Source organism: Astatotilapia calliptera, chromosome 13 (genome assembly GCF_900246225.1).
Source record: "Astatotilapia calliptera chromosome 13, fAstCal1.2, whole genome shotgun sequence".
Lineage (NCBI taxonomy): Eukaryota > Metazoa > Chordata > Actinopteri > Cichliformes > Cichlidae > Astatotilapia > Astatotilapia calliptera.
Window position 1 is genome coordinate 29,625,266 of NC_039314.1, and position 137,418 is coordinate 29,762,683.

Below are 137,418 nucleotides of genomic sequence, written 5' to 3' on the forward strand. Positions count from 1 at the left end.
TAAGCTGATTTAAAATCTGTGATGTCTGATAAACAGATTATTGGAAAGATTACTCCCATGTCCGCGCATTTTAAAAATAGGAAATGGCCTTAGTTTAAATTTAAAGTATTTTAAACAAGTACTTTAAGATTTTTTTAAGGAGGTACAAGAAAATAAAAGTGACTCTTTCATGCTGCCTTATAAAACCTCTCAGATTGCAAAGACATAAAAGCCGCGATAGTTAATCGATTAGTCGATCAGTGAACTGTATTGATTATGAGCTGCAGACACGTGAACGATTAAAAGCGAGAAACATGGCGGAATAAACAAGAGACAGAACTAAGATCAAAACCACCTTAAAACACGCCGAAGCAGCCTGGAAACCTGGAGCTCACAGGTGGCTTTACCTGACTGCTCAGGTGGGTCAAAAATCAGAGTTTAAAGCAGGTAAACATACAGAAACACGGCTGCCCAGCCCACGATGCTAACCAGGTTAACAACACTGAAGGTCAGCAACGAAAAGCGCCGTAAAAAAACTTTGACAACAAACTTTAACCAGTTTTTCTTCTTCGTTTCAGCACCTTAAACCCGCTCAGAGCTAACTCGGAGCTAGCAGCGCTAACAGGAATGCGGCTAACCGAGCTGGAAACAAATTCTCCCGAAACAAACTTCACCAAACGCCCCCGAAAACACCCCTACACCCCAAAATAGTCCGAATCTAGGGTTTAAATAAAGCCCCTGTGAGTTTAAAGCGATAATCTGTCACTTTTTAAATAAAAAACGAGCCAAATTTCTGCTGCAGCAAAACTACAGCCAACTTTTTTTTTCCACGACAGCAGTTAGAGAAGGAGGGGATGCGTCTATCTGCTGGCACAGAAATAAAATCTGTACACGGATAAAATTTAATTCTCATTTTTTAACTTACATCCACAGTTAAACACACTAAAATTATTTTACACCCACCCACACACACACACACACACACACACGGGTCTACTTAAAGCTGCTTCACTGAAAAATAAAAATCCTAAGGGAGTGCGTGTGCTCCAGTAAATAGACGACGCTCAGATCCGCCGTCTGGACTGAAGTTTGGGATCGTTTGACTCACCTTTCTTCCTGTGTCTTTACTGTCTCCTGGATGTTCGAACCTTTTTTCCCCGCGTTACTTCATCCTGTAAGTCCGGTTCGAGCTCGCGCCAGCCTCCGTTATCCCGCACAGAAATCTATATTTCCAGACGTTTTTCGTTGGCGTCCCCCGCTCCGTGCGCTCCGCTCGCCTCTGCGGGTTTGCGCTGCTGTTGGACAGAAAAGCAAATACCAGGCAGAGATCGTCTCCTGGTCTCGCGATGACTCACTGTGCAGCACAAAACACCCAGCCGAACTTCCGGTCGGAACGAGGGGTGTGTGGAAAATTTGCACGCGCTCACTGTTTCACCTCTCAGGTAACTTCAGGGGACCTGAGGTTTTGAGTGGCCCAGGTGTGAGGCTCTCGCGTTCTCCTATTTTCACTCCTTAAAAAAACCCAAACAATTATTTTTCTATTTTCTTCCTTTTTCTCTTTGTCCAGCATTATTTGCATCCTGTGTACCTGAATGACCTGCAAGTTAGAACATGTGTGTAGTATGAAGGATTCATTAATAAGTGCAATGTTATGCGTGCAATTGAACTGAATTTGCTGGAGGAACCCACCCGATGGATTAATAAAGTTTTATCCAATCCAATCTAATCCAGTACTAGGAAGTGTATTACCACCCTCACTATGATTGCTACATTCCTTCCTTTATTTCTATTTTCCTTTTTTTATTTGCTTTGTCTATATCTTGTAAAAAGTGTAACTTGACCTGGAGGGCTCTGCACAATAATTCCAGTGTGCATGGACTGTTGGTCCTGTGCGCAAATTGCAAATAAAAACCTTCAATCTAGAAATAGAATTACCTGGTCCTGATCATCAGAATCAGAAGACTTTATTTATCCCCAAGGGGCCAATTAACCAACAACAGAGCAGCACAACACTGAAGACAAGGACAATAAGAAGAGGCAAAAGGAGTGAGATAATAAATAAATAAAAGTATATGGACAAATAAATGAGTGCCTCAGTGGTTGTGATTTGGCTTATGTTAATGAACTATGACATAAATCATCACGTTCGTTATGACTATAAAGAACTGTCTTCTTTTGGTATTTTCGGGGGCAAAGGAAACACATGTTGTAAAATCTCATTCTAATTATTTCAGTCTCAATGATTCAGCAAAATAAAAAATAAAGAAAGTATAAATGCTGAGCTTCACCATTGCAAATAATAATAATAATACTATTATATGAGGTATATGTAATACTGATTCAAATGCTAATTTAAAACAATAAATAAAATGTTATTAATTCAAAACATGGTATTTGATGATACAAATGTATGTTTGGGCTTCCTGTCGGTTCTAAAAGCTGAGCGACATATTTTCTTTTTCTATCTTTACAAAAACACATAAATACACAATCCTCCGAGTCAGCATCGTATCTGAGGTTTTTTTATACATCTGGAAAGTTGATTTAAAAATAATTTATAAACTTACTTTATATTTTTAGCCACTGTCAATCTGGGGCTTTAACAAAAATAACTGCCTAGAAAGTCAGTGATGTAGTCTAAGAGCTGTTTTTGGTGGCAGAGTGAGATCTCTTCCCTTCTTCACTCCTCTCTGAGTCCAATCTCTGCTGCTCAAAAACCCGCAGGCTTTTATTTTGAAATGCAATCAGGAGAGGGTACTAGCTCCATCTGGTGGCTCCAAAACGAACAGCATTATCATCGCTCAACAAGAACGACGATCGTTATCATGATGACGATGGTCAGACGATGAGGATGATGATGAGTATGATGTGTGGGTGTGACAGTCATGTGTTTCGTTTGGAGTTACAGAAAACTGATGACAGATAAAAATGAAAGAGATTTGTTTCTCTGAATATTTGCTGCCTCCAAACCATCAACCTGTCTTTTAGACCCCATTCCTACAAAACTGCTCAAAGAAGTCCTGCCATTAATTAATGCTTCAATCTTAAATATGATCAACCTATCTCTAATAATCAGCTATGTACCACAGGCCTTCAAGCTGGCTGTAGTTAAACCTTTACTCAAAAAGCATCTCTAGACCCAGCAGTCTTAGCTAATTATAGGCCAATCTCCAACCTTCCTTTATATCAAACATCCTTGAAAGAGTAGTTGTCAAACAGCTAACAGATCATCTGCAGAGGAATGGTTTATTTGAAGAGTTTCAGTCAGGTTTCAGAGCTCATCACAGCACAGAAACAGCTTTAGTGAAGGTTACAAATGATCTTCTTATGGCCTCTGACAGTGGACTCATCTCTGTGCTTGTCCTGCTAGACCTCAGTGCAGCGTTCGATACTGTCGACCATAATATCCTATTAGAGCGATTAGAACATGCTGTAGGTATTACAAGTACTGTGCTGCAGTGGTTTGTATCATATCTATCTAATAGACTCCAGTTTGTGCATGTAAATGGAGAGTCCTCTTCACACACTGAGGTTAATTATGGAGTTCCACAGGGTTCAGTGCTAGGACCAATTCTGTTTACATTATACATGCTTCCCTTAGGCAGCATCATTAGAAGACATAGCATACATTTACACTGCTATGCTGATGACACCCAGCTCTATCTGTCCATGAAGCCAGATAACACACACCAATGAGTTAAACTGCAGGAATGTCTTAAAGACATAAAGACCTGGATGGCCGCTAACTTTCTGCTTCTTAATTCAGATCAAACTGAGGTTATTGTACTCGGCCCTGAAAAGCTTAGAAATATGGTATCTAACCAGATTCTTACTCTGGATGGCATTACCTTGGCCTCCAGTAACGCTGTGAGGAACCTTGGAGTCATTTTTGACCAGGACATGTCCTTCAACGCACATATTAAACAAATATGTAAGACTGCGTTCTTCCATTTGTGCAACATCTCTAAAGTTAGAAATATCCTGTCTCAGAGTGACGCTGAAAAACTAGTTCATACATTTATTACTTCCAGGCTGGACGACTGCAATTCATTATTATCAGGAAGTCCAAAAAACTCCCTGAAAAGCCTTCAGCTGATCCAAAATGCTGCAGCAAGAGTCCTGACAGGGACTAGAAAGAGAGAGCAGATTTCTCCTGTTTTGGCTTCCTGTTAAATCCAGAATTCAAAATCCTGCTGCTCACATACAAGGTCTTAAATAATCAGGCCCCATCTTGTCTTAATGACCAGTGTTGGTGAAGTTACTTGAAAAAAGTAATCAGTAACTAATTACTGATTACTTCCCCAAAAAAGTAATCCCGTTACTTTACTGATTACTTATTTTCAAAAGTAATTAATTACTTAGTTACTTAGTTACTCTTTAAAAACACGATTTACAACCTGAAGAGGTGATAGAGCGATAGATCTTTCAGCCTAATTCTACTTTTTCTACATAATCCATCATACAAAATGTAATCAAATGGAAAAGTATCTTTTTTTTAAACTTGTTTTATTAGTTTTAATCTTTTAACTTTATGCATCAAGCAAAAATTTAATTATCTGCAACATTCTCTGACTGAAAGAAATTAGTTTAACATTTAAACCTATTTTCTACACATTCCAGCACATAAAATAAAATATTTTGTGTGTTTACACTCAGTCTTTCAAATAGATGCAAGTAAAACACAGCAGAAAATAAATAAAGTCAAAGACTCAGCGGTCCTGTTGCTCTATTTTCACCTGTAAAGCAGGAGTGGGGTAGGCGGAGGTTTACCCTGGTGCAGGTGTGCCGCGGTCAGTGGAAGAATCCGCGGGTTTCTCTGTGAGTTTCCCATTACGTCGTAGCTACTCGGTGCTTGCTCGGAAGTTTAGGGGTTTTTTCGCTGTAAAAAGAAGTTTTCTTCCCACGCACAGCGGACACTAATGTTTTTGTCACTTTTTATGGAATCAAACTCAAAGTAAGGTCAGTACTTCCACACTTTAAACGCTGCACGCTCATACTCTCTCTGCACTCATATATGATCCACTGTTGATCTGCACACAGCTGTTGTCACGAACGGCGCACTCGCTTACGTCACTGTCATGAGATACTCTTGCAGAAAAATAACGGTTTTAGTAACGCAGTAACGCAGCGTTCCTACGGGAAAGTAACGGGGATCTAATTACCGTTTTTGCAATAGTAATCCCTTACTTTACTCGTTACTTGAAAAAAGTAATCAGATTACAGTAACGCGTGCCCATCACTGTTAATGACCTTGTAGTACCATATCACCCTATTAGAGCGCTCCGCTCTCGCTCTGCAGGCCTACTTGTTGTTCCTAGAGTATTTAAAAGTAGAATGGGAGGCAGAGCCTTCAGTTTTCAGGCCCCTCTTCTGTGGAACCAGCTTCCAGTTTGGATTCAGGAGACAGACACTATCTCTACTTTCAAGATTAGGCTTCAAACTTTCCTTTTTGCTAAAGCATATAGTTAGGGCTGGACCAGGTGACCCTGAACCCTCCCTTAGTTATGCTGCAATAGACGTAGGCTGCCGGGGATTCCCATGATGCACTGAGTTTTCCTTCTTCACTCACTATGTGTTAACAGACCTCTCTGCATTGAATCATATCTGTTATTAACCTCTGTCTCTCTTCCACAGCATGTCTTTATCCTGTCTTCCTTCTCTCTCCCCAACCAATCACAGCAGATGGCCCCGCCCCTCCCTGAGCCTGGTTCTGCTGGAGGTTTCTTCCTGTTAAAAGGGAGTTTTTCCTTCCCACTGTCGCCAAAGTGCTTGCTCATAGGAGGTCACATGATTGTTGGGTTTTTCTCTGTATGCATTATTGTGCGATCTACTTGTTGTGATTTGGCGCTGTATAAATAAAACTGAATTGAATTTAATGTAGAAACATTTTGTAACACCTGCCAGATTTCATATGTTTTAGTTTATTATTTCAGTTTTAGCTTAAAATTGTTGATTTGTGATTGCACATTCAGGAGCTGAATATATTTTTATTTTCTTGCTTCTTAAACAAATCTTCATATCAGAAAAATGAATCAATTAGATGTTTCCAGAAGATGCTTCCAGGTGTTTGAAGTGCTCAGTTTATTCAACCTGCAACACAAAAACTCTTCAAATGTTCAAAACCTGTTAAACAAAAAGTAAAGCAGAGTTCTTCACTCACAGTATGACATCATTACTTACAAACACTCAAAAATAACAGTGAACAGACGCGTTAGCTTGTCTTTTTTTCACAAACTGATCCTGACATGCCGCATGCACACATTCATCCTCAGAAAAACACACAAACTGTATAAAAGTACAATTCAGAGTAAAAACTGTACACCGGCACACAAACTGGTCAGTGTGCCAGTCAGACCGAGCAGAGGTGGATTTCAGCAAAGGCACGGTTCTCTGCAGGGAGACAAACGCTTTCATTTAAATCACAGAATAAAACTAAAGTTTAAATCAAAGAATCAGAGGCTCCGTTCACACTACTCAACAACCAAAGTTTATAAGCTGTGCTCAACCCAAAAGCTTACTTATTTGCAGTTCCTCTACTGGTCACTAGGTGTAACTAAAACACCTCGCCTGTACTAGCAAATTAAAGATGAAAAAATCAAATTTTTCTCCAGAAAACAGTGTAGTACTTTAAAAAAATAAAATAAAAATTAGTTCCAAGCTCCTCTTGTTCTTTTACCAAACGTTTCACAATTCCGAAAGTTTCTGTTTGCTTAGTTGCAGTTCCTCTAGTGGCCACCTGAGGCTGCTATAACATACGAAGTGTGTTCAGATGCTTTTCATTCTTTTATGTGAGTTTTATTTTATTTTTCAAAAAAGAATCATATTATATTGTTATGGGGGTTAGTTGGGGTTCCTCTCATGGCCTCTAGATGTTCCCAAAACGATTTGTAGTGAAATGCAAAAATAAAATTACATTTGAAAAAATTACAACAAAACCCCCCATTATAGTCATTTTTTAAATTCATCTCTTAGAAACTTATCACAAAGTCTTTTCTGTTTATAGAATGATTTAATATAATGAAAGTTCCATTTGCGCAATTGCACTTCCTCTAATCACCACCAGAGGCCACTAAAACACCACAGCAGTGTTAAATCAGTTTGGGAAGTAAACAAAGTCAGATGATTTTAATTATTTTATATACTCTATTATTCAGTTTGTAACAGTCACAGTGGTGTGGTGTCTCTTTAATGTAACATAAGTCAAGGGGTTATGAGGTCATTAGTGTGCACCACTGCCCTCTCTGATTTATGGGAACAAAGTGCTTGCTCTCCAGAAACCTTTGCAACGTTACGGGCTGTATGAACACTGTGTGTCATGTTTGATAAGTAGCAGCCGTTCAACCGGGCCTTGTATGGTTGATGAAGAGGAGGTGCATTAACGGATATGCTGTGGAATTCCCAGTACCAGTGTGATCGTGTATTCTTCCTGCTATCCTGCTAAAGTTTCGACCGCCTCCTCTCAACCACTGAACACAACCCAACATTACAACGGAGTTTAACTCAACAAAGGACTGGAATTGAATTACATTGTGGTTTGCTCTGTTGTTGGCCACTAGGTGGTGCTAAAACATGCTGCCTTTAATGACAAAAGCGGAACAAAGTAAAAAAACAAAAACGTAGATTTTTTTAAAGGAAAATCCAGCTTTCAGAAACACAATGCTTCTTCTGTTTACAGAATTTTTTAATACACCAAGAGTTTCTGTTTGCTTAGCTGCACTTCTTCTAGTGGCCACAGGAGGACGCTAAAATAGGGTGACTGGTTATTAGAACATGAACCATGGCGTAGTTTTTAAAATGTAAAAAAGTCTTTATGTGCTTAATGATTAAGTCTTAGCAGAGAACAAGTCAAATGAAAGATCTGAATTAAGTTGTGGTTTGCTGATGTTCCTTTAATGGCCAAGAGAGGCTCCTAAAAACTGTCTTTGTATTAAAAACGTATGAAAATTAACAGAGAAACGCTTTTAAAAACCTTCACTGAAGTCCGTTTCCCCAACTGTAATGATCTAAGTACATATAAGATTATTCTGTGTTTTACAACCATGAGAGCAGCCACATGTTTGATGCCACAAAAAAAATAAAGAAAATGCAAAGTCTAATCTTTTTCAGATTTGGGAGGATTCACGGTCTGCAGTGTGGGCGGAGCCATTGTGTTGTTAACAGTCAGACTAAGGTTATCACATTTACAGTGTAGTTAAAACACACACACACATAAATCATCATGAAATCAGTACTTAAACTTAACCACGTGATGCCAAACGCTCTGAAACAAACATGAATCAAATAACTAATCATTTGCACGCAGCAGTGACGATATACTAGCGTCTCAATAAAGATCACACTGTCAAATAAATATGAAATTCAAGGTTATTTCTCCCCCCGAAGCACGTGAAGTCGAAGAGCTGTCTCACCTGAGCAGGTTCACCTGAACAAACAAGTCCAAATGCACCTTAGTGCGGCGTGAGAGCAGAAGCACACCTGCACTTGGAGCCCAACAGCTTCTGTGGTCAGTTTAACGTTTCCAGTTTATCTAGACTCCGTCACTCACACAGTATCTCTGTGCGTTTAGATGCGGTTTTCACATTTAAAACATCTGGAGGTTCACCTGCTCAGGCGGGGCCACAGAAACGTGTCACCTGTCGTGTGTTCATGCCCCCAGAGTCGGAGTAGTGACGACAGGTTGCAACGTCAGAAACACTTTTCAGTCTTTTTTATCTCCAATTTGCTGCTGTTTATAGATTTTTCAGCTTCTCTGCAGTCTGTTGTTTCACTTCGTATTGCCTCATAAAAACTTTCATATAATTTTATTTTAGTCTAAAAGGGAAATAAAAATATTAAAGTCGCATTCAAACAGTCAACAGAGGCACATTACCAAAAATAGTCCAAAAATGGTGAGAACAATATCCGCTATACGGAGTCCAGAGAGTGCCACTCTACAAAGTTTAATTATAATAAATTTGTAATTTCATTCATATGAAATAATTCACAAGTTAACTTGAAATTTTAAACACTACAAACCAAGCCAAAAAACGTACTAATAAAACTTTATAATTTTTATTTCTGACATTTTTTTTCATGAAAATAATAACTTTATCAAAATAATTAAAAAAAACTCTCTTAACCCTCTTAACCCTAAATATCCCACTACTTTAACCCCGTGTTTAAGAGAAAAATAAACATACTTCATACACTCTGTTATTGATATTTATTAGAAAGAATTTCTTCCTCATATTATAATATTATTATTTAGACTTACTTAAATATCTATTTAATCCTTATTGCATAGCTTAGCCAGTTTAATATTTTTGTTGTTATAAGTTTGATTATTATTATTAAACACTAAAAAATATAATATTTAATTTGACACCTTGCAGACTCCCTACAGTCACCTGTATTTCTGCAGCTCAGCAGTCTCTCACACACACACACACTTTTTCGGGTAGAAAAATAAACCACAGTCCGTGATGCGACGGGTCGGATGGATCTGAAGCAGAATCATCAGGCAGCAGAAATTTGAAATTTGCACAAAAAAAAGAAAAAAACCCAGCGTTTCCACACATGTTGGTGGCGTGATGAGGCGTGATCCGGCGGGTTTACACGTTGATGGCGTGAGCGTGCTTCTTGCACAGAGGTTTATCTTTCTTTGAGTAGAAGGGCTGACCCTCGAGGTTCACGTGGCAGACCTGCAGACGAGAAAACCGGGGTGAAAAACTTCAAACTGACCTCTGCTCCCCTGCATCGAAGATTTAAACAACCGGACCCCCTCAGACCCAGCTGCTCGTGGTCCTTACCGCACAAACAAAGCAGGTATCGTGCCAGGTGTGACCCAGAGCCTCGATGAACTTATCGCCAGCTTCCACTGGGAAGTCGCACCCATGACACTTAGTGCTGAACAGCGCGATGTAATCTGAGCGACACAGAGATAGGAAGTGTTGAAGATGGCAGCCGTGAGTCCAAAAACAGTGAATCATGAAGTACGTAATCCCTGTTAATCTGTTTCACACACTTTGTTCTACTCTTGGATCTTTTTGATGTCACACAGGGCACACAGAAGCTCCACACACTTCTTGTTTGTGGGGGCAGGGCCAATCAAAAGAAAGAGGAGTTAAAATTGAGGGGCTGCACTGAGACTCTGATTAGCAGTTCCTTCTCTGAGCGTGATGCATGTGACAGTTTTTTGTGTCTGCCTGATGTCTGTGCAGCTTTTCTCGCAGCTGTGATGAAGGCGTGGTGTCGGCATACCTTTCTCGCAGTACGGCTCTCCGTCCTCCATGTGGAAGAGGCTGTTTCCAAAGGCTTTCCCACAGGCAGCGCACACAAAGCAGGTGGTGTGCCATGTCTGCCGTAGGGCGTGCATCACTTCCTGCGACATACAGCGTGACAAGATTTAATAAGGTCTAATCAGCCTCTAGTGTCACATATGGGTGGCATTTCAGTGCAAAACTTATGGTTTTATAACATTAAATAAAGGAAAATAAAATCAGAAATGGTGTCTGAAAATTTCTCACCCCCATGATCTTGGTGTTGCAGCGAGCGCAGGTCGGGGCGAAAAACTCTTCGTAGCAGTTCTCACAGTACACGTTGTTCTGTTCCTCCACGAAGCTGACGTCAGCCAGAGACATGTGGCAGTAGTGACAGTTAAACTCCTCGGGGTGCCAGGACCGGCCGAGGGCCACCAGGAATGGACCCCTGCAACAACAGCAGCAGCATTTTAAGTAATTTGATTTTAATTTGCCCTTAAAGTGACATCGTTTCATTAACGTCACTCGTTTTAACCCAAAGGAGGAACCTCAGGAGCAAAATAATAAAGCACCAACAGCTGCAGTTCCTCTGATCTCCACTTGAGGCTCCAGAAGTGTGTCAGTGCGTTACCTGATGACGCTGTTGCAGGCCCCGCATAGAGGCGTGCGACTGCTGGCTGCAAACCTCTCCGCTCTTTGGGCCACGCCTCTGGCCACAGGTGGAAAGGGGGCGGGGCTAGAGGTCATGGGTCCAGGGCTGGGGGTGATGGGGGCGGGGCTGGGAGCTGCATGCCCAGCAGGGGAGGGGTTAGGGATGTACGCTGGTGGGGGAGGGGCGGCCTGGGGCAGTGGCTGCACCTTGATGGTGCTGGAGGTGGTCTTGCCGGGGTCGAACTTATCAGCGAAGTTTGAGTCGGTCACCCACGGGGGTCTGTTGGAGGATGCTGGAGCAGCCAGAAGCGGGGCCGGGGCGGCGGCTGGAGGGCGGTGCTGCGGTGGCACTGCAGCTGGAGCCATAGGTGGTGCTGTGGGTGGAAGAAGTATAAATATGTGTATATAAATATTATATGTGCAAGTTAATATAAACAAAACAGAAACTCACCTGGCTGTGAAGGGTAGATGCAGGCAGTACTGACTACCTTAGGGGGGGCGGAGCCAACAGGGATCTGAATTGAGCTCTGTTGAGTGGGTGGAGCCTGCTGTGTGGGTGGTTGTTGGTACTGCTGTGGCATTGGTTGATACTGCTGTGGGGGCCGAGCTTGTGGAGCTTGCTGCATAGGTGCATGTTGGTATTGCTGTGGTATTGGCTGGTACTGCTGTGGGTGTGGAACTTGTGGCGCCGGCTGCATGGTAGGATGTGCACCGTACTGGCTGGAGAGGGAAAGAAATGTCATTATTACCTATTTAGAATGATTTCCAAATGGTTCTGTCATCAGGTTCAGTTTTGTACTTGGGGGCTCGTCCGGGATTTTTAGTCATAGTGAGCCTCAAGTAGTTAGCCTCAGTGGTAGTTATGGTATTAACTACTTCAGGTTGTACTCAAAAAAAACTTTAACTAAGCTAAGCATGTTTCGAACCACAAGCTAAGTTAGTCATCAACACTGACTCAAATTGTAATCTCATCAATGGGTGTAAAGATCCTGAAAGATGCGTTTTTCATTGTTGTGTCTGACTTTTAGGCTGTAACACTGTGTTATTAAGAATTTAATGCTTTCTTCTAGCAGTTTCCATCTAATATATGTGGAATTCACTAGATTTACTTTGATAAATATTCCAACATTGAATGAAGTTTTAGCTGATATTATTGATGTCTTTGACATGCTTACATGTTCGTGCATTTCATTAGCTATATCAGATATTTAAGATAAAGATAAAGTTTTGCTGTTGTTACACACACAGTAGAGCTGGGTACATAGGAAATCTTCTGCAGAGCTTAGAGTCAAACAAATACTATATACATGTAGTATTTATATTATGTAGTCATTTATCCATGTGATTAGAGTGGATCAGAAACGCTTTTAAAAACTTTTTAAAAATTAATAGCTCCATCAGTGGAGCTATTAATTTGAACTACATTTCAACAATCAATTTAATTTCTAGCTAGCTTTTCTAGAGCACATTTAACTATTTTCACTTTTTCTATATATTTATGAATTTTCAGCTAAAAAATGACCCATAACGTTGAACTCTTTCAGCAGTTTTGCTGATTTTAGTGTTAACCATGTGCTTTTCGGGTTTAGGTAACTGTTTCTGCTGGTTTTAAATTTCTCTCTAAACTGTTTAACTAACCTTTCTTCTAATTTTTGTGAATATGGCGGTTAGGGTTAGTCTAGGCTTCCAAGCATCCCCTGAGGTGCAGATACTCACTGTTTTTAAACAGAAACCTCTACAGACCACATTCAGGTTTGGTTTGCATCCTGGACTGAGTCAAAAATGCTCTTAAACTGGTTCTAACTGTGAATCGTCATCTGAATATAGATAAGTTGCAGTAAACAGTGATTACAGCCAGGCTGCTGCACTGTTTTATGAATCAAAAATGTAATTTGTGAGCCAAAAGTTGGGCTTTGGAGTGATTCGAATGTTTATGATGTTTTTACACTCTCTGGATGTGTCAATATAATATTGTCACAGACAACAAGCATTTAGAAACTAGCATCAACAGCTTGTTTGAAAGAAAGAATAAAATGTTGAGCAGGACAGAAGCACAAAGGGTCCTCTTTCAAGAAGTGTTGACAGGTTTTGGGGTGTAAACCTGCAGTTTTTCTTTCTGGGGGTATCAGTCTCAGGTCTGGGTGTTTAGCAGCAGCTTAGCTGTATCAGACTTACCTGATGTAAACAAGGTTAGTGTTAGGGTAGAGGGCTTCAAACCAAAACTGAATTCAGCTTCATTAACAAACAGCAACAAAAGCTTTAAGGTCCTTCCTTCAGAGGGCGTTAGCAGAGACTCAGCCTGTTATTCAGCTGATGAAATGATGGTGAGGTTACTGACTGTTACTCAGGTGTTACATGATCCTGACAGAACTGCCAGAGTTATGGGTTCAAACACCACCTGTGCACAAAACCCTAACAATCCACTTGTGTGCCGCCAGGAGTTTTAGCTGAAGAAGCCTCCGTTTAAAAGCAGCTGCTGTGTTACTGAGTGCTGTGAAGCCCACGGCCGTGAGCGCACCTGCCCGCAGGGGTTTGTACCTGGAGACTGCAGCTCTGTACTGGAGGCCGAAACCAGCGGCAGGCTGTCTCTTCAGGCTGCGGGCATAGAGACAACAGCAGCAGAGGTCATCCAAACTGAGACGCTACGTCCCCATCCTGACCCCCGCTCTCTCCCCCATGATGTTACTCAGGTGCGACTCGGATTGACCATCAACCTTTTTCTTTCTGTCTAACAAATAATCAATAATCAAATCAGGACCCAAAGACCCAAAAATAAGAAACTTCATCGCCTTCACCAGACCAACAACGCCACAGACAGAAGATCCTTCAGGAAACTGCCAGACAGCTTAAAGACAGCCGACAGGATGACGTCACCTCGCTGCTTTGGTCTCAGAAACATTGGATCAAATGTCAAAAAGGTTTTTTTCTATTCTGCAAAAACATTTGTACAAAGCACAGAGATCAAACCAGAGGAAACTCTGACACGATCACTCAGATGTGGTTCCTGAAAGACAGTAATGGCTCTGAAGCGTGACAACTATGTGGATTTAGTTCAGTGTAACTCCAGCAAATGAAGAAACAACAAAAAGCCGAAAAACAAGCAGATGAAACCCACATGTCAGACTCTCCCTTCAGCACGTGAATGCAACACTGAAAGTCTGGGAGCATATATCCTTAAAAAAATCACATCAACACACCAAAGCTTTGGAGAGCCAAGAGGTGATTATTATTTCCTGCTGAGCAAATAGACCATTTGTCCAGGTTTTTATTTTATTTTACTGAACTCTGTTTTATTCCCCGTGTCCCGTCGTGTGCTGATGTCATGGCTGATCTCAGCTCTTAACCCCTTGATTTTCTTCTTCCTTGCACTCTTTGCAACCTTGTCACTGTGTCTCTTATAATCATCGATGAAGCTGTTTAAGCTGCACAGACCTGCATGAAAAGAAGTCAGCGTAAGCCCAGGTGGATTTAAACACTCTGATTATCTCAGTTTTTTCCTCTTGGATCTGGATGGTGTCATAGAGGGTGGATATTCCTAATATAGTCATCGCAGACGCCAAAGCCACACCCACCAAACTTGGCCTAAATGCAGGAGGAGGAGCTAAAACAGCTTGTTTCAGATGCAGGATGAACTGTGACTCATGCAAAGCTGCAGAGCTTCTATTTAACAGATTAGCTCTGCTTTAAAGGAACAGAGAGACATCGTAGGACATAAACTTTTATTCTGAGAGTGTTTTCCTGCACACGATAGATTATTTTGATTTGTGAAACATGCAAAGCTACTTCAGAAAGGCTTTTAAAAACCTAATTTATTTGCTTCTACTCAGTTTTTCTTTCCATGGACAGAGGAATAAGACAAAGGATTTTATATTTAGCCAACCAACATGTGTTTGTTAGTCAGAGATAAGCCAGTCAGCACTAGTCATTCTACATTAGAGGTGTACGGACACCAGCTCCTTGTTTCAGGCTGAGGACTTTGCTGCACAAAGCCATTCAGATAAATAAGAAATAATTAAAACTTGTGCCAGAATAAGAACACAGATCCTGAGATAAGCAGAATAAACCACCTTTAACTGATAGATTTTTCCATTTCCCAGCATGATCGGGATCATGAAGCTGGATTTTGCAGTGAAAATTTTCTTTCTGTGTCTTTGCTTCTCTGCTTTGAGGCTTCCAGCTCAGCCCTGTGAGTCTAATCCAGCTGCTTCCTCCTTGATGACTTACAGCTAAAGAGAAAAAAAGCACACAGTCTCTTTATTGGCGGATAAAAGCTTGACCTCTGCTCCTATTGATTCACGGTGAGTCATTGGACGGCGTATGGACTCTGACGAAGGACAGAGGGGAGCCGGAGCTTTGAGGGGGAGGAGGTTGTATTTCAGTCCAAATTAGGGGGGGGGGGCAGAGATCGATGGTGCATAATGGAGGGTTGATTAAATAAGTGCACGGAGAATAGAAAGCTCCATCCATCAGAGCTGGGACGGGCTGTACGGGTGGGGCGGGGTTGAAAGGTTTGCTCGTCCTCTCGGAGACTCGGCTGTGATGAGATTTCAGACGAGCCGCTGGGGAAACAGGAAGTCATGGAAAACAGACTGAGGGCAGTGACACCTTCAGAGGTCGTCAGCGGACGTTCGGCCCAGCCCTCACCTGCAGCTCACCACACCTGGCTTGTCTGACAGCGCGGACTCTTAGACTGTCCTCGGCCACATAAAGCCCTGTTTAGGACTTCTGAGCCACGCAAGGTTTAAGGTGGTGTAACTGAGATATAAGTAGCCATGTGTCTGCCGTCTGAGGCACCTGATCCCTGAAACCAGCATTAGACCCAAAACTCTTAAACACAGACACTTATTTGCACATGCTAACTCACAGCAGCCTGTTTAAACTGGGCATGCTCCAAACCTGACAGTCTCAGCTGTTCATGTTTCTGCAGGTGAAATGTGGAGATTTTAACTGCGAGCTGTGAGCTTCACCGCCTGTTGATAACCTGATGTCTGCAGAGTCCTGCAGAGTGTCGAGTACCTGCAGGCTGCATACTTTAGTTTGACTGTATGACGTCACACAGGCTGAGAGTAAAAAGTCTGCTTTGTCACGTTTGCGGGTTTTGCTTGACTTTCAATTTTTCCTGCCTCGGCTAAACGTGACAATAAAGAGCTGGAGGATGACTCTCCTCTGCACACTGGTTTTCTCTCTTTAACCAATCAACACCAGTTACCAGTAATCAATAAAGAAAGGACCAAAGAGGCGGGGAGTCCCTCGTGGTGCCCCACCAATTTTTTAAATGATGTTTCCTCTGAGCAAATACACACACACACATTCTCGTTTTGATATCTCAGTGAGGACATCTATTTGACAGAATCCCTAGCTACTCACCTCAACCAAAAATGAACCCCAGCCATAACCTAACTGTAACCCTGAGACTAAACCCACACTATGAGCCTCAAAAATGCCTTCAAACCCGTGAGGACGAACACTGTCCCCACAAGGACGTCGAAACAGGTACACACACACACACACAGTCCGGTGTCCCCTCCTGCTGGTCACATGAGCTCATTACACGTGAGCAGATTCAAAAGGCTTCAGACACCAACCAATCACATCGCGTTTACGTATATATCAGAGCCTCAAACAGAGACCACCTGTGCAGGTGTTCTCATGTCCGGGGCAGATGAGGTCGAGACTACAGGTGAGGGGGTCAGCAGCTGACTACTGGAGCTCTGCTGCCTACCTGCTCCTCTTCACAGCCGCCGCCTCCTCTTCAGTGAGCGCTGTAACAGAAACAGAGGAGAGGGGGCGACACTGAGCACCTGATGATCAGATTTAACTTTAAAATCATTCCCACAGGTAATCGTTTACTCTAATTACACACCTTTGTTTGTATGGAAACATACATGAGTCTGTTCTTGCTTTTATTTGCTCTTTTAAATAATTGAGGACAATACGGGGAAGAGGAAGAGGAGGAAGAGGACACTTACAGGACTCGGTGCCGGTCATGTGGGCCAGGACCTGGAAGGACTTGGACTGCACGTTGGTGCTGCGGCGGCTCCATTCGCTCAGCTCCGGGTCCTTCTCTGTGCTCTGGACGGCCTGATAGACCAGCGAGGCGCTGTCCACGAGGCGGTCCATGACTGGGACAGAACTGGGACCACAGACAGGGGGCGCCACGTCGCCCACGACCAAAGCGAGTGAAAAATAAAGAGACAGTGAAGCACGAGCTGTGGGCCCAGCAGTGAACGGAAACAAGTTTTCCCTGCCCAAAGTTTTGACGTCCTTCTAACCCTGGAATTAAATATCTGATATTTCAAAGGTCACACGAACAAAACGTTACTGAAGGTGATGGAGCAAAGAGGAAGCCGGACTCGCATGTCTGAGGACGGTTTGTTAGAAAAAGGAACAAATGGAGATAAAACACAGAAAGAGGCTCAGAACATTCAGCTTTGAGTCTCTTTGTGTATCTCACGTGTTTAATTTGTGCATCTTTGTGACTTTATTCCATCTGTTTTTCTGTCTCTTTTTTTTGTCCAGCCCAGGCAGACCTGAACCTTTCTGCTCATTTCTACTTCCTTATTTATGTTCTTTGTCTTGTCCTGCACCTCGCAGCAGCTCACCCTGTTTGAAACCAGCTGTTCTGCCTGCTTGCTTCTGATTGGCTCTCTCTTATAAACGGAAACCTCGGCAGGGTTTTTGCAGCTTTGGTCATTTTTCTGAACATCCACCAGTTTGTGCTGTGAAGTCAGTTTCTTCTCTTTCAGGCTGTTTTCAGTCTTTTAATCTTTGTGTGGATGTTCGGGTCTCTTTGTGGTTACAGATGCTAACATTAAAAACTATTAATGACACCACTGTGTTGTTTTCCATCTTTCTGAGGTTTTTTTTAGTAGTTTGAAATCTTTTGTTGTTCTTTAAGGCCCCTCTACCTGCAGTGCACCTGTATTTGGCTCCGCCCTGCAGGACTGCAGCCTGTCGGCTGATTCTGGTGACACGTGTCATGTTTCTGTCTTGTGTTTGATGTTTGATCTTTCAAAGCTTTAACACAACTCAGGGGAACCAAAGCTTTTACTGGCTCTCAGTGAAGGACGCACGGTGAGGGAGGAGGAGGATATCATACTGGACTGTAATTGGTTTTCCAGAGATGCCCCCTCCTGTACAGATGAGTAGTTTTATTCAGGCTTATATTTCAATAAGAGCGGCTTTATCGGGGTCTAAAATTAGAGAGGCTGAAATAAAGAATGGGCATGGAGACCTTTGGAGGGGGACAGTACACAGCGACAGCGCTACATCTCAGAGGAAGAGCAGGCGAGGAAGACACCACCAAAAACACAGCAGTAACATGACTTTATCAGCAGTTTCTGACAAATCAGTGCGACTGGAAATGCATTCGGCAACAAGACGATAGGTAACAGGGTCAAACGTGATCACGAGCGAAGAAATTGGGATGACCTGCTCAGACAGAGGGAACGTCTCTCTGGGGGACATTTGACTCGGACTGGTCCACCTCATACGGACCGACTCCCACAGCACACCCGAGGCTTCAGCCACACAACACACGACGCACAACAAAACAGGATCCCAGAGCAGCCCGAACCAAAAATTCTGCTTTCTGATATCACGGAAACCTTAGCAGTTCCTCGAAGCCACCACAGAAGAAGTCCCCCTCTCCCCACATGTGCACAAACAGGCAGCACAATATTGCAGCACCAAAATCATCACCACCAGTGTCAGCGATGAGCCGGACGTGAAGCGGGCTGAGACCAAAGAGGACGGACAGAAAGGAGAGGACAGGTGGAGGACACTTAAATAGAGTAAAGAGAAGAAAAGGGAGGAAGAGGCAACGAAGGGAAAAAGACAAAAACAACAAATGAAAAGTAATTTCTCATCAAGAAATATCTGTGGGTTGAGTACTCGAAGCATCAGCCTGTAAACTGAACGCTGCTGCCTGTAACACATCCACGTGTTAGAAAACTACAAATATGGATGATCAGCCCTCAGCAGGACTGATAGTAACTGTGTTAGTCATTACCCAGGTGGTGTTGTGGCTTTTGATGTTTTTGATACTGAGTGTAAAAAACTGGTGGCAGGGTTGAGGGGTACACGTGGGTACAGAAGAGGAAGATGAGGATGTCAGGAGGAAGAATTAGAGATAAGTCAACGTAGAAAGAGGGAAGGAGGACGTGGAGAGGGAGGAGGAGGTGGTGTTCATACCCAGCGTCGTGGCCCTTGGTCTGTGTTTGTCCCGCGATGGCGTCCATGATGGAGTCCTGTGAATACATACTGATGGGCGTGTTGTACTGGGCGTGGATGATGGTGGCCTTACCGCCGGGGCCTTTTACTTCAATGGGCTTGCTGGTGGAGAGGGCGGAGTCCATCAGCACGCTGGGATTGAAGCCGGCACTGTCGGGTGGGGAAGAGGAGGGGAAAAGGTGGAGATAAAGGAGGCGATGGAGGGACGGAGGTGAGGCGTGTGGGTGAAGGTGATGGGTTTGTCATGCTCACAGCAGACGGACTAGTGAGGCTAAAGTTTTCAGGCTAAAGCTGAATGTTTCCAACAGAATCTCCATTTAAGGTGGAAACCCCACCCACAGCATCACGACAGACTACAGAAAACTCTGAGTGGCGTCCCACAGCGATCCGTTCTCCGCCCACTCAGACTCAAAAATTATGCTGACTTTGATTCATTTGATTACATGTAAAAAATGTATGTTGTAAAACAGATTCCATTAAATATAAATTAGATTTGTGTGATTGAGGTTCACAGGATTAACTGTTAATACCAAGCAGGTCTTCCTTAATTAATTTGAACAAAAGAACCTTTGATTTAATAGATTTCATCTGCTTCAGTCTGCTTCACATTCATGAGGGTGAAGAATCTTTTGTTTTTAGTGCATTATGCTCTAGATAATAACAACAAATATCAGGAATATATCTGTTTTTTATGTATATGTTTTTTAAGGCTAATAATAATAATAATAATAATAATAATAAATTCTCCACATGACTGTAAAGTACAACTATAACGTGTTTATTAAATCACCTCTCATGAATCAAGAAAACACAAATATTGTCTATAAATCTGTCAATAACAAAAATATCAGATCAATAGTTTTTGGGGAAAACAAAAAAGTGAATATTTTATAGCCAAATTTGTGAAGGTACAACTTTCAATAATAATCAAACCAAAATTCAAACCAAGTTTTTACAATCTGCATGTTCAGACATGCAGATTATTATTATTATTATCATTATTATTATTATGATGATTATTAATAATCATCATCATCATAATAATAATCATAATCTGCATGTTCAGACATGCAGATTATGATTATGATTATGATTATTATTATTATTATTATTATTATTATTAATAATAATAATAATAATAATAATCATAATCATAATAATGATAATAATAATAATAATAATAATCTGCATGTTCAGACATGCAGATTATTATTATTATTAATATTATTATTATTATTATTATTATTATTATTATTAATAATAATAATAATCATAATCATAATAATGATAATAATAATAATAATGATAATCTGCATGTTCAGACATGCAGATTATCATTATTATTATGATGATGATGATTATTAATAATCATCATAATAATAATAATGATAATAATAATAATAGTAATGAGTAAATGACTAATTTTGTATCTTAAGCAGAAAACTATAATTTTTTTCTGTTTTTTGAGTACATTTAAAATCCACAGATAACAAACATAATTATATAGTTAATCTAACTGATAACAGAGCTCGTGCATACAGGTGGATTAAGCAGCTGTCACATGAACTCTGGTGACCGTCTAATAAATTCGTGCCACACTGCAGATGCTGAACCATTAGATGAATCTACCTCAAAGCTTGTTGCTGCAAAACGCTGATAAAAATACTAAATTTAACCCTTTTTTCTGCAAATATTGGACTTCCAAAGGACTCACTGGACACAAGCTGAAACCACTCCTATAAAATTAGGTCATTTTTTTGTGGGTAATAAATACAACATGAGCGATGGTCTTTACAGCTGCAGAAAAAAAGGAAAAGTCTTATTTCCACTTCAACAAAACCCAAACTGGTTTCTGCACATTGGTTAGAAACGACTGACGATGCTTTAAATTTCATGCTTGAAACATTCGCATGCGTCCACCGCAAAACGTCACAGCAGCTCATTTAAGCAGTGCGTCAAACCATGACCTTTAATCCCAGAACACAAACGTATCAGAGCAGGAACACAGCTGACATTTAGTCCACTTCACTGCTGCACAAAAACAACCTGAAGGCTGAAGCTTCTCACGCTCTAGCAGGCTTTTATTCTGAAAACTTTCCTGTAGAGTTGCCTCAGAAAAACACCAAATAATGAAAAAACCACAGAAAGCAAAATGCATCATGCAGCCAGCTGTTCCGCAATTTCAGTTTGCATGGATAATTTTGAAATAGAGTCTGTAAAGCTGCAGGACCGCACTCGCCATCACCCCACGCCATGCCTTAAACAAACACACATCCAAGATGCATTCAGCTGCAGAGGATACTAACGGTGGAGCGGCGGGGGGGAAAACCTTGCTTGACCAACAGCAGGGACAGAAGAGAGGACGAACACGTGGAAGGACAAAGGAGGGAAGACAGAGGAGAATATGATGTTAGAAAACATATTCAGCATCATTCACTGTCCATCAGAGGTCAGAGGTCACATCCTCTGTTGGCTGCTGTGACGTCCGCTCTGCGAGTGAAGAGGAAGATTTAATCACAGCCTGTTCACAGATCCCACAGATCCCAGCTTCAGGGGATGGAGCCTGAGGCAGACTTTGCTGGGGTCACGTGTCTTCTGGACATTTTTTAAAGTTTCTTTGTTTTGGTCTTCTCTTATTCTGTCTTGTCATCACAGATACATAATTATGCATAATGTTATTTATCTGTTTACCTTTTCTTAATTTACGATTCTAATTCTTTGGATTAGGATGTATTTTTCTTCTTATTGCTCTTCTCATTAACAGCAGTGGTGATATTATTATTATTGTTATCAGTAATATTAGTAGAAATAATAACCAGGGGTGTGCATACTTAAGTGTAAACCTATTTATGGAAGTGCAGGAACGTATCAACGTTAACTTTGAGACGAGCTACTGTACATGATTAATATAACATGTGCGGAAAAAACACATAAATGGTGATAATCTTTGTGAGTTTCATCTAAGAAGAGTCAGCGACATATGTGCATATGGTAGGATAATTACAGCAGGATCATTATTATTATGTGTGTGTGTGTGTGTGTGTGTGTGTGTGTGTGTGTGTGTGTGTGTGTGTGTGTCCAGAGGGTCCCCTGACCTTTAAAAGCAGCCAAACAAACTAACAGGTGTTTGGGCTCTTCGGTGACGGAGTAACTGAATCACATTATTAATGGCGCGTGTGTGTGTGTGTGTGTGTGTGTGTGTGTGTCACTGTATACGTGTTCGTGACTGTAAACACACACCTCCACTGCAGCTGCAGCTGATGCAGAAGTGTTTGGATCGGTCGGCTCATTGCACCTTTTTCTGTAAAGTAACGTGTGACGTGACGCTCTTCTGCTCCCAGCTTGGAAACAGTCACTGACATCGCAGCACAACACAAACTCCACATAAGGTCAAAGGCTAACGCTGAGGTGGCCTAACTCATGATTTACATAGAGACAACATTACACAGCAATCTAAGGTTAGCCAGCTAGCTGTAACTTAGCTGCACAGCACGTATCTGAGCTCCATCGCGTCCAGGTCAGCTGTTCATATTTGCAAATGCACATTGTTGCAGTGGCCTGCAGTTTGCATGGGAGACGCCAGCTTGTCTGCAAACACTTGCCAAGTACAATCTGAGAGGTGGAGCTCCTTCAGGGTATGAAAACATCAAGTCCGCATTGAGAACATTAGTAAGTTTTAGAGTAAGTGTGGTGTGTGTATGGGTGGAGCTGCAGTTTAACGTGTTTTTTTTAGGACACGTGACAGCATCACTGATTTGGTTTCACTTTTATGACACTGAAGGTTCAGATGCACTCATGTTTCTCCTCTTTGGAGTCAAAGGTCAAAGGTTACTGAGATTACTGCAAGGTTAACATGAACCTATAGTATAAAAAGTCCTCTTGAAGGGGGCGGAGCTAAAACAGCTTGACCTATAGGCTGAGCAGAAGCCCAGTATCAGATAAAGAAGGATTATTTCAAACTGTGAATCATGCAGAGCTGCTGAACGAGAATCCAGGACTATAAATGTAGAAATGAGCAGAATGGGTCCACGTGAATTATTTTGTATGAACCGAGACACCGGAGACAGCAGTTACTGGTACCGCACCAAACAGGAAACGTATTTTTCTTCCTCTTTGAACCATCTTTGAATCTGTTTCTGCTTCTTGACCTCTCATCAAACATGTCGCCGGGCTTCTAACGCCTCCACCTACCCCGCAGGCCGACCCGCCTGCATCGCGGCCATCTCCCTAAGAGTTTCCTCTGAGTACAGGCCGATGGGGGAGTTATACTGCCTCCTCTGAGCGGGGCTGACCGCCGCCGCACGCCCCCCGGGAGAGTCTGCCTCTGCAGGCCCGGAGGAGGTACTGCGGCCGTTTACCTGCACCGATGGAGGCGTCAGGAAGGGGAGGAGACAGGAAGGAGAGGGAGCAGAGCACACGCTTAAAAGACGATATATTTTTTTTAATCAAGGTGCTGTTATTCTAACCATGGGATCCTTTCAGTATAAAAGCCTGAAAGCATAAAGTGACTGAGAAAATCATCAAAAAGAAAAAATAAATAATTATTGTGAAAATAAATAAACTGACCAAATACATTCCTTTCATTTTAAGTTAATCTGTTGGATCAATTATCATCACTGCTGGAAATCTCTTAACTTAAACAGGAAATGAAATTCATCATGACTGCTCCTGTTTCTGTTTTCCTGCATTTTTGTTTTTGCACAAAACATTTTTGAGGTGCTAAGTTTGGCCTTTCTTGCATTTTTTTCCTGCAGCCACCAGGGGGCAGCAGCCATATACATTTCTCCAAAATACCTTTAACTGGTGTGTGTGTGTGTGTGTGTGTGTGTGTGTGTGTGTGTGTGTGTGTGTGTGTGTGTGTGTGTGTGTGTGTGTGTGTGTGTGTGTGTGGGGGGGGGGGGTTGTTTCACTGTAGACAAAAATAACCAGTGCTGCACAAATACAGGACAATGATTAAAAACATAAATGTGACTACAGAATAAAATGATCCAATGCATATGAATAAGTTACTTCACTATGAGGAAACCTGTATGCGTGCATTACAGTGTTGTTACTTCTCTGTAATCATTGTACGCTGCCAGATATGCCAACAAAACAAAGGTGAAGTAAATTCATCCTGTTGAAGAATAAAATAATGATTTTGATGCATTATGGGTTCATTTACCTGCTGGTGAGGGACGACGGGAATCGTGGCGTCCATTCTCGGTGCCGCCATCGGAATCGGACGCTTCGACCTGCACGGAGAAAAGAAAGAGAGGCATTGACGCTCGCATCGTGAAATGAAAGGAGGGCAGCTTATCTAAGAGAGAGAAGATGAAAATGAAACGTGAAGGTTTTAATTCTCGTGCGCTCCTCTGAATATTTGTGCCTCGTAGAAACGACCATAAAGTCTGGTTTTCATCAATCATCTGCATTCTGACAGATTAACAGTGTAGTCTGTCAGAGCGGCAGCATGACAGCGTCCATCCAGCAGGTTTAATAATCAAAAACAAACTGAAACCACCGTGTGATGAAACGTCTAAGCAGGACTTTTACAAATCACTTTACTTGTGGCTATTATAGAAAAAACATCAGCAGCAGGAAAAGCTTCAATTTCTCCAGAGAAAATAATAAAAGGAGGTCAGATGTTAAAGCAGACTGACGACAGAAAACAGCAAAATTTAAGTCGGATAAAATTGCAGCAAATGGAAGAAAAGGTGAAAGTAAGGGCACAAAACCAAAAAAAGTCAGCTCCAAATGCTCGCCTCAAGAAATGAAAGACAAGGTCTGAGAGCTGCGATGAGAATGAACACAAAGAGAACGTCTGCTCTGAAGAGTAATGAAGCTTCCTGCTGCAGGCCACAGGGCCAACCACAGCCTCACTGTTTCCAGCCTGACCCAGGGGAAATTTCTTTTACTCCACTCAGCACTGTCGCCTGTTCAGCAGCTCTCAGTTCATATTCAAGATTCAGAGACTTCACCTGACAGTGGATCACTATAGGAACACCAGGAGGTGAAAAAAAGTCATCAGGGGTGGGGAACTCCAGGCCTCGAAGGCTGGTGTGAGACCCCCTCAACCTGTCTTGAAGTTCTCCAGAGGCCTGGTAATGAACTAGTCATGTGATTCAGGTGTGCTGACCCAGGGTGAGATCTAAAACCTGCAGGACACCGGCCCTCGAGGCCTGGAGTTCCCCACCCCTGTCCTACATGTTGGCAGCTTTAGCTGCTAGCTGCCTGCTAGGCTTTGCCTTAGCTAACAGGAGTCCTTGAACTGGACCTCTGCACCATGTCTGTGCTGTTGGAGTTACCCAGCTAGTAACGCATCTGTCTTCTAAACAGAAGATACCATAACCAGGCTCAGGGAGGGGCGGGGCCATCTGAAAGCAGCAGGGGGCGACTCCTGTGGTCGAGAAAAGAAGCAAAATGATGTTTTCGGTCCCATTAGAATAAAAGAGAATCAAACAGGATGTTATGATGACGATAAGGTTGTGGTTATCTTCAGTGTACGGTCTTCTGAGGTTTTTATCTCACCCTCTGTCTCTTCACAGGTTTGTTACGGTCGTTTTGTTCTGGTGGGAAAAGGAAAATGACCCCGATATGAAAACTTGAGTGAAGTCAGTTTATTGTGAGCGGTCCGCCTCATTGGTCAATACAGCTCGAGGGTGAGCGGGGGTTAACAATGACTTCCTGGCCTGTTTCCACGGCTTCATCACAAGCTTGAATTCACACCAGCAAAACATTTAAAACAACAATAGGAAAGAAAAACGGCGTCTCTTCATCCTGAGCTGAGCGTCTTATCTTCATCACCCGAGGCTCCGTGGTTATGAGAGACCGCAGGAAGCGCTTTGTGGACCAACATTCATTTCCCCTCTCAGCTGTCAGACGTCTTCATGGCACAAAGAGACGTAAACGTAATGGCTGAAAGGAGGAATTGATCCGAGTGCAAAGGATGCAGCAGACTGAGGGAAATCCCAAAATCCACGACCTTCATTCCAGGCAGTGGCCGTGCGCTTCAATCCAACATCGCACACAGGACAACAGGATCAAAACATCTAACCCGGAAAACCGAAGAACTAAAAGAAAGAAAAGAAACTTCACAAACTACATTTCAGACAGAGGATGAGCTGAGGCGGTGCACGGAGGCTTAATATCACACAAAGAAGGATTATTTTGAACTGTGAATCATGCAAAGCTGTTGCAGGAGATTGTGAGGATAAAATATGGAGGTGCAGATGAGCAGAACCTGTCCACTTTAAACCCAACAGGACTTTTTAGTTATGATATCTGACCAGTTTTTCTGCAGAGCGAATAACAAATGCAAAAAACACAGAATCATAAAAACCGTCAGACACCTTCAGATCTTCTGACGCCCCAGACGAGTTATTACCAATCAATGTGACCTCAGAGACTGGCAGGTGTAACTGTCACCTGTGTGGGGCCTAAAAGGTTTACGTTTTCACATCAACATCTGAGCTCCAGACAGCAGGAGGACAAACAGGAAGCTGTTACAGACAGGAAGTGTGAGCAGGGAGGAGTCGGTTCTTACTTGGACATGGTGAGTGCCAGGTTGTAGTTTGCCATCTTGATTTTGTTCTGGGCCTCCAGGTGAGTCATCCCCTCGGTGCTGACGCCATCGATGGCGACGATGACATCACCCTGCATCAGGTTGCCCTGCGCCGCCTTGCTGCCTGGAGAGATCTGTCCAAACACAGAGACGACCACGTGTGAGTCACCTTTCACAGGTCAGCGCGCACTCGTTCATCCTGAAATGGTTTTCCACGAAACAATCCATGAAATGGGAAAAGATTTAATCAGCTTTAAAACGTCTGCACAACCTAATCTGGACACGTTACAGAAACAGCGCGTCAGCACGGTGAGGCCTCAACTTTCACGCTTCAGTTTCTCAGAGGAAAACACGAGAGGAGCTTTTCACAGAGCTGGAAGACGTTTCGATGTTAGACAGAAAAACAGACGTTCCTGCTCTCATGAGTTAGCTGTGAGGTTTTAAAGACAGAAGCAAATCACTCCTCATCACCAGGATTTGGCATTTTGAACCATCCACATGAAGCCCCGCAGTGACGTCATCAGTTCTTTATGTAAGAGCACTTTGGCATCTGCTTGGAACCACACTGTGGGACAGCCACCATTGAGGACACCAAGTCGCATTTTTGTATTTTTGTGTTGAAATTTCATCCCAGAGAAGTTTCAGGTTGCTCTACACACCAACAGAAAGTGCCCTCCTGTTGTTAACACTGCATCAGCATGGCTTTATTTGGTGGGGGCGGTTTAGGCTTGACTTTAAATTCAGTCTGGGAACAGAAGAAGATGCTAACAGTGACACTGTTCCTGGACACTTTGGGGTTCTGGATCTTTAATACATTTCAATTCAATTTTATTTTTATCTCCAAATCACAGCAGCAGTTACCTCGAGGTGCTTTAGATTGTAAGTTAGCAATAATACAGAGAAACCCCAAACCTCAGTCCCAAGGCTCTGTGGCTTAGCTGGTCAAAGCGCCTGTTTCGTAAACAGGACATCCTGGGTTCAAATCCCAGCAGTGCCTTTTAGTCCACCTTTATTACTTCCCCCTTTAATCAGGCCTAAGATCCATTGGACTTCATGTGACCCTAACAATTGACATCATGCGGGAGGCTGTATGTGGTCCTCCTGGTGACTGCAGGGATGCACGCATTCAGAGGAAGGTTGCTACAAAACAACAGCCTTTTACCATTTTTTGATAGATGTGTACGATAAGCTAGCATTCTGAGCGTGTTTATAAAATGCTGACCTGCAAGTCGAGACCAAGTGTAAAATCATAATTTATTTGAAAGTGAGACTTTGGATTCCTGCTGAAAGGAAACGCTACAAAAACACAGCTGCTGTGTGAGACGCCAAACAGGCACTGCTGGGATTTGAACCCATGATCTCCTGCTTACTAGACAGGTGCTTTAACCAGCTGAGCCACAGCGTCTCCTGCATGTGATCATTTCCTGTATCTCACACTGTGATATGTGGAAGCTGTTGTTACGAGTTCAAAATTGGGGATGGAAACAAGAGAAAAAACCACAATAACAACACTGGTCCGGTCGGGTTGAGTCAAACGATGATTTTAATGATCACATGCGTGGGAGATGGACACTGTATGCAGACAGCCTCTGATCTCAAAATGGTGGAGCATTTTATAGCGTCTGGTGCCTCCACCTTATCATAAAAAGCCTAAACATTTACATGCTTTCTCTCACACGGCGTCTAAGCTACGACCTTGGCTCCCTGCTTATCTGCTCCTGCTGAGATGGGGCAGAAAACTCCAGCATATTCTGTTCTAATCAGACAAATAAGACAATAACTCTCTGTGAACAGTATTTCTTATAACTCAGCAGTATAATGCATCATAAAGCAATGTCATTCATTCACAACAAGTCAGCAGTTTAATGTCATGCAAATCAGTTTAACTAATGCAATAGTTATCAGCTTCTTCTAATTCAGGAGAATAATGCAAACTAAACTACATAATAATTCACAATCTTTAATTAGGGGTATAACATGGCATAAAATAACACTACAATCCAACACTGTCCAATCGGGCCTCTTGTCTGTGCTCCATGCCTGGTTGAAGAGGAGCTCACGATGGTGCCCTGATCATGTGATGTCTCACATCATCAACAGTGGCTCAACGATCTTCAGGAGCGCCTCCAAGGGGGACGGCCCCCTCTGGGGACGGCCCCCTCTGGGGGGTTTTCACCTGTTTTAGAAGTGAAGAGTTTCTAAATGTGAACATCTCACGGACAGAAGAAGTCCAGCTGCTGTCGGTTCAGGCTCTCCAGACCAGCATGGATGACCTCTGGCTGCTGTTGCTGTCCATGGTGCTGAAATGATGCTACTGATATTATTAATTATTTCTATATGATATTATTTGAGTAAGAGAGAGAATATGAGATGGTCCCAAAATGGTCCGTCACCCAGGGCGTCTCACCGAGACGCTACGCCTGTTTGTCAAACATCAGGGTGGAGCGGATCAGGGGCATTTTGCAACCTTGCAGCTATACCCACATGGCAGGATTTATGTTCCAGCTCCCCTTTAAACCTCTTACTGGTGATGAGGTGAGAGCCTCCAGTAGTTACTGAGCACAGGGACTGAGCTCGCTGTGGTATCACCGGAGTTTATTAATCAAATACAGAGCAGGAGGATGGAAAAATCAATGGAGGAATATGAAGTGTGAGAGTTGGCTGGAGGATCCTCCATCAGCTTGTTGGATGTGACCCAGCACCCTGCTTCATCCTGCAGCTCTGATCCAATCTTTGTCCAAAAGGATGGCGTGGTTGGTGCACAAATACATGGTTACCATCATTATCTTCTCTCCATGCAGTGTACCATTACTGAGAGCACATCTACCCTCAGACGAGCTTCGCTGCTTTGTCTCTGAGCAGTGCAGGGCTGGGACGGCAGAGTCCTGGGAAGATGACAAGCTCGACATCGTTACGGCTCGCTCTGTCCACCCGAACCTCAGAAGCCTGCAGAAGCTCAGACTAGTCTAATCTCAGTGTTTTCACACACACACCATCTTAACTGATTCAAGGGAGGAACCTTGTTTAAAAAGACCAGCGGCCCAATCAGGGGATAATCGGGGGTCTGGCTGAGGTGCTGTAGCTTAGCCGGTCAAAGCATCTGCCTTGTAAATAGGAGATCCTGGGTTCAAATCCCAGCAGTGTTTTCATATAAATTAAATTAAAGTTTAACTTATCTGACTTCACTGAACCTGCTGATTTAATCGGTTCAGACAATCAAGGTGGGACAGAGAAATGGAAGATGGGTCAATAAACACAAGCAGCAGGACGAGTGTCAGCTGTTTAGTCCTCGGTGATTCAGGAATACGATGCCAAACTTGGCTGGTTTGCTGCTCTGAGTCAAAGGAAAACCACAGATGGAGTTAAATGGCATGAACCACATGGATCCAGGATCTCCTGTTTACAAGGCAAGCACATTAACCTGTTAAGCTACAGCACCTGCTATGAGAAGCTAAAGCTAACATATTTGCTGCTTCTTTAACCAGGTTAAACAATGTTATTATAACTAGGTGATCATATGGTTCAACATCCATCACAGGTCATCAATGGCTGTTCAGTTTTCTCACCAAAGCTGGAATCATTCATTTATACTTAGATGCTCTTCATTATCAGACTTTAATAAAAGAGGCTGATGGAAGGGCTGCTCTCAACATGAGGTGAGATTTAATCTGGGGGAGAGAACCAGTGTTTCTTACATGTGGGGGTGGAAAGTTCCACAGCCTGGGAGCAGAGCTTTCGGGTGGTCTGTGCTGGTAGGAGGGGTTCTGGTAATAATGGGGCCAGCAGAGTTTTGAACCAGTTGAAGCTGATGGAGGGATTTTTGGGGGAGACCATGCAAGAGAGAATTACAACAGTCAAGGCGGGAGGTAACGAGACCGTGGACAAGAATGGACGCAGACTGGGTGGAAAGACAAGGATGTGTTAATGTTGCGTAGATGGAAACAGGCAGAACAGCTGAGATTACTGATGGGAGAGTGAACTGTGATGACATCAAGGCTCTGAGGTGAGGGGAAAACTGTGGAGTTAGTGAGAAATGGTTTGCCTTCACTAGGTTGGATTTAGTGCCAATAAAAAGGATTTCAGTTTTATCCTCATTGAGCTTAAGAAAATTAGAGATGAACATCCATGAACCTGGAGGAGGTTAATGGATGTAGTGATGGAGGAGGATGCTGGGTTAGGAGATGATGTGCTCTACAGAGACCTGAGGGAAGCAGCTGTAAGAAGGAACGGAAGGAAATCTTCAGCAAAAGCAGGAAGGAGGAGGTGCTGTAGGTCCGCAGGTCAGAGCACCTGCATGTAAACAGGTGCTCTGACCTGCTGGGTTCAAGTCCCAGCAGTGCCTGAAGGAGCTTTTTCTACATATTTCACTGCGACATCACCCTGATGATCTGGCTGTAGGAGCTGTCGGCCTCTCTCATCCAAACGTTTGTTTGCTGCTTTCAGCTTTTCTCGTCACGGCCGAGCTGCAACAATGTGAGGCCTGTCCAGGCGGCAGAGTGGCCTAGTTTCACTGGGAGCTGACCTACATACACACACACACGCACGGACACACACACAGATACACGTTAGGGGTGTCCGAAGTGAGATGACATCAGAGGAGGCGGGTCTCCTTCTCTTTATGGTCGCTCGTCTCCTCTCTGGACAAGAAAGAGTTAGAACTGAGGCTCTGGACTTTCTCTGACAGCAGCGACAGTAACAGTAGATGAGCTGAGAAAGCAGAGATAAGACGTGTGTGTGTGTCGGCGTGTGTGTGTGTCCGTGCGTGGGTGTGTGTCCTTCAGAGGCTAAAAACAGCCCGCTGCCTGTCAGCAGCTGCTCGCCGCCTCGCTGCAGAGATAAACTGCAGCTGATTATTTCTCACATCGATTCATAAAGTTAACTTTTATCTGTTTGCGTCAGATTTTTTTTGCATGCCTGTGTAACATTTTGTCCCACAGCTGTGGGCTGAGTGGATCTGTGACGGCCACTCCTTCCCGTCGTCCTCACAGTGGTTTTGCTTCATCCTTCAGTCTGAATGTTTGTTGCTTCTTTCTGTCTCTTTTTGATCATCTTCCATCCTCAAATAACCATTTGTGTCACCTTTGTGTGTCCTTGCATGTGTGTGTTTGTGTGTAGGGATTCAATTCTATGCCTTCTAGTTTTTAAATTCTTACTGTTTTTTACTTGTATTGCTTTTATTTATTTATCTTTTTAGTTTCAAATAGCTGTACGCTTTATAAATGAAGTTATTATTATTGTTATTTATTATTTGTATCCTTTATTTTGCACTTTCTCTGATTCTTTTGGCCTCCTCACAGTTGATTTCATTTTCTTTGTTTTTCTGTTTTACATCCTCTTTGTGTCTTTTTGTGCGTATGGTTGTTTTCCATTTCTGTGTTGGTGCTTTTTGTTGCTTGCTGCACTCTGTTTGCATCCCTTTTCAGACATTTTGCATCCCCTGGGCTTCAATTTGCACGAGTGATTATTGTACATCTCTTTTAGCATTTCATATTTTGCATCCTTAAATTATCATTTCATCTTTTGAGTTCATTTTGTGTGTCCTCTTCTGTGAGTGCATATCCTTTTGTAGCAGCTTTTCATCTGTATGAAGTTTGTTTTTGGTCCTTTTCCCTCCATTTTTATGCATTTTGCAGGCATATTTTGATCTTTTTCAGCGGTTGTATATCTGGTATGTGCACGTTGTCTCTTTTTGCTAACTCTGCGCCTCCTCACAGTTGTTTTGAATCTGTTGTGGGTCCAGCATGACTGAAGAAGGCCACAGTTGTTTTGACCCTCCTGCTTAGTCTAAAGAAACGCACCTCTGTGCAGTCTGACTAAAGCTGCTTGGTCTATTTGTGTCGATCTCACAGCTGAAACTTGTATTCAACTCCCCGCTGACCTACTAAACCGAGTCCAGTCTTAGTTCACACGTCTTATTTGGGGTTTCCTGAAGCCATTTGGGATCCCCTGACCATCAGCAGCATGTGCAGCTGTGGCAGGAAGCAGCGGGGTCAGCGGGGAGCTCGCCGAGTGCTGAGTCAGCTCCGTGTGTTTGTTACAGCGGGCATCGAATTACCGCCGGCTCGGCTTTCGCCCCGACTGTAAAACTCGAGCGAGCTTTGAGCTGTGAGAGGAGCAGCAGGAACGCTCAGAGCCCCGTGAAGCTTTGTAAGAAAATCACTAATTAAACACAGACATGAAGTAAAAGCACAGGAATCTCTGCTGCGTGGGAACAAAGGTCATTTATGTCTGAAAAAACAGCCACAGAGAAAGACTGATGTGTCCTTCAGCAACTGCAGACTTTCTGGTATTTACTTTTTCATCTTTGATTTCTTTAGCTGAGAACAGAAATGCCTCAAAACAAGAAGAAAGTCTTTGCTTTCACACAAACACACCTCTAGCTGCTCAGAGAGACATTTAAAGATGTGTTTCTAACTCATCTTCCCAACATTTGGGGACAATCCCACAAACGGACTCGGAGTCGATGACGTAAACAGGAGATCTCTAGTTCTGCCTTTCAAACAAACTCACATTTGTGAAAAATATATCACAACAAAAAAGTTTTTTTAATAGATTTTGTAGCTATAGCTACAAAATTCTTTTGTGTTTGCATGAAAGCAAAGAGACAAATGTTCTTGTTTATGAACCTTTCCTCAGTTTGGTCTGAGTAACCAAATCCACAGATCAGACTCTTTAACTTTCTTATTGACGAGTGTGGTTCTGCTACGTATACCAAAACATCATCTGTGTACACTGAGATTTCGTATTCTTCATATTTGATCTGATCTCCTTTGATGTGGTTGTGCTGATGATTCTGTGCTAATAGTAAACAGTACAAAGAGCTGCTGTGCAAAGGTTTGGACAGAAAGACCCTCGAGGTGGTGACACTGTTTTCAAGTCAAAGAAGCAAAGCAGAAATCTTGACGGCATTTTAAAATCAACTCTAAATCAACCTCACAGCCAGGAGGACTCAGCTGTAAGAAGCTGCAGCGCCCTCAGGAGGCGTGCAGCTTAGCTGGTTGAAGCGTCTGCCTTGTAAACAGGAGAGCCTGGGTTCAGATCCCAGTAGAGCATGCTTTACAACAGACCTGGTAAACAGGCTGAATGAGCTTTTATCTCTGGGCTGCACAAATGAAACCCATCATGTTCTAGATTCTGGATGATGTAGACAGCGTTGGCCTGACACTGAAAAAAGCTCCTGCAGTGTGTCCGTGCATATCCTGCTGTTACTAGACTGTCATCTGGACAGGATGACATTAGAAATATTGGCTAAAATCTGCAGAACATTTGGGCTTCTTAAACGCCATCTGTCACCTATTGCATACATAAATCCTTCACTCCAAATAACCTAAATCAGAGATGCTGTTTGTAAAATACTAAAAAACCGTTCAAAGGATAAAAACAGTGGAAATGACCTGGAGATGTTGGCTGTAAAACAAAACTGGAAACTTTTAGAGGGTGTGCAAACTGCGCAGAGACGTTTCCATGGATTAAAGCGGCACGAATCCTGCTCCGTGTGAACACTTCCTCACTGCTGCTGGTCCTTTAGAGGCCACCAGCTGTCACTTTTTCAGCCTCGAATCGTCCCAAACTCCCAGACACGACTTCAGAACAATCGCCGCTGCCGGCCCGAAGGAAGGACTGAAGTCATTTGGCTCTAAATATATTCAAACAAGGTGCTGACAGAGCGCAGAGGAACACTGAGATGGAGAAGATTCATTACAAATCCTTTTAACTTAAAGCAGCAAAGCTTAAAGTGAAGCTCCTGCAGCTTCTCAACCAATCAGGGATGAAACATGCAGACTGTCCTGCACTGTGACATCACTCAGTGGTACACACTGTGGTACACACTGTATGGCAGTTATCTGCTACATGAGCTGGTCTGTGATCCAGTTAAAAAGTAAGAAGTCGTTACTATTTAAATAATCCAAGTGAGAGTCACACTGGACCTGTTTGACCCACACTTCACTCATGTTCAGGGGAAAGGGTGCATCTGTTGGGGACTATTTTAAGCAGCAGATTAATCCACATCTGTGCCGGTGCAGCGACATGCATTTCATTCCTTCTGGAGCTCTGCAGCTCAAAACATTGACGGAGAGATGTCGGGCTTTGAAGGAAAGCTTGGATGGGGAGAATCCTGTGACCCTGCTGATATTCTCTTTGAGCGCTGAGCAGCAGATTGGATCTAACTCAGCCTCGTCTGCCTGTAAATCCCACCTCTTCACCGCCGCTCCCTGAACCTCATGCTCTGAACAATGAACCAGCGAGCAGAGAGGGATGATGGGAATATGAACACTGCTGAATTTCCTTCCTCACTGGTATTAGTTTAAGTCTGTTGAGCATTTGACAGGATGCAAGTGTGTCTGGCCTACAGCAGCAGTGAGAAGGGAAAGCAGACATGTCTAAATCATGGCAGCGTTGGCCGACGGAGCTGCTTTACATGATCCGCCAGCAAAAGTAAAGATGCATTTCATTTTAACCTCAGAATCGGTTATCAATTGGCGTCACACGTTCATGTGCAGGAGTCACTGTGAAGGGCTTTTATTGTGAAAGGAAGGAACAGGAAGAAGCTCCATCTGACTTCCTGTCCTGATGGAGCAGCAGCAGGCTGCAGCAGGGTCGTTACAAACCGACTCAGGACGGAAAACGTTGACAGGGACGTGAACTTGGATCCGAGCCGACAATCAGGCAGAAACTGGAGGGTCGGATGGAAAAGGAAGGTTCTCGTTCTCAGTTCTTCACGTAGAGCATCATCGGCACTAGAGGTGAAACGAGGTCCATGTAGCAGAAGTCTGTTAATACTCGTGAATCCACAGTTCATTCAGAACTTTTTGTGTGGTTGTATGGTTGGTGTAACATGACTGTCACATCCCAGAGCGAGGAGCCAGCCTCTCCGGGGTTAAACCAGTCGCTGACTCTCACACAGACAGAGGTTCTGCTCGAGTCTTATTTTTGGCTCGTCTCCGGCAACGTGGAAACACCTCCCACCAACTCCGTCAGCGAGGTGCAACCTGAGAGGCAAAACCCGGGGCCAAAAACAGCTCCTCGAACCAGGAACACAAGATTTACTGTTCCTGTACGAGTGCTGCCCTGACACAGACATAAGGTCTCACTTCAATCATCAAGTGAAACAATTTAAGAATAAAAAACTAAAAAGGTTCTGAATCGTGAGGCTTTGTTTCAGCCCTGTGACTGTTCTGGACAACTAAACATGATTTAGTATCTCAAAGAGGACCTCCATCTTTCTCAGCCTGACGGAGGAGCTGCGTAAAGCGCGTGGAGCTGTTAACAAACAGCGCGCTCACAGAGGCTGATGAGTGTAACAGCTGAGCAGGGGGAGCGCTGAAGGTCGGCCGTCCCCGAATGAATGAGTCCTCACAGCGTGTGTGTGTGTCTGTGTGTGTCTGTGTGTGTCTGTGTGTGTCTGTGTGTGTGCGTTTTTATCACTGCTGCTGTTGTAGGGTCCTAAATCTGTTCACAGTCATGTTGTGGGGACCTGCGTCTGTCTCTCCTGTGGGAGGACTCGGTTTAAGGTGAATGCAATGATGGAAACTGTGGAGCCGCCAGCAGAGACTTGGATTACAGATGCAGTGAATAACAATGGAAGAGCAGCAGCACCCAAACACAACACAAAACATCTGTAGGCTAAATGTGTGGAACATGAACATCTGGAACATCCTGCCAAGTTAAACAGTTTGAATAAAAGTACAGCAACATATATGAACCCCAGTAAACACAGCTCAGGGTCCAAAACCACCAAAGTCGGCTGGACAATAACTGCAAATCAGAAAGAAACATAAAATGAACCCGAGCCCATCACAAAGAGACGCACAAGAAAACTAACAGAAACACAACAACCCGAAAGGGTCAGAGGCTTGAACTACAAGAAAGACACAAAACTGCCAAACTGAGCTGCAAAAAGACGACTTACAACCTGACAAAAGACACAGAATTACCTGAACGAACCAGGACAGACGCAAAAAACAACTGAACAATTAAAAAAACGTTAAAAAGACCCAAAACACAAACAAACCCCCGAATTTAACAACCACAAAAAGTCTCAAAATCACTAAAAAGAAAAGAAACCCAAAGAATTTAACTACACAACAACTGCACCAAAAGGCAGAAATACCAGAGAGAGAGACATTTAATGACCGTAAAAGGAAAAGAAACTAAAATTAGATGCAAAACTACAGAAATAAGTTGTTCAGTACCTCCAAAACCATGCAGACTAGCTGCACTGCAAACCCAAACAACCCACAGAGACACCAAATAACAGCAAGAGGACAAAAACAATCAGCACTGATGCAACGTGACCTGAAAAATGCAAAACTGCCAACAAGAGGCTACACAAAGCTGCAGCCACAGCTTTTGTCCCAACACATCAGGCATCACATCCAAAATCACCAAACAGAACCCGACACAGAGGTCAAAGGTCATCAACATCCCACTAGCAGATTACAGTGGAGCTGCAGGAACTTCGTCTCTCCATCTGTCCAGAGAGACGAGGCTCCGAAAGCAACACCAGCTCCAGTTTCAGGCCTCCACCTCTGCTTCGGCCTCCCTACCTGACCGGGGGGGGGGGGTGTCGACGGGCTTCACTGATTCAAAAAGAAATCAGCCACACATCAGAGATTATGTCCCAAAGCAGCCACGTCTCCTCAGCTGGACTCGAAATGGAATTAGTCTACAGCAGGTTGAGTTTAATGACTCATGAGCACGTCGAACAGACCCGAGGCTCACACCAGCTCGGATTTTAAATATTAATCATTAAAGTTTCAGTAACAATGCTGAGGGGAATTTTGAGCTTTATTTTGAAAGAATACAGATGACAGGAAATAAGGCAGGACATGCAACAATGGTTTGCATCTTAAACCGTCCCAGCTTCGTCTTTCTAGATTCATTCCCTTTTGTAACACCACTAAGGACTCAGACTGGGACACAGATATCAGAGACTCACATCTGTCAGCCAAACACAGAAATTGGGCGAAGCTGCAGGTGAAAAAGTGCGTTTCCTGTCCGATTTCCTACCCTGGAGATGGTCAGCGGCATGTTGAAGTCCTTGCCCCCCTGCAGCCTGAAGCCCCAGGGCCCGGGGCCGGGCAGCGACACGGTGTAGGTGCTCATTCTTCTTCCACACAACTACAAAGATCCTTCAAAGTCAGAGCAGAGTTTCTGGAACAAAACCCACCGGCAGCTGCAGGAGACACGGGACGGCTCTGAAAGCAGAGAGGCGATAGAGAGAGAGGGCGTGAAGCAGGTGAAGCAATCACGGAGGAAAGAAAAATGAGTGAAATGCACCAACCGAAGAGGAAGAGAACGAGTCGCAGCAGCTGAGAGGAGAAAGAGGAGGACCTGCCTGCTTGGACGGGCTGAAGTGACAGCCTAAGAATAGCCTCAGACAGTGGTGTGGCATTGTGGGGGGGCGGTGGGGTGAGGCGGGGTGAGGCAGGGCAGGGGGGTCTGCAGGGAAAGGAGGGGGGGTGGACTTATATGGCGTGAAAGGGGACACCCGGTATGCCAGGCTCGCCGTGATTCACAGCGGCTAATATAGACCAGCAGATTCTTCTAGACCCTCCTCACTGCCCCCCTCAATCATGCAGCGCCCAGGGTCTCCCACGCATCCAATCAGGGGCAGCGTCAGGAAACGTCTCATTATCTCGGTGGCGATAAAGCCCAAACAGAAAGGCCACGAGTGGAGTGGCACTGATAGCTTAAAGGTCAGCAGGTTCAAATCCCTCCACGGGTCGCTGCCGAAGGCGTCAGCGAGGCCCGAGCCCGACTTCACCCGTCAGGGGAACGCTCTGAGCCTCGTGGACTCAGAAGAAAAGTGTCCACCTGTCAGGACTGTCCTCAGGTTTACCCAGCCTAAAGGACTCCAACACCTACAGAAAACTACAAACATGACCGCCACAGAGAGCCAGTGCAGCCAAACACAGAGCCGATAACCTCAAAGAACGGCAAAGTAATCACACAGAGATTAAACCTCTCAACACCAGATGAAATTTATCTTTACGAAGATTCAAAAGTAAACGATTAATGTCCGACAAAGAGAAGCACGATGACCACAACAGGACTCAGCTGCCACAAATAGACCTCGAGAGGACGACAGCTTAGAGAGACGCAAGACACAAAATGATAACGAAGAGACAAAAAAGCCTCAAATTAGGTGGAAAATGACAAAACGGGACAAAAACCGCTACAAAGACACACAAACAGACCCTCAAAAGACAACAATCCACAAATATTAGCACAAAAACTAGAGAGAGGCAAGAAAGAGCCAAAAACTGCAGAAACAATCACAGAGACAAGCAAACACACACGAGGGAACCTGACAGGACAAAATGAGAAGCCCAACAAAGTGAGTCTGAATCAGCACATTCAGTGTTTTTAAAGGCGACACACGAAGCCCACGAGAGCATACGGGTCAGATGTTATCGGGGTAACACCACCTTCTGCCTGATGGTGGGCAGGGTGGTGTCAGTGCGCACACTGGGAACCAGAAATGCTGTTTGTAGGTGTAATTTGGGGGGCAGAGTCACACCTATAAATCTTACGTTTTTAATTCAGGTGGTGCTCCATGTGTTGTATGTGGTCTTCATTAAATATGATAAAGTCTGTGAACTTTCCAAACACCTGAGGAGGCTGCAGGACTTTAAACAGCCCAGGTACCCCGAGCACACCTGTGGACGCCCCTCTAACAGGTGCGTGTCAGATGGAGTGAGGCACTGTGGTTAAAGCGCTAGCCAGCTAAACAGGAGATTGTGGGTTTGAATTCCAGCACCGCCTGCTTATTAACAGGAAGATGAAAAAGCAGCTCTTCTCTCCAAGCAACAGTGAGTCAAAAACCACCAGAGGTGCAGAGCCCTCACTGCTCACACAGGCTGAGGGCGATTGGCCCTCTGCACCGACTGACAGGCTGATCCTAGAGCAGCGCTGAGCCTGTTATATCACCGGCTAAGTTTAGACTCTGAGAGGCAGAGTGGACTGGGACGGAGCTGTTTAAGGTTTTAGAAACTTTTATTTAAACCATCCATCTATAACAGTCCTTACCAATGTTCCCTCTAAGCTGCGCACGTGCAGCTAATCCACGTGGTTGACAGGCTGTGACAGCGTCCTTATGTGCCGACACCGGTGTTGATGCGGAGTGAAGCCACGTTAATGACAACGTGTACAACCATTGGAGATGTGAGCAGGACAGACGGAACAACTGACGGAAACAGTGTGGACTTTATACCAGTTTTTAAATTGTGTTGATCGGCCACGTAAAACCAGAGTTATGATAAAATATCTGCAGTGTTTGGTTTTCTTCCTGAATACTGTCGTTGTTTATATTTACTGCAGGAAGAAACGGTAAAAACGGCGTTTTATAAGGAAAACGCTCGAAATCACTCCGCCTGTGAACAAACACAGCCCCCCTCCAGCCTTTCCTATTGGTGGAAAAATGTACCATGTGGACCAATCAAAACATGATATGGCAACATGGCATTTAGTTGTTTAGGGAGGGGGAAGTTTTAGGAGTGACGGCGTGTTTGAGATGTGAGAGATTTGCTACGTTTAGCACAAATCTTGTGTAGTTAGTGTGTAGTTAGTGTGTAGTTAGTGTGTAGTTAGTGTGTAGTTAGTGTGTAGTTAGTGTGTAGTGTAGTCAACAGTGTTGTTGTGTCAGAACAATGAGGCGACTGCTGAGTGTTACAGCAGTGACACATCTGCTGTTGTCAGGCCTGCAGGTATCAGGCTGTTGTTCTCCTTCATCTCATAGTGGACAGAAATTATTTTTGGAGCGGCACAAATTATTTGTGTGGCATCAGATTTGATGCAGAACAGCTGATTGTTCTGTAAATACTTTGAAATGTTTGTTTAAAAAACGCTTTGGCTGCATTTTTAGGTAAACAGCTGCAAAACACTTTGTTACTTTTTTGAAGAAGTAACTATATAGTTAATTTCCCAGCATTGGTCATTATTTACTGTATTTTGCAGACAGAGAGTTACAGACTCTCTCCCAGACTCAGACTCATCATACAAGTCAGAGCTTTATAAAAAAAATAATAAGAAAGTTGTGTTTTCAAAATTGGAGTTGAAGTTTTTTTTTCCTTCCAATAGTGTTAACATGCTGCACAGGTCACAAACAAGATTTGTTTACATTTTCATTGTAACTGGGCTAAAGCAGTTAATTAAGAGTCGTCTAACATAAATGCTGTAATTTGATAATTTTAATAAACATGTAACTTGGATGGATTAGATGCCGACGTGACCACAGTGCACACGTCTGCTGTCGCTCACAGTGGACCTAGGGACGCTGAGGGAGTTTGTGTGTTCGCTCAGACACATGGAAAATTAGAGGGAACATTGGTCCTGACTCATAACAATCATCACTAAAATCTCACTGACAAACTGCAATGAGTGTTATCCACGTAAACGCGTCAGAAAAGATCGCTTATTTATCCATAAAAGGAACGCATGCTCAATGGTTTTTCAGGGTCTAAGTTAGGAGTGTAAATGTTTAACCAACACTGAGAAACACCAAAAGCTGCAGTTCCTGTGGCGTCCAGCAGAGGCAGCAGTGAGTCAGTCTCCATAGACTCCCATGTTAAAACTTTCCAGCACAAACAAACATTTTTTACAGCCTGATACACAAACTGTTTGGTCTCTGTGGATCATTTTGTGGCTGCTTCAAAGTTAGAGTTCAGAAACGAATTACTGTGACCATCTTTTATATACAGTCTGTGGTTAAGCCAGAAATAAGGAGCTGTGGGTTTAATGTGCAGGCCTGGCTTCTGTTACTCAGAACTAAAATGAAGCTTTGTGGATCAGCACTGCAGGGACGTGTAAAGCGAACCCTGCTGACCCTCAGCGAGGAGTTTAAAACACAAACTGAGTCAACCTGAAGGCATGAGAGCGGAGGGGAAACCATCCACAGCCACAGCAGTGATACTGATCCCCCCCAGCATAGAGCTACAGCTGACCTCTGAGCATGTGTGAATAGTTTGTCATTTTAAACAGCTTCTTAATGGAGCTGCCTCTTTGCATGAAAGGTCAGCTGGTGAGTTACAGCTTGCTGTGTCTGTAAACATCAGCTACATCCTGTTTGTGAAGACAAACTCACAAACAAACGTAACAAGATAATGAAGCTCTAAAATCTGAGTCCAATAAAAGCCTCAGACGTCACAAAGTCGTTATTACTCTTCCTAAACTCGACGCTTCCGGTTTCTGCTCTCAGGTGGTCTGCAGACTGACACCGCCCACCTGCTCTCTGCTCCGCCCAGCTCGGCGCACAGAACCTAACGCACACCCTCAGAATAAGTAAAACCCACCAGGTGAGGCTTCAGGCTCCTCTTCTGTCATACCTGAGAGCTGACCCCACCCACCGACCCGGTGAGCCGGGAGAAGCTGTCGGTGTGACCGGCCGCAGCAGCTGCGAGCCGGCGGGCGGTGCGACTTGTTGCCGGTTGTGGTGGTGATGCAGGAGGTGGAGAAGGAGGATTAAACAGTAGAAAGCAGAGGGTGGAGACGGGAGGAAAGGGTGTGAGAGGCGGGTACCTGCCGTCGCTGTGCAGCTCCGACACACCGAGCGGAGTGGCCTGCCGCGATCACGGGATCCTGCTCCGCTCCTCGGGCACAGAGCAGCAGGGAGGCCGGGGGCAGGAGGAGGGCAGCAGGGGTGTTAACAGCGGATTTTCATTAGCAGGATTTTATTTAAAGAGGCAGGAGGCACCTGAAACCGCGCAGAGCTCCAGGTAAACACAGAAAACAGGAGCATCCGGAGCCAAACGCGTCACTCTGCGTTCATGTTCATCTATTTAATTATATCCGTAAAGAAACGAGCAAATACACTGAACGGGATTATGAAAGGATTAAAGAAATGAAAGAAATGACCTGTTTTGTATTATTAAACCTTCATTATAATCAGTCTAGTTTTTATAGGCCTGTGAAGTGTATTCATCACATTTCTGTGGTAAATACATGTTTAATGTGTGCAGCGTTAAACACAGGCTGTATAACAGAGATGACTCTGTGACGGGCATGTTTTATATCACTCATGAGCAGTGTTGGTCACGTTACCTGAAAAAAACAATCAGTAACTAATTACTGATTACTTATTTTCAAAAGTAATTAGTTACTTAGTTACTTTTTAAAGTAACAACCTGAAGAGGTGATAGAGCGATAGATCTTTCAGCCCAATTCTACTTTTTCTACATAATCCATCATACAAAATGTAATCAAATGGAAAAGTCTCTTTTTAAAACTTGTTTTATTAGTTTTAATCTTTTAACTTTATGCATCAAGCAAAAATTTAATTATCTGCAACATTCTCTGACTGGAAGAAATTAGTTTAACATTTAAACCTATTTTCTGCACATTCCAGCACATAAAATAAAATATTTTGTGTGTTTACACTCAGTCTTTCAAATAGATGCAAGTAAAACACAGCAGAAAATAAATAAAGTCAAAGACTCAGCGGTCCTGTTGCTCTATTTTCACCTGTAAAGCAGGAGCAGGGTAGGCGGAGGTTTACCCTGGTGCAGGTGTGCCGCGGTCAGTGGAAGAATCCGCGAGTTTCTCTGTGAGTTTCCCATTACGTCGTAGCTACTCGGTGCTTGTTGGAAGTTTAGGGGTTTTTCGCTGTAAAAAGAAGTTTTCTTCCCACGCACAGCGGACACTAATGTTTTTGTCACTTTTTATGGAATCAAACTCAAAGTAAGGTCAGTACTTCCACGCTTTAAACGCTGCACGCTCATACTCTCTCTGCACTCGATATGTGATTCATTGTTGATCTGCACACAGCTGTTGTCACGAACGGCGCACTCGCTTACGTCACTGTCATGAGACACTCAAAGTCCTCTCACGGTTTTAGTAACGCAGTAACGTCGCGTGCTTACGGGAAAGTAACGGTAATCTAATTACCTTTTTGCAATAGTAATCCCTTACTTTACTCGTTACTTGAAAACAGTAATCGGATTACAGTAACGTGTAACGCGTTACTGCCCATCTCTGCTCATGAGTGATATGTTTGTGGCATTATGGAAACACGTCATTTATAATAGCTTACATTTATTATCAAATACCAGAAATCACTTTTTTTACACGATAATAACAAGTTGAAAAATTCATTTAAATTAAATTAAGTTAAATTTTAAAAGCTGTATTAAAGTATGAAGGTATTTTAGGACCTGAGAATATAAGGGACTGCATGTGATGGTGATAACGATCATTTACTCTTAGATTAAAGTTGTAAATTTAAAGAAAAACTGTTTAATTAAACTGATTAAATTAAATGGCTGATATGAAAACTGACAGCTCTGGCCTGGCTGTGTGACGTGTCTCTATGGTGATGGGGGTACAAAGGAGGCGGAGCATCACGGTGAATGACAGATTTTATTTAGAAAAATAAAGCAACACTGAAATAAATGATCCACAGTAACTGCTCTGCCCGCTCTCCAACATCGCTTCATCCAAACAGGAAGTTTAACACAACAAATCAAACATCTGTGTGTGTGTGGGGGGTGTGTGGGGGGGGGGGGCAGCAAAGACCCCCAGCAGCTAGAAAACAGTGTTGCTGACTAAATCTGTACCAGCTGAAGCATCAGTTAGAGAAGTGAAAGCTCTTCCACACACTTTGACAGAAAATAGCCTCCTATTCTGTTTCTGTAGTCATGTGACTGCTCACCACATGACCCTCTGCCATTTTGGGCACTGACACTGCGGGGTCATGTCACAGGCCTACAGAGGCGTGTGTGACCCCTGGAAACTAGACGCTCAGAAAAATGTGCGACCCCGACGAGCTGGTGAAAAACCCCGACTGCTTTGATCACTGACAGATGCCGATGTCCTCAAGCAGTCGCCTCTCTAAGTGAAACTATCCCGTCTTTAAGTCTGACGTCATTCGCCGTTTCCAGATCCAAACTCCACTTCAGGTCAAAGTCAAACGAACGCTGCGGCATCACTGAGAGTCACAAACTGTTGAAATTCTTTCATCTTTTATAAAATGATCAGTGTTGCTGCTTTACCAGGTGTAACAATGACGTTTAACATCCATGAAAACAGGATTTATTACATTTAACGGAGTTAGAAGTTATTCACAATACGAGGTTAGTCATTAATATACTGCTGCTGGGCTGCAGTTACATCGTAAACTGAGCTTTAAAATGAAGAGTGGTAATAAAACCCGAGAGAGGCCGACAGTGAGCACTGACTGTTTTTGTTCAGATTGAATGGAACAAAATACAAAACATGTTAAAAATACAACAGCCTTAATAAACACAGAGTAGTTTGGAAGCAGGGTCCATCCTTCATCACTTAGAGACGGGATAGAGTGCCACTTCCTCATTTCCTGTTTGTGTAGTTGTAGACAAGTCAGCGTCCTCCACACAAGCTACAGGTGACAGTGGCAACCTGCTAATGTTCAAAGCAATCACGGGAGGTGTTTGGTGTGGCATCGTCTTTATGACTGATTTCACCTCCACCAACCAGCAACCAGACTCCAACCAGTCACAGGGAATCCACAGTTTCCCGTGTGACTGCTGTTTTTGCATCATGTCCACTATGATGGTGGTATTTACTTTTTCCAATATTCAGAGTTATAACCGTGCTCCATGTTTTTGTACATCTCTTTCAGTTTATTGGCTTTTTTGTGACATTTGGATGCAGAAATGTTTTTTAGGATTTTCATATATCAGGACATGAGAAATCATCTGGTCCTGATCAGGTCTTAAAATAATTAGATTCAGCCTCCGGTGAACAAAAGCATGTGGCACGTTACATCATGTTAGTATCTATTAAAGATAAACTAAACTAACTGCAGTGTGAAAGTCTAACTCCGCCCCCTGATTCAGCGGCGTGTAGCGCCTCCTTCTGAGTTGCGGTGATGTTTCTGTGTGACTCCATGCGTCTGTCACGTCACTGTGGAGCAGTTTTGTCCCACTCGTCTTTACAGCGTCGCTTCATCTCATTCATGCTCAGCTCTCTGAACTCTCTAACCCTTCCAAGCGAGCCGCACCCGTTCAGTGTGTAGCTAACTGAGCTGTCATGAACTTTAACCTTTCACCTGCTATCGAGGCCTGTATCTTGTGATTTTTGCAGTTTCTCTGCAGCCCATATCTGCAAACTGCCAAACCGTCTGCTTTTATAGACGTGCTCACACTTGCTGATGTAACAAACGGCTTTAACCTGCAACTTTTATGAAACTTATTCAGATTAATGTTGGAGTTTAGTCACCTCTGAAGCTGTAGATGCTAACAGTTAGCATGTACAGAAGATTAGTAGTACAGCACAAGCTAACAGCTCATGTGTGTTAGCAGCATTTAACTGCTATACTTGCTAAAACACACTGCTTCAGCTTTATCAGTCCGATCTTGTTTTGTTAAACCCGTTTTAACCAGTGAGTTTGATGGTTTGCTTCAAGCTTCCGTCCCAACAGGAAAAGCACCATGAGCTTTATCTTTTTAAAGAAACATTCAGGTAAAGTTTAGGGAACAGCTGAGGAGCTCAAACAGACATGTCAGATGACCAAGAGCTGCGCTATTATCGACATGATTTTCTCTTTTAAACACTATAAAAATATCACAGTCACATTCCACGACACTGCGCTTCAGCAAAGTACGCCTTTAGTTAAATAAAGGAAAGGAAGCCGCAGAAACAGTACGAAATGATCTGAACAACACTTTAAAACACAAAACACTGAAAATATCTTCAGAACAAAAGCGTTTTTGCAGGCCTCTCAGGACTCGCGGAGATTACACCGAAAGAATCTGACTGGAAATAAACTCTATGTACAGGCCACAATGAGCTCAACACAGAGACTGCAAAGGACGTCCCAGCATGTTTTCCCCAAGTCGGGCATCGGGCTTCCCGGAAAATCTGATTTTCAGCTTTTTAAAGGAAGAGTTTAACTAAAACTAGAATTTACAGCTAAAACACAGCAGTTGACTTTTTGGTTTGTTATTCCTGGTTTAGATATGGTTGTTGAACGTGAACTAACCCTGAAGGGTGTACTACGAAGGAAAGCTACATATCCAGGCTTTCTTTGTCTTAGCTGGATCAGCAAAGCCCCAGAGATAACAGAGATGACAGGTTATCAACTGAAGAAAGACGATTCGTGCATCATGTGACTCTTTTTTTTCTTCACAAAATGATCCCCGTGAGCGCCACCCGCTCCATTTAGAGATGTTATAAAGTGAGGATGATAAAATAGTAAGTAAAATATTATTAAAAAGAAATTAAATGTTTACAAAGAACATAAAATATAACAGCTAAATAATCTGAAGATTATTGGAGAAACTGATTAATCTGGTGATTTGTGTCACAGAGATTTGAATTGCAGTGAAAGATTTTGTGTCTGAGCGCGCTAAATGCTGCAGTTTACTTCTAAGCACAACATTACAGCAACATTACTTTTTGCTTCATTCAGCGCTCTTTGTAAGTAGATATAGAATCTATATCACACTGAAAACATGCCAGAAATAAAAGAATCGTTGACAACTTGGCGCTTCCAGACAATTTTAAACTGAAAATTCAAACATAACCTGCTCCTGGCCAGGTGATGTGTTCAGCATCAGTTGCCATGGTGATTTAGCTTGTAAAATAAGGGCCACATTGGTGACATGGAAAATTATGACTTTAAGCTCTACACAGTTCACTAACCCAATAATCTTCTTCGTAGTTACACCCCTCAGTTTAGAACATATCAGTGTTGGTTACACAACAAATAAATGAGCATCGTTTCAGCTCTCCTACTGCTGTGGTTCAAGAAGTCACAACTATGCAGGCCAAAAACGTTGTGGGCAAGAAAAGCAGCTTTATGTTTTTTATTCTTAAAGAAGGTTTGGATGGCTGTTCTTTTTACTGCCCCTTATTAGGTTTCTGGAAGCTGACCAATCAGGAAACAGTGGGTTTATGGGGGTGGGGGTGTTCTTAAAGAGACAGGAGCTAAAATGGCTCATTTCAGATAGAAGATGAACAGAGGGGCAGCTTTAAAGGCCGATACAAAGGTTTTGTTTTTCTAAACTGTTCATAATGACAAAAAAGATTTAAAAAATACTTTAAAGTTGGAAATGAGCAGAAAAACTGCTTGGTGCAGAGCCACATCCACAGCGATCGGTAATCACTGTGGGTATAAGATCGATGTCCTGAGATGTTCTTATTGGCACTGAGTCAGTGATTTCTTGAATTTATAGTTAGTTTTGGTTAGATGGGATGCACATAACCATCTTCATGATTTAACCTTTATGATTTGCTCCGGTGGCATCACATTGAAGTCTGAGCTGGAAATCCACATGCAAAGCAGAAACATAAGAAGACCAAGGGCAGGAAAGCACACGGTTTACTGAGGAATCACAGAATGAAGAATCTCCTCCCTCAGCTCAAAGTCCTCTCAGACACCAGAAAACCTCTAAAGGGACCCTCACCTGTCACAGGAGACCTTGGCTAAAGAGGCATTTTCATCAGTCTGACTGAACATTTCCACCCTCAGAGTCCGTGTGGCTGCAGTGTAATCAAAGATCAGACCTGCTCTCAGCTTTCAGGAGCTCTTTAAAGAGCAACTCAATGCAAAATATGAATTCTGTAACATTTCAACTCACAGCAGCTGCTTTCCCTTCACTCAAAACAACCAAACAGAGTGAGAGGATACACCTTGTTTCAGGTAAGCTGCTCTTTAAGTAAACTGTTTTGTTCGTTGGTAAAACAGCTCCAGGTTGGGTTTGGAATTTGTCTCCATCCATATCGGTACAAATCGGGTAAAATCTATAAACGACCTGCAGATTTACAATCTGATGAGTTCTGATGGCTTTTTCTGAACTGCACAGTCCCAAATATCTGCCTGGACCTTAGGTGGTCACATGGCTGCAGGTGTTTAAACAGGAGAGGGGGGTGGAGCTCTACGCCGAACCCGCCCCTGCACCTCCACCGCCGCTGCTGTTGGTCGCCTTCGATCGAGATGTGCGGGAACCACTTCGTCCCGTGGAAAGGAAAGGGCTGGACTCGGAGGTGATGACGATACTCGGGATTCGACAGAGTGCGCCTCTTGCACCATCTGTAAAATCACCGTTCTGTGAAAGAGACAAAGACGGTTATTTAAAACAAATGTGACTGATGCCTAAATCTGAGAGGGCAGGCATGCCATCGTAAACCAATCACGGATCAATGATAGCGCTAAATGACCACCGCTGGGTTTTTAGCGCCATCGTCGGCACAAAGCAAATTTGTAGGTAATCATTTAACAGCTGTTTAACAGGGATCCAGAGGTCACTGGATCCCTGATTCATGAGAGTCAATCCTCCGAACCAACAACTGAAGCCAAAGCGGGAGTGCTAAAAACAAAACCTGCAGTTCCTCTAGTGTCCAGTGGAGGCAGCAGTGAGTCCGTCCCCGAAGACTCTCATGTTACAACAGAAACAAACATGTTTCCAGCCTGATACACAAACTGTTTGTCTCTGTGGATGATTTTTTGTTTCATAGAAACAAAATGAAACCACCAAACGATGAATCCTGTGCAGGACGTGCGTGGTGCTCTCGTACAGATTTGCACAGATGGTTTGTTAATTCATCAATATTCAGATCATTTAATAACGTATAAAATATTTGTATTACAACACTGGTGTCACATTTTCAGATCTGTATAAATCTTTGGATCAGAATAAAATCGTTTCATCTAAATACAGATAATCGCTTACAAAACAACATAAATAAAAAAAGCATAAATTAAATGAAAGGGTCCTGCTTTCACCTTCACATCATTTACTGCACCTCCACCAACAGATGTGACTGTAAAAGCTGTTTGTGAAACTCACATTTGAACTGCTGCTGCGTTCACCTGCTCCTGCCGTGGGAAGCTTAGTGTCACAGGACGTCTAGAAGAGAAACACATGGACTCATACTGTGACTCATGCTGCTCAACACCAACAGTTCAACATCATGAACCATGAACGACAATGAAGACACAAGGAAAATGGTACAAATCACCTATTTAATCCTAAAATCTTAAAATATATGTGCAAAGTTTTCTATCTCTGAGAAAAGTTAAAAAATTGTAGATCAGCCGTTGTTACGTATATGTTATTATTGTTAGGATGCCTGGGTCGTTGACCCAGGGTTTTTGAGTTTATTATTATTATTATTTATAATTTCTAGTCTTTGGTTCCTTTGTTAGAGTTCTGTCTTTTGGTTTATGTCTCTGTCTTCTCTAGTTGCTCTGTCTCCCCTGTCAGCTGTATCCCCTTGTCTAGTTCGCGTCTCTGTGTATCCTTAGTTCCTATATCCCCGTGTCTAGTCAGTGTCTGTGTCTGTCCTGGTCCCACGTCTCTGTTCCCTCTGTAGTGCCTGCATGTGAGTCTGTGTCTTTGTTCAGTCTGTGTTTTGTGTTTCCTGTTTTACTTTGAAGGTCTCTGTCTTATCTCAGTGTGTTCAGGTGACGCTTCCTTTGTCTCGTCAGTTCTGATTTGCCCCAGCTGTGTTTCCCTCCCGTTACCCATTCCCTGATTGCTCCCTCTGTGTATTTAAGCCCTGTGTTTCTCTGTGTCTGTGTTGCGATCTACCGTTTATTTAGCTGTGTGTTCTGTCAGTCCTCTGGTTTGAGTTTATTTTGGTTTTTTCCAGTTATGTTATGTTTGAGTTCAGCATTAAAGCTATTTCAGTTTACGTTTGTCTCTGGAGTCTGCATCTTGGGTCCTATTCCTGTCTGCACACAGCCGTCACTTAACAATTATGGCTGTTACTATGAGAGAAGATCTATTAATCCTGAGTCTTGGCAAATTAACACAGAGGCCAAAACATTAAACATAAATTAAATAAAGTCTGTAGTCTCTGTAGATTAAAAAAGCTCAATACATTTAAAAAAGTATTTAACTTCCGGTGCCGCTCTGAGCTGGCAGCCAGTATCAGCAGCTCTGTTCTATTCTATTCTAAAAAGCAAAAATAAAAAAATACAATGGTAATAAAAAGTTAAAACATAATAAACACAAGATAATAAACAATTAAATAAAATAAAGTTTAAAATAAAGACTAAAAATCGATTGCTAAAGATAGTAAAACACGTGTAGTATTATGTGGTTAATATTTTACAGATGAATCATACTAACACTGGTATGTTCTCAGTAATGATATTTATTCTGTCGTGTTATCGCAGCTGTGATTGTGAAACACGTTCTCACATCGTCATCATTATATTAGGCCTCCGGGTTGGATTGTATTGTCTGTCTGTGTGAATTCACTTCCTGTTCCATAGGGGGCGCTCTTGAGTTGTCCTGGTTTTATTTGTGGATTTCAGACTTGTTGTTTTGAGCCTGCGGCTCTTTGTGTTTGCAGCATTTACAGCGCTCAGTTTTGAATAAACGAATGGATTTTCTTTTTGTTTCGTCCTGATGGCGTCAGCGGTTCGATCCTCTCTGTGACACTTTCACAATTTATCCACTATTTTACATCTTCCGTTCTCTGAGTTTACCTTTTCAAAGATGCCCGAGTCGTGGCTCTTCAGCTTGGACTTGAAGCTGGATGAGGGTTTGAAGTCGGGCAGCTCGGCGGTGTCTCTGCTGATGTCACAGGAGACCTGACGGCTGGCCGGTCTGGATCCCAGACTGGACAGGTCAGCCTCGGTGTCTGTCAGACCCTGCAGAGGTTAAACGGACGCTCCTGAACATTGACCGTTTTTTAAACTTCCTGATTAAACCGTTTCAAGCTTACCGATTCGCTGTCAGAGGCAGAGGAGAGGCGGGACTTGAAAGTGCTCTGCCGCCTGAACTGGCTGCTGATGTCAGAGGTCTGGCTGGTCACAGTAGAGCGGCGCGTCGACACGAAGCTGCTGCTGGTCGAGCGGATGTCACGAGGACGGACGCAGAGCAGCACGCCAAGACATGGGATGTACTTGGCCAACGCTATCCTGCAAAGAGAGGTCAAAGGTCAGTGTGGAGTCTATACCGATCAGTACTTCAGTGGCTCATGCAGCTAATGCAGTGTCCAGTCATTTGTGATATTTAGTCTCCTTTTCAGCTCACTTCCTGTTTTATTTTGAACTGCTCACAGCCCGTGCACTGATTTTTAAAGCACCCGAAGGTCACAGTTATCAGCCTCGTCTGATTCTCTGAGTATGCTGATGATGAGATGTTCACAGTGAAACTGAGTCACAGCTTGTAGGTTTACTTCTGAGAAACTCTCTCCTTCCTGTTTTAGAAACTGATCATGTGATGGACCTGCTGCCAAATAACCTGATCAGCTGCTACATGTTTTATCAGGTGTCACTAAATCGAAGGTCACATTTTTCTGAAAATTGAACATTTTCTTAGTTTAAACATCTGATATGTTTTCTATGTTTTATTATGAATAAATGTAGATTACACTCTGTACATTTATTTAGAACTGGGGCTGCAGTCAGTCTTTTACCTGTGAAATGGGGTTTACCTGTATTTTGGGTGTGTGATGGCGTAGATGATGGGGTTGTGGATGGCCGAGGCCTTGGCGATGATGGCGGGGACAGAGTTCATGTAGGGTGTCAACATGTCTGCGTACCTGTGAACCAGAACACACCGGTTAATGTGGGGCTCGCCGGGTTAAACGAGCATCGGTTCAGACAGTCGAGCCCTGCTGCTCCTTTCACACTCGGTTTGTATCCTGGGACTAAGCAGCTCTGCGTGACTCACGGGTCGAATTTGAACCTCAGCCATCTCTTAATGGCTCCACCCCCCCACCCCCTACCCCCCAGTCTGAAACAACTCGCTTCAGCTCCTTTTCTCTTTGAGGCCTCTTAAACTTTGATTGTCCAGCTCCTGGTATTTAAGATCATTCTCCAAATTGTTTTTACCATTTCAGTTACAGTAAAGTCACTTTTTGTATCCTAATTTTTAAAAATATGAAGCAAAACAAGAGGACCTGACAAAATAGGAGCTTTTTAAATATTATTATTACTTTTTAAAAATGTTTTGTCATTTAGGACTTCAGCTTTTTGTTTTCTGAATTCGTTTACAGCGTCAGCCACTCTTTCTTTCTCACCAGCCTCGGCGATGAGCTTGGATGAGAAAACACTTTTTAACAAAGATCTTTCAAACTTTAAAGCCGCAGTGGACAAAAATGTAAATGAGCTGAAATAAACGAGCCACATTTCTCTAAGAGACGGAGAGCGGCACCTAGTGGCCATCAGCGACACAAAGCTCAGAGTTTTGTTGTAGTTCGACTCAGATGACACACACGTTTTCATAGGTGTGGAGGTTTGAGTGTTTTACCCGGCGAAGGCGGTGAGGGCCACGGTGGAGTACGGCGACCAGGAGATGACGTAGAGCAGGATGACGATGAGCGCGATCTTCGCCATCTTCCACTCGTTCTGCAGCCGATGGAAACTCTTCATGGAATCACGAGTGCTGCCGTGACTGTGAACACTGCCGTTAATCTTCCCCACTGCCCTGAAACGCACACGAGCTTCAGTCAGTCACTGAAGTCAGGCACAGCTGAACGAAAGACATCTGAGATTCAAACTGACTGGTTGGTGGTGCGAATGGCGCGGAAGATGAAGATGTAGCAGTAGATGATGATGAAGAGAGGCAGGAAGAAAACGAAGATGAAGAGCAGCATGGTGTAGGCTCTCACAGACGGCGTGAAGGTCATGTAGTCCCACGTACAGGAGGTCATCAGGCCCTCAGGGACGTAGGCGCCTGAAACGTTAACACAGAGAGAGGTGGTTCTTTGGACCGCCGTTTTTATCTGGATCTTTGTCGGAAGTCTACCTGACATTAAAGTGTTATTCAGTCTGATAAACGCTGTTACTGTCACGTGCTGTCGTATACAGTATTCTAAATGTGCTGTGTCGCGTGTCCTCACTCCAGCCGAAGAACGGCGGCAGGCTCCAGCCCAGCGAGTAGGCCCAGGCCGCCACGAGGATGAGGAGGGCCCGCTTCCGAGACAGCACTCCAATGGATGTGAGAGGCCTCGTGATGACGAAGTAACGGTCGATAGCGATCACCGTCATCGTGATCATGGAGCAGATCCCAAACAGAGCGCCACAGAAAGCATACAGCTCGCAGCCTGCAGGCAACAGAGAGGGATTAGAGTCGCTTTAAACTTCTCTTCTTTCCTGTGACAAATAAACCTCCTTCGCTCAGCGTCTCTCTGAGCGACTCAAACACAGCGCTCTTCTCTCTGAGCTGAAAGTTACTGGTTCACATCGTGGTGGAGAAGAATGGAAAAGAAGCTGCAGATAGAAAATAAAACAATCAGTCATTTTAAGCCCTGAAGCTCAAATTCAGTCACACGTCGGACACGGTGAAGGAAAACACCTGTGAAGAGGCAAGAACATCTTTAGGAAGGCAGAGATTGGTCAAGAGGTTTCTACGCAACAATAAGGCCATAAGACAAACATGTGTGTTACCAGCCTCTGTCGTTTCACTTACATCCAGCAGAAGGCAGTGTACGCGTTTATAGACAGACCCTGAGTGAAGTGGGCCCCCCCACCTTCGCTACGTTTGTGATGCTAACATTTTCACTGGTGCCGCTAAAGGTTTTTAGGGGTCATCCAAGGTCAACCAGCCCCTTTCCTTACAGTGAAAACATCACAACATTACAAACACTTTTATCATGATCACACTCTTAAAAGCAAAAAAATGTAACAGTTACAATCAACTTTGTATTCTGTCCGAGAAAGAAATACAAAAAAAGAAAAAAGGGGGCGTGGCCTGACTGACAGGTGGCTGTAGCTGCTAGCTGTCTGTTAGCTTCACCTGAACTGGTCCGTGTTTGTGCTGTTGGAGCATTTGTAATGAGATCATCTGTAATATCAGCCATGCAGTTGGTACCTTTCTCTCCAAAGATCCACCTCTTGTGCATGCTGGTGGTGAAGAAGATGGGTGACTGGGTGATGCACATCAGGAGGTCAGTGATGGCCAAATTAATGATGAACATGTTGGGCGGCGTGCGCAGGCTGCGACTCCTGCAAAGACATTTTAAACAGAATTAATTTGTTAATTACAGAAAAACTGCTGAAAAATACTCGAACCTCCCACAAACTGCTAACTTTAACTAAGTGATATTGTTACATTAGTGAAATTCTGTCTTTTACAGAAAATAAAACTGAATTTTGAGCAGATGATCCAAATCTGAACAGTTTGATGTTTTTCAGTAATGACTGAGTCTGTCTGAAGGAGAGCACTCAGGGCTCCTTCAGCTTGAACATGAACGTTTAATCAATGACGCATTCGCCTTAAACCACAGCTGATTGTAGCAGAAGAAGGATCGATGCCCATCCAAGGAACAGGCAGATCGATGCGCACATCGAATTTTTCTTAGGTGGAAAAGCTTCTTAAAGGAACTCCTGAAATCATTGTGCTCATTGTTTCTCTGCAGACATGGAAGAAGAAAAGAGCTGCTCGATAAATGAGCGGCAGCTCGTTCCAGACAGAGGTCCTGATTTCCTACTTATCCCAGCATGAGGAACCTCTGATTAAAGCCTTACGGGCCGTCCTTTCTCTCCGGTGCTTCTGCAGCTGCTCATGCGCTTCATCCTCAAACACTATACCAGCGTTCTTTTTAAAGACCGTTCATTTCCAGCTCCATCCTTTTCCTCTTGGACTCTCTGCTCCTTATCCATCTTATACTTTCCCTCAGACCATCCATTAAGCCTACTTTCTTCTTACTGGGCGACTTCTGTAAGCCTGTGAGCCTGTCTGTAGCCAATGAGCAGATAAAGAAATCCTGGATGAGATGAGTTTGAGTTGAGCCTCTGTTAACAAGTAAAGCTAAATCTGTTTAGTCGTTTCAGGTTCCAAATATTTATTCTGGACTCTCCTGAGGCAGCTTTCCATTACTCAGAGTTCAGAATAATCCTTCTTTATCTGATCCTGGACGGCAGGTCCAAGAGTAGAAGTGAGAGTTTTTAGAAGTGTCGGTCGTGTCTAATATGATTTCATTTGAACAGGAGACGTTTGAGGGCAGAGATGAGAAATTTCAGACTGTGAAACATATAAAAACTGTTTCAGCTTTCATGCTGTGTTGTGCAACTATTATTCTACGGCTAATTAACCCAAATCTGAAGATTACCTGAGATTTAACATGTGACACCCTGTGTTATCATTTGATCAGTGTAGAAGCTTCTTATATATATATTACAATGCACACATGAAGTTACTACAGTTATCACAAAGCAATAAGACTTCACACTGTGCAGCACCGCGGTTACAAATAAATACATGAGTGAGAGTTTTAGTCAAGTTTAGATTAAAATAAAATGAACAGTAACTGTTTTTGGGGCCTAAGGCTGCATTTTCACCTGAAAGCAGCACGGTGATGAGCGTACCTGCTGAAGGCGTAGATGACCAGGAAGTTCCCAATCATGCCCGTGATGCCGATGGTGAGAATCACGGAGCCAATGGTGTAGTGGGCGTGGTCGGGCACATCCACGGTGGGGAATGGGCGTGGCGCCTCGGGCACCATCGCCACCTGCAGGACCGAACGCAGAATGACAAGAGAACGTGACACCTCTGCAAAAGCAATTGCGAAACTTTCAGCTGCTTCCTTCAGGGGGTCACTATCTGAAAAGAAAGAAAAAGACCCTACAATAATACAGAGAAAACCTCAACAACTAGACCACCCCCCTATGAGCAAGCACTTTGGCGACAGTAGGAAGGAAAAACTCCATTTTAACAGGAAGAAACCTCCGGCAGAACCAGGCTCGGGGTCTGCTGGAGCAGCTGGGATTGAGGGGAGGAAGACTGTGACGCGTTGTTAACGTGTGAACAGCAGCTTCTGGAAGCTTTTAAGGTGGAATGCTTCCCTGCATGTCAGTTAGTGTAAGAGCTTTGTTTAATGAAATGAAAATGCAGTAAAAAGTACATACGACAGAACCATGACACAGAGATGCAGGGCTGAGATATGATGGTCGTATTTAGAGACAGGCCGTCGTTGTTTAATGTCCCAGTTTTTCTTGTTGGGAGGTCTAAAGCACCTGTGTGAAACAAAAGAGCCTCACAAACACACCCCAAACACGACGAAGCATTTCCTGTTTCCTGTTCAACTAAAAGTCCTCTTCAGATTGATCTTAAAACACAAATACAGATTTAAACCTGCAGCTGGAGGACTGATCGTTTCTAAAGACTAGAAGAGAACGCGAGGCCAGAAACTCCTTCCTGTCGATGATGTTGTTATTCCACTCGGAGGAAAGCCTTCACGCTCACAGACTTCACTAATCACTAACCGGCGACCTAAATCCTTCCTGACAGGCGGCGTCTTCACAGGTCTGTCCATCGCTGTTTCTAATGAACCTCCTCCGAGCCTCCTCCCTGTCAGGCCTCAGATCAGTGCCAGCAGAAACATCAGGAACAGCTAATCAGAGTTGGAGGTTGGCCCGAGGAGCGACTCGAATTATTGGACTTTTAATAAAGCGGTTTAAAACCCTGATGGACTCTGGCAGGGAGACGGACGCTCCTCGATCATTTCTGCAGGAGAAAACTTAAAGCAGAGCCGAGAATGAACTGAAATCATCTTGGTGTACAAACTGAGCCTTTTCCGCGGAGGGACAGTCTAATGAAACGAATCAAACCTAATCAATCGAATGAAACACCAGAGATCCTGAATCGATGATCTTTGTGTGTCACAGCCTCAGTTTGTGTTTGTGGATGGCAGCGAATCAGAAACCCACACAGAGGCGTTATGAGGACAGTGTGGGGAGGGCTGCAGATGTTGAGTTTTGTGTTTGGACTCTGTTGAGTTATCTTCAGGTTGTTTCAGGACCTGTACGAGCACGTGGTGAAGAACAACCCAAACGTCAGATGTGAGCGTGTCCTGTAACGAATAGAAACACTGAAGATGTCGTGATGTAATATGCGTGCACGTGCAGATGAGCTGTGTGAGGCTCCGTGTCTCTGTTATCGTGTTTCCTGAGAGGTCGGGTTTTTTGGATGTTTGTTTCTTTATCAGAACAGTTTGTTTCCAAAATAAAAGTTCAGCATTAAAGCTGTGTTTGAGACCACTTCCTGCCGCCAGACTGCCATTTAACATGCCGATGAGTACAAAGGTGGAACCTGTGACATCAGCATCTGTGGGTGGGGCTACCACAAGACCGTCATCCGTGATTGACAGATGCAGCAAACAGATTCTGTCTCCGACTGAAACGAGCCACACGTCTGTCAGAAACGTGGAAGAAGAGTCGTTTAGCGGTCGCGTCCACACGCGTCTGATTCTGGAGGACGGGTGGATCCGTGCTGACGTGGCAAAAACCGGCAACATGGTAAACTGCAGCTGATGCGTCACAGCCGGCATCACTGCGTTCTCCACAGAAATGGGATGAAACGCGACACAAGTCTGTGCTGCAGTGATGAAACATCCACTGTGGGGATAAATGCTGAGTGTGCTGCACACAAAACACTGCAGAGTAAACTCAGCATGATGCATTCAGGTCCTGTGTTTAGCAGAATCACAGGCTTGGATGGGGGACACACACAGCAGTGGTGTGAGCTGTCCACAAACTTCTGGCCCCGAGTATCCAGTGGAATAACTTGGATTATGGATTGTGCAGAACAGAACAACGTATAAATGATTCTTGGCTTGTTTTCAGCCGTGAAGCAGTTTGGACACGGACACACACAGGTCAGCGTTGGCGTGTGTGACGCCGATGGTTCCTGTCTCCTGCCGTGACCCATGAATGCAGTCGCATCCACCATCAGCTGTTCTCAGAGCCCCGCCTTCGATGATGATGGCGTCTGACAGGTTGGGACAGGAAGGGAAACGTTCAGCTCAGGACGGACGGCCTGCCTCACACAGAGACTCGGAAAAATGACAAAACATGACACAAAGCAACGCCTCCATCACTCCAGCCACTTCATTAGGTACACCTGTTCTGCTGCTCCTTAGCACGCCAGCAGCTCGTTGGACATAATTGAAGAAGAGCTGCTGAAGTTCAAACGGAGCCTCAGGATGATGAAGAAAAGTGAATAAAGGGAGAAATGAGCCGCGGTTGGTCAGAGCAGAAAGGCCAGGCTGCTTCGAGCTGATGGTGAGGCAACGGGAACTCAAATAAGCACTCATTAAAACCAGCATCTGCAGAAAAGCGTCTGTGAACCTTGACGCAGATGGACAGAAGAGCACAGTCCTGTAGCAGGAACAGCAACCTGGACAGCAGAAGATGGAGAAACGTTTCCTGGTCTGTGAGTCAGTTTAAAGCGTGGCTCCATCCTGCCTGTATCAGTGCTCAGCCTGCTGCTGTGGTGAGGGCCACGGCCTGTCTGAGTGTTGCTGCTGACCACGCCCATCCCTTTCTGACCTCACTCAACCATCCTCTGATGTCATAGTTCACTCAGACGGCTCCACCGTCACAGATCTCAGTTTAACAGAGCAGCTTTGAGATGTGGAGGAACAGGAGGGTCTGACCAATGATGTCATGATGATGTCATGTCAACATCATTCAAAACCTCTGAGGGGTGTTTCCTGCAGCTTGCTAAACCTGATCCATGAGGAGCTAAAGCAGCTCTGAAGCACACCGTGTAGCAGCAAGGATCAACCGGTGAGGTGGAACGCAAGAGCAAACGAGCCGGGAAAAGCAGGAAACCTCGACAACGAGGAGAATAAAGGTCAACGAAGAAGACTGACGAGGTCAGGCGTGGAAACCGTCACAGCCTGACTGTTATTTATTTTTACGTCTTCAGAGATTGAATAGAATAGAATAGAATGACCCTTTATTGTCATTGTACATACTGATGATCTGGACAGTTCCGAGCACATGGACGTGAGGGACTAACATTAAAGTTTGTGTCCCGGCTGGTTTTCACCATCAGTACTAGTTAGTTAAACTAGTGCTGGGACATGGTGTAAAATCAGCCGTTGTATGTTGGTACTCTCTAGAGACTCTGTTGTTTCGGTGCTTTGAGTCTCCTTCTGGGAGGTCTGAACACCCGGAGCGCTGCGATTCCTTCGGCGCTCGTGTGGAAGCTCCTCCTCCGGCGACTTCCACTGGGACGTGACATCGTCGTCTTTACCGATCAAAAAATCCGAAGCTGAATCCGTTCCCGCAGAGACAAAAGTAGTGCAGTAAACTGTGGAGGATTACTGAAATGAGAGATAAGGTTAAAATGCAAAGTCACACGGGGACGTTTGAATCTACATGCTGCTGCAGTCTCAGAGTCGTTATTATGAAAATGTTTTCCGTCTCGTCGGCCGTTTCCGTTTCGCCGCGAGGCCACAGATCCTCCCTGCTGATGAACTCCGTGGAGCGGAGCGCGCCCGTCACAGAGGATTCAGAGTTTCACCACGACACCCGAGCGAGGATCGCTGCAACAGCAGAAATCCTCCCCTGCACTCACTGAGACGCTGATGCGTGCATCTACTGCTCATCTGCCCACATGTGCAGTCACAGAAGTCTGTTATCAGTGATCATCATTGAAGATGCTGCTTCACCTGTAATCACGTCTAAATTCAGCAGCTCAGCGTGGTTTTCATTAGTACTACTGATCACTGCTGAGAGCAAACATGCTAGCATCTTCATGTTTGGGTCATTTTTCAATAACACTTATATTTACAAAAGCTTATTTCCTGTTACCTCCTCATTCCACTGTATTTGCAGCTAAAGTCAGTTATTTAAGTAAAATACACTTGAATTTGAATTACAGAGAAATCATAAATATCACCAAAATATTCAGTCTGATTGTTTCAGTAATAATGAATCACATGCTGTGCTGGAATAAACTCCTGAATATAAAAAACTATCATGACACATGAAGCAGTATTTCAGTAATAAGCATTTGTAATAATAACTTTTGTTATTATTCCCACAGGAAACACTAAAGTCAAATAAATGATACGATAATCACTACATTAGGAAACAAAATATTATCAAATATAAGTCATATTTAGATCATATTTGTAGATGTAGATCTAATTGTAGAGACTCCAGTATAATACAGATATAAATATATATAGCTGACATGAAGGTGCCCCTAAAACACGTGTGCAGAGTTTTCAGCACACGTGGTCTGAAATGACAGCAGCGATGATGGAGCGCATGAATGAAGGTTAGCCTCCTCTAAGTGCAGGACGATACGAATGAGCGGATCAGTGCGGGCGTACAGCGGCTTAATAATGAAACACAATCAGTGTTTTTAGTCTCGCTGTAATTACAGTCGTGCTCGGATCGCTCTGCGTGGAATTAATGCTTCGCAGCTTCATGCGTGCTCATTATCGTCCCTCGTCTGCTCTGCAGGGACATTTTTCCCGTCCTCAGAGATCTCACGCTGTCTGTTAGAAGTCATCTGAAAGTCGAGGCTCGCGGGCTGAAGTTTGGACAGGAGGAGACTTATCGGTGGGTCAGCTGATCACAGAGCGTCTTTGTTTCTGCTGCTGTAGACTCAAAGAAAGAAAGGAGCTGTTCTTCCTGGATGAGGAAGATGAGGAAGAGGCTGTAAAAGCTGAGATCAGCTGACCTGAAAGGTTAAAGTTCCTGTCCTTTCTGTTCCCTCTACGTCTTGGGTCAAACATCTCCAGCTGGTTTGGTTTTCTGCACCTCGTGAGTCTGCTGGACGCTTCACAGCAGGCTGAAGGTCCTGCTGCTTCTCTCTGCAGGAGCGCTGTGCTGCTCGTATGACAGAAAACTGCAGGCACTAGATAGAGCGACATCATCTACTGGTGTCTGTTCTCCAGTTTCACGTGTGGGTTTCTTTTAAAGCCAGACGTTATCCCCACTGCAGCCACAGACTGTATGACACACCACAGATACCCGCTAATTAGTGCTCAATAACGTCCTTCCCTGAAACCTGCAGTTCCTCGGGCATCCAGCAGAGGCAGCAGTGAGTCAGCCCCATAGACTCCCGTGTTAAACCTGTATCGCAAAAATAAACACATTTACCACCTGATACACAAACTATTCTAGTGTTTATAGATAATTTAAAGCTTGCATCATTGGGGGCGTGGCCTCTTTGACCGACAGGTTAATGATGGTGGCACAGGCGGCTGTAGCTGCTAGCTTCACCTGAACTGGACCTCCGGACCGTGTTTGTTCTGTTGGAGCATTTTTAATGACATCATCTGTATTAATTAGAATAATTTATCTGGTCTCTGTGTCTGTGTGACGCTTCCACACAGCAAGCAAGCTAACGTTAGCTGATAACTTCACGCTCTCGTCCAAAGGGTGAAAACACCAAAACCAACGAGTGATGTCGCTGTGGTTCATTTTTTATATACAGTCTATGTAGATTAGCTAATGGAAGCCTGCCTCTAGTGTGGTGGTAACTAGAGGAACTGCAGGTTTCAAAGTGAACAGCAGGTGTTTAAATGAATCTGCAAAACTCGCTTCATTCACAGCGTGAACAAACGATAACGACCAAAACAATCTGTGTGGACATAAAGAAGGAAAAATGCAGTGGAGCAAGTGCACAATATAAGAGAGCGTTGCACGTGCTCACTGGCAGCCTTCCACTGCTGCATAATCCCAACACAAAACACACATAAACAAACACACAAATGATGGCGAAATGTTCCATCTGAGCACGCCGTCCACGTCTTATAACAGGATCAGACGAAGTCAGACTGTGAGGAAGAGCAGTGCAGAAAATCCACATCGCAGGCTTCATGTGGCTCGAATCTTCCAGAGAGGAGACGATGATGAGACCACAGCTTTCCTCATTCCGACACATGATTTACCCTGCGGCTAATACACTAATGCGAAAACACCAGTAATACAGTGGACATTTATTCTTCATGCTGCAGATTATCTGAAAGTGGAATCTGATGGTTTGCTTTGGTAAGATGATTAGAGGAAGCTTCCACAGTCCTGTCTGTCATCAAGATCAATAATTACGTTACAGCTGATTTTTTAATGCAACAAAAAAAAATCTTAGTTTGTTCTAAAAACATAAAACACAAATAAATCTATCAAACAGAACCTGAGTCTGCAGAGAAACATCAATAAAATAGCCTAAACGTCTCCCTGGAAGCACATCTGTCTTCACACTGACCGAACTGGAACAGGTTTCAGTGTTTGAACAATGAGACAGAAAAATTCCAAAGAAATATAAAAGTGGAAACTTGAAAATGAGCTGAAAATCAACAACAATCAGAACCGACTTTGTATTTCTGCAGCTGTGTTTCACCACCAGACACGACCCATCTCTCAGATTTTAATCGACAAATATTGGAACAACTGATCAATATGTTTCTGGAAAAAATAATCATTAGCTGCATCGGTGACTTTCACGTAACGAGGTTAAACAGAGCGAGGAAAAAGGCACATGCTTTTAATTTGAAAAAAAGAGATCAGATGGTTCACAGCGCTAGGGCCTCACGCTGGATATTTCTGAGCGCACAAACACACACACACACACACACGCACACACACACACACGCACGCACGCACGCACACGCACACACACACGCACGCACGCACCAGAGGTGGGACCAAGTCATTGTTTTGCAAGTCTCAAGTAAGTCTCAAGTCTTTATCCTCAAGTCTCAAGTCAAGTCTCAAGTAATGTCAGGCAAGTCAGAGTCGAGTCTCAAGTCACTGGTGTAAAAGTCCGAGTCAAGTCACAAGTCTGAAACTTTGAATTTCAAGTCCTTTCGAGTCTTTAAAAAAAACGAAAAAAAGCATGTTGCAGTTATGCTAAATGTAAATATTAGACCATGTAATTTTTAAATCTGTGTTTTTCTCAACACATGACAAAATAGTGAACTTAGAAAATATACACAAATTGTGAAATTGCACCTCTTTAAAATGCAGCTCAATTAAACCTAGCTCCAAGAATAATTTTCACCGACAGTTCTGAGATAAGCTGCATGTTATTCTTGGATGCGGTTGTAGGACCAGCTTTAAAATCGCATGACAAAAATATCATACACATTAAAAAAAAACTGTATCACCAACGTAGCCTGGACAACATTTGCTAGTTAGATGAAGTCAGCTATCTCATCTTAGCATATTTATATGCATATTTATAATCATACGGTTCTTGGAGTGAGTGCATACACTCATGAAGTTTAGTAACTTCCGGTCACTGCAACAAGCCCAGGTACAGTTTACCGACGGATGGGTGCAGGACCTTGAAACGCACCGTGTAGAACGAAAGACCATCGTACGTATCATAAGTTTACCAGTCTCACAAATCGTCGTCATAAATACACATTCGTTAACCGTTTATTAATAGGACCTTTGAGCTCAAGTGTAATTAATTAGCAGTGGAAATAATTTCTGGTAGCATCACAGAAATGTAGCAGTGACAATAATATTGTATGCTGTAATCGTACTGGGCAATTAGTGATACAAAACAACTGTTTTATCCTGTGAATAAAAGTATATGTTTTTGTCAATGTACCATAATAACAGAAGCGAAACGCAATATTGTGTCAGGACAATTCACTATTTATGCACAATAAATAAAGGAGCATAGCGCGACAATTTCTGTTCAGCGCCAGACTTGCTTGTAACCTATATCACCAATTATGTTATGAAAATGACGTATTAAGTACTAAAAAACACTGACCTTTGTGTAAATGCTTGGAGCAGACTAACCTGTGAGCTGGAGGGTTCTGGGACGTTATATTTGATCTTTGAATGGCTGCAATCCAGTCGCATCTTTGTTACTTTGGAAACATGGTTCGAACAATTTCTCTTCAACGACGTAATCCGATAACAACCGATCTCTTTACCCGTCGGCTTCCCGTGGCTGTCATGCGACCGGCTATTGCAGTTAATAATACAACAGCTTCTTGACATTTTTGTGTTTCTTTTTATCGCTGTGTAACTGATTTTAATTGAAAGCCTGCGTGCGCTAGTACTTCTTGCCACGAGTTCCCAGAATCCTTTGCGGTTCTACCCGTGAATGACGTCACATTTTCAATCTCTATATAATATGCATGTTAAATTTTATATTTGGGGTAAAATATCAAGTCTTTTCAAGTAAACCGGTTCAAGTCCAATTCAAGTCCCAAGTCATTGGTGTAAAAGTCCAAGTCAAGTCACAAGTCTTACAACATTTTTTCAAGTCAAGTCTAAAGTCATAAAATTAATGACTCGCGTCTGACTCGAGTCCAAGTCATGTGACTGGAGTCCACACCTCTGGCACGCACGCACGCACACACACGCACGCACACGCGCGCGCGCGCACACACACACAAATGATGAATGAAAAAACATGAAGTGTGACAGTAATCATTACATTCATCATTAGAACCACAAAGATGCTTGAAAGAGACCCAAAACCACAAGAACACCCAGAACTAAAACAAGCATCTTCATCGTGTCTAAAATCACGACAACAAAAACAACAACAACAAAAACAGCACAGAGAAATGAAATGACTTTAAATAACACAGCTGTGCCCTTTAGTATCTGAGTCTATGGCAGCCTGCACATCAGTCCAGAACGGGTTTGCGTCCGTGAGAGTCCTCACTAAGATGCTAAACAAACCTGAGTGTGTGTGTGTGTGTGTGTGTGTGTGTGTGTGTGTGTGTGTGTGTGTGTGTGTGTGTGTGTGTGTGTGAGTGTGTGTGTGTGTGTGTGAGTCCTCTTTTTATCAGTCAACCTTGAAAACTTCCCACGCAACAGCTGACTGAACTGCTGTATCACATGAAAGCTTTCAGCACTCAGTGTGTGTGTGTTTGTGTGTGTGTGTGTGTGTGTGTGTGTGTTCAGGGTCTCTTACACAACAGTCGTTACAGAAGAGATTCCAGTCATGCTGACACAGAAATAATGTTATGAAGCTCTGAGGGGCTCAAACAGGAGGCGAACGTGTCTGTGCTGATTTTAAATAAATTATTATCATAATCATAGACGTACTTCAGATACCTGACCTACTCTCCTCTCCTAGAGCAGCTTTGCATGACTCACAGTTCAGAATAATCCTTCTTTGTCTGATCCTGGGCCTCGGTGCAGAACCTCATTTCACCCTGTCTGAAACAAGCTGTTGTAGCTCCTCCCCCTTTGAGATAACTTCTGATTGGCTGACCCTCATTAACAAAATATTCAAACAGCCGTTCGTGCTGGAAAACCCTCCAATGTGTCTGAATCCAAACAGTCCTGTGAACAAGGGCGGAGCTAAACTTCCTCCACAGCGATATGACTGAAGTTTGAAGACTCACTGACGTTATCTCTGCTGCTGAGGGTGGAGCAACCAGTCACGAGGGTTAGGGGGCAGTTACTGTTTCACACAGGTAGGTTTGGATGGTGAATTAGGCGTTTATCCAGGTTATGTGTTTATCTGAAACATTTGCTAAACAATAAGAATTCAGGAAGAGAACAAATACTGAAAATCAGACAAACTTCAACCATCAGAATATTTATTAAAAGAAAGCCAGAGGTGTGTTTTGGTATGAGAAGCATCGAACATTTCAATTAGTAGAGATGTTGCTTTTTTTTTTCTCACAGCAAATAGACTCTGAAGATAACGGTTCATCGGACGTCTCCTGTTTCCTTGGAGATGGTAGAAGAATTAAACTGTGCACTAGAGATGTCTCAAGACCGGTCTCGGTCTCGACGGACTTTGGTCTTGTCTCGGTCTCGGTCTCCCACTGTGTGAGAGCTGCTCGGCTCTCACACAGTGGCTCAGCTATGCTCCAATCCCTCCATATTGTGGCCAATGACATGCGAGGATATAGGATAATATCATTATGTGAAAAACAGAGAGCATGAGAGCGTGCTGTCCTCTCAGTAAGTGAGTGAGACAGTAGACAGCGGTGAGGAGGGCTGTGCGAGTGCATCGCAAATACACATAAATATGCTCGACACCCGTAAACCTGCAGTTTAAAGACTTTCTTGTCTCGGTCTTGTCTCGACTTTGTCTTGGTCTTGATTCGGCCTGTCTTGGTGCTGTCTTGGTCTTGGTTTAGGCGGTCTTGACTATAAGTCTACTGTGCACACAAAGGATGAAAATATATGACGACAGTGCAGACAGACGTCACACAGAGGCACAGATCCGATGGCAGGCTTCAGCTCCACATGACTTCAGCTTCTGATGGAGCTTTGCAAAACGAACCCTCTGGGCCACAAAAACTCTTCATTTGCTTTGTCTACCTGCCAAACAACATCTAACGTCTGCAGCCACGTTAGTGCTGCTACACCAGCCACAAAGCACACAAGCATCCAGCTTCAGATCCTCTCCGTCCAGCCGCGGAGCTCTCAGAAATCTAAGAAATGAGCTGAGACCTTTTCCTTCAGCTTCAGAGCAGAGCCCAGAAGGAGGATGGTAGTGTTTAATGCCTGGAGAATCGCTTCAAAGGTCCAAGATCAACTCTCTGATCTCGGCTCTGCTGCTGCTTATGCTAATCCGGTTCATTTGGTCCTTCAAAGCTACAAAATCAGACAGAAGAGCCGAAGTCAGGAGGATAAAGCGGCTCGGTGGTCGGTGACGCAGTGTATACTGGTATCTTTATAGGTGCCTTTCAGTTATGGAGCAGCGGCTCCACTCTGAGACCCTCCGCTTTTGCAGAAGCATGGTAACTGCAGCCAGAAAGTGAAACCAACTAGGCTGTTTGATCGAAACTTAAAGTGTGGTGTGACGTCGAGAAGTACATAAATAACCTGGCTTCCTTTTATTTGCTTGAGACCTTGTGTGTTCATGTGTTCAGGTCTCCATATTCCGGGACATGTAAAATTAAAGATCATTTTTTAAGTAAAAGACCACTTTGAGCCGTGTCTTTTTTGGCCGTAAAGAATATAAAAGAACGGGATTTAATACTCCACAGGTAAGGAACCACTTCCTCACCTGGATTTTGATTATGACACCAAGATCCTCTGGCATGTGAGACGTAAGACTTTCAGCCAGAAGAGAAGAGCTTTAAAACTGAGCTTTGAGCATATCTCATGACCTCTGTGGTTTCAAAGGAAACCGTCTCAACTAGCCGCATCCTTAAATGTACTCGTGATTTTATACAAATGTCTGATTTTCACTTTAATCGTTTGCTTCTCAGAGCTCAGAAATGTGATGCTCTGTGGGAGACGACGTTCAAACCATGGACATTAAAGAGTCTGATTTCATTGATAATTAATGAGTCAGTGACACCAGCAAATATTTACATGAAGTTTAAAACAAAGTGAAAGTCGGGGCTGCGTGGAAGGAGAATGATCCTCGAAAACATTTCCAGACTCCTCTCCTAAAATCGATGACTCACTCGGTGGAACTTGGGCTGGTTTGTGGGTAATCGAGGAAAATAGGACACTGACGTGTTTTGAGGGTCAGCACCTTGCGCCTCAGGAGGTTAATCCCCGGGAGGATCAGCAGATAACCCTGTGATGGTGAACGGCAGATTAGATGCACACTATGTTGCATTTTCAGCTCTTTGTGGATTGATTTCCACGGAAAGGATTTTCCTCGAAGAACTAAAAAAATTGACGTTAACCTTGTTTACTCATCAATCACCATCAGCTTAGAAATGCACCAATCACCGAGCTCAGCAGACTCGGACCAAGCCGGCACAGATTCAGCTCTGCTTATTTCTGATCAGCTGCACCGGCAGCAGCAGCAGTAGCACCGACCTTTGACCTTTGCTTGGTTGCTCTAAGCCGTGCTCTGACTCACACGTGGCCCGAAGCGCCCCCTTAAATATCACCAAAGGTTATCAGCCAGCAATGTGTCTGCACGCTGGTCCCAAATGAAAACACAAGACAGAGGAGCAGCTTGAGGCGCTGGCGTGTGCCTCCCGCCGTAACGCCTGCAGGGCTCCGCCCCCAATCAGAGCCTTCAGGTGAAGTCTGGGGTCCAGCATCTGTCTGCAGCTGTGACTGAAAACAAGGCTGACTCTCGTCCAGATGTTTTTACCTCATAATAAAACGACATCGTGGCAACAAAACGCTGAACTTACAGCACTGTGTGGCCATCTTCTATCTACAGTCTGTGTTTATAACAACATTGTTTCTGGGAGATGCTGCTGTGTGATAAAACCGTTAAAGATCACATGTAAATGTCATCAAAATGCCAAATTGCAAACAAGAGCAGTGTGAACGTGTCACATTAACCTACATTTGTGTGCCTGCTGGTCACGGGAAGTGCTCCCAGCCTCCTGCGCGCGTCAGCTGACCTCCTGCAGCGCCGTCGTTTATAAATGCGGGGCTCTCACAGAACCGTTTACTGGACTGAGGTTTCCTGCAGTGATACAGACTTCCTCGAACATCACGCCCAGACTCAACCAATGACAGCCAGAGCAGGAAGGACAAAATGTTCTGACTTTAAAAACAAGTGTCGTCTAAATGCCGCCATCCCAAGTCACTGAACACAGACTGTTAGCAGGCGAGGCACAGATTCGATCTACACGAGCGTGCCCCAGCACGCCCCCCAGCGCTCCCCCGACGGCTCATACTGGCCCAAAGCAACCATGTAAACTTTATGGAGGGCCAAAAAGGGTAAACTAACTAAAGGCTTCACAGCTGCAGGAGTGTTAACTCTCCTCTGAAGGCTTCGGGTTGGAATCTGCCCCTGACGGTCGGCGTCCTGCCACCAGAGGTTGGAGACTGTAAACCACAGCAGCACAACTCCAAGCACCTCTTGCAAAGGACACAATACCAAAGTACCCCTGCACGGTACAGTGAGGTGCTGTACTGAGTGTGTAGTGTAGTGTGGACCGTGACACAGTCCACTATGATCACACTTTCACTTTTAGTGGTTCATGGGTACAGTGAAGGAGAGGTGACAGAGGAGCATGCTGGGATAGGAGGAGGTGGAGGCAGGTGATCTGCTGTGGAGAGCTCTCAGGTTCAGGTGATTCATGTCCAGCCAGGAAGAAAACCTGGAGCAGAGGGGGGAAGGAAAAGGACGAGAGAAGGCCAGAGTCAGCTGCTGGAAACCCACCACTATGATTAGGTCCCATGACACTGACTATGCACTGAAGCAGAGAAAAACCGCCTCCACCTCCCGTCACCCAGCTGGTCTGAAGCAACTGAACCGCTGCGAGGGAAGACAGCATGTGAACCACAACCTGCAGTAAACACCAACCTGCCAGCAGAACATCAGAAAGAAGAACGCGGACTCCACCACTGACAACAGCAGCTCTGAGAGCGCCACACCTCACATCAGCCTGAAATCAGTGTGTGGACACACAGCAGCCTCACACGCTGTTCTCAGCACGCCACCAATCACCTGAGCCACCCGCAGCGTGTTCCGCAGCCTCAGTGTGTGTGTGTGTGTGTCAGCATGTGTTTAACTTCAGTTTAACTAGAAAGCATGCTGGGCTCACAGCTGTACAGATGTGCTTTGCTAAGCGCTGTTGGGTTCATACAGACACACAGAGCCTGCAGTAAACCTGGATGCACTCAGACCGCCGCTCTCTGATTTCTGCTGCTGTCACTCTGAATTAACGTCACTTTTCCCGATCAATAATTTAATTAATACTTTAATGAGCTCATGATATGAGGCTGATCAGTTAGTTGTCAGATTAATGATCAGCTGCACTTTAAAGCCCCGAGGACACCGACGAAGCGAACCTCAAACTATGAATGTGAGATTTGAGTTTTCAGCACTAGATTTAAACCGCAGGTACCGGTACCGACTCTGTCTGACTCACTGCTCGGTTTGTCACACTTCACAGAATTTTCTTTGTGTTTAAACAAAGCTCTCCGCTCTCCCGCGCCGCAAGCGCCGTGCGTAAAACCACCGAAGAACCGCCGAGTGGATCAAAACGCGCTCTGGCAGGTGGAAGCTGCTCAGGTGTGTTTGGATCCTGCGATCAGAGGAATCAAAGAAATCAGAGGATTTAGAGGGAGACTTACGGTCGTAGCGGCCGCAGCCGGCAGTTGGAGCTCCTTGAGCTGGAGCGCGTCAACGGCCGAGTCGTTGGAGCTCCACGCGGAGGATCCTGACAGCTCCAGGGTGTCCGGGTGGCGCGCGGCCGTACAGTTCGCCTCACGGTCGCTGCAGGAGATGATGCTCTGCCGCGCCGAGCGCATGCTCTGAACTGCTCTCTGCTCCGCTCGCGGACTGCAAGCACAAGGGGAGAGAGGGGAGAGAGGGGGTGGGGGGGGGGGGGGGGTTAGTTCATGGAGGTCTGACTGCAGGTGTGACAGGTGGGAGAGAGAGGAGCCACAAACAGCAACACGTGATCAGCATTATACGGTTTCGTTTTATTCTCTGTGAGAAAAAAGCCGCAGTTCCTCTAACATCCGCCAGAGGCAGCAGTGAGTCTGGGCTCAGAGATCACGCCTACTTCCTAACACCTGGATTCCATCACTCACCTGTTTACACTAGCTGTGCCGCCAAAACGTCGGCTGCATCCTTCGGAGGACGCATTTGTAGGCCAATTACGGCACAGCCAGGCGACGAAGGCTGTCCCAATTTGTCGACTCCTTCAAATGCATCCTTCATTTCCCCGGATTTGAAGGATGGGTCGGTGTGTCCTTCGTGGCCCACCATGTCCCAGAATTCATAGCGCGGCCGAGCCGGTTTCAGCTTCCAACAATGGTGGCCGCTGCTTAGTTTTAATATTACTCTTATTATTCTTTCTAGGTCACAAAATAAACTTTTAACATATTTCCAGGCGAGAATGTAGCTGTGTAAACTTCAAATATCTGCTTGGTTTATCAAGACATCACATATTTGCAAAAGGGCTTTGACGTTTTCGGTGACGTCTGTTACCCACCAGCTCGATAGCTGACCCGGGGGTTCAATGGTCACTAGAGCCCGTGAGAGCAGCGGACTCCCGGCTTCATCGTTTTCAGACCCCCGCTGTCTGTCGCTACTCGGCTTAAACATGATATATAAGTCACTCGGATAACTTAAAAATGTTGTTGTTTGGCTTTTTTCAGTGTTTTATTTGTTCTGGAGTAAATCGGTTTGGCTGAGATCAAAGTTATTAGATTATTAGATTAAATAAAACGTTATTAATCCATCGGGTGGGTTCCTCCGGGATTTTCACACAGCTGAATACACGTCAAACAGAAAACTGATTAAACAGAAGTGTGAGACGGTCGAGAGTTTACTCCAGTGTCCTGTTATATTTTAGATAGCAAGGAGCAGACGGCCGAGTTTATTAAACTCCACCGAGACAGCGCTGACGCAGATCTGAAGGCCAGACCGTCACATTTCACAACCTCACACTTCCAGCCTTCTCGGTCTTCGAAGAAACCCGGCCCACGTAGACCGCAAAGGCCGGGTCCTCCAAAGGGACACAGCTACTGTGTTCATGTTTTAAATATTAGGGGCGTGGCCTCTATCTGCTAGCTCGAGCTGTTTAAGGACAGCATGGCTGCTCTGTTTTTAGGGTTCAGTGTGCAGACCTGAGGAGCCGGGATCAAACCACGGACCTGCTGCTGTCGCTGCTCAGCCACAAGTTTCCAAGTCTGATCTTCAGTTTTCATCAGAATGAGGTTTGTGATGATGTCGGTGGACTTTTGATCCGTTCGTCAGTTATATCAGAATAAAATGAAGCGTTAACAACTGACAGAAAACAGACAGTCTGGTTCTGCGCCCGCGGACAGGACGCCATGCAGGACGATGCTGCTGCACACCAACAAAGACATCTGGACCTTCGTTACTTATATTCGGTCACTGTGGGAAACACAGAGGTCCAAAGATAATGTGCAGTCTGTAGGTCTGTAAAACCCCAGCCTTCGCTCCTGTGTTACTGGTGTCACTGGTGTCACTGGTGTCACTGGTGTCACTGGTGTCACTGGTGTCAGTATATCCAGTGTATGTGAAACACGGCGTCACACTCTGGGCTGTCAGCTTTAATGTCCACGTTGTTCAACACTGACACCAACACATCACAGTGAGCATGTCTGACGATGGGAAGCTTGGCAGTCGTATAGCAACAGTAACCAAGGTGATAAGGACGCGTGGAGAAAAACATTTGAAATGAAATGTAATGCATATTCAAAGAAACGGTCTGAGAGGTGAAAGGCTTTCTTCCTCTGGAGCAGCACATTAGTGTTAATCAGAGGCTGGACTCTAACCTCAGACCGTGAAGAGAAGAATGAAAAGAAACTGTGTGGGAGGCGAAAGTCAACCTGGGAGCGTCTGACCTCACACAGACCACCAAAGCAGCTCCAACACAGCTTACTGGAAACATTTAAAGGTTTTATCTTCCTCCAAACTCATCACACCTTTAAAGGCTCTGCAGACTTTCACATTACTCGTTTTTCGTGCACAGACACTTCGAAGCTAAATGTCAGCAAAACCTGAACAATTCATTATATTTGAATTATTTTTACAAAGCACCTAAAACTCAGTTTCCAGCTGTTTTCAACTGTTCATTCAAATGTTGCATTTGAGTGAGTTAAACCTATAAAAACATCCTTCCTGTAATTATTCAGTGTTTTATGGACGTTTGTCAAATGCATCTCTCATCAAGTCATCCTGAGCCACAAACATCCTGTCACAACGTAGAAGCTACGGTCAGTTTCTGGTTAAGTGGCTTTTACAATCCTTTATTCTAAAAGTGTCACTGACATTAACAACGTCTGCTTTGAGACTGAGCTGGCCAATAATGTATCAGAACAGTATATATGGCAACAAATGTAAGATAATGGTTCTATAGATGGTTTTATAATGTAGGTGCGATAACACAAGATACTCACAGGAAGGTAATGTCTTTGATTTCTCTATAACCTGTTTGTAAATCACTACAGTCTTTCAATACAAACAAAGATAAAACAGCTAAAACAATTAGAAACATCAGAAATGACCTTTTGCAACATGGAAACAAATCTGTCCTCGTTCCCGTGTTCAGTGTTAACCTCACAGCAGGATCAGGTGGACGAGAACGTCAGCTGGACGAACTTAACAGTGATCATTGAATCACTTCAGTTTTCTCTGCTTTTGTTTCTGACAGTGTCAAACAAAGATGCACAAAGCCAGCACACAAGTGCCAAACAAGCAGAAAAATGTCCATGTGCGCTGTGAACATGCAGAACACCTGAGACTGACCTCTCTGTACCTGGAAGCACGAAGAAGCTGGACGAGCTGAGCTCTAAGCTTCGAACGCCCAGAGCCGAGAGGAGATCTTCTGCTTCAGCGTCCACGCACTTCCACGTTTCTCCAGGCAGCTGCCAACACAGAAAGCTCCACAGACGTTCACATCGTGTCAGGGAGACGCTCAGAACCAGCTGACGATCTGCAGACGAGGCTGATCGCAGGTACTTGTACTTATAACGAGGGAGGAATGCCTCCCCCGCGGGGGGAAATGTGGGTCTTCAGGTCAGCGCTCTGATGAAAAGTCATTACGCTGATTATCTGCTGGCCTGCTGCAGCTTAGCGAGGACTGGAGACACAATGAGAGGACAGCAGAGGTCAGGCTGGTTTCATCAGAGTGGAGAGATTCCTGTCACCGTCAGATTTTACTCTTATTTTCTTCTGTCTTTCTGTTTACTCATTTGTGTTTTATCCACTTCCTGTCAAACTTCCTTTTCCATTTGTCTGGTCATGGTTTTACTTCCTGCTTCTGAGCGTCTCCTTTTCTGTGGATGTCCTCGTCAGGTTCACCTGTGTCTGAGCCCAGGCTGCAGCTTGTTCTTCCTTCTTGTTGTATTTTTGTCTGAATATTACTCTGTCTCCGTTCTCTGGAAGCGGACGGCGCTTAAATCCATCCAAAGGAACTGTTCAGGTGTCTTTTTTCAATCTAAAGATGAATATAACAGCTGGTTTGGTCCATTTTCACATAGTAATGGAAGCATAAAGACTCAGGCTCGGTCGTGCAGGAACGATCAGTTGCTGCTTCCTGCTCAGTATTGGAGGTGAAGCTTCCCCCTGTCCTGTTTCCGGTGTCCTCCGCCTGCAGGGTTAAATAAGACGGCGTGTCTTATTTAACCCTGCAGGACACGAACCTTCTCCAGCTCTCCTCACATTATTGTTTTTTCCTGTATGTAGATGAAACTGAACGTAATTACAGCTCTCAGTATTTAGTATTTATTTATTTATTGTCATTGTCAAGAACAATGAAATTGCGTTTGGGGCTTCCATACAACCCAAAAAAAAGAAGAAAATAATAAATACCCCTTAAAACCCAAGTGTACATATTTAACCCAGTGTGACTCCAATGCAATAAGACAATCCTTAGCAATAATGTTCGTAGAAATTCAGACAAAGACCTGAGAAACATGACAAAATACAACAATGCAACCCATTCAATATTATTGTACTGTGAGATATGATATCAGATATGATAGTTATCTATTTAAGAAAGAGGGGGGGGGGGGGGCAGGAGGGGGAAGAGAATAAAGATATGATGCACCAATGCAGACCAGTTCATTGCTATTAAGAAGTTGGATATGGTTATTGTCCGTGAGAGGGGGGCAGAGAGTTCAGGAGCCTCACAGCCTGTGGATACAGGCTGTTGGCCAGTCTGGATGTTCTGGCCTGTATAGACCTGTACCTTCTCCCTGAGGGCAGCAGATGGAAAAGGTGGCGCGCAGGGTGATGTTGGTCCCGCAGTTGTGTTATAAAGTGTTAGCAAGTTTTCACAAGACATCCAACGCGTGGCAGAATAAACGGTTGTTCTCAGTCAGCTGTTTCTAAAATTTGGAGCACGTGCAAACAGAGTCAGGAGGAGTGTTAGTGAGAAATCAGCTGATCACTTCCTGTGTCACTTCCTGCTCCGTGCGCTCTGTGAAACAACTAAAACACTGTCATGGTCCCCGTCCTCTCCGGCTGGCTCGTGATGGCTAAAGGTTTTCTTTATGTTTCTCTCTCCTCCTTTCTCCTCTCTCCCTGGGCGGAGCTGGTTATCGTCTCTGGAACGCTGACCCTCCCGTGTTCGTGCTCTCAGCTGTCTTCGCCTGTTAGACTAACCTGTGTTCTGTGCATAGAGTTTCCCGGACCTGTTGACGGACCCTTCCCTGTGATTCCTGTGTGTTGCTGCGTGAATGGAGATCAGGACAAGAGTGGCTAAAGAGGAGAGTGTGTGGATTACCTCTTCCCCCCGGACCCCTTCTCTCTGTACACATATACTGCACTGTGGTTCACCCTTTTGTAAATAAACTGTAACCTTTGACCCTGATGGCTGGCTTTAAATCCCAGTGTTTCCTGTTTTTTCTATTTGTGTCTAACATTTAAAGTTTTGTTCTGAGTGGTGGTCTCAGCTGTTGCTGATATTGTTTCCCTTTATGTTTCCTGCCTCACTGCTGAACATGAACCTGGTCCCTGGTTTCCTACGACAGTTTTCTCTGCAGTCTGTTTATATTTCAGGTATCTTCGGGCTTTTGCATTATTGAGTTTTCTTGTGTGATCCCTGCCTGTGCCTGTCCCACCTCTGTCTGTTACCTGTCTCGTCTCCACGTTTATTCACTTGTTCGTCCGCCTCGGTTTGGTTCGTTCACCTCACACAGGTATTGAACTTTTCCTTTGGTCGTTGTCGTGTTGTTGCCGTATCCTCCTCACGCCGTGTTCTCTGTGTCTTTTGCGTCCTGCTTCAAACTTCTGGCTGTGCCTTTGTTTTGCATCGCCTTCTGAGTTTGTGTTGTCCAACAATAATCCGTCTCCAGAGTCCTGCACTTCCAACTTCCTGCTTCCACGCAGCCACAGATTTTGTAAATGGTTGCATCAAAACCTGTTAAAAGGGAGTTTTGTCCAATATTAAATTTAGTTTAATGATCTGAACATGTAAGTGTGACAAATATGCAAAACACTAGAAAACCAGGAAGAGGGCAGAGGTTCACAGCTGGAACCGCTGGCAGCAGCCGCGAGGTTTGGCTGTGAATGAGCGCTGACTGCTTCCTCAGTGAGGTCAGCGAAGACGTGAGCGACTGTTGGAGGTTCTTGAAAGGACGGCACGTGCTGCAGGATGAACTGCGGAAAGGAGCAGATGTTTCTCAGCCGGAGCTTCGATACGTCTCCTGAAGACAAGTTCCACACCTCAAACTAACAAACATGAGTGCAGGATGTTGGTGTTTAAGACCAAGCGGCACATTAGAGCACATTTCTGCCCCAAAGAACACAAAAGTGCAAGACAGATGACAGCACATGAGTTCAGGGTCATGACCTCGTCCTTACTTTCACTTTGACTGGCACTGAGTTACAATCAAGAACCGAAAGAGAAGGCGTCAAATCACAGCACGATTATTAAAAAACACAAAGACACAAAGTGGGGCTAAATGATGACAAATCTCACAAACCACAGGGACACTAAATGGCTAAAAGAAAAGCACAGTGTGTGGTGGGAGTGAAGATGACTGCAAAGCAATGAGAAATGACTCAAGCAGAAAGCTTTTTAAAAAGGTGCAAAATATCCACCAAGTGATGCTTAATGCCTACAGAGGGGCTCAAAATGACTAAAAAGGTTTCTTTATGAGTACAAAGGGATGGACAACAACATCAAAGAGGTGCAGAAGGATTAGAAAAGGGCTGCAAAGAGACTTAAAATGACAAAAAGGATGCAGCATGACTCTATAGGAGTGTGAAATTCCTGCACAAGGATGCAAAACCACCCTGAAGTGCAGATAGATGAGCACAAAGATATAATGAACTATTACAAAGGAACAGAACGACTTCAAAGGGATGCAATGTGCGACATACGGCTGTGAAACGTCTATAAAAGGACAGAAAATGACCTCAGACAGCATCAGCTCACAGTAACGTACATTACTGTGAAATGTACAGTTCCACTACTGTCCAGCAGAGGCAGCGGTGAGTCAGTCCCATGTGTACAGACACTGTTTGGTCTCCGTAGATAATTTCCTCCTTCATAAGAACTGTGAGTATGAGCTGATGTAAAGGTTTACATCAGCTCATACTCAGCACATTTACAGTCATAAAGACATTTACCTTCTGATTTTCAGCGCTGTAGTTAATTAATTTCTGACTGAAACTGAAACAAGTGTAAAAACTGCACTTTAACCCTGTGGAGTTTCTCCTGAAGCAGGCCCTGCTGAGATTCAAACACAGCCTCTGCTGTTTAACCAGCCGCAGCACTGCAGCTGAAGCAGCTCCACCCGTCCAGGGTGATGGAGCAGCTGGTGGTGTTTGCACCTTTGAAGAGCAGCTTTGCATTGAATAAGAAGACTTCTAATGATGGGCTGCTGGCTCAGCTCACCAGGTCAGGTAGCCTGTGCTGTATGCTGTGAGGCTGCTGTAGAGGTCAGATGATGTCGACGGGTGTTTGATCTGCTGGCCTTTCTTCCCAGTTCCCACCGTTTCCCCCTCTTGCCTCCCCCTGTCTCGTCTTCCTTTGCAGCTCCGAGCGCACTCTGTTGGCGTTGCACTTTTTAGTTTCTTCCCCAGAAACAGCAGCAGCACATGCAGCGCTGTCAGGCCAGCAACGTGGACTCTTCAGTGTTTACGTGTCGTGAGTTAGACTTGGTCATTAATCATGTTATTGTGCAACAGGCTTTCAGTGTGTGTGTGTGTGTGTGTGTGTGTGTGTGTGTGTGTGTGTGTGTCACTAAAAGCTGCTTTGTAGAAAAAATCAGAGCGAGATGTTTTAGTTTTTATGTTTTCGTGGTTTGACACACTGAGCAGCATCGACCCATGGAAGAATGATTTCAATCAACTGTGTGTGTGTGTGTGTGTGTGTGTGTGTGTGTGTGTGTGTGTGTGTGTGTGTGTGTGTGTGTGTGTGTGTGTGTGTGCATCCATTTAATCAACAGTTAAACTGATGGAAGCTGAGATGAATGTAGGACACTGAGTGCGCACTCTCAGTAGGGTGGATGTTAGAGTCCAGGAGCAAACATGTGGACTAACACTGAGCAGGAAAAGGAAGACGAGACAGAGGGAGGGAGAGGGGGAAACAGTGAGGGGATCAAACACCTGTCGACATCATCAGGAAAAGCCTCATCAATACGTAATAATAAGAGTCAAGCTCACACCTGAGCAGTGATTCTAGGAAGTGAGCCTCCGAGTGTGCGTCCCCTTATGACACCTCACACAAAACACACAAACTGCCTTTCATTCTTAATGAACAGAGCTCATGAAGCTGTGCAGCAGCTGTGCAGCAGCTGTGCAGCAGCTGTGCAGCAGCTGTGCAGCAGCTGTGCAGCAGCATGCTCACATCCAGGTGGGACAGTTTAAACACCTGGACGGCCTCACAGGAGGTTCATGAATGTGTGAAGGAGGACATGCAGAGGCTGGAGTTGGAAGAACACGACCACGTCAGAGGGGACGCTGCTGGGACGCTGCTGGGACGCTTTATCCAGCTAAGCCACGGCGCCTCCTACAGGCCTTCAGTCAAGTTAAACATAAACCGTGGATCTGCAGCTCAGGTGAAAGGCGAGGATTTCAGGTGGGGCCGCTCCATGGTCCTCCTTCTCCTCATGTGTGGTCACATTTATGTTTGATTTGAACTGTGAGTTGATGAATGAACCTTGGAAACACGTCACCGTAAGCTGAATGATGAAGCGTGCGCCTCCTGTCGTGCGACTCCTATGAACATAAACACACTTTGCACTGATGGGTGGATGAGCAGCGTGAGTGTGTGTGTCACATATTTCATCGGTGTGTAAAGAAACATCTGGTGGAAGTGATGTGGAGATCAGGACTTCTGCTCCAGCAGCTGCTGACGCAGGAAACAGCAGGAGGAGCTGACGGAGAAGCTAACGGAGGAGACACAGGTGAAGCGTTCAGGGTTCAAAGTCAGGAACACTAAAGCTGGACCCCTCAGAGCTGCTGGAAGTTCAGATGTGTGGTCACCTCTGACCATCAGGGTCTCGTGTTCATTGTCCTGCCCTCTGAAACGTCATGTGCTCCTGCTCCCTGCATGTTTTTTATTTTAAACTCCTCATAATCCCACATGTGGGAAATTTCGTAAATAAAGGTCAACGCCCAACGTGGGGCTCAAACCCACGCCCTTGAGATTAAGAATCTCATGCTCCACCGATTGAGCTCGCCGAGCTTACGTCCTTGGCCTCTGATACCTCTGTATCGTTCACATCCATCCCTGATGTGGATGTTTCTTATGCAAAAAGCTGAAGTAACGAGTCTGACTTAAACTGAAAGGATGATAAAGTCGAGACGCGGAACTTAAAATGTGAGGAGTAAAAAACAAAGTACGGCTACTGAAAAGTCCGCTTAAGTACTCATGTAACAAAGTATTTGTACTTCATCACCTCTGAAACTGTGTGCATCTGTGTGTGAGTCTGTGTGCGTATGTGTGCATGTAGGATTTTAATCTCAGCACTCAGATTTTCGGGTTAAATGGAATTGTGTTGACGCTCGGAGGCGCTGTGATTGTCTCTCTGACCCGTCGGTGCTACTTTGACCCAAATCGAACAGTTTTATAATTTTCATTTTCTAAAAGAGTTCGAGCTGCACGCAGATCCTTCCCCATTACAACCTGCACTATGAGCGGGCACCCCGTGCTCAGTTTGAGTAGCTGGCTCTGTTCCTCAGTCACACGGTGGCACTGTGACAGGAAGCGAGCGGCCAGCTGCAGGAAATTAGCTGCAGAAGAAGAAGAGCTGCTCCTCAGCGGCTACCTGCCGGGTCCACCTGTGTCCGTTTGAGCTGCTGTCTCACGTGAAGATGTCGGAGGACCTGCGCGCACAGCTGGAGAAACATCTGCAGACTTTACACATCCAGACGAGATGCGTGGAGCACCCGCCGGTAAACCGGACAGCCCGACTACACCGAATCCCATTAGCGCTTCTGGCATTTTCAACATCCCCGTCTGACTCTAGATCATATAAATACGTGAAAATATGCTCGGAGACATTTCCACAATCGGAGAGACTCGCACTTTTATTCGGCGCCACGCGTGACCATGATAGGCTCCTGATGCGCGCTCACGGTTGTGGAAGTGCGCGTTTCCTCCTCAGTTTCTCGCTCTTTCAGTTTCACTGACACGTGGGGGAGTAACAAAGTTGTCAGCTGAAGTAAAGAAGAGCCGCTTTGCTTGCCGTGTGTGTGCTGAATTCACGAGCACACGAATTCACGTTAAAATTACGTGATGAAGTTTAGGCGCAGTCAGCTGTGTTTGCGCAGAATCTGTTTATCCTGAAATGCGCAGTGTTTTTGAACGGGATCCGTTGGGACGGGCGCTTTAGAGCTCCGCTCAGAATCGAGCGCGCCGTGAAAAAGCAGATATGACTTGGAATGCCTGACTTATGTGCATATATTTATGTACTTCCTGTCTGCTGCAGCTTTCATAAACTGCTCTGACACGTTTGTGCTGCAGGACCTGCTGTGACCTGCAGAGGGCGCCAGACCACAGAGTTTGGTTTAGTCCTGCAGGCATGGATGGCATTACAGTCAGACAGCTTTATTAATGTAGGAAACCAGGAAGAGTTGCAAGAGGCTTTGATGTTAGTAATACAGCTTCCACAAAGCTTCCACAAAGAGCCCGCTCTCACCCACTCTCCTCCTCCTGCAGGTGTTCACGGTGGAGGAGATGATGCCTCACCTGCAGGGCGTGAATGGCGCCGTCACCAAGAACCTGTTCTTGAAAGACAAGAAGAAGAAGGGGCTTTGGCTGGTGTCGGCCCGCCATGACCGCCAGGTCAGCTCCTCCACATGACCTCTGACTTAAAAACTAAAGACTAACACCTCACTTCCTCTCGTTCCATCTGCAGGTGAACCTTAATGACCTCGCCAAGAAGCTTGGTGTCGGGAGTGGAAATCTGCGCTTCGCAGATGAGGCAGCCATGTTGGAAAAGCTGAAGGTAGGAAGGATCAAAACTGGGAGGGCCAATTATTGAGCTGGATTCACAGGTCACAGCTTTAGACTCCTCCTCTCCTCTCCTTCAGGTGGGTCAGGGATGTGCGACGGCTCTTGCTCTGCTCTTCGATCAGGATCGCAGCGTGAAGTTCGTCTTGGACCGGGACCTGGTGGAAGGAGGCCACGAGATGGTCTACTTCCACCCGATGACCAACGCTGCCACCATGGGGCTCAGACCGGACGACCTGCTGCGCTTCCTCAAGGAAACGGGACACGAGCCAATCCTGGAGTGCTTCGAGTAAAACGGACACCTGGTTTAAAAGCGACGCGAGAGCGGTCCTGGTCGGGCTGAGAGCAGGATACGGCCGTCTGCCGCCGAGGATCTTGAGAAGCTTCATGCTAGGCTCTAAGTGTAAAAAGGAACATTTTAAAAACGTGTTTGTGTGCAGCGATGAGAATCTGCAACCTGAACAAACTGTCATGTTTAGCAAAGTCCCCAAAATTAAGATTTATTCACTGAAATTTGACCCTGGATGTTATTTATTATCCTGCAAATGTAAAGTGAGAGAATAAAAAGCTTTGTCATCTCTGTTTGGCTTTAAATTAAGAGTTTATCAGAAAGATGAAACAGCCTGTAAGAAGGTAAAACACGAGGGTCACAGTTACTTATTTTAATAATTACACAAATAAGAATCAAGTTACATGGTTCTGACAGTATTTAAAGGGTTTGGTGAGAAACCAGAAGGTAAGCTAAGAATCCGCATTAATTTTCAAGCAATATTTTCTGAATGCCAACATTCATAGTGCCCCAAAATTTAACTCGTCTCCTTCTGCAGTACCAGGTAATACCAGGTATTACCGGTTTGCCTGTCAGCAGGAGGCGCTGTGGCTCAGCTGGTCAAAGCTCCTGTCTAGTAAACAGGAGATCCTGGGTTCAAATCCCAGCAGTGCCTTCCTGTTACCATTTGAAACCATCTTCTTCACAGTGTTAATTGCATTCTTAATCTTGGAGTTGGGAAATCTTTCAAAGTCTTTGTATGTCCTCAGTTATCCACCTCACGGTACTCTTGAGACCTTTAAAAACTTCTTTGCACCCGATCCGAGAAGCTTCTTCAGTTCTAGAACAAATGCTGGAGGGTCCCAGGCATTAAACCGCTAGTGGAGCTTCTGAGGGTTGTTCACCCAATATTGATGTCTTGGGCATGTCTAAATCTTCATTGTGTCCTCTTCTTGGAAACGAAGGAGAGAAAGCATAACGCCCAATGCTTCCCGCCATCAGCACTCATTAATGAAATGTAATGGCATTGGTAGGGAGGTAAGGCACTGCTGGGATTTGAACCCAGGATCTCCTGTTTACGAGACAGGCGCTTTGGCCAGCTAAGCCACAGCGCCTTGAGCTGTGTGCCTCTGGCTACTGTCCAACAGCTGGTGGGGAAAAATGTGACAAACCGATTCAAAACTGTGTCTGCAGAGGTTGCTTGGTTTTTCCCTTCCCTGAAGGAGGCACTGTAGCTTAGCCGGTCAAAGCACCTGTCTTGTAAACAGGGGATCCTTGGTTCAAATCCCAGCAGTGCCTGTTGAGCTATTTCAAAATAAGAAATTCTGTGTAGGCAACTTTTCCTCAATGTCAAAATAAAAGGAAGTAATCTGTTGAATCTGAAGTTTGGAGGCACTAAAGATTTAGCAAAGGACACCCCAGCAGCTGTGCACCACATGCAGATGAAAAACATCAAAACTGAAAGTCTACTAAAACATGAAACTGCGCAACTGTGACAACAGACATAAATGGACCAGTATAGAAACTGGGTGAGGCAGGGTTATATTGAGCTTTCGTCCCAAAAGTACTGTCAAGATTCTGCAAATCATTCGAGTTACTGATAAGAGAAGGTAAGACTGTTAGGTGTTGTGTTAAAATAAATGCCGAAGAGTTCTCTATTAAAAACAGCATAAGGAGGTGTTCTACTTTCCTCTTATGTTATGGAAAAGTGTATAGGCAGCAGGAATTTGAGTCAGGTCTCGGTTTTTCTTGATGATGTCACTCCTTTCTCAGCTACACTTGAGAACCATGAGGAATGATCGCTGAAGGTCCTCCATAGGATGAAAGAATTTACTTTAAAGCTGTCGCCAGAGAAATGTCAGTTCTTCAGGACATCTGTCCAATATCTCAGCCATGTTGTATCATCAGAAGGGCTCAAAACAGATCCAGCTGCCCTCACTACCTGGCCAAGACCAGATAACATCAAGTAGCTTAAGTCTTTCCTTGGGTTCACTGGATATTACAGGAGGTTTATAAAAGACTATTCCAAGCTTGCAATACCCCTTAATCACTTAAGTGCTGGTTGCCTCCCACTGAAGAGAAAATCCAGTCTGTCTGGCAGAAACCACAAGGTTTCTACCAGTGCGGATCTCAAAAAGCCTTTTTCACGAAAAATGGACCCCAACCGCTGAAGATACTTTTAAGACATTGATTCTCAAGCTCACAACAGCTCCTGTTCTTGGGTTTGCAGATCCAAAGAACATTATATTGTGCACACCGATGCAAGCGCCCATGTTCTCGGTGCAGCCCTATATCAAGAACAGGAGAGCAAGTTAAGAGTCATTGCCTGTGCCAGTAGGGGTCTCTCCAAGTCCGAGCAAAGGTACCCTGCACACAAGCTTGACTTCCTGTCTGTGAAGTGGGCTGTCACCCAGAACGTTTTCCGCTGTATCTATGGAGTAAAATGTACAGTGATGACAGACAATAATCCACTCACATACGTTTTAACATCTGCAAAGTTGGACGCAGTAGGGCATTGCTGGTTGGCCGTACTTTCCAGTTTTGATTTTGACATTGAGTATAGTGCTGGGAAGGACAACCAAGATGCAGATGGGCTGTTGAGACGTCCGTATCTGCATGCCTGTGATATATCTGATCAGAGTTCTAATGATGAGGAAAATGCCATTGAAGGCTTTACTGCACAGCTCTTGCGCCGCAACAAAGAGCCAGATTTTCCAACCGAGGCAGTAAAGGCAGTATGCAAGAGACATGAGTATTCCTCAACTCTTGAGGAGGAGGAGGCAGCAGTACCATCGTCTGCACGAGTACAATGTTTGGCTATTGGAGCCTCTGCAATACCAGCAGATTTCTGTCAAACTGATGTAGCTGGGCCATGCCCCCTGCTGCAGATGTCTCTTTCCGATTGGCTACGTGAACAGAAATTAGATCTGGAGAGCTGAGAGAGTCTTGCAGAAAGCTACCAGTTAGCCATTGAGCACATTCAAAAGAGTGCTTTACGAAACAAACAAAGCTTTGACAGTAAAGTGCGGGAATCCACCCTTGCCAAGGGAAATAGAGTTGTTTTGAGGACTTGTTCAGACTCACCCTGTTGAATCAGTCTCAAAAGCTTCTCCTTCACCTTATGATGTTTCCACCGAGGTCATTGAAGAAGTGAGGAACAGGAAGTTACTTGTTGGACTATTTGACCATATCCTACATTGATAGTGCACAAAAGTTAAAAAAGTGAACTCGTCTCCTTCTGCAGTACCAGGTAATACCAGGTATTACCGGATTGCCTGCCAGCAGGAGGCGCTGTGGCTTAGCTGGTCAAAGTGCCTGTCTAGTAAACAGGAGATCCTGGGTTCAAATCCCAGCAGTGCCTTCCTGTTACTATTTGAAACCATCTTCTTCACAGTGTTCAGACTCACCCTGTTGAATCAGTGTCAAAAGCTTCTCCTTCACCTTATGATGTTTCCACCGAGGTCATTGACGAAGTGAGGAACAGGAAGTTACTTGTTGGACTATTTGACCATATCTTACATTTATAGTGCACAAAAGTAAAAAAAAAGTTGAACTCGTCTCCTTCTGCAGTACCAGGTAATACCAGGTATTACCGGTTTGCCTGTCAGCAGGAGGCGCTGTGGCTCAGCTGGTCAAAGCGCCTGTCTAGTAAACAGGGGATCCTGGGTTCAAATCCCAGCAGTGCCTTCCTGTTACCATTTGAAACCATCTTCTTCACAGTGTTAATTGCATTCTTAATCTTGGAGTTGGGAAATCTTTCAAAGTCTTTGTATGTCCTCAGTTATCCACCTCACGGTACTCTTGAGAGCTTTAAAAACCTCTTTGCACCCGATCCGAGAAGCTTCTTCAGTTCTAGAACAAATGCTGGAGGGTCCCAGGCATTAAACCGCTAGTGGAGCTTCTGAGGGTTGTTCACCCAATATTGATGTCTTGGGCATGTCTAAATCTTCATTGTGTCCTCTTCTTGGAAACGAAGGAGAGAAAGCATAACGCCCAATGCTTCCCGCCATCAGCACTCATTAATGAAATGTAATGGCATTGGTAGGGAGGTAAGGCACTGCTGGGATTTGAACCCAGGATCTCCTGTTTACGAGACAGGCGCTTTGGCCAGCTAAGCCACAGCGCCTTGAGCTGTGTGCCTCTGGCTACTGTCCAACAGCTGGTGGGGAAAAATGTGACAAACCGATTCAAAACTGTGTCTGCAGAGGTTACTTGGTTTTTCCCTTCCCTGAAGGAGGCACTGTAGCTTAGCCGGTCAAAGCACCTGTCTTGTAAACAGGAGATCCTGGGTTCAAATCCCAGCAGTGCCTGTTGAGCTATTTCAAAATAAGAAATTCTGTGTAGGCAACTTTTCCTCAATGTCAAAATAAAAGGAAGTAATCTGTTGAATCTGAAGTTTGGAGGCACTAAAGATTTAGCAAAGGACACCCCAGCAGCTGTGCACCACATGCAGATGAAAAACATCAAAACTGAAAGTCTACTAAAACATGAAACTGCGCAACTGTGACAACAGACATAAATGGACCAGTATAGAAACTGGGTGAGGCAGGGTTATATTGAGCTTTCGTCCCAAAAGTACTGTCAAGATTCTGCAAATCATTCGAGTTACTGATAAGAGAAGGTAAGACTGTTAGGTGTTGTGTTAAAATAAATGCCGAAGAGTTCTCTATTAAAAACAGCATAAGGAGGTGTTCTACTTTCCTCTTATGTTATGGAAAAGTGTATAGGCAGCAGGAATTTGAGTCAGGTCTCGGTTTTTCTTGATGATGTCACTCCTTTCTCAGCTACACTTGAGAACCATGAGGAATGATCGCTGAAGGTCCTCCATAGGATGAAAGAATTTACTTTAAAGCTGTCGCCAGAGAAATGTCAGTTCTTCAGGACATCTGTCCAATATCTCAGCCATGTTGTATCATCAGAAGGGCTCAAAACAGATCCAGCTGCCCTCACTACCTGGCCAAGACCAGATAACATCAAGTAGCTTAAGTCTTTCCTTGGGTTCACTGGATATTACAGGAGGTTTATAAAAGACTATTCCAAGCTTGCAATACCCCTTAATCACTTAAGTGCTGGTTGCCTCCCACTGAAGAGAAAATCCAGTCTGTCTGGCAGAAACCACAAGGTTTCTACCAGTGCGGATCTCAAAAAGCCTTTTTCACGAAAAATGGACCCCAACCGCTGAAGATACTTTTAAGACATTGATTCTCAAGCTCACAACAGCTCCTGTTCTTGGGTTTGCAGATCCAAAGAACATTATATTGTGCACACCGATGCAAGCGCCCATGTTCTCGGTGCAGCCCTATATCAAGAACAGGAGAGCAAGTTAAGAGTCATTGCCTGTGCCAGTAGGGGTCTCTCCAAGTCCGAGCAAAGGTACCCTGCACACAAGCTTGACTTCCTGTCTGTGAAGTGGGCTGTCACCCAGAACGTTTTCCGCTGTATCTATGGAGTAAAATGTACAGTGATGACAGACAATAATCCACTCACATACGTTTTAACATCTGCAAAGTTGGACGCAGTAGGGCATTGCTGGTTGGCCGTACTTTCCAGTTTTGATTTTGACATTGAGTATAGTGCTGGGAAGGACAACCAAGATGCAGATGGGCTGTTGAGACGTCCGTATCTGCATGCCTGTGATATATCTGATCAGAGTTCTAATGATGAGGAAAATGCCATTGAAGGCTTTACTGCACAGCTCTTGCGCCGCAACAAAGAGCCAGATTTTCCAACCGAGGCAGTAAAGGCAGTATGCAAGAGACATGAGTATTCCTCAACTCTTGAGGAGGAGGAGGCAGCAGTACCATCGTCTGCACGAGTACAATGTTTGGCTATTGGAGCCTCTGCAATACCAGCAGATTTCTGTCAAACTGATGTAGCTGGGCCATGCCCCCTGCTGCAGATGTCTCTTTCCGATTGTCTACGTGAACAGAAATTAGATCTGGAGAGCTGAGAGAGTCTTGCAGAAAGCTACCAGTTAGCCATTGAGCACATTCAAAAGAGTGCTTTACGAAACAAACAAAGCTTTGACAGTAAAGTGCGGGAATCCACCCTTGCCAAGGGAAATAGAGTTGTTTTGAGGACTTGTTCAGACTCACCCTGTTGAATCAGTCTCAAAAGCTTCTCCTTCACCTTATGATGTTTCCACCGAGGTCATTGAAGAAGTGAGGAACAGGAAGTTACTTGTTGGACTATTTGACCATATCCTACATTGATAGTGCACAAAAGTTAAAAAAGTGAACTCGTCTCCTTCTGCAGTACCAGGTAATACCAGGTATTACCGGATTGCCTGCCAGCAGGAGGCGCTGTGGCTTAGCTGGTCAAAGTGCCTGTCTAGTAAACAGGAGATCCTGGGTTCAAATCCCAGCAGTGCCTTCCTGTTACTATTTGAAACCATCTTCTTCACAGTGTTCAGACTCACCCTGTTGAATCAGTGTCAAAAGCTTCTCCTTCACCTTATGATGTTTCCACTGAGGTCATTGACGAAGTGAGGAACAGGAAGTTACTTGTTGGACTATTTGACCATATCTTACATTTATAGTGCACAAAAGTAAAAAAAAGTTGAACTCGTCTCCTTCTGCAGTACCAGGTAATACCAGGTATTACCGGTTTGCCTGTCAGCAGGAGGCGCTGTGGCTCAGCTGGTCAAAGCGCCTGTCTAGTAAACAGGAGATCCTGGGTTCAAATCCCAGCAGTGCCTTCCTGTTACCATTTGAAACCATCTTCTTCACAGTGTTAATTGCATTCTTAATCTTGGAGTTGGGAAATCTTTCAAAGTCTTTGTATGTCCTCAGTTATCCACCTCACGGTACTCTTGAGAGCTTTAAAAACTTCTTTGCACCCGATCCGAGAAGCTTCTTCAGTTCTAGAACAAATGCTGGAGGGTCCCAGGCATTAAACCGCTAGTGGAGCTTCTGAGGGTTGTTCACCCAATATTGATGTCTTGGGCATGTCTAAATCTTCATTGTGTCCTCTTCTTGGAAACGAAGGAGAGAAAGCATAACGCCCAATGCTTCCCGCCATCAGCACTCATTAATGAAATGTAATGGCATTGGTAGGGAGGTAAGGCACTGCTGGGATTTGAACCCAGGATCTCCTGTTTACGAGACAGGCGCTTTGGCCAGCTAAGCCACAGCGCCTTGAGCTGTGTGCCTCTGGCTACTGTCCAACAGCTGGTGGGGAAAAATGTGACAAACCGATTCAAAACTGTGTCTGCAGAGGTTACTTGGTTTTTCCCTTCCCTGAAGGAGGCACTGTAGCTTAGCCGGTCAAAGCACCTGTCTTGTAAACAGGAGATCCTGGGTTCAAATCCCAGCAGTGCCTGTTGAGCTATTTCAAAATAAGAAATTCTGTGTAGGCAACTTTTCCTCAATGTCAAAATAAAAGGAAGTAATCTGTTGAATCTGAAGTTTGGAGGCACTAAAGATTTAGCAAAGGACACCCCAGCAGCTGTGCACCACATGCAGATGAAAAACATCAAAACTGAAAGTCTACTAAAACATGAAACTGCGCAACTGTGACAACAGACATAAATGGACCAGTATAGAAACTGGGTGAGGCAGGGTTATATTGAGCTTTCGTCCCAAAAGTACTGTCAAGATTCTGCAAATCATTCGAGTTACTGATAAGAGAAGGTAAGACTGTTAGGTGTTGTGTTAAAATAAATGCCGAAGAGTTCTCTATTAAAAACAGCATAAGGAGGTGTTCTACTTTCCTCTTATGTTATGGAAAAGTGTATAGGCAGCAGGAATTTGAGTCAGGTCTCGGTTTTTCTTGATGATGTCACTCCTTTCTCAGCTACACTTGAGAACCATGAGGAATGATCGCTGAAGGTCCTCCATAGGATGAAAGAATTTACTTTAAAGCTGTCGCCAGAGAAATGTCAGTTCTTCAGGACATCTGTCCAATATCTCAGCCATGTTGTATCATCAGAAGGGCTCAAAACAGATCCAGCTGCCCTCACTACCTGGCCAAGACCAGATAACATCAAGTAGCTTAAGTCTTTCCTTGGGTTCACTGGATATTACAGGAGGTTTATAAAAGACTATTCCAAGCTTGCAATACCCCTTAATCACTTAAGTGCTGGTTGCCTCCCACTGAAGAGAAAATCCAGTCTGTCTGGCAGAAACCACAAGGTTTCTACCAGTGCGGATCTCAAAAAGCCTTTTTCACGAAAAATGGACCCCAACCGCTGAAGATACTTTTAAGACATTGATTCTCAAGCTCACAACAGCTCCTGTTCTTGGGTTTGCAGATCCAAAGAACATTATATTGTGCACACCGATGCAAGCGCCCATGTTCTCGGTGCAGCCCTATATCAAGAACAGGAGAGCAAGTTAAGAGTCATTGCCTGTGCCAGTAGGGGTCTCTCCAAGTCCGAGCAAAGGTACCCTGCACACAAGCTTGACTTCCTGTCTGTGAAGTGGGCTGTCACCCAGAACGTTTTCCGCTGTATCTATGGAGTAAAATGTACAGTGATGACAGACAATAATCCACTCACATACGTTTTAACATCTGCAAAGTTGGACGCAGTAGGGCATTGCTGGTTGGCCGTACTTTCCAGTTTTGATTTTGACATTGAGTATAGTGCTGGGAAGGACAACCAAGATGCAGATGGGCTGTTGAGACGTCCGTATCTGCATGCCTGTGATATATCTGATCAGAGTTCTAATGATGAGGAAAATGCCATTGAAGGCTTTACTGCACAGCTCTTGCGCCGCAACAAAGAGCCAGATTTTCCAACCGAGGCAGTAAAGGCAGTATGCAAGAGACATGAGTATTCCTCAACTCTTGAGGAGGAGGAGGCAGCAGTACCATCGTCTGCACGAGTACAATGTTTGGCTATTGGAGCCTCTGCAATACCAGCAGATTTCTGTCAAACTGATGTAGCTGGGCCATGCCCCCTGCTGCAGATGTCTCTTTCCGATTGGCTACGTGAACAGAAATTAGATCTGGAGAGCTGAGAGAGTCTTGCAGAAAGCTACCAGTTAGCCATTGAGCACATTCAAAAGAGTGCTTTACGAAACAAACAAAGCTTTGACAGTAAAGTGCGGGAATCCACCCTTGCCAAGGGAAATAGAGTTGTTTTGAGGACTTGTTCAGACTCACCCTGTTGAATCAGTCTCAAAAGCTTCTCCTTCACCTTATGATGTTTCCACCGAGGTCATTGAAGAAGTGAGGAACAGGAAGTTACTTGTTGGACTATTTGACCATATCCTACATTGATAGTGCACAAAAGTTAAAAAAGTGAACTCGTCTCCTTCTGCAGTACCAGGTAATACCAGGTATTACCGGATTGCCTGACAGCAGGAGGCGCTGTGGCTCAGCTGGTCAAAGCGCCTGTCTAGTAAACAGGAGTTCCTGGGTTCAAATCCCAGCAGTGCCTTCCTGTTACTATTTGAAACCATCTTCTTCACAGTGTTCAGACTCACCCTGTTGAATCAGTGTCAAAAGCTTCTCCTTCACCTTATGATGTTTCCACTGAGGTCATTGACGAAGTGAGGAACAGGAAGTTACTTGTTGGACTATTTGACCATATCTTACATTTATAGTGCACAAAAGTAAAAAAAAAAGTTGAACTCGTCTCCTTCTGCAGTACCAGGTAATACCAGGTATTACCGGTTTGCCTGTCAGCAGGAGGCGCTGTGGCTCAGCTGGTCAAAGCGCCTGTCTAGTAAACAGGAGATCCTGGGTTCAAATCCCAGCAGTGCCTTCCTGTTACCATTTGAAACCATCTTCTTCACAGTGTTAATTGCATTCTTAATCTTGGAGTTGGGAAATCTTTCAAAGTCTTTGTATGTCCTCAGTTATCCACCTCACGGTACTCTTGAGAGCTTTAAAAACTTCTTTGCACCCGATCCGAGAAGCTTCTTCAGTTCTAGAACAAATGCTGGAGGGTCCCAGGCATTAAACCGCTAGTGGAGCTTCTGAGGGTTGTTCACCCAATATTGATGTCTTGGGCATGTCTAAATCTTCATTGTGTCCTCTTCTTGGAAACGAAGGAGAGAAAGCATAACGCCCAATGCTTCCCGCCATCAGCACTCATTAATGAAATGTAATGGCATTGGTAGGGAGGTAAGGCACTGCTGGGATTTGAACCCAGGATCTCCTGTTTACGAGACAGGCGCTTTGGCCAGCTAAGCCACAGCGCCTTGAGCTGTGTGCCTCTGGCTACTGTCCAACAGCTGGTGGGGAAAAATGTGACAAACCGATTCAAAACTGTGTCTGCAGAGGTTACTTGGTTTTTCCCTTCCCTGAAGGAGGCACTGTAGCTTAGCCGGTCAAAGCACCTGTCTTGTAAACAGGAGATCCTGGGTTCAAATCCCAGCAGTGCCTGTTGAGCTATTTCAAAATAAGAAATTCTGTGTAGGCAACTTTTCCTCAATGTCAAAATAAAAGGAAGTAATCTGTTGAATCTGAAGTTTGGAGGCACTAAAGATTTAGCAAAGGACACCCCAGCAGCTGTGCACCACATGCAGATGAAAAACATCAAAACTGAAAGTCTACTAAAACATGAAACTGCGCAACTGTGACAACAGACATAAATGGACCAGTATAGAAACTGGGTGAGGCAGGGTTATATTGAGCTTTCGTCCCAAAAGTACTGTCAAGATTCTGCAAATCATTCGAGTTACTGATAAGAGAAGGTAAGACTGTTAGGTGTTGTGTTAAAATAAATGCCGAAGAGTTCTCTATTAAAAACAGCATAAGGAGGTGTTCTACTTTCCTCTTATGTTATGGAAAAGTGTATAGGCAGCAGGAATTTGAGTCAGGTCTCGGTTTTTCTTGATGATGTCACTCCTTTCTCAGCTACACTTGAGAACCATGAGGAATGATCGCTGAAGGTCCTCCATAGGATGAAAGAATTTACTTTAAAGCTGTCGCCAGAGAAATGTCAGTTCTTCAGGACATCTGTCCAATATCTCAGCCATGTTGTATCATCAGAAGGGCTCAAAACAGATCCAGCTGCCCTCACTACCTGGCCAAGACCAGATAACATCAAGTAGCTTAAGTCTTTCCTTGGGTTCACTGGATATTACAGGAGGTTTATAAAAGACTATTCCAAGCTTGCAATACCCCTTAATCACTTAAGTGCTGGTTGCCTCCCACTGAAGAGAAAATCCAGTCTGTCTGGCAGAAACCACAAGGTTTCTACCAGTGCGGATCTCAAAAAGCCTTTTTCACGAAAAATGGACCCCAACCGCTGAAGATACTTTTAAGACATTGATTCTCAAGCTCACAACAGCTCCTGTTCTTGGGTTTGCAGATCCAAAGAACATTATATTGTGCACACCGATGCAAGCGCCCATGTTCTCGGTGCAGCCCTATATCAAGAACAGGAGAGCAAGTTAAGAGTCATTGCCTGTGCCAGTAGGGGTCTCTCCAAGTCCGAGCAAAGGTACCCTGCACACAAGCTTGACTTCCTGTCTGTGAAGTGGGCTGTCACCCAGAACGTTTTCCGCTGTATCTATGGAGTAAAATGTACAGTGATGACAGACAATAATCCACTCACATACGTTTTAACATCTGCAAAGTTGGACGCAGTAGGGCATTGCTGGTTGGCCGTACTTTCCAGTTTTGATTTTGACATTGAGTATAGTGCTGGGAAGGACAACCAAGATGCAGATGGGCTGTTGAGACGTCCGTATCTGCATGCCTGTGATATATCTGATCAGAGTTCTAATGATGAGGAAAATGCCATTGAAGGCTTTACTGCACAGCTCTTGCGCCGCAACAAAGAGCCAGATTTTCCAACCGAGGCAGTAAAGGCAGTATGCAAGAGACATGAGTATTCCTCAACTCTTGAGGAGGAGGAGGCAGCAGTACCATCGTCTGCACGAGTACAATGTTTGGCTATTGGAGCCTCTGCAATACCAGCAGATTTCTGTCAAACTGATGTAGCTGGGCCATGCCCCCTGCTGCAGATGTCTCTTTCCGATTGTCTACGTGAACAGAAATTAGATCTGGAGAGCTGAGAGAGTCTTGCAGAAAGCTACCAGTTAGCCATTGAGCACATTCAAAAGAGTGCTTTACGAAACAAACAAAGCTTTGACAGTAAAGTGCGGGAATCCACCCTTGCCAAGGGAAATAGAGTTGTTTTGAGGACTTGTTCAGACTCACCCTGTTGAATCAGTCTCAAAAGCTTCTCCTTCACCTTATGATGTTTCCACCGAGGTCATTGAAGAAGTGAGGAACAGGAAGTTACTTGTTGGACTATTTGACCATATCCTACATTGATAGTGCACAAAAGTTAAAAAAGTGAACTCGTCTCCTTCTGCAGTACCAGGTAATACCAGGTATTACCGGATTGCCTGACAGCAGGAGGCGCTGTGGCTTAGCTGGTCAAAGTGCCTGTCTAGTAAACAGGAGATCCTGGGTTCAAATCCCAGCAGTACCTTCCCGTTACCATTTGAAACCATCTTCTTCACAGTGTTCAGACTCACCCTGTTGAATCAGTCTCAAAAGCTTCTCCTTCACCTTATGATGTTTCCACTGAGGTCATTGACGAAGTGAGGAACAGGAAGTTACTTGTTGGACTATTTGACCATATCTTACATTTATAGTGCACAAAAGTAAAAAAAAAGTTGAACTCGTCTCCTTCTGCAGTACCAGGTAATACCAGGTATTACCGGTTTGCCTGTCAGCAGGAGGCGCTGTGGCTCAGCTGGTCAAAGCGCCTGTCTAGTAAACAGGAGATCCTGGGTTCAAATCCCAGCAGTGCCTTCCTGTTACCATTTGAAACCATCTTCTTCACAGTGTTAATTGCATTCTTAATCTTGGAGTTGGGAAATCTTTCAAAGTCTTTGTATGTCCTCAGTTATCCACCTCACGGTACTCTTGAGAGCTTTAAAAACTTCTTTGCACCCGATCCGAGAAGCTTCTTCAGTTCTAGAACAAATGCTGGAGGGTCCCAGGCATTAAACCGCTAGTGGAGCTTCTGAGGGTTGTTCACCCAATATTGATGTCTTGGGCATGTCTAAATCTTCATTGTGTCCTCTTCTTGGAAACGAAGGAGAGAAAGCATAACGCCCAATGCTTCCCGCCATCAGCACTCATTAATGAAATGTAATGGCATTGGTAGGGAGGTAAGGCACTGCTGGGATTTGAACCCAGGATCTCCTGTTTACGAGACAGGCGCTTTGGCCAGCTAAGCCACAGCGCCTTGAGCTGTGTGCCTCTGGCTACTGTCCAACAGCTGGTGGGGAAAAATGTGACAAACCGATTCAAAACTGTGTCTGCAGAGGTTACTTGGTTTTTCCCTTCCCTGAAGGAGGCACTGTAGCTTAGCCGGTCAAAGCACCTGTCTTGTAAACAGGAGATCCTGGGTTCAAATCCCAGCAGTGCCTGTTGAGCTATTTCAAAATAAGAAATTCTGTGTAGGCAACTTTTCCTCAATGTCAAAATAAAAGGAAGTAATCTGTTGAATCTGAAGTTTGGAGGCACTAAAGATTTAGCAAAGGACACCCCAGCAGCTGTGCACCACATGCAGATGAAAAACATCAAAACTGAAAGTCTACTAAAACATGAAACTGCGCAACTGTGACAACAGACATAAATGGACCAGTATAGAAACTGGGTGAGGCAGGGTTATATTGAGCTTTCGTCCCAAAAGTACTGTCAAGATTCTGCAAATCATTCGAGTTACTGATAAGAGAAGGTAAGACTGTTAGGTGTTGTGTTAAAATAAATGCCGAAGAGTTCTCTATTAAAAACAGCATAAGGAGGTGTTCTACTTTCCTCTTATGTTATGGAAAAGTGTATAGGCAGCAGGAATTTGAGTCAGGTCTCGGTTTTTCTTGATGATGTCACTCCTTTCTCAGCTACACTTGAGAACCATGAGGAATGATCGCTGAAGGTCCTCCATAGGATGAAAGAATTTACTTTAAAGCTGTCGCCAGAGAAATGTCAGTTCTTCAGGACATCTGTCCAATATCTCAGCCATGTTGTATCATCAGAAGGGCTCAAAACAGATCCAGCTGCCCTCACTACCTGGCCAAGACCAGATAACATCAAGTAGCTTAAGTCTTTCCTTGGGTTCACTGGATATTACAGGAGGTTTATAAAAGACTATTCCAAGCTTGCAATACCCCTTAATCACTTAAGTGCTGGTTGCCTCCCACTGAAGAGAAAATCCAGTCTGTCTGGCAGAAACCACAAGGTTTCTACCAGTGCGGATCTCAAAAAGCCTTTTTCACGAAAAATGGACCCCAACCGCTGAAGATACTTTTAAGACATTGATTCTCAAGCTCACAACAGCTCCTGTTCTTGGGTTTGCAGATCCAAAGAACATTATATTGTGCACACCGATGCAAGCGCCCATGTTCTCGGTGCAGCCCTATATCAAGAACAGGAGAGCAAGTTAAGAGTCATTGCCTGTGCCAGTAGGGGTCTCTCCAAGTCCGAGCAAAGGTACCCTGCACACAAGCTTGACTTCCTGTCTGTGAAGTGGGCTGTCACCCAGAACGTTTTCCGCTGTATCTATGGAGTAAAATGTACAGTGATGACAGACAATAATCCACTCACATACGTTTTAACATCTGCAAAGTTGGACGCAGTAGGGCATTGCTGGTTGGCCGTACTTTCCAGTTTTGATTTTGACATTGAGTATAGTGCTGGGAAGGACAACCAAGATGCAGATGGGCTGTTGAGACGTCCGTATCTGCATGCCTGTGATATATCTGATCAGAGTTCTAATGATGAGGAAAATGCCATTGAAGGCTTTACTGCACAGCTCTTGCGCCGCAACAAAGAGCCAGATTTTCCAACCGAGGCAGTAAAGGCAGTATGCAAGAGACATGAGTATTCCTCAACTCTTGAGGAGGAGGAGGCAGCAGTACCATCGTCTGCACGAGTACAATGTTTGGCTATTGGAGCCTCTGCAATACCAGCAGATTTCTGTCAAACTGATGTAGCTGGGCCATGCCCCCTGCTGCAGATGTCTCTTTCCGATTGGCTACGTGAACAGAAATTAGATCTGGAGAGCTGAGAGAGTCTTGCAGAAAGCTACCAGTTAGCCATTGAGCACATTCAAAAGAGTGCTTTACGAAACAAACAAAGCTTTGACAGTAAAGTGCGGGAATCCACCCTTGCCAAGGGAAATAGAGTTGTTTTGAGGACTTGTTCAGACTCACCCTGTTGAATCAGTCTCAAAAGCTTCTCCTTCACCTTATGATGTTTCCACCGAGGTCATTGAAGAAGTGAGGAACAGGAAGTTACTTGTTGGACTATTTGACCATATCCTACATTGATAGTGCACAAAAGTTAAAAAAGGGAACTCGTCTCCTTCTGCAGTACCAGGTAATACCAGGTATTACCGGATTGCCTGCCAGCAGGAGGCGCTGTGGCTTAGCTGGTCAAAGCGCCTGTCTAGTAAACAGGAGATCCTGGGTTCAAATCCCAGCAGTGCCTTCCTGTTACTATTTGAAACCATCTTCTTCACAGTGTTCAGACTCACCCTGTTGAATCAGTGTCAAAAGCTTCTCCTTCACCTTATGATGTTTCCACTGAGGTCATTGACGAAGTGAGGAACAGGAAGTTACTTGTTGGACTATTTGACCATATCTTACATTTATAGTGCACAAAAGTAAAAAAAAGTTGAACTCGTCTCCTTCTGCAGTACCAGGTAATACCAGGTATTACCGGTTTGCCTGTCAGCAGGAGGCGCTGTGGCTCAGCTGGTCAAAGCGCCTGTTACCATTTGAAACCATCTTCTTCACAGTGTTAATTGCATTCTTAATCTTGGAGTTGGGAAATCTTTCAAAGTCTTTGTATGTCCTCAGTTATCCACCTCACGGTACTCTTGAGAGCTTTAAAAACTTCTTTGCACCCGATCCGACAAGCTTCTTCAGTTCTAGAACAAATGCTGGAGGGTCCCAGGCATTAAACCGCTAGTGGAGCTTCTGAGGGTTGTTCACCCAATATTGATGTCTTGGGCATGTCTAAATCTTCATTGTGTCCTCTTCTTGGAAACGAAGGAGAGAAAGCATAACGCCCAATGCTTCCCGCCATCAGCACTCATTAATGAAATGTAATGGCATTGGTAGGGAGGTAAGGCACTGCTGGGATTTGAACCCAGGATCTCCTGTTTACGAGACAGGCGCTTTGGCCAGCTAAGCCACAGCGCCTTGAGCTGTGTGCCTCTGGCTACTGTCCAACAGCTGGTGGGGAAAAATGTGACAAACCGATTCAAAACTGTGTCTGCAGAGGTTACTTGGTTTTTCCCTTCCCTGAAGGAGGCACTGTAGCTTAGCCGGTCAAAGCACCTGTCTTGTAAACAGGAGATCCTGGGTTCAAATCCCAGCAGTGCCTGTTGAGCTATTTCAAAATAAGAAATTCTGTGTAGGCAACTTTTCCTCAATGTCAAAATAAAAGGAAGTAATCTGTTGAATCTGAAGTTTGGAGGCACTAAAGATTTAGCAAAGGACACCCCAGCAGCTGTGCACCACATGCAGATGAAAAACATCAAAACTGAAAGTCTACTAAAACATGAAACTGCGCAACTGTGACAACAGACATAAATGGACCAGTATAGAAACTGGGTGAGGCAGGGTTATATTGAGCTTTCGTCCCAAAAGTACTGTCAAGATTCTGCAAATCATTCGAGTTACTGATAAGAGAAGGTAAGACTGTTAGGTGTTGTGTTAAAATAAATGCCGAAGAGTTCTCTATTAAAAACAGCATAAGGAGGTGTTCTACTTTCCTCTTATGTTATGGAAAAGTGTATAGGCAGCAGGAATTTGAGTCAGGTCTCGGTTTTTCTTGATGATGTCACTCCTTTCTCAGCTACACTTGAGAACCATGAGGAATGATCGCTGAAGGTCCTCCATAGGATGAAAGAATTTACTTTAAAGCTGTCGCCAGAGAAATGTCAGTTCTTCAGGACATCTGTCCAATATCTCAGCCATGTTGTATCATCAGAAGGGCTCAAAACAGATCCAGCTGCCCTCACTACCTGGCCAAGACCAGATAACATCAAGTAGCTTAAGTCTTTCCTTGGGTTCACTGGATATTACAGGAGGTTTATAAAAGACTATTCCAAGCTTGCAATACCCCTTAATCACTTAAGTGCTGGTTGCCTCCCACTGAAGAGAAAATCCAGTCTGTCTGGCAGAAACCACAAGGTTTCTACCAGTGCGGATCTCAAAAAGCCTTTTTCACGAAAAATGGACCCCAACCGCTGAAGATACTTTTAAGACATTGATTCTCAAGCTCACAACAGCTCCTGTTCTTGGGTTTGCAGATCCAAAGAACATTATATTGTGCACACCGATGCAAGCGCCCATGTTCTCGGTGCAGCCCTATATCAAGAACAGGAGAGCAAGTTAAGAGTCATTGCCTGTGCCAGTAGGGGTCTCTCCAAGTCCGAGCAAAGGTACCCTGCACACAAGCTTGACTTCCTGTCTGTGAAGTGGGCTGTCACCCAGAACGTTTTCCGCTGTATCTATGGAGTAAAATGTACAGTGATGACAGACAATAATCCACTCACATACGTTTTAACATCTGCAAAGTTGGACGCAGTAGGGCATTGCTGGTTGGCCGTACTTTCCAGTTTTGATTTTGACATTGAGTATAGTGCTGGGAAGGACAACCAAGATGCAGATGGGCTGTTGAGACGTCCGTATCTGCATGCCTGTGATATATCTGATCAGAGTTCTAATGATGAGGAAAATGCCATTGAAGGCTTTACTGCACAGCTCTTGCGCCGCAACAAAGAGCCAGATTTTCCAACCGAGGCAGTAAAGGCAGTATGCAAGAGACATGAGTATTCCTCAACTCTTGAGGAGGAGGAGGCAGCAGTACCATCGTCTGCACGAGTACAATGTTTGGCTATTGGAGCCTCTGCAATACCAGCAGATTTCTGTCAAACTGATGTAGCTGGGCCATGCCCCCTGCTGCAGATGTCTCTTTCCGATTGTCTACGTGAACAGAAATTAGATCTGGAGAGCTGAGAGAGTCTTGCAGAAAGCTACCAGTTAGCCATTGAGCACATTCAAAAGAGTGCTTTACGAAACAAACAAAGCTTTGACAGTAAAGTGCGGGAATCCACCCTTGCCAAGGGAAATAGAGTTGTTTTGAGGACTTGTTCAGACTCACCCTGTTGAATCAGTCTCAAAAGCTTCTCCTTCACCTTATGATGTTTCCACCGAGGTCATTGAAGAAGTGAGGGACAGGAAGTTACTTGTTGGACTATTTGACCATATCCTACATTGATAGTGCACAAAAGTTAAAAAAGTGAACTCGTCTCCTTCTGCAGTACCAGGTAATACCAGGTATTACCGGATTGCCTGCCAGCAGGAGGCGCTGTGGCTTAGCTGGTCAAAGTGCCTGTCTAGTAAACAGGAGATCCTGGGTTCAAATCCCAGCAGTGCCTTCCTGTTACTATTTGAAACCATCTTCTTCACAGTGTTCAGACTCACCCTGTTGAATCAGTGTCAAAAGCTTCTCCTTCACCTTATGATGTTTCCACTGAGGTCATTGACGAAGTGAGGAACAGGAAGTTACTTGTTGGACTATTTGACCATATCTTACATTTATAGTGCACAAAAGTAAAAAAAAGTTGAACTCGTCTCCTTCTGCAGTACCAGGTAATACCAGGTATTACCGGTTTGCCTGTCAGCAGGAGGCGCTGTGGCTCAGCTGGTCAAAGCGCCTGTCTAGTAAACAGGAGATCCTGGGTTCAAATCCCAGCAGTGCCTTCCTGTTACCATTTGAAACCATCTTCTTCACAGTGTTAATTGCATTCTTAATCTTGGAGTTGGGAAATCTTTCAAAGTCTTTGTATGTCCTCAGTTATCCACCTCACGGTACTCTTGAGAGCTTTAAAAACTTCTTTGCACCCGATCCGAGAAGCTTCTTCAGTTCTAGAACAAATGCTGGAGGGTCCCAGGCATTAAACCGCTAGTGGAGCTTCTGAGGGTTGTTCACCCAATATTGATGTCTTGGGCATGTCTAAATCTTCATTGTGTCCTCTTCTTGGAAACGAAGGAGAGAAAGCATAACGCCCAATGCTTCCCGCCATCAGCACTCATTAATGAAATGTAATGGCATTGGTAGGGAGGTAAGGCACTGCTGGGATTTGAACCCAGGATCTCCTGTTTACGAGACAGGCGCTTTGGCCAGCTAAGCCACAGCGCCTTGAGCTGTGTGCCTCTGGCTACTGTCCAACAGCTGGTGGGGAAAAATGTGACAAACCGATTCAAAACTGTGTCTGCAGAGGTTACTTGGTTTTTCCCTTCCCTGAAGGAGGCACTGTAGCTTAGCCGGTCAAAGCACCTGTCTTGTAAACAGGAGATCCTGGGTTCAAATCCCAGCAGTGCCTGTTGAGCTATTTCAAAATAAGAAATTCTGTGTAGGCAACTTTTCCTCAATGTCAAAATAAAAGGAAGTAATCTGTTGAATCTGAAGTTTGGAGGCACTAAAGATTTAGCAAAGGACACCCCAGCAGCTGTGCACCACATGCAGATGAAAAACATCAAAACTGAAAGTCTACTAAAACATGAAACTGCGCAACTGTGACAACAGACATAAATGGACCAGTATAGAAACTGGGTGAGGCAGGGTTATATTGAGCTTTCGTCCCAAAAGTACTGTCAAGATTCTGCAAATCATTCGAGTTACTGATAAGAGAAGGTAAGACTGTTAGGTGTTGTGTTAAAATAAATGCCGAAGAGTTCTCTATTAAAAACAGCATAAGGAGGTGTTCTACTTTCCTCTTATGTTATGGAAAAGTGTATAGGCAGCAGGAATTTGAGTCAGGTCTCGGTTTTTCTTGATGATGTCACTCCTTTCTCAGCTACACTTGAGAACCATGAGGAATGATCGCTGAAGGTCCTCCATAGGATGAAAGAATTTACTTTAAAGCTGTCGCCAGAGAAATGTCAGTTCTTCAGGACATCTGTCCAATATCTCAGCCATGTTGTATCATCAGAAGGGCTCAAAACAGATCCAGCTGCCCTCACTACCTGGCCAAGACCAGATAACATCAAGTAGCTTAAGTCTTTCCTTGGGTTCACTGGATATTACAGGAGGTTTATAAAAGACTATTCCAAGCTTGCAATACCCCTTAATCACTTAAGTGCTGGTTGCCTCCCACTGAAGAGAAAATCCAGTCTGTCTGGCAGAAACCACAAGGTTTCTACCAGTGCGGATCTCAAAAAGCCTTTTTCACGAAAAATGGACCCCAACCGCTGAAGATACTTTTAAGACATTGATTCTCAAGCTCACAACAGCTCCTGTTCTTGGGTTTGCAGATCCAAAGAACATTATATTGTGCACACCGATGCAAGCGCCCATGTTCTCGGTGCAGCCCTATATCAAGAACAGGAGAGCAAGTTAAGAGTCATTGCCTGTGCCAGTAGGGGTCTCTCCAAGTCCGAGCAAAGGTACCCTGCACACAAGCTTGACTTCCTGTCTGTGAAGTGGGCTGTCACCCAGAACGTTTTCCGCTGTATCTATGGAGTAAAATGTACAGTGATGACAGACAATAATCCACTCACATACGTTTTAACATCTGCAAAGTTGGACGCAGTAGGGCATTGCTGGTTGGCCGTACTTTCCAGTTTTGATTTTGACATTGAGTATAGTGCTGGGAAGGACAACCAAGATGCAGATGGGCTGTTGAGACGTCCGTATCTGCATGCCTGTGATATATCTGATCAGAGTTCTAATGATGAGGAAAATGCCATTGAAGGCTTTACTGCACAGCTCTTGCGCCGCAACAAAGAGCCAGATTTTCCAACCGAGGCAGTAAAGGCAGTATGCAAGAGACATGAGTATTCCTCAACTCTTGAGGAGGAGGAGGCAGCAGTACCATCGTCTGCACGAGTACAATGTTTGGCTATTGGAGCCTCTGCAATACCAGCAGATTTCTGTCAAACTGATGTAGCTGGGCCATGCCCCCTGCTGCAGATGTCTCTTTCCGATTGTCTACGTGAACAGAAATTAGATCTGGAGAGCTGAGAGAGTCTTGCAGAAAGCTACCAGTTAGCCATTGAGCACATTCAAAAGAGTGCTTTTCGAAACAAACAAAGCTTTGACAGTAAAGTGCGGGAATCCACCCTTGCCAAGGGAAATAGAGTTGTTTTGAGGACTTGTTCAGACTCACCCTGTTGAATCAGTCTCAAAAGCTTCTCCTTCACCTTATGATGTTTCCACCGAGGTCATTGAAGAAGTGAGGGACAGGAAGTTACTTGTTGGACTATTTGACCATATCCTACATTGATAGTGCACAAAAGTTAAAAAAGTGAACTCGTCTCCTTCTGCAGTACCAGGTAATACCAGGTATTACCGGATTGCCTGACAGCAGGAGGCGCTGTGGCTTAGCTGGTCAAAGTGCCTGTCTAGTAAACAGGAGATCCTGGGTTCAAATCCCAGCAGTGCCTTCCTGTTACTATTTGAAACCATCTTCTTCACAGTGTTCAGACTCACCCTGTTGAATCAGTCTCAAAAGCTTCTCCTTCACCTTATGATGTTTCCACTGAGGTCATTGACGAAGTGAGGAACAGGAAGTTACTTGTTGGACTATTTGACCATATCTTACATTTATAGTGCACAAAAGTTAAAAAAAAGTTGAACTCGTCTCCTTCTGCAGTACCAGGTAATACCAGGTATTACCGGTTTGCCTGTCAGCAGGAGGCGCTGTGGCTCAGCTGGTCAAAGCGCCTGTCTAGTAAACAGGAGATCCTGGGTTCAAATCCCAGCAGTGCCTTCCTGTTACCATTTGAAACCATCTTCTTCACAGTGTTAATTGCATTCTTAATCTTGGAGTTGGGAAATCTTTCAAAGTCTTTGTATGTCCTCAGTTATCCACCTCACGGTACTCTTGAGAGCTTTAAAAACTTCTTTGCACCCGATCCGAGAAGCTTCTTCAGTTCTAGAACAAATGCTGGAGGGTCCCAGGCATTAAACCGCTAGTGGAGCTTCTGAGGGTTGTTCACCCAATATTGATGTCTTGGGCATGTCTAAATCTTCATTGTGTCCTCTTCTTGGAAACGAAGGAGACAAAGCATAACGCCCAATGCTTCCCGCCATCAGCACTCATTAATGAAATGTAATGGCATTGGTAGGGAGGTAAGGCACTGCTGGGATTTGAACCCAGGATCTCCTGTTTACGAGACAGGCGCTTTGGCCAGCTAAGCCACAGCGCCTTGAGCTGTGTGCCTCTGGCTACTGTCCAACAGCTGGTGGGGAAAAATGTGACAAACCGATTCAAAACTGTGTCTGCAGAGGTTACTTGGTTTTTCCCTTCCCTGAAGGAGGCACTGTAGCTTAGCCGGTCAAAGCACCTGTCTTGTAAACAGGAGATCCTGGGTTCAAATCCCAGCAGTGCCTGTTGAGCTATTTCAAAATAAGAAATTCTGTGTAGGCAACTTTTCCTCAATGTCAAAATAAAAGGAAGTAATCTGTTGAATCTGAAGTTTGGAGGCACTAAAGATTTAGCAAAGGACACCCCAGCAGCTGTGCACCACATGCAGATGAAAAACATCAAAACTGAAAGTCTACTAAAACATGAAACTGCGCAACTGTGACAACAGACATAAATGGACCAGTATAGAAACTGGGTGAGGCAGGGTTATATTGAGCTTTCGTCCCAAAAGTACTGTCAAGATTCTGCAAATCATTCGAGTTACTGATAAGAGAAGGTAAGACTGTTAGGTGTTGTGTTAAAATAAATGCCGAAGAGTTCTCTATTAAAAACAGCATAAGGAGGTGTTCTACTTTCCTCTTATGTTATGGAAAAGTGTATAGGCAGCAGGAATTTGAGTCAGGTCTCGGTTTTTCTTGATGATGTCACTCCTTTCTCAGCTACACTTGAGAACCATGAGGAATGATCGCTGAAGGTCCTCCATAGGATGAAAGAATTTACTTTAAAGCTGTCGCCAGAGAAATGTCAGTTCTTCAGGACATCTGTCCAATATCTCAGCCATGTTGTATCATCAGAAGGGCTCAAAACAGATCCATGCCCTCACTACCTGGCCAAGACCAGATAACATCAAGTAGCTTAAGTCTTTCCTTGGGTTCACTGGATATTACAGGAGGTTTATAAAAGACTATTCCAAGCTTGCAATACCCCTTAATCAATCACTTAAGTGCTGGTTGCCTCCCACTGAAGAGAAAATCCAGTCTGTCTGGCAGAAACCACAAGGTTTCTACCAGTGCGGATCTCAAAAAGCCTTTTTCACGAAAAATGGACCCCAACCGCTGAAGATACTTTTAAGACATTGATTCTCAAGCTCACAACAGCTCCTGTTCTTGGGTTTGCAGATCCAAAGAACATTATATTGTGCACACCGATGCAAGCGCCCATGTTCTCGGTGCAGCCCTATATCAAGAACAGGAGAGCAAGTTAAGAGTCATTGCCTGTGCCAGTAGGGGTCTCTCCAAGTCCGAGCAAAGGTACCCTGCACACAAGCTTGACTTCCTGTCTGTGAAGTGGGCTGTCACCCAGAACGTTTTCCGCTGTATCTATGGAGTAAAATGTACAGTGATGACAGACAATAATCCACTCACATACGTTTTAACATCTGCAAAGTTGGACGCAGTAGGGCATTGCTGGTTGGCCGTACTTTCCAGTTTTGATTTTGACATTGAGTATAGTGCTGGGAAGGACAACCAAGATGCAGATGGGCTGTTGAGACGTCCGTATCTGCATGCCTGTGATATATCTGATCAGAGTTCTAATGATGAGGAAAATGCCATTGAAGGCTTTACTGCACAGCTCTTGCGCCGCAACAAAGAGCCAGATTTTCCAACCGAGGCAGTAAAGGCAGTATGCAAGAGACATGAGTATTCCTCAACTCTTGAGGAGGAGGAGGCAGCAGTACCATCGTCTGCACGAGTACAATGTTTGGCTATTGGAGCCTCTGCAATACCAGCAGATTTCTGTCAAACTGATGTAGCTGGGCCATGCCCCCTGCTGCAGATGTCTCTTTCCGATTGGCTACGTGAACAGAAATTAGATCTGGAGAGCTGAGAGAGTCTTGCAGAAAGCTACCAGTTAGCCATTGAGCACATTCAAAAGAGTGCTTTACGAAACAAACAAAGCTTTGACAGTAAAGTGCGGGAATCCACCCTTGCCAAGGGAAATAGAGTTGTTTTGAGGACTTGTTCAGACTCACCCTGTTGAATCAGTCTCAAAAGCTTCTCCTTCACCTTATGATGTTTCCACCGAGGTCATTGAAGAAGTGAGGGACAGGAAGTTACTTGTTGGACTATTTGACCATATCCTACATTGATAGTGCACAAAAGTTAAAAAAGTGAACTCGTCTCCTTCTGCAGTACCAGGTAATACCAGGTATTACCGGATTGCCTGACAGCAGGAGGCGCTGTGGCTTAGCTGGTCAAAGTGCCTGTCTAGTAAACAGGAGATCCTGGGTTCAAATCCCAGCAGTGCCTTCCTCTTACTATTTGAAACCATCTTCTTCACAGTGTTCAGACTCACCCTGTTGAATCAGTCTCAAAAGCTTCTCCTTCACCTTATGATGTTTCCACTGAGGTCATTGACGAAGTGAGGAACAGGAAGTTACTTGTTGGACTATTTGACCATATCTTACATTTATAGTGCACAAAAGTAAAAAAAAGTTGAACTCGTCTCCTTCTGCAGTACCAGGTAATACCAGGTATTACCGGTTTGCCTGTCAGCAGGAGGCGCTGTGGCTCAGCTGGTCAAAGCGCCTGTCTAGTAAACAGGAGATCCTGGGTTCAAATCCCAGCAGTGCCTTCCTGTTACCATTTGAAACCATCTTCTTCACAGTGTTAATTGCATTCTTAATCTTGGAGTTGGGAAATCTTTCAAAGTCTTTGTATGTCCTCAGTTATCCACCTCACGGTACTCTTGAGAGCTTTAAAAACTTCTTTGCACCCGATCCGAGAAGCTTCTTCAGTTCTAGAACAAATGCTGGAGGGTCCCAGGCATTAAACCGCTAGTGGAGCTTCTGAGGGTTGTTCACCCAATATTGATGTCTTGGGCATGTCTAAATCTTCATTGTGTCCTCTTCTTGGAAACGAAGGAGAGAAAGCATAACGCCCAATGCTTCCCGCCATCAGCACTCATTAATGAAATGTAATGGCATTGGTAGGGAGGTAAGGCACTGCTGGGATTTGAACCCAGGATCTCCTGTTTACGAGACAGGCGCTTTGGCCAGCTAAGCCACAGCGCCTTGAGCTGTGTGCCTCTGGCTACTGTCCAACAGCTGGTGGGGAAAAATGTGACAAACCGATTCAAAACTGTGTCTGCAGAGGTTACTTGGTTTTTCCCTTCCCTGAAGGAGGCACTGTAGCTTAGCCGGTCAAAGCACCTGTCTTGTAAACAGGAGATCCTGGGTTCAAATCCCAGCAGTGCCTGTTGAGCTATTTCAAAATAAGAAATTCTGTGTAGGCAACTTTTCCTCAATGTCAAAATAAAAGGAAGTAATCTGTTGAATCTGAAGTTTGGAGGCACTAAAGATTTAGCAAAGGACACCCCAGCAGCTGTGCACCACATGCAGATGAAAAACATCAAAACTGAAAGTCTACTAAAACATGCAACTGTGACAACAGACATAAATGGACCAGTATAGAAACTGGGTGAGGCAGGGTTATATTGAGCTTTCGTCCCAAAAGTACTGTCAAGATTCTGCAAATCATTCGAGTTACTGATAAGAGAAGGTAAGACTGTTAGGTGTTGTGTTAAAATAAATGCCGAAGAGTTCTCTATTAAAAACAGCATAAGGAGGTGTTCTACTTTCCTCTTATGTTATGGAAAAGTGTATAGGCAGCAGGAATTTGAGTCAGGTCTCGGTTTTTCTTGATGATGTCACTCCTTTCTCAGCTACACTTGAGAACCATGAGGAATGATCGCTGAAGGTCCTCCATAGGATGAAAGAATTTACTTTAAAGCTGTCGCCAGAGAAATGTCAGTTCTTCAGGACATCTGTCCAATATCTCAGCCATGTTGTATCATCAGAAGGGCTCAAAACAGATCCAGCTGCCCTCACTACCTGGCCAAGACCAGATAACATCAAGTAGCTTAAGTCTTTCCTTGGGTTCACTGGATATTACAGGAGGTTTATAAAAGACTATTCCAAGCTTGCAATACCCCTTAATCACTTAAGTGCTGGTTGCCTCCCACTGAAGAGAAAATCCAGTCTGTCTGGCAGAAACCACAAGGTTTCTACCAGTGCGGATCTCAAAAAGCCTTTTTCACGAAAAATGGACCCCAACCGCTGAAGATACTTTTAAGACATTGATTCTCAAGCTCACAACAGCTCCTGTTCTTGGGTTTGCAGATCCAAAGAACATTATATTGTGCACACCGATGCAAGCGCCCATGTTCTCGGTGCAGCCCTATATCAAGAACAGGAGAGCAAGTTAAGAGTCATTGCCTGTGCCAGTAGGGGTCTCTCCAAGTCCGAGCAAAGGTACCCTGCACACAAGCTTGACTTCCTGTCTGTGAAGTGGGCTGTCACCCAGAACGTTTTCCGCTGTATCTATGGAGTAAAATGTACAGTGATGACAGACAATAATCCACTCACATACGTTTTAACATCTGCAAAGTTGGACGCAGTAGGGCATTGCTGGTTGGCCGTACTTTCCAGTTTTGATTTTGACATTGAGTATAGTGCTGGGAAGGACAACCAAGATGCAGATGGGCTGTTGAGACGTCCGTATCTGCATGCCTGTGATATATCTGATCAGAGTTCTAATGATGAGGAAAATGCCATTGAAGGCTTTACTGCACAGCTCTTGCGCCGCAACAAAGAGCCAGATTTTCCAACCGAGGCAGTAAAGGCAGTATGCAAGAGACATGAGTATTCCTCAACTCTTGAGGAGGAGGAGGCAGCAGTACCATCGTCTGCACGAGTACAATGTTTGGCTATTGGAGCCTCTGCAATACCAGCAGATTTCTGTCAAACTGATGTAGCTGGGCCATGCCCCCTGCTGCAGATGTCTCTTTCCGATTGTCTACGTGAACAGAAATTAGATCTGGAGAGCTGAGAGAGTCTTGCAGAAAGCTACCAGTTAGCCATTGAGCACATTCAAAAGAGTGCTTTACGAAACAAACAAAGCTTTGACAGTAAAGTGCGGGAATCCACCCTTGCCAAGGGAAATAGAGTTGTTTTGAGGACTTGTTCAGACTCACCCTGTTGAATCAGTCTCAAAAGCTTCTCCTTCACCTTATGATGTTTCCACCGAGGTCATTGAAGAAGTGAGGAACAGGAAGTTACTTGTTGGACTATTTGACCATATCCTACATTGATAGTGCACAAAAGTTAAAAAAGTGAACTCGTCTCCTTCTGCAGTACCAGGTAATACCAGGTATTACCGGATTGCCTGACAGCAGGAGGCGCTGTGGCTTAGCTGGTCAAAGTGCCTGTCTAGTAAACAGGAGATCCTGCGTTCAAATCCCAGCAGTGCCTTCCTCTTACTATTTGAAACCATCTTCTTCACAGTGTTCAGACTCACCCTGTTGAATCAGTCTCAAAAGCTTCTCCTTCACCTTATGATGTTTCCACTGAGGTCATTGACGAAGTGAGGAACAGGAAGTTACTTGTTGGACTATTTGACCATATCTTACATTTATAGTCCACAAAAGTAAAAAAAAAGTTGAACTCGTCTCCTTCTGCAGTACCAGGTAATACCAGGTATTACCGGTTTGCCTGTCAGCAGGAGGCGCTGTGGCTCAGCTGGTCAAAGCGCCTGTCTAGTAAACAGGAGATCCTGGGTTCAAATCCCAGCAGTGCCTTCCTGTTACCATTTGAAACCATCTTCTTCACAGTGTTAATTGCATTCTTAATCTTGGAGTTGGGAAATCTTTCAAAGTCTTTGTATGTCCTCAGTTATCCACCTCACGGTACTCTTGAGAGCTTTAAAAACTTCTTTGCACCCGATCCGAGAAGCTTCTTCAGTTCTAGAACAAATGCTGGAGGGTCCCAGGCATTAAACCGCTAGTGGAGCTTCTGAGGGTTGTTCACCCAATATTGATGTCTTGGGCATGTCTAAATCTTCATTGTGTCCTCTTCTTGGAAACGAAGGAGAGAAAGCATAACGCCCAATGCTTCCCGCCATCAGCACTCATTAATGAAATGTAATGGCATTGGTAGGGAGGTAAGGCACTGCTGGGATTTGAACCCAGGATCTCCTGTTTACGAGACAGGCGCTTTGGCCAGCTAAGCCACAGCGCCTTGAGCTGTGTGCCTCTGGCTACTGTCCAACAGCTGGTGGGGAAAAATGTGACAAACCGATTCAAAACTGTGTCTGCAGAGGTTACTTGGTTTTTCCCTTCCCTGAAGGAGGCACTGTAGCTTAGCCGGTCAAAGCACCTGTCTTGTAAACAGGAGATCCTGGGTTCAAATCCCAGCAGTGCCTGTTGAGCTATTTCAAAATAAGAAATTCTGTGTAGGCAACTTTTCCTCAATGTCAAAATAAAAGGAAGTAATCTGTTGAATCTGAAGTTTGGAGGCACTAAAGATTTAGCAAAGGACACCCCAGCAGCTGTGCACCACATGCAGATGAAAAACATCAAAACTGAAAGTCTACTAAAACATGAAACTGCGCAACTGTGACAACAGACATAAATGGACCAGTATAGAAACTGGGTGAGGCAGGGTTATATTGAGCTTTCGTCCCAAAAGTACTGTCAAGATTCTGCAAATCATTCGAGTTACTGATAAGAGAAGGTAAGACTGTTAGGTGTTGTGTTAAAATAAATGCCGAAGAGTTCTCTATTAAAAACAGCATAAGGAGGTGTTCTACTTTCCTCTTATGTTATGGAAAAGTGTATAGGCAGCAGGAATTTGAGTCAGGTCTCGGTTTTTCTTGATGATGTCACTCCTTTCTCAGCTACACTTGAGAACCATGAGGAATGATCGCTGAAGGTCCTCCATAGGATGAAAGAATTTACTTTAAAGCTGTCGCCAGAGAAATGTCAGTTCTTCAGGACATCTGTCCAATATCTCAGCCATGTTGTATCATCAGAAGGGCTCAAAACAGATCCAGCTGCCCTCACTACCTGGCCAAGACCAGATAACATCAAGTAGCTTAAGTCTTTCCTTGGGTTCACTGGATATTACAGGAGGTTTATAAAAGACTATTCCAAGCTTGCAATACCCCTTAATCACTTAAGTGCTGGTTGCCTCCCACTGAAGAGAAAATCCAGTCTGTCTGGCAGAAACCACAAGGTTTCTACCAGTGCGGATCTCAAAAAGCCTTTTTCACGAAAAATGGACCCCAACCGCTGAAGATACTTTTAGGACATTGATTCTCAAGCTCACAACAGCTCCTGTTCTTGGGTTTGCAGATCCAAAGAACATTATATTGTGCACACCGATGCAAGCGCCCATGTTCTCGGTGCAGCCCTATATCAAGAACAGGAGAGCAAGTTAAGAGTCATTGCCTGTGCCAGTAGGGGTCTCTCCAAGTCCGAGCAAAGGTACCCTGCACACAAGCTTGACTTCCTGTCTGTGAAGTGGGCTGTCACCCAGAACGTTTTCCGCTGTATCTATGGAGTAAAATGTACAGTGATGACAGACAATAATCCACTCACATACGTTTTAACATCTGCAAAGTTGGACGCAGTAGGGCATTGCTGGTTGGCCGTACTTTCCAGTTTTGATTTTGACATTGAGTATAGTGCTGGGAAGGACAACCAAGATGCAGATGGGCTGTTGAGACGTCCGTATCTGCATGCCTGTGATATATCTGATCAGAGTTCTAATGATGAGGAAAATGCCATTGAAGGCTTTACTGCACAGCTCTTGCGCCGCAACAAAGAGCCAGATTTTCCAACCGAGGCAGTAAAGGCAGTATGCAAGAGACATGAGTATTCCTCAACTCTTGAGGAGGAGGAGGCAGCAGTACCATCGTCTGCACAAGTACAATGTTTGGCTATTGGAGCCTCTGCAATACCAGCAGATTTCTGTCACACTGATGTAGCTGGGCCATGCCCCCTGCTGCAGATGTCTCTTTCCGATTGTCTACGTGAACAGAAATTAGATCTGGAGAGCTGAGAGAGTCTTGCAGAAAGCTACCAGTTAGCCATTGAGCACATTCAAAAGAGTGCTTTACGAAACAAACAAAGCTTTGACAGTAAAGTGCGGGAATCCACCCTTGCCAAGGGAAATAGAGTTGTTTTGAGGACTTGTTCAGACTCACCCTGTTGAATCAGTCTCAAAAGCTTCTCCTTCACCTTATGATGTTTCCACCGAGGTCATTGAAGAAGTGAGGGACAGGAAGTTACTTGTTGGACTATTTGACCATATCCTACATTGATAGTGCACAAAAGTTAAAAAAGTGAACTCGTCTCCTTCTGCAGTACCAGGTAATACCAGGTATTACCGGATTGCCTGACAGCAGGAGGCGCTGTGGCTTAGCTGGTCAAAGTACCTGTCTAGTAAACAGGAGATCCTGGGTTCAAATCCCAGCAGTACCTTCCTGTTACTATTTGAAACCATCTTCTTCACAGTGTTCAGACTCACCCTGTTGAATCAGTCTCAAAAGCTTCTCCTTCACCTTATGATGTTTCCACTGAGGTCATTGACGAAGTGAGGAACAGGAAGTTACTTGTTGGACTATTTGACCATATCTTACATTTATAGTGCACAAAAGTAAAAAAAAGTTGAACTCGTCTCCTTCTGCAGTACCAGGTAATACCAGGTATTACCGGTTTGCCTGTCAGCAGGAGGCGCTGTGGCTCAGCTGGTCAAAGCGCCTGTCTAGTAAACAGGAGATCCTGGGTTCAAATCCCACCAATGCCTTCCTGTTACCATTTGAAACCATCTTCTTCACAGTGTCAATTGCATTCTTAATCTTGGAGTTGGGAAATCTTTCAAAGTCTTTGTATGTCCTCAGTTATCCACCTCACGGTACTCTTGAGAGCTTTAAAAACTTCTTTGCACCCGATCCGAGAAGCTTCTTCAGTTCTAGAACAAATGCTGGAGGGTCCCAGGCATTAAACCGCTAGTGGAGCTTCTGAGGGTTGTTCACCCAATATTGATGTCTTGGTCATGTCTAAATCTTCATTATATCCAAATCTGGGATTTGATTCAAGGATCTCCTGTTTGTAAATTAAGTCAAAGCGCCTACTGCTGGATGGGTGTGTCTGCACAGCAAAGGACACCCTAGTAGCTCTACTCAATACATATAAAAAATATCATGAAAAAAATAATGGCAAAAACAAGAATATTAAATCAGAATGTCAAAGATGAGCTGTGGTACATGTGTCAAAGTAAAGCTCAACCCAGTAACAGATGGGAATAATGAAGTGAACTGAGGGACTGGAACCATTTCACTACATCTAAAGACTCGGGCTGAGCATTTAGGATCTGACTTAGTCTGAGCGACCCTGTGTTCACACAGTGGAGACTCACCAATCACAAAAGGTTTCCTCTTCCTGCATGCCCTGCTTCTTCATGTTTCCTGGTTCCTACTTCTCTGTGACTAAGAAGACCATCATCTCCTATATCATAGGTGTCAAACTCTGGCCTGCAGCCTAATTACATTTGGCCCGCGAAGTCATACAAAATTACTATTAGAGCTGGCCTGCCAGTATTATACAGTGAATGTACTGCTAATACTACAATTCCCAGAATGCTCTATTGGTGTTTTGGCACGTCAGTCATGACAGGACCCATTAGCACCCTCTCCTCTGTTGACCATAGTCATAGCAACCATGCAAATACTGCCATGCTACCTATCCCAAAATGGCAAAAAGAAAGGCAGAAAACAGGAGCTTTCTGGACAGGTGGGAGAATATGATGAAAATTTGATAAATGATAAAATGATAAAATTTAATTCAGAAGGCTGCAAATATATTTTTTTATTTAAGAAATGAATTCCACTGATGTGTTATTTAATTGGAATTTTGATTTTGCATGTGTGCAATATTAAGTTATATATACGTTTATATAAATTATATATATTGTTTAGTATTAAGCTTTGCTTGTTCCATATTCAGTTTTTCAGCAAAACTTGTTTGAGTCCATAAGAAAAGATTCCTTGTTATATTTGGAGGAAGATTTTTTTTCAATGAATATTAATGCTAGCCCGCAACTTTGATCCAGTTTTGTCAGTCTTCTCTGCTCAGAGTTCATTTTCAGCAGGTTAAAGTGTGTGAACGTGACGACACCAGAAGTCTGAGCAGCTGCTGAGCAGAAACAGCTCTGAGAGTGTGAACCTCTCTGCATCACTAATGGGTGTGTGAGTATTGTTGCATTGTTGTGTAAAATTAGCAACTGAATAAAGGTTACGTACAGACGCTCCGTTCCCAGGAATGTTTTCACACGCTCTGTGTGTGTGTGTGTGTGTGTGTGTGTGTGTGTGTGTGTGTGTGTGTGTGTGTGTGTGTGTCTCACTGTGGGAAATAGCTCTAAACTGTTGGCTCAGATTTGGTTTTCTTATATATCTGGATACATTTAGGACATAAACAGAGTTCTTAATTATCATAATGTATCAATAATATAACAGGTGTTTGAGTTGATCTTTTATCGACTACAGCAAAATAAAACAAAATATTCCCAATCGAGTCAAGAATTTAAAAAAGGGAAAAATATGTTAAATCAGATGTTGATGGAGATCCTCATGAACATCTGTCCTTCTCAGGTGTGAGCAGCTGTGACCCTGCAGGTAATGTCACTCTGTCAGCTACAATAACTATATATAGCTTTCCTCCACATCCCAGTATCTCCCCGCAGCTGCGGAGTGCGATGGCAAGTAAGTAAGTAAAATTTTATTTATATAGCACCTTTCAAGATAAAAATCACAAAGTGCTTCACAGAAGCAGAAACGGACATACAACCTCTAAAAAACAAAATCAACCAAAAGCAAGTTTAAACAGATGGCCTGTAAATGGTAAATGGCCTGCATTTGTATAGCGCTTTACTAGATACGTTTTTAACTGCTTTTTAAAAGACATGACTGAGTCCACAGATCTCAAACTCAAAGGGAGTGAGTTCCAGAGTCTGGGAGCTGCTGACGCTCTGTCACCTTTTGTTTTTAACCTGGTATGCTGGACAACCAGCAAGCCCTGGTCACAAGACCTCAGGGACCTGCTGGGGCGATAAGGAAGAAGATCACTGATTTAAGTTGGAGCTACACCGTGCAGGGTAAGTAGTAAGTAAGTAAAATTTATTTATATAGCACTTTTTAAGACAAAAACGCTGTTACAAAGTGCTTCACATAAAGACATGTCAAACGAACAATATTAGAGGAAATATAAAAGCATATCAAACAAGCAATAGTACAATATAAATATAAAATAAGACAACATATTACCCAAATGCCTGTCTAAACAGATGAGTTTTAAGCTGTTTTTTAAAAGAGGCCACCGTGTCGATGGTGCGTAGTGAGGAGGGTAAACCGTTCCACAGTATTGGAGCCAGGGTTTGAAAAGCGTGATCCCTCTTTGTTTTCAGACGAGTCCGTGGAATAGATAGACGACCACTATCAGTGGATCTAAGAGTTCGCTTTGGAGAATAGGGTTTGAGAAGCTCCGAGATATAGATGGGGGCCTCACCTTGTAGAGACATAAACGTAAAGGTGAGGATTTTAAACTTATATCTATACCCAATCGGAAGCCAATGCAAGGATTTTAGTATAGGAGTGATATGGGAAAATTTATTGCTGTGGGTTAAAAGCCTTGCTGCAGCATTTTGAACCGCTTGGAGCCGATTTAGTGAGGGCCCTATAAGTCATGATTATAATCTTAAAATGGACCCTGAACTTGACAGGGAGCCAATGCAGCTGAATCAGCAGGGGCGTGACATGGGAGTATTTGTGATGCTTTGTCAGAAGCCTAGCAGCAGCATTCTGAACACCCTGCAGTCGTTCCAGGGAGGCATTACTTAAGCAAGTAAACAAGGAATTACAGGGAGTGCAGAATTATTAGGCAAGTTGTATTTTTGAGGAATAATTTTATTATTGAACAACAACCATGTTCTCAATGAACCCAAAACACTCATTAATATCAAAGCTGAATGTTTTTGGAAGTAGTTTTAGTTTGTTTTTAGTTTTAGCTATTTTAGGGGGATATCTGTGTGTGCAGGTGACTATTACTGTGCATAATTACTAGGCAACTTAACAAAAAACAAATATATACCCATTTCAATTATTTATTTTTACCAGTGACACCAATATAACATCTCCACATTCACAAATATACATTTCTGACATTCAAAAACAAAACAAAAACAAATCAGCGACCAATATAGCCACCTTTCTTTGCAAGGACACTCAAAAGCCTGCCATCCATGGATTCTGTCAGTGTTTTGATCTGTTCACCATCAACATTGCGTGCAGCAGCAACCACAGCCTCCCAGACACTGTTCAGAGAGGTGTACTGTTTTCCCTCCTTGTAAATCTCACATTTGATGATGGACCACAGGTTCTCAATGGGGTTCAGATCAGGTGAACAAGGAGGCCATGTCATTAGTTTTTCTTCTTTTATACCCTTTCTTGCCAGCCACGCTGTGGAGTACTTGGACGCGTGTGATGGAGCATTGTCCTGCATGAAAATCATGTTTTTCTTGAAGGATGCAGACTTCTTCCTGTACCACTGCTTGAAGAAGGTGTCTTCCAGAAACTGGCAGTAGGACTGGGAGTTGAGCTTGACTCCATCCTCAACCCGAAAAGGCCCCACAAGCTCATCTTTGATGATACCAGCCCAAACCAGTACTCCACCTCCACCTTGCTGGCGTCTGAGTGGGACTGGAGCTCTCTGCCCTTTACCAATCCAGCCACGGGCCCATCCATCTGGCCCATCAAGACTCACTCTCATTTCATCAGTCCATAAAACCTTAGAAAAACCAGTCTTGAGATATTTCTTGGCCCAGTCTTGACGTTTCAGCTTGTGTGTCTTCTTCAGTGGTGGTCGTCTTTCAGCCTTTCTTACCTTGGCCATGTCTCTGAGTATTGCACACCTTGTGCTTTTGGGCACTCCAGTGATGTTGCAGCTCTGAAATATGGCCAAACTGGTGGCAAGTGGCATCTTGGCAGCTGCACGCTTGACTTTTCTCAGTTCATGGGCAGTTATTTTGCGCCTTGGTTTTTCCACACGCTTCTTGCGACCCTGTTGACTATTTTGAATGAAACGCTTGATTGTTCGATGATCACGCTTCAGAAGCTTTGCAATTTTGAGACTGCTGCATCCCTCTGCAAGATATCTCACTATTTTTGACTTTTCTGAGCCTGTCAAGTCCTTCTTTTGACCCATTTTGCCAAAGGAAAGGACGTTGCCTAATAATTATGCACACCTGATATAGGGTGTTGATGTCATTAGACCACACCCCTTCTCATTACAGAGATGCACATCACCTAATATGCTTAATTGGTAGTAGGCTTTCAAGCCTATACAGCTTGGAGTAAGACAACATGCATGAAGAGGAGGATGTGGACAAAATACTCATTTGCCTAATAATTCTGCACTCACTGTACAATAGTCTAAGCGAGATGAAACAAAAGCATGAATAATCATTTCCAATTCGGCGCATGACATAATGGGACTCAGCTTAGCAATATTTCTTAAATGGTAAAAACAAGAGCGAACCAAAGATGTAACGTGTGTGTCCAGCGTCAGAGCTGGGTCAAATGTAAAACCAAGGATCCTAATGGAGGGTTTAATATAAGAAGCAAGAGGGCCTAGATTTTTAACCACGAGTGGAGCAAATTTCTCAGGAGCAAAGACAATGACTTCCGTTTTATCAGCATTTAGTTGAAGATAATTATCAGCCAGCCAATCCCTAACAGAATCTAAGCAGGACTGCAAGATCTGAAGCTTAGAAACATCAGGTGGCCTAAAAGAGATATATAGCTGAATATTATCTGCGTAACAATAATACAAAATATCTGTAAAAGAGCTAAGAAGTTGCAGAAGAGGGAGTACGCACAACAGAAACAGTAACAGTCCCAAGACAGAGCCCTGTGGCACCCCATAGGTGAGAGAGGTGACGAAGGATCTGAACTTAGAGGAAGACACAGAGAAAGACACATGCTGTGTGAAATGAAAAGAGTCCATGATACTAAGAAAACCTCTGGCAAAGAGGTCAGAGTCATCATCAATGTGTATGTAAAAATCCCCAATTATTAACAATCTGCACAGCTTCAAGATGGAAGATAAAAAGTCACTGAACTCCTTTAAAAATGGACTGTTGGGTCCAGGAGGACGATACACTACAGCACAGTAACACAGATCTTTGATTCCAATTTTAACCAGCTGTAGTTCAAATGATGAAAAATTTTCAACCATTAATGAATAACAGTGAAACCAATTTCAGTGCACCACAGCCAGACCTCCTCCATGACCAAAGGTCTGCAGCCGACTGAAGAAGGAGTACCCTTTTTTGTGAATATACAGGCCGAATCAGCAGTTTACAGTCTTCTATGATTCTATATTTCGTCGCTATAATCCACCAGAGTTTAAAAGTGAATTCAATAATAGGATTTGCGTGCGTAGACTGTATAGTTTCTTCTCCCAATCTTGCTTGTGGATGATATGATGAACAGTAATTTATCTCCATATGCCTCCATTTTGAGGTGCAGTCCGGTGAGCACCAGTAAACAATATATCTCAGCTGGGCTGCATAGAAGTATTCCTTGAAGTTCGGGAGGGCGAGTCCTCCTCTTTCTTTTCTTAGTTGGAGTATTTTAAATCTTACTCTTGGCTTTGTCCCTTTCCAAATAAATCTACTAACTAATTTATCCCATCTGCCAAATTGTACATCTGGTCTATGGACTGGCAATCAGTGTTGGGTAAGTTACTTTAAATTAGTAACTTAGTTACATTACTAGTTACTTCTATCAAAAGTAACTCAGTTACTTCAAGTTACTCGTTACTTTCAGAGTAACTAGTTACTAGGGAAAGTAACTTTGGTTTTACTCAGAATTCTCTTGTTAATGTGTTGCTTCCATAACTTTGCCAGCCTTCTAGCTTGCTTACTTGCCACAGGTGCACTGTGCCACCGACCAATAGAAAGGAAAAGATAATGTGCACATTTCCACGAGAGAAATCCCACGCCTGATTCTATCCTAGCCTGCTTTTTACATCCAACACAAAAACTGCAGTCGTGGTGCTTTCGATTGTACTCAGAACTCGGAAATTCTGCCTTCTGAATAGGAAGATGTAGGTAACACCAGACTGCAGATGAGCTGCATACAGGGCTGGACTAGGACAAAAAATCAGCCCAGGCATTTTGACTAGCCCGCCATTATAGGAAAAATCATAAAGCCTTTGAATGAAAATAAACACTGTTGTGACAGTGATGTTCACTGTTCTGATGGTATATATGTATCAATCTATCAATCGTTTGTTGTAAGACTCAGATAATTATTTTTTTAAAAGCGAGACATTTTAAATGAGAATAAGAAAGAAAAGTATTTCTTTGTGCCCCCCTCTCCCTGTTAATGCCCTACATGGACCCCTGGCAACACTTTGCTAGACCCGCCCCTGCACAGTTACCAGCTGTCAGCTGCTTAGAAAAGGATCCTGGTGTTATTTGTCTCTCAGAAACAGTTCATAACTTCAACTCATCCATGTGACCTAAAAGGTAAACCTGTTTCTCCATCACAGCTCTGATGATTCAGTAAGGACATCTCCTGGTTTCATCTTCATGTTTCCCTCTCACCACATATCCAAACCGACATCATGACCAGCAGCTTTACAGCTGTGGCTCCAGCAAACATCAGCTGATACTAGAAATTAATATTAAATAAATTCTAACAACAGCTGATCAAGCTTAAACGTGCTGCTGTTGTTTAGCGCGACATCCGCTGGTTTCCTCTTTCGGCGCAAAGTGATAAACAAACAAGAGAGACGATCAGCTGATCATTGATCAGTTTCATGATTGAAGTAGAAACAGGAGAGGGAGGGGGGAGGATGAGAGAAGAAGAGGCAGCTGTGCAGCAAAGACACAGAATAACTCCAGCTTTGTGTCTTTTTCATTGTAGCTGAAGTCCGGGACAAACTGTATTTCTTTTCACCTCAATACCAAACGCTTGATATTTTCTCTGAATACGAGACGATTCCGTTTTTTACAGGACGGTTGGCAACTCTAATAATTAACCTTATGAACAAAATAAAGTTCAACATCAGTAACATAGCACCACCCAGCTGTATAGAAACTCCGTCATGCTAGCTAGCACGCAGTACGAAAAAGTCAGCATAACTAAAATAAACTCCACCTAAACTTGGTTCATATCTGACCCAGATAGACTGCAGGTCATAACTTCTTACCTGAAGTTCAGTTCACCTGACACTCGGACTGGCGGCTGCTTCGGGTCTCTCCTCTTGCCTCCCTTTTCCTTCATCCACCTGCTGGCCTCCACCACTTGCTAATGTTACTGAATCTGTGGAAGCTCCGTGATAGCCACCACACGAAGTAACGAATAACGAGCCTATCTAAATCCCAGTAGCGAGTAACGCGTTCCCGGTTTTGGCATAATAACTAGTTACCGTGCTCGTTACCACAATAATAACGTAGTTACTGTAACGCGTTACTTAATAATGCGTTAGTCCCAACACTGCTGGCAATTAAGTGAATAGGTACAGTAGTCGGGGAAGCACATTCATTTTTATTACCTCTATTCTTGAGCTGAGGTCCATGACAAGTGGAGCCCATTTACTCAAATGTTTTTGAATTGCATTGCTACTCTTTACATAATTTGCCTCGTATAATGTGCTTAATTCACTGGTTAGATAGACACCTAAATATTTGATCTTATTTGAGTTCCATTTTAGTTTATATTCATGTTGGATTGATGTCTTTTGTCAGCCTTTCGTTATCTTGTTTCATTTCTGATTTCAATGATTCGATAGCTTTTAGTAGCTCACCAGCCGAGTCACTAGCTATGATATCAGAGCTCATGTTGGCTTGTCCTGTTGCGTTGTTAGCATTTGTTTTTGGGGAGGAAGTGGCTTTGTCCTGTCCCCTTGGCATTTTGAGTTCCCTTTGCCTTATTCCTCACCAACTGCATTCGCCTTGCTCAGCTGAATTGTCTGTTAGCGAGTTTCGGTGTTTTTCTATCCAGATTGTGGGGAGCAGCCACCAAACGCGTCAACTCACTGTGCCATGACACGGAAAGTCGTCCAACAAGAACCTTTTATTTGTCATAGATCAGGCATTGAGAAGCACCATGCTCAACCTGGAATAAGTCAAACAAATACTGACACTGACCCGTTTTAGGGGACGTAGAATCTGCGAGTTCGATCCGTGACGATCATAGTATATAACCGGAAAGCCTGGATGACCACTCCTAAGGTAACACGATCTCGTAAGTCCAGGCCTTGCAAAATCCAGCAGGGACAGGGAAGACAAATTCTCCTCCGAACAAGCAGTCTGAGCACAGGTGACCAGAAATCCTCGACGTCGCTTACCCGCTAATCCTCGTCTGAAGAGCAGTCTAAATTTCAGCTGGACACCTGCTCTTTCACCTCTCCTCCTCTGTGATTTGCGTGGATCCAAAAGGGTGCTGTCAAAAATCCAGACACTGGCGACAGAGGGGGGGATGAAGCCATTGTGGGAAGAAGAGATATCCAGGTCCACCATAGAGGAGCGAATAGAGAGTAGTGTCAGACGATCACAGACTAAGGCAGGCAATACATCAGAGATGAAAAAGGAGAGCAGGGCAGTCAGAAACAGCAGTGTAGCAGAGCGAGGGAAACTGCAGCCAGCAGCGGCAAGGCCGAACACAGGCGCCATCATACCAGAATGAGTGGCTCTATAGCCAGATTGAAGAGTAGAAGACAGTGTGGAATTAGTAAAAACTGAGGCGCTATGACACATGTATAACATATCATGTTATCCATGAAATCAATTTCTATCCAAAATTGAATTTTTCTAGGCTTTCTGTTCTACCTGTTTGGACATGGCAGGCTTGGGGTTTCTTCACCTTTTTTCTTTTACTCTCTCTTCATTTTTTTCTTTCCTCTTTGATGGAGACGTGTCCAGACTACCTTTGCTTCCTCCAAAGGGGGTGGAGCTGTCCTTTTTTGCAACTCACCACCTTCATCTGTGCTGTGTATTTAAGGTTACAGTGTGTAAAATTTCACCACTAGATGTCAGTACATTGGAGATTGCAGTCAAGTTTTCTTACCCCTTCCAGATCAGGAGCACAATCCTCAGGTGCTATAGGACAAGTACGTTTTAGTCAGCCAAGACAGATCTGGATTCCCACCTCACCCCCAGAGTTTTACTCTAAATGTGGAAATATGTCAGGCCTCTGTTTACCTCAGCTGTAAAACTATGTGAAAGGAGTCTGATACAAGTCAGTGAGTCAGCTCACTTATGATCGATGACAGGCATACTGATTCAATTCAATTCAAATTCTTTATTAGTTTAGCAACAGGATAAAAGTAAACAAAACAATAATATAAAATGACAATAATAGTAATCGAAAATCCCAGAGCGGTTATATGCCATTTAGGAGACAGGATGCAGTACAGATAAAAGAAATTGTTGAGCTGAGGTGAGCCGTTGAGGATATGCTGTCTTTAGTGCTGCTGATTTTGTATCGTGGTCCCCGTGTCTGCCCAGCCGACACGCTCCTCTTGGCCCACACTCCCACTCATGATTAGCTGTCATTACCTGTCCCCTATTTGCTATTTGAGGCTGGGATGCAGATCCTCTCGTCGCTGGATGGATGATTGTGCGAGACACGTTAGTGATCCTCTCAGCTCCTGTGAATCTTTGCTTAAGTGTTTTGTGACTTGTCTGTGAAGGTTCTCAGTCATCCAGGTCACTGTAGGCTAAGGAGCTTGGAAAGAAAAGCATCTGGACTTCTTTAAAGAAGTCCAGATGCTTTTCTTTCCAAGCTCCTTAGAGCTCCTTAGACTGTTTTGTGACTTGTGAGTAATTTCCCTCTCCTGTGTGATAGTTTTCCTTCGGGACCTTCCTGCTGTGCGAACGTGTGTGAGTTTGGGCGTGAAGACGAGAACGAGTGTGAGAGAGCTTCCTCTTGGACCTTTGGAACCCTGGATTTTCCCCTCACTGTATATATTCTGCGCTGGTGTTGTAAATAAACTGTGTTTGAGGCCCTGCTATCGACCGTGACATTTTTTCTCTGTTAGTCTCTGTTAGCTGCTGTCAACCTCTGTTACCGTTAGTGGTGGTGGAGTGTGTGTGTGTGTGTGTGTGTGTGTGTTGTGTGTGTGTGTGTGTGTGTGTGTGTGTGTGTGTGTGTGTGTGTGTGTGTGTGTGTGTGTGTGTGTGTGTGTGTTGTTATAGCATTATTAGCTACAAAGCTGCTCTAGACTAAGTGTCACGTTATCGGTCAGTTTTAGCTGATGTCAGCTCGTTGACGTTTCAGAAACAGCATCACATCTGTTACCTGTGTTTTTAGAAATATAATTTCAAAATGGGCTCATTCTGTAACCTCTGTGTGACCTCTGACCTCCTGAAGGTGATGGTGTTTCTGTCGGTAGCCTCTCTGTATATGTAGTCTCCACAATCTCTTGTTTCCATCAGCTGTGGTCCTGAGCTACAGCTCTATCACCGTGGCGACAGAAAGCAGTCTGGTCGCTATGGGAGACGGGGCAGAAATAAGCTGTTGTTAGATGAGTGTGTGTGTGTGTGTGTGTGTGTGTGTGTGTGTGTGTGTGTGTGTGTGTGTGTGTGTGTGTGTGTGTGTGTGTGTGTGTTACATCATTACACTATGATGTAATTGTTTTTCTGCTGGTTTTAGTTCCTGCTGTAGAGTCTCATCACAGAGAAGCCTGCTGGGAGGAGGAGGAGGAGGAGGAGTGGCACACACTCAGCTTCCTCGTCTCTTTGGGGTTGTTTTTGTTATTGTGCATCTTTCTGGTTTATGTCCCAGATTTCTCACTTTTGACTCACAGTGATGCGATCTGGTTAAAGGGGGTGTGTTAGATGGGTCATGTGATCAGGTTTCACGTCTGTGTTTCTTGCTTCTTGCCAGTGTTTGATCACAAATATAAAATTAGCGAGAAAATCATAATTACCTGCTTCCTACATTTGCATATTTCAGTAATTGGTTTCTTCTTCCCATGTGAGAGACAGAGAGAAAGAACAGCAGATCTTTGGTATTTTCCGTGGTCACCGGGATGTAAAACCTACACGAGTAGAATCAGCAGACCAATATGATAAAAAAAGGTTCAGAAATGATCGGGGTTTGGAAAGACTCAGACAAAAATGGCCAGATTTGATAGATTAATTATGGAAAGTCAAAAAAAGCTGTGGGGAATCCAGGATATTTGGCTGCTTTGGATGCATTGGTCCAACTCGAACAGCCAACACTGCGATGATGGGCTGCCACACCAACTGTCAGGGACACTCTCCAATTAACAAGAGATGAAAGACAAACTGGGGTACAGGACCACAGGTAACAAAGAGGACCTGATTACCACCCTATTGGCGAGGACGATCTGAAATCCATCCTGCCTTAAAATGCCAGGAACTTGTTTACTCCATTCAGAGATAGAAGACTCCGCCCACGGCAGAGCCAGCCCAACAATTCCACCTGAGACTGAAAGCCAGAGGACGCTTTCTCACCTGTTTAGTCTGGTGGAATCACACTCAGGTGATACCGGTCTCAGTCCTCATGAACCCCACAGAGCTGAGCAGGCTGGCAGGTGCCAGGTTTGAGCTAAACACCTCCACAAAGCCAGGTATGTGTTGCATTCTGGGATGCAGCAGGTTACCTAGCTGGGTAGCTAGCAGCTAGCTGTAAGATGAACGTAAACTCTCTGTGTTATCCACTGGGCCAGAGTGCAGCACCTTCTTCCTGTAATTACTTTTGTTACCCCCACCCTTACACATATCTGACCAATGAGCAGACTGAATGCTGTCACATGGTTTATGGCGACACATTTTGGTTCAGTTGCAGTTTTTTCTATGTGAAAGACACGAAACAACGAAAGGTTTCTCTCTGATATTTAACCTCTGTATGTCCGTCTATCTGATCCGTCCTGGTCCTGGTTCTTGTGATGTTGGTGTTTTTGTAGTTTGGCTGCTGGGTCAGGGTTGGCACACTTTGGGTGCTTCCTTTAGGGGTCTCCAGCGAATCATCTGCCTCCATCTCCTCCTAACATTAACTCTAAAACTGTACACATGTCCAGGTGTCATTGCTCTGATGGTGTAAAACTGAAACAGGTTTGCTTTGCTTTGTTGTTGCTCCTTTGTTTCCTCTCACTGCAGGTCTTAATGCCGATTTTTTTTTGTCTGGTTGTTCACACTACAAATAAAATCTGACCTCAGTTTCTGTCCATTGACTCGCTCCGTCTCCAGTTTCCGCCGCCATGCTTTCTCATTTGTATTCTCTGGCGCTGATAATTGCCGTCCGTCTTGTGTCAGTGACGTAAAAGACGGATTTAATGCGACATGACCATCAAACAGCAGTCGCTTTCTAAAACATCGGATATGTATCGGATTCAGGACCACATACGAAAGTGACCCAGATCGGATTTGTGCTGTTGAAACTGTCATATCATGATCGGATATGGGTCACAGAGGGTCAAAGAAGTCAGATTTGATGCGCTTTGGCCTGCAGTGTGAACGTAGCCTTACTCTCAGTGTGGTTTAGAGGAGCTGCCGTCTGCGCAGCCACACTTCAGCGAGAGCATCCTGACGGCTGTCCTGATGCTCCAGGATTAGCTGTGACATCTGCAACGCTCTGCAGAAACACCTCACCACAGCAGGCTGAGCCACTTCATCTTTTCATCACATCCATTTTTATTCTTTTTCTCAAATGTTGACGTCACCACCCGTGGGCGCAGCAAGAGGAAGACGAGGATAAGCCAACAGCATCTGCACGTCAGAGACGAGACAAACAGCAGTGAAACACACACACACACACTGGTAAATGAAGAACGTTGACTGGTTTCTAAATTTACTCCCTGTAGTTGTTGATTCGACAGAAACTGGAAACTTTGCCCTCCGACTCTCAGACCAGTTCAGGACCAGTACCAGAGTTCCTCCCTCACTGGAGATCACCAAGACCTGTTCAAAGCTCATCTCCACTATTGCTGCACAAGGCACAGCGGCGTGTTACAGATATGGCCACGATGGCCACTTTTCTCTAACAGTGCTGTGGAGGAAGTTTAGCTCCGCCCTTGTTCACAGGACTGTTTGGATTCAGACACATTGGAGGGTTTTCCAGCACGAACGGCTGTTTGAGGTCACGCTGAAGCACCTCAGCGATTTAAGAACAGACTTTGACTCGACGCTCCAAAACCTTAGTTTACTCTTCCTGAGCCAATCAGAGGTGGACTTTCTGCTGTGTTTGCATCATTGTCCTGCTGCCTGAGTGCTCTTGAGCTTCAGAACTCCAAGGGATAGGCGGACATCCTCCTTCAGGGTTTTCTGGTAGAGAGCAGAACTCGTGGCTCCCTCAGTCACAGCAGAGCAGCCCAGACCATCACACCTCCACCACCGCGTCTGCCTGCTGCTGGGATCTTGAAACGCTGTTAGTCTGACGCAGATGTGACTCAAACCTTCCAGAAAGTTCAGCTTCTGTCTCATCAGTCCTCAGAATATTTCCCAGAACTCTCGGGGATCATCCAGATGTTTGTGAGACGAGCCTTTGTGGTTTAGTTGGTCAGCAGTGGTTTTTTTCCTCGGACTTTCCCACAGAGGCCATTTTTGCCCCGCCTCTTGCTTATTGTTGACTCATGACCTCTGACCTGAACTGAGCCGAGTGAGGCCTGCGGGGCTTTAGATACTGTTCCTGGTTCTTCTGTGACCTCCTGGATGAGTCACACTGTTCCAGGATTTCTCCTTGTGTGGCTAATGACTCTCACCATCATCTGACAGATTTTCCAGCTGTTGTTACAGAGTGGAAATGAGCTACCAATCTTAAAATGATGTTTTTAAAGTCATGTTTTAATCCAGAGTTGTTTGAAATCTGATTCAAGTCCCCAGACTTCTGCACCAGCAGGTGGCACACCTTGTCTAATCATGATTTAAAAGTAGCTTGAGTTTCTTCTTCTGCGGTCGTCCTCTGACATCAGCGCTGCATCAGAGCAAACACAGAGGAGAGGAGGCCTTCAGCAGACACAGAATATCAATATCACAGATCAATATATGTGACTGATGACTCCAGCGCAGCCGGATGTTACTGCAGCAGGGAGGCTCACCTGTTGCTCCAGAGGGATGCTGTCCCTTTAAGAGATCCAGGAAGTGCATGGGTGCAGGGGGAGGAGGTGTGTGGAGGCAGAGGGAGGTGGTGCTTTTGAGGAAACAGGTGTGTGTGCTGACAGGGATGATGTCATTCTCTGGCTGAGTCACCTGGGAGACGGCTGCTGAGCGTGGAGGGAGACAAAGGAGGAGGTGAAGAGCTGCGACCATCGCTCCTGTTTGTCTCCCTGAGGAGGTGCGAGGAAGGAGACCCAGCCGAGAAGCAGGAGGAGAGCATCTGAATGCTGCTGTGTTAAGGTGAGAGACTGAATGAGACACCCTGATCACACCAAACTCCATTCAAATTTCACCTGATTTTACTTTAAAGCTTCACTGTGGAACTCCAGCTTAGTCCTGAGCTCCTTTGGTGTTTTGCATGCTTTGGCTCACTATCTGCTAACACATCTGTCCCCCCCACGCCCCCTCACCACCGCAAAAACTCTGAACAGGGTTTACAGCCAAACTACAGTCAGGTTTATGTAGCTGTAGTTCTTCGGTTTACAGGGTGACAGACCATCAGGTGTAATCAGAGTGTCATGGTGAGAAGAGTACGCCTGGGATCATTTAGAAATGGTGTAATTACACAGTTTGTCCAACATTGTGGCTCGTTACTGATAATCCTCTCAGCACTGAGAGGAGCAGCAAAGTTCCTCCAAATGGTGTTCGACTAGTTTGTGTTGCTGAAAATGTAATAATCAGCTGCACGTTTTTTAAACTGAATGGAGCCTTTACGGTAATCCGTCTGGCACAAAGGATCATCTCACTGCATTGTTAGGGTCTCAAAGACATTTCAGCTCTTCAAAAGAATCAGTCTTAACAGCTCACATGACAGGGTTGAGCAGTGACTCTCGGGACCATCCCCAAGCTGAGAACCCCACCACAGGTTAAATACCCGTTTCTTTTATGAATTTGCAGGAGTATCGTCCATCACTTTAGTATTATTTTGCATCACTGTTTTAACCACTTTGAGGAACAATATATTTATAGAAGAATCCATTTGAAACGTGAGACGACTTTATGGATATCCAAATCACTTCGGTCTTTCCTTCCCTGAGGACTAGCCTGATGATGATTGGTTCGTAAGAACAAATTCTCTAGCAGCAAATTCTGAATATATGTTGGGTCCAAGTGCATCATTTCTAAGAATCGCACTGCTTTAATCATGCAGTTCATATTAATGGCATGCTTCTGGCCTTCAAATTTCTGCAACTTTTCGTCGGTTCAATCATCACTTTGGCTTCAGCTTCCTGCTGCAGGTCGGCTCACCGCTGTCTAACTGTGAGAGATCGCTGCTACAGGTGTCAGTGTGTGGCAGAAACACCTGAGAGCAAACAGGCGACTAACAGTCTGTCAACACAAAGTACTCGATGACGCACAGTTGCCCCTGGCTGTGTGTGCGTGTCACCATCGTATGATTGTGAGAGTAAACAGTAGCGATGCAGAGCAGTGGAGGCTGAGGTCATGCAGGAAGTAGTCATAGTGAAATGAAAACAAGGTGATAGCAGCGTGGTGTCACATGACAGGCAGGTTAATGTTTAGCAGGTTTGACTGGTGCTGTTTTTATGTGAAACTTTATTGACTCACCTGTGTGTATCGTGCAATAATGAATCAAACTGCAGTTTACTGATCATGGATTATTGTTCTTCTACAGCTTCAGCGAGTATAGTTTTAACTCTTCACCACTTTCTAATAAAGTGAGAAAGTCATTTAAAAATAATCAAATTGAAATAAAAGGACAATAAAAGGTGCAGTGAAGGTGGCAGAAAATACATGGGTGTAGTTTTCCAGGTGAGGTTGTGAGAACTTCCAAAGTTGGAAACTTATCCCGTGTGTTTTACGATACGACGGTGGCGACACCTGAGGGAGCTGTAGCCATCACTCCGAACTCCTCGTGGGATGATGTCTGCTTACAGAGTGTAGGCGAGTTTTTCTTAGCAAAGTTCCTGAGTGAGTGACTTGATCCTGAAGCATCTGCAGCTGTTTGAACTCCCCAAATTCTAAGGAAAGGCGCTTCAGTGCTTCCTTTATTACCTTCTTTAGCAGAGGAAGTGTGACCGACATCATCTAAAAGTTTGTCAGCAGTGTGTTTGCTGCTCCATAACATAATCTGGAAGAACATCTGCTTTTAATCCAGATGTTGCCTTATGAGCTTGGTTAACGGGACCAGCTCGTGTTCAGTTTCAGTCATGCCTGTTGTTGTATTGCAGCATTTATGAATGTTATGAAAGCATTTTCAGATCAGCTAAGAGAAGGAAACGAATCCCGACTCTCGCCTCTCCTTCTCTCTCACTGCCTTCCCCCTCTCCTCTTCTTTATATTTAGAGAGTTTTGCTTAGCTGGTTAAAACACCTGCTAGGGTTCAAATCCCAGCAATGCCTTTGCACTGATGTCTAACCTCTCCTCTTCTTACAAATGAAACAGGAAAAACTTGAACCACAGCACCTTCAGCAAACTTTAATGTAATGGTACCAAGAATTGCAAGGCACTGCTGGGACTTGAACCCAGGATCTCCTGTTTACTAGACAGGTGCTTTGACCAGCTAAGCCACAGCACCTCCTGCTGTGGTTGGCTTTCAGACATGTTCCATCATCGTGCAGCACCTGGGTGAAGCTGGAGGTTTCCATAAAGTCTGTGAAAAGTTCTAGCAGTGGTTCAGACTGTGATTCAATGCTGACCCTGATAGCCACCGACAGAACCACAGCACCTCCACCCACCTTCAGAAGGAGCCCTGAAGCCTCAAGGAGGCGCTGTGGCTGAGCTGGTCAACAGGAGCTCTGGGTTCAAGTCCAAGCAGTGCCTTTGGGCTCTCCATTTGAAACCATCTGCATCAACTGCATGATGGATGCATCTGCAACAAGGTGATAGCAGCGTGGTGTCACATCTGCATCCATCATGCAGTTAGGAAAGTCTTTGTATGTCCTCAGTTATCCACCTCACGGTACTCTTGAGAGCTTTAAAAACTTCTTTGCACCCGATCCGAGAAGCTTCTTCAGTTCTAGAACAAATGCTGGAGGGTCCCAGGCATTAAACCGCTAGTGGAGCTTCTGAGGGTTGTTCACCCAATATTGATGTCTTGGGCATGTCTAAATCTTCATTGTGTCCTCTTCTTGGAAACGAAGGAGAGAAAGCATAACGCCCAATGCTTCCCGCCATCAGCACTCATTAATGAAATGTAATGGCATTGGTAGGGAGGTAAGGCACTGCTGGGATTTGAACCCAGGAGACACTTAAAAGAAGCATCCCATGCTTCCTTTAAGTGTGTCTGTGATGAACCAGTGGCTTCCACTGGTGCTGTGAGGGAGGAAAGGATGCAGTAATGTGTGTTTTCATATCATAACTTATATACTGTTCACTGTTAGCTGTTCTGTCACTTTTCTGCCTCCCAAAAACACTTCCTTTGTTTCTGTTTTGTTTCCTGACTTTTTAAAACTTCTGTGGGCTTCTTTTCTATTTGCATTGTGTTGTGTTGTTAGGCTGTAGTGTATTTGACCTCTCAGGGCCACCGTACCAACCCCAGCTACGCTGCAGAAGTTTGCTAGCAAAGAGCAGTCCTGACTTCTCCTGCAGAGACAAGTGTTGGAGTGACTGTGATTGTTGAAGCTGTTCTGTGGCCCAGTAAACACAAGCAGCTGCTGTGTGTGTGTGTGTGTGTGTGTGTGTGTGTGTGTGTGTGTGTGTGTGTGTGTGTGTGTGTGTGTGTGTGTGTGTGCGTGTGTGTGTGTGTGTGTCTGTGTGCGTGCGCAGACTCTTTATGCTGGAATCTTTCTCACTTCAGCGAGCGCTTTGTTCATCATCTCAGATTCGGGGAGGGATGGTTGTTGTCAGATTGCAGTGTGTGAGGCGATGGAAGTGACTCACAGTGTTTGAAAACACGTTGGATGGCGCCCGCGGTCCAACAGTAGCACGCCGGCATGAGGAAACCACAGGAAATAAACAAACTGGCTTGTTTGTGAACTGCAGAACGTCACATTAGACGTCTCATTCTGCAGGCAGTGGAGATTTTTGCAGCAGTGATGCATGAAAAAATGAGCTTATTTTCTGGTGAATATAAAGTGGTGTTTGCATGAATATTAAACTCTGAAATGAGTGAACAGGTGGCTGAACTCACAACTGCGTTTTCCCAAAAAGCTGAGACACTGTAAAACGTCAAAAGCAGAATGGCTCCTTCCTGTGTCCTCCCGTGAAGCAAGAAATTATCTGTAGAGGCCGAAACAGTTTGTGTAGCTGGCTTCTCGTCAGGGTCATTCGAGGAAAAGCCAAGTGAAGGTCAAAACACCCAAACTGCATAGGAACAAACCTCTGATAGGTCTGTGTGTGTGTTTTTAAAGGCTGCGTCCTCCTGAGGCCACATTTGTAGGCCGATTACATCACAGCAACGCGGCGAAGGCTGTTCAAATTCATAGACGCCTCCACATGCAGCCGACAAATGTGTCCTCCTTTTCCCCAGACTTGAAGGATGGGTCGGTTGTATTCCTCGTGGCCCACCATATCCCAGAATTCATAGCGCAACTCAATTCCTGTTTCCAACAATGGCGGCAGCTACTTAGTTTTAATATTACTCTTATTATTCTTTCTGGGTCACAAAATAAAGTTTTAAGACATTTTCAGGCGAGAATGTAGCTGTGTAAACCTCAAATATCTGCTCGGTTTGTCAAGACATCACATATTTGCAAAAGCGCTCCGACGTTTTCAGAGACGTCTGTTACCCACCAGCTCAATAGCTGACCGGGGCGAGAACAGCGAACTCCCGGCACATCGTTGTCAGACACCATGATATATAAGTCACTTGGATAACTTTTCAGTGTTTGATTTGTTCCTGAGTAAATCGGTTTGGCTGAGATTAAAGTTCTAGTTTTCACACAGCTGAATAAACGTCAAACAGACAGCTGATTGATCATCAGAAGTGTGAGACGGTCGAGAGTTTACTCCAGTGTCCTGTTATATTTTAGATAGCACGGAGCAGACGGCCGAGTTTATTAAACTCCACAGAGACAGCGCTGACGCAGATCTGAAGGCTAGACTGTCCCATTTCACAGCCTCACGCTTCCGGCCTTCTCAGTCTTCAAAGGACCCGGCCCACGTAGAACGCGAAGGCCGGGTCCTGAGGAGGACGCAGCCTCTGAATTTGGATACAGCTTGTGTCACCATCTACCTGTCAGTCATAGTGGCCACGCCCCATAACATTGCAAACTTTAAGCCTTAATCCAATTTAAAAACTTGAGTAAAATAAAATACAGGTGAAAGTATCTACAGGGATCAAACAGTTTGTGTATCAGGCTGTAAACATGTTTATTTCTGCTGGAAAGTTTTAACATGGGAGTCTATGACCACTGGCTCACTGCTGCCTCTGCTGGATGTTAGAGGAACTGCAGCTTTTCCAGCCCTGTAGGCACACACTTCAGGCTGTTAAACCAATAAAACTTTACAGCCCTGTCCCATGTTGGACCCCATCGTGTGTGCTCTGTTTTCAGATTTCCATCCTTTGTTCTCATCTTTTCTTTGACGTTGTTGCTGAAGCTCTCAGGCTCAAACAGAAACAGTATAAATCTGTGCCAGCGCTCTCTGATGAACACGCTGTGTGTAAATGAGCTGAAACCTGGTCACTGACACTTGTTACCGCCTGTAGCAGGACAGTGAAACACAGGAACGAGAAGATAACTTTAGACTGATGTGGCAGCCCTCGGAGGACATTGTGCCTTTTTTTTGGCGTGGATAAACACAGCTGGTGGCGATAAGCGTCACTCAGCAGTGGAACATCTCAGCAGGAGCTTCAGAAACAGGCTGGACAGTTTCCACCAGTGGAAATATCCCGTCAGTGCAGTTAGACTCAGATCTGAGATCAGCCTGGCTGTTCCCCCACGCTGTGATTTAAACTGTGAGTCCTGAGCTCACAGTCGTCATGCTTTGCACCTCTGAAGTAAAACATCGGCTGACACAGCCTGTGTCTGATCTGATTTAGTCGGTTTATGTTGAGGTTGTTTGTCAGAAAGGCTGGTTCAGAAAAGTGCCAGTGATTAAGTACCAGGATGCATTCTGAGCACTCTTGTTGCTGAATGCAGCGATCTGATTGGTGAGAGCTGTTAATTACTCCTGTGAACAGCTGCGTTAGAAGATTCACAGATTTTACATGTTCGCGGTTTAAAGGCCCAGCTCTCACATTTGACAGTAAAAACATGGCGTCTGTCCACTTTAACCACACACTCCCTCTAACCACTGTTGTCTGTGTGCTGTGACCTTTGACCTCTGTACCGCTCACTCTGCCTCCCTCTGGGTGGAAAACCACCCTCCTCCTAACTTGATTCAGTCAGACGTGAATCGAGATTAAAGAGTTGAGCGAGCTCAGAGATCGCCCCCTGCTGGCCATCAAAAAGACTGCAGCTTTAAGGTGCTTCCACTTTCCCGAGAGTCTCTTTAATACTTTAAAGAATAGAAACTGCAGAAGAAAGAAAGAGAGGCAGCGGAGAGTCTTTTGGCACGTTCACACTGACATCGTCTGCTTTTAATTAAAAAGTCAGAAGCAAACAAACGAGCGAGTGAGCGTGAAGCGTCTGCTGCTGCGCTCCGGTTCAGCCCAGTTTAACGAGAGCCAGGCGGATTCCTCCCAGCAGAGGAATGTTTGAGGCTGCACTGCGGTTCAGACGTGTTCTCCACCCAAACATGAGCCGAGCTGCTCCTGTTATTTCATTAAACAGCGTGGACTTACTGCTCGGCCCTCCTCCTGTTTTTACCGTGGCTGCAGCAGATCCTCTGCAAGGAGAAACAAGTCTTTACGTTCTGATATTAAACGATTCTTTAATGACTGTGTTCTATGAGCATCGTTTCTCTGGGCCGGTGTTCCCTGGGGTTCATCGAGTGCTGCTGCTGTTGTTTCTGGACTGCAGCTGTTTCCACTCATAAAGTCACTCAGCTTCAATTTTCTCTGTGACATAAAAACCATAAATTAATTTTGTTTTGCTGCGGTTTCATTTGTTTCCATGTGAGCAGCTGTATGAGGTCTGGGAGTGACCCTTTCAGTATAAAAGTCAGGCTGAAAATATAACAAACTGTGGAAAATCCAGTTTTAATCTATTTGCTGTGTTATCATATTTAGCAAATAAAAAAATCTAAATCTGTTGAGATGTGGGCCACGGTGAGCAACGCACAGTCGAAAATCAAAAACAGGATTTTTCTCTCATTTATTTGACTGATTTTTCTGCTCCTTCATTACTTTGGTCATGAAGTGTGAACAGCCACGGTGGAGCTCTCAGTTACAAGCCCAAAATCTGTGCCATGCTTCATATTTTCCAAAACTGCCCAGAGGGCCACATAGGGGTCTGTGCAGGACCAGTTCTGGGCCCCGGGCCTTATGTTTGACATCACTGAATATCTATGATGCTGGATTGTTATAGACAAAGCTACAGCAGTAAATGTGTCATTAAAATCATCTCCAGCTGCAGTTTGGTAAGAACCCTCTGCTTTTTCACCACCAGGGGGCAGCATTTTAATGTGTTTTCTGGGTCTTTCTTTTTTCCGTTTCTCCAAATTCATTAGGAACCGAAGATTTTTAACTTCACTAAAAATGGACAAAAATAAGAACAAGTTGTTTTATGCCCTTTCCAGTGAAGGTCTTAACTCTGTATTCTCACAGATAGGTGGGGTGTGTGTATGTGTGGGGGGGTTGCTATGGCTGTGCCCGGGCCCCACGTTTTCCTCATCTGTCCATGTCAGTGTGTGTGCCGACTCAAGGAACAGAAAGGACTTTTACTTATTAAAACCATGAATGATGGTTTAAACGTGCGCATCATGAGCCCTGTGCAGCTCCTGCAGTCAGAGCTGAGCCCAAAGTGTCCTCCTGTGCTCCGAATGTGATCAATAACCTCGTCGATAGAGCCTCACACACACACACACACTGATGACTTCAGCACTGCTGCGTGCTGCACAGTCAGCTTGCAGGTCTTTATTTTCACCATCACACTCCCAGATTAGTCACTTGTTTTCAGATACAACTGTGCTGATAAGCTCATGACTTTATTTAAATGTGATCATACTGAATTCACCTAATCTCACAGTAAATCCATGTGTTTACTTTAAATATACCCTAAAGGGTCCAGTGTTAGGACACATTTAGCACAAAAACATTCATCATTTTTTAAAAACACAACAAATGTCCCTTAGCCGCTCTTACATGTTGGATCAAAGAAACGGGTGGTACCAGAGATTTACTGTAAAAGCATACTTCAGAACAAACGTCATTATACAAGCTGCTTGCATGTTACTTAGTGAGAGTGAGGGAGAAAAAATGTTAGATATACACACTCGAGGACGTTTGGGGGGCGAAACGATAACTTTAAAGCATCAGTGCTCTAGTCCCAAAAGCTGCAGTTCCTCTAGTGTCCAGCAGAGGCTCCAGCATGAGTCAGCCCCCATAGACTCATGTTAAAACTTCACATGAGAAATGTTTACAGCCTGATACACAGATGATCATTTCCACCTTAATTACAGCTATATTAAAGTTTTGTTACGCGATAAGAGGAAGTCGAAGAGGAACGTAGAGAAGGAGAGTACCTCTATATGCAGATGACACAGTTTTACATAGTGGAGAACGGAGACTAACAGTTTATCAGGGGTTCGTTTCAGGAGGCAGAGACAAATGACTATTAGAGGCGTGGCCTCTGTGACTGACAAGTGGATGGTGACACAGACAGCTGTAGCTGCTAGCTTTGTGTTTGTGCTGATGGAGCCTTTTTAATGACATAATGGCTGTATCCCAATTCAGGGTCTGCAGCCTTAAAGTACGCAGCCTCAACGATCCTCAAGGGCCGCGTACTTAAAGACCGCTAAGGCCGGAAGTGCGAGGCTTGTGAAATGGGACGGTCTAACCTCCGTTGTGATGCCCAGGTTGCCTAGCAACCATGATACTAACAGCTGGAAACGTGTCATACAGCTGTGTTTGACAGAAATGAAGGAGAAAATCTTTTGTTCATGTGTTTGTTTCTACATGAGCTTTGATCATTCTCTGTAAGATTAAGCTCAGCTATTGAACGACGTATATTTTAAAGTAAAGGCTTTAAAACCAAGTTAGTACAAACGTCACTAATGTCACATGACTTTGTCGACATGTGGCCAACAGTCATGTTTTAATGTTCTTCGTTATTAAACATTTGCACATCAATAAGTGACATCATATTCAGTACTTAAAGTGTACTCTTCAGGCGCCCCTCATCCGCCGTTTTTTTTCGGCAAAATTATCCACACCCACCGCCGCGCTATGCATTCTGGGATATGTTGGGCCACGAAGTCTACACCACCACGTCCTTAAAATTCAGGGAGATGAAGGACGCATTTGAGGGCCGCATTTCCTTTGGATTGGGACAGCCTTTGTTGCGTCGCGGTGACGTAATCGGCCTTAAAATGCGGCCTTTAAGGCTGCAGACCCTGAATTGGGATACAGCCTGTGTGACCAATAACATGGCTGCTGTGAGGTCACCGTACCACAGACCTATCAGTGTCTGTAACTCCACCCTCTCGTCCTAACAGGGCTCTTCTGTCTTGGCAGCAAAAATGTCCATCTTTTATATACAGGTAATGCTGGCTCAGCGGCTGAGCGTGCACACTTTGTGACGTGTTTTACTGCAGGTGTAACACACATGAGCGTGACCAACGGAGCTTAGTTCCGGTGTTTTTCCCGGTTCAGTAAAGGACCTTTGCTTGACTTTTACTTGAATCACCCTGAGGAGCAGCAGCAGTCCTCGGAAGCCTCCGTCTCATACGCACGCACGCGCTCACGTGCTCACACACCATCGCACCGGCGCACGCGCTGGTGCTCGCGCCCCATGCTGCAGGTAGTAACCCCTCCCCCTCCGTCCTGCCGCTTCAAACACAATAACCTCCGCCGCCGCTCCTTCCCCGGACACGCCGGCCGCCTTCCCCCGGGCTCTGCCTCGCTGCTCCGGCCACAGGTGAGCTCCTTTCATGCCTCCGTGTTTCCGCTTTCTCGCCTGCGTGTTCAGCTCGAGCCTCGAAACGCAGCAGTGTCACCAGGCTGTCGGTACCGGGCACAACCGGGACCCGCTGGCGCTGCCGGGCTCCCCGTCCGGCCGGAGTCCGTGCTGGCAGCTGGAGGCTGTGCCCGGGTCAGCCCGGCCCGCCGAAGCTGCTTCGCCCTCATTGTTCTCCCGTGAAGTTTGCTAGAAGTGATGTAATGTAGCCCCGGCGGCGCGCCGGACTCCGGTTAAAAACTGCGGGTTTTCCGCCGCACTGCTACGCTGCTTCTGCGCACGTTTCGGGTTTGATCCTGACTCCGTGTGTCGGGGTCACTCACACACCGCGTACACACCGGTCCTCATCTTTATGTCATCGATCCCAACTCCATCCGTGGATCCTTGCTGCTCTTCATCACCGGGAACAACAGGCTGGGACTTTTAAAGAGATCTGTTTGGTTATGAAATGTAAGTGTGGGCTGGAACTGAACCAGCCGAATTAAAGCGCTGTTCCCGATTTCTAAAACGGCATTTCTTTAATATTATTTACCTTGTGTGCTGTGCTTAGCAAGCAAAGAAACATTAAAGTGCCATATTTTTAAAAGGAGTTTGGCGCGGTGCGACAAAATGCGATGGAACGAGTGGTTTCTTAGATTTTCGTGTAACAAATGAGATTTCAGAGCCAAAAACTACAAAACTAGCTGCTCTCATGTTCCACACATGGGTGGTCACCGATTGTGGTTTAATGAATCATCGTGAACAGAAGCAGGTTTAATCGGAGTAAAACAACCTGTAGGTCTGGTTTCACTGCAGCTCCATCAGGCTGAAGCATCTCCACCTCTCAGGGAAGTTTAGGAGGTGCAGCAGCTCTCACTGTCCTGCAGGAAATGTGAGTTATGTAGTGTGCCGGGGCGGCCACTGAGGTTTAAATTAAAGAACATTATTCAGCAGTATTCATGGGAAAATAATGTGCTGAAAGAACAGGAGGAGGAGGAGGAAGACCTCCTCCCAGTCTGGATGA

General features: G+C 44.5%; 5 protein-coding genes, 1 long non-coding RNA gene and 43 other non-coding genes across 68 annotated transcripts in view; 34 read left to right on the forward strand and 15 right to left on the reverse strand.

Annotated features, from left to right (window-relative positions):
- bmpr1aa (bone morphogenetic protein receptor, type IAa) overlaps positions 1–1,359 on the reverse strand; it is a 39,762-nt gene extending 38,403 nt beyond the window's left edge. For all 4 annotated transcript variants that reach the window (XM_026189440.1, XM_026189443.1, XM_026189442.1 and 1 more), the window contains exon 1: positions 1,088–1,359. The gene's annotated coding sequence lies outside the window, so the exon portion shown is untranslated. The remainder of the gene's footprint in view (positions 1–1,087) is intronic.
- A 4,677-nt stretch (positions 1,360–6,036) lies between these two features.
- On the reverse strand, positions 6,037–39,749 carry ldb3a (LIM domain binding 3a). 5 transcript variants are annotated; one of them, XM_026189748.1, is made up of 15 exons: positions 37,928–39,747; positions 37,654–37,841; positions 26,626–26,777; positions 24,265–24,334; positions 21,407–21,429; positions 19,062–19,250; positions 16,838–17,001; positions 16,591–16,630; positions 13,407–13,463; positions 11,320–11,588; positions 10,849–11,242; positions 10,485–10,665; positions 10,219–10,339; positions 9,768–9,883; positions 6,037–9,659 (listed from the first exon to the last, which is right to left on the reverse strand). In XM_026189748.1, the coding sequence occupies exons 2-15, from the start codon at positions 37,747–37,749 to the stop codon at positions 9,570–9,572; spliced, it is 1,962 nt and encodes a 653-aa protein (XP_026045533.1). In that variant the 5' UTR covers positions 37,750–37,841; positions 37,928–39,747; the 3' UTR covers positions 6,037–9,569. The 5 variants fall into 5 exon arrangements, with proteins under 5 accessions (XP_026045533.1, XP_026045534.1, XP_026045535.1 ...); XM_026189749.1 differs by lacking the exons at positions 19,062–19,250; positions 21,407–21,429 and adding an exon at positions 23,292–23,458 and having other exon boundaries at positions 37,928–39,749; XM_026189750.1 differs by lacking the exon at positions 13,407–13,463 and having other exon boundaries at positions 37,928–39,746.
- Positions 27,567–27,640, forward strand: trnat-cgu (transfer RNA threonine (anticodon CGU)). The gene has a single exon. It is a non-coding gene; the product is annotated as a tRNA-Thr (tRNA).
- On the reverse strand, positions 27,975–28,048 carry trnat-agu (transfer RNA threonine (anticodon AGU)). The gene has a single exon. It is a non-coding gene; the product is annotated as a tRNA-Thr (tRNA).
- A 5,100-nt stretch (positions 39,750–44,849) lies between the features above and the next one.
- Positions 44,850–73,486, reverse strand: opn4a (opsin 4a (melanopsin)). Of its 3 annotated transcripts, none has more exons than XM_026190649.1 (12): positions 73,429–73,486; positions 70,268–70,475; positions 55,889–56,031; positions 54,393–54,526; positions 53,422–53,625; positions 53,084–53,255; positions 52,830–53,006; positions 52,012–52,119; positions 51,298–51,493; positions 51,059–51,223; positions 49,410–49,469; positions 44,850–48,668 (listed from the first exon to the last, which is right to left on the reverse strand). In XM_026190649.1, exons 2-12 carry the CDS (start codon positions 70,442–70,444, stop codon positions 48,498–48,500), a joined length of 1,707 nt encoding a protein of 568 aa, XP_026046434.1. In that variant the 5' UTR covers positions 70,445–70,475; positions 73,429–73,486; the 3' UTR covers positions 44,850–48,497. The 3 variants fall into 3 exon arrangements, with proteins under 3 accessions (XP_026046434.1, XP_026046433.1, XP_026046436.1); XM_026190648.1 differs by having other exon boundaries at positions 73,419–73,474; XM_026190651.1 differs by lacking the exons at positions 70,268–70,475; positions 73,429–73,486 and adding an exon at positions 65,399–65,637.
- On the forward strand, positions 72,201–75,478 carry LOC113035236 (uncharacterized). The gene is made up of 3 exons (XR_003274325.1): positions 72,201–72,567; positions 73,324–73,627; positions 75,296–75,478. It is a non-coding gene; the product is annotated as an uncharacterized LOC113035236 (long non-coding RNA).
- Positions 75,479–79,804: 4,326 nt separating this feature from the next.
- prorsd1 (prolyl-tRNA synthetase domain containing 1) lies at positions 79,805–81,663 on the forward strand. The gene is made up of 4 exons (XM_026190120.1): positions 79,805–80,021; positions 80,788–80,913; positions 80,987–81,076; positions 81,162–81,663. Exons 1-4 carry the CDS (start codon positions 79,941–79,943, stop codon positions 81,372–81,374), a joined length of 510 nt encoding a protein of 169 aa, XP_026045905.1. The 5' UTR covers positions 79,805–79,940; the 3' UTR covers positions 81,375–81,663.
- A 288-nt stretch (positions 81,664–81,951) lies between these two features.
- trnat-agu (transfer RNA threonine (anticodon AGU)) lies at positions 81,952–82,025 on the forward strand. The gene has a single exon. It is a non-coding gene; the product is annotated as a tRNA-Thr (tRNA).
- Positions 82,026–82,390: 365 nt separating this feature from the next.
- Positions 82,391–82,464, reverse strand: trnat-cgu (transfer RNA threonine (anticodon CGU)). Its single transcript has one exon. It is a non-coding gene; the product is annotated as a tRNA-Thr (tRNA).
- A 110-nt stretch (positions 82,465–82,574) lies between these two features.
- Positions 82,575–82,648, forward strand: trnat-ugu (transfer RNA threonine (anticodon UGU)). The gene has a single exon. It is a non-coding gene; the product is annotated as a tRNA-Thr (tRNA).
- Positions 82,649–84,636: 1,988 nt separating this feature from the next.
- Positions 84,637–84,710, forward strand: trnat-agu (transfer RNA threonine (anticodon AGU)). Its single transcript has one exon. It is a non-coding gene; the product is annotated as a tRNA-Thr (tRNA).
- Positions 84,711–84,962: 252 nt separating this feature from the next.
- Positions 84,963–85,036, forward strand: trnat-agu (transfer RNA threonine (anticodon AGU)). The gene has a single exon. It is a non-coding gene; the product is annotated as a tRNA-Thr (tRNA).
- Positions 85,037–85,401: 365 nt separating this feature from the next.
- trnat-cgu (transfer RNA threonine (anticodon CGU)) lies at positions 85,402–85,475 on the reverse strand. The gene has a single exon. It is a non-coding gene; the product is annotated as a tRNA-Thr (tRNA).
- Positions 85,476–85,585: 110 nt separating this feature from the next.
- On the forward strand, positions 85,586–85,659 carry trnat-ugu (transfer RNA threonine (anticodon UGU)). The gene has a single exon. It is a non-coding gene; the product is annotated as a tRNA-Thr (tRNA).
- A 1,988-nt stretch (positions 85,660–87,647) lies between these two features.
- On the forward strand, positions 87,648–87,721 carry trnat-agu (transfer RNA threonine (anticodon AGU)). Its single transcript has one exon. It is a non-coding gene; the product is annotated as a tRNA-Thr (tRNA).
- A 251-nt stretch (positions 87,722–87,972) lies between these two features.
- Positions 87,973–88,046, forward strand: trnat-agu (transfer RNA threonine (anticodon AGU)). The gene has a single exon. It is a non-coding gene; the product is annotated as a tRNA-Thr (tRNA).
- Positions 88,047–88,411: 365 nt separating this feature from the next.
- trnat-cgu (transfer RNA threonine (anticodon CGU)) lies at positions 88,412–88,485 on the reverse strand. The gene has a single exon. It is a non-coding gene; the product is annotated as a tRNA-Thr (tRNA).
- Positions 88,486–88,595: 110 nt separating this feature from the next.
- trnat-ugu (transfer RNA threonine (anticodon UGU)) lies at positions 88,596–88,669 on the forward strand. The gene has a single exon. It is a non-coding gene; the product is annotated as a tRNA-Thr (tRNA).
- Positions 88,670–90,657: 1,988 nt separating this feature from the next.
- On the forward strand, positions 90,658–90,731 carry trnat-agu (transfer RNA threonine (anticodon AGU)). The gene has a single exon. It is a non-coding gene; the product is annotated as a tRNA-Thr (tRNA).
- Positions 90,732–90,984: 253 nt separating this feature from the next.
- Positions 90,985–91,058, forward strand: trnat-agu (transfer RNA threonine (anticodon AGU)). The gene has a single exon. It is a non-coding gene; the product is annotated as a tRNA-Thr (tRNA).
- A 365-nt stretch (positions 91,059–91,423) lies between these two features.
- Positions 91,424–91,497, reverse strand: trnat-cgu (transfer RNA threonine (anticodon CGU)). Its single transcript has one exon. It is a non-coding gene; the product is annotated as a tRNA-Thr (tRNA).
- A 110-nt stretch (positions 91,498–91,607) lies between these two features.
- Positions 91,608–91,681, forward strand: trnat-ugu (transfer RNA threonine (anticodon UGU)). The gene has a single exon. It is a non-coding gene; the product is annotated as a tRNA-Thr (tRNA).
- A 1,988-nt stretch (positions 91,682–93,669) lies between these two features.
- Positions 93,670–93,743, forward strand: trnat-agu (transfer RNA threonine (anticodon AGU)). Its single transcript has one exon. It is a non-coding gene; the product is annotated as a tRNA-Thr (tRNA).
- A 252-nt stretch (positions 93,744–93,995) lies between these two features.
- Positions 93,996–94,069, forward strand: trnat-agu (transfer RNA threonine (anticodon AGU)). The gene has a single exon. It is a non-coding gene; the product is annotated as a tRNA-Thr (tRNA).
- Positions 94,070–94,434: 365 nt separating this feature from the next.
- On the reverse strand, positions 94,435–94,508 carry trnat-cgu (transfer RNA threonine (anticodon CGU)). The gene has a single exon. It is a non-coding gene; the product is annotated as a tRNA-Thr (tRNA).
- A 110-nt stretch (positions 94,509–94,618) lies between these two features.
- On the forward strand, positions 94,619–94,692 carry trnat-ugu (transfer RNA threonine (anticodon UGU)). Its single transcript has one exon. It is a non-coding gene; the product is annotated as a tRNA-Thr (tRNA).
- Positions 94,693–96,680: 1,988 nt separating this feature from the next.
- On the forward strand, positions 96,681–96,754 carry trnat-agu (transfer RNA threonine (anticodon AGU)). The gene has a single exon. It is a non-coding gene; the product is annotated as a tRNA-Thr (tRNA).
- A 642-nt stretch (positions 96,755–97,396) lies between these two features.
- Positions 97,397–97,470, reverse strand: trnat-cgu (transfer RNA threonine (anticodon CGU)). Its single transcript has one exon. It is a non-coding gene; the product is annotated as a tRNA-Thr (tRNA).
- A 110-nt stretch (positions 97,471–97,580) lies between these two features.
- On the forward strand, positions 97,581–97,654 carry trnat-ugu (transfer RNA threonine (anticodon UGU)). The gene has a single exon. It is a non-coding gene; the product is annotated as a tRNA-Thr (tRNA).
- Positions 97,655–99,642: 1,988 nt separating this feature from the next.
- On the forward strand, positions 99,643–99,716 carry trnat-agu (transfer RNA threonine (anticodon AGU)). The gene has a single exon. It is a non-coding gene; the product is annotated as a tRNA-Thr (tRNA).
- Positions 99,717–99,967: 251 nt separating this feature from the next.
- On the forward strand, positions 99,968–100,041 carry trnat-agu (transfer RNA threonine (anticodon AGU)). The gene has a single exon. It is a non-coding gene; the product is annotated as a tRNA-Thr (tRNA).
- Positions 100,042–100,406: 365 nt separating this feature from the next.
- trnat-cgu (transfer RNA threonine (anticodon CGU)) lies at positions 100,407–100,480 on the reverse strand. Its single transcript has one exon. It is a non-coding gene; the product is annotated as a tRNA-Thr (tRNA).
- A 110-nt stretch (positions 100,481–100,590) lies between these two features.
- trnat-ugu (transfer RNA threonine (anticodon UGU)) lies at positions 100,591–100,664 on the forward strand. Its single transcript has one exon. It is a non-coding gene; the product is annotated as a tRNA-Thr (tRNA).
- Positions 100,665–102,652: 1,988 nt separating this feature from the next.
- Positions 102,653–102,726, forward strand: trnat-agu (transfer RNA threonine (anticodon AGU)). The gene has a single exon. It is a non-coding gene; the product is annotated as a tRNA-Thr (tRNA).
- A 252-nt stretch (positions 102,727–102,978) lies between these two features.
- Positions 102,979–103,052, forward strand: trnat-agu (transfer RNA threonine (anticodon AGU)). Its single transcript has one exon. It is a non-coding gene; the product is annotated as a tRNA-Thr (tRNA).
- A 365-nt stretch (positions 103,053–103,417) lies between these two features.
- trnat-cgu (transfer RNA threonine (anticodon CGU)) lies at positions 103,418–103,491 on the reverse strand. Its single transcript has one exon. It is a non-coding gene; the product is annotated as a tRNA-Thr (tRNA).
- Positions 103,492–103,601: 110 nt separating this feature from the next.
- trnat-ugu (transfer RNA threonine (anticodon UGU)) lies at positions 103,602–103,675 on the forward strand. Its single transcript has one exon. It is a non-coding gene; the product is annotated as a tRNA-Thr (tRNA).
- A 1,990-nt stretch (positions 103,676–105,665) lies between these two features.
- On the forward strand, positions 105,666–105,739 carry trnat-agu (transfer RNA threonine (anticodon AGU)). Its single transcript has one exon. It is a non-coding gene; the product is annotated as a tRNA-Thr (tRNA).
- A 251-nt stretch (positions 105,740–105,990) lies between these two features.
- trnat-agu (transfer RNA threonine (anticodon AGU)) lies at positions 105,991–106,064 on the forward strand. Its single transcript has one exon. It is a non-coding gene; the product is annotated as a tRNA-Thr (tRNA).
- Positions 106,065–106,429: 365 nt separating this feature from the next.
- trnat-cgu (transfer RNA threonine (anticodon CGU)) lies at positions 106,430–106,503 on the reverse strand. Its single transcript has one exon. It is a non-coding gene; the product is annotated as a tRNA-Thr (tRNA).
- Positions 106,504–106,613: 110 nt separating this feature from the next.
- On the forward strand, positions 106,614–106,687 carry trnat-ugu (transfer RNA threonine (anticodon UGU)). The gene has a single exon. It is a non-coding gene; the product is annotated as a tRNA-Thr (tRNA).
- Positions 106,688–108,667: 1,980 nt separating this feature from the next.
- On the forward strand, positions 108,668–108,741 carry trnat-agu (transfer RNA threonine (anticodon AGU)). Its single transcript has one exon. It is a non-coding gene; the product is annotated as a tRNA-Thr (tRNA).
- A 252-nt stretch (positions 108,742–108,993) lies between these two features.
- trnat-agu (transfer RNA threonine (anticodon AGU)) lies at positions 108,994–109,067 on the forward strand. The gene has a single exon. It is a non-coding gene; the product is annotated as a tRNA-Thr (tRNA).
- Positions 109,068–109,432: 365 nt separating this feature from the next.
- trnat-cgu (transfer RNA threonine (anticodon CGU)) lies at positions 109,433–109,506 on the reverse strand. Its single transcript has one exon. It is a non-coding gene; the product is annotated as a tRNA-Thr (tRNA).
- Positions 109,507–109,616: 110 nt separating this feature from the next.
- On the forward strand, positions 109,617–109,690 carry trnat-ugu (transfer RNA threonine (anticodon UGU)). Its single transcript has one exon. It is a non-coding gene; the product is annotated as a tRNA-Thr (tRNA).
- Positions 109,691–111,678: 1,988 nt separating this feature from the next.
- On the forward strand, positions 111,679–111,752 carry trnat-agu (transfer RNA threonine (anticodon AGU)). The gene has a single exon. It is a non-coding gene; the product is annotated as a tRNA-Thr (tRNA).
- A 251-nt stretch (positions 111,753–112,003) lies between these two features.
- trnat-agu (transfer RNA threonine (anticodon AGU)) lies at positions 112,004–112,077 on the forward strand. Its single transcript has one exon. It is a non-coding gene; the product is annotated as a tRNA-Thr (tRNA).
- A 14,379-nt stretch (positions 112,078–126,456) lies between these two features.
- Positions 126,457–137,418, forward strand: part of usp54a (ubiquitin specific peptidase 54a) — a 43,923-nt gene continuing 32,961 nt past the window's right edge. For 4 of the 11 annotated variants that reach the window (XM_026190580.1, XM_026190581.1, XM_026190582.1 and 1 more), the window contains exon 1: positions 135,893–136,376. The gene's annotated coding sequence lies outside the window, so the exon portion shown is untranslated. Of the gene's footprint in view, positions 126,697–135,890; positions 136,377–136,400; positions 136,866–137,418 lie in introns of those variants that run through there. The other 7 variants (XM_026190583.1, XM_026190584.1, XM_026190588.1 and 4 more) reach the window with 4 other exon arrangements.
- Positions 128,919–128,992, reverse strand: trnat-agu (transfer RNA threonine (anticodon AGU)). The gene has a single exon. It is a non-coding gene; the product is annotated as a tRNA-Thr (tRNA).

Excerpts from the sequence above, each read along its gene's own strand:
- prorsd1 (XM_026190120.1), top strand. The coding sequence starts at position 79,941 with ATGTCGGAGGACCTGCGCGCACAGCTGGAGAAACATCTGCAGACTTTA. Across the intron at positions 80,914-80,986 it reads CGGCCCGCCATGACCGCCAG|GTGAACCTTAATGACCTCGC; the intron begins GTCAGCTCCTCC and ends TTCCATCTGCAG. Across the intron at positions 81,077-81,161 it reads CCATGTTGGAAAAGCTGAAG|GTGGGTCAGGGATGTGCGAC; the intron begins GTAGGAAGGATC and ends CCTCTCCTTCAG.
- opn4a (XM_026190649.1), bottom strand. The coding sequence starts at position 70,444 with ATGCGCTCGGCGCGGCAGAGCATCATCTCCTGCAGCGACCGTGAGGCG. Across the intron at positions 53,007-53,083 it reads GCCATTCGCACCACCAACCA|GGCAGTGGGGAAGATTAACG; the intron begins GTCAGTTTGAAT and ends TGTGCGTTTCAG. Across the intron at positions 51,494-52,011 it reads ATCACACACCCAAAATACAG|GATAGCGTTGGCCAAGTACA; the intron begins GTAAACCCCATT and ends CTCTCTTTGCAG.
- ldb3a (XM_026189748.1), bottom strand. The coding sequence starts at position 37,749 with ATGAGCACCTACACCGTGTCGCTGCCCGGCCCCGGGCCCTGGGGCTTC. Across the intron at positions 19,251-21,406 it reads TTCCCCCCCGCCGCTCCACC|TGCCGGCTTCAATCCCAGCG; the intron begins GTTAGTATCCTC and ends CCCACCCGACAG. Across the intron at positions 16,631-16,837 it reads CATGACCGGCACCGAGTCCT|CGCTCACTGAAGAGGAGGCG; the intron begins GTAAGTGTCCTC and ends TTTCTGTTACAG.